The 144,179-nt window shown below is 44.7% G+C and overlaps 3 protein-coding genes and 3 non-coding genes across 6 annotated transcripts; 1 reads left to right on the top strand and 5 right to left on the bottom strand.

The window, feature by feature from the left end:
- Positions 1-66,737: 66,737 nt before the first annotated feature.
- Positions 66,738-70,090, bottom strand: LOC131138512 (uncharacterized). The gene has a single exon (XM_058087482.1). The coding sequence runs from the start codon at positions 69,954-69,956 to the stop codon at positions 66,747-66,749; it is 3,210 nt and encodes a 1,069-aa protein (XP_057943465.1). The 5' UTR covers positions 69,957-70,090; the 3' UTR covers positions 66,738-66,746.
- Positions 70,091-70,377: 287 nt separating this feature from the next.
- LOC131138263 (uncharacterized) lies at positions 70,378-118,305 on the bottom strand. Its single transcript, XM_058087057.1, has 2 exons — positions 118,239-118,305; positions 70,378-72,561 (listed from the first exon to the last, which is right to left on the bottom strand). The coding sequence occupies exons 1-2, from the start codon at positions 118,303-118,305 to the stop codon at positions 70,388-70,390; spliced, it is 2,241 nt and encodes a 746-aa protein (XP_057943040.1). The 3' UTR covers positions 70,378-70,387.
- On the bottom strand, positions 118,215-119,567 carry LOC131138262 (general transcription factor II-I repeat domain-containing protein 2A-like). Its single transcript, XM_058087056.1, has 2 exons — positions 118,406-119,567; positions 118,215-118,309 (listed from the first exon to the last, which is right to left on the bottom strand). Exon 1 carries the CDS (start codon positions 119,565-119,567, stop codon positions 118,410-118,412), a length of 1,158 nt encoding a protein of 385 aa, XP_057943039.1. The 3' UTR covers positions 118,215-118,309; positions 118,406-118,409.
- A 9,589-nt stretch (positions 119,568-129,156) lies between these two features.
- trnaq-cug (transfer RNA glutamine (anticodon CUG)) lies at positions 129,157-129,228 on the bottom strand. The gene has a single exon. It is a non-coding gene; the product is annotated as a tRNA-Gln (tRNA).
- A 334-nt stretch (positions 129,229-129,562) lies between these two features.
- Positions 129,563-129,649, bottom strand: trnay-gua (transfer RNA tyrosine (anticodon GUA)). Its single transcript is given in 2 exon segments — positions 129,563-129,598; positions 129,613-129,649. It is a non-coding gene; the product is annotated as a tRNA-Tyr (tRNA).
- Positions 129,650-131,939: 2,290 nt separating this feature from the next.
- trnac-gca (transfer RNA cysteine (anticodon GCA)) lies at positions 131,940-132,011 on the top strand. Its single transcript has one exon. It is a non-coding gene; the product is annotated as a tRNA-Cys (tRNA).
- The last annotated feature ends 12,168 nt before the right edge of the window (positions 132,012-144,179 follow it).

Here is a 144,179-nt window from a genome sequence, read left to right as displayed (position 1 = left end):
CCTCCTGGCACCTTCCTCTAGTTTACAATGACGCGCCGTATCATCCTTTGCTCACAATGTATTTGAGAGCGAATAAAGTGCTTTTTTGAACAACGGTTGTGTGAGCCAAGCAATAAAGCACATCACACTAAATGTGTTCCATAAGTGCCAAAACGCTTTTCTCTGAGCGAGTGGAGTGCTTTTTTGGACGTGGCACACATGTGCCATATATGGAGAAAAGTTTTACCACAAAGCCTATAGGTTGCTTGAAATACATTATCACAGCGAGAGAAACACATTTTCTCATTTTAGCTGTAACTCCACAGCAGTGCTTCTCAGCCACACGAAACTGTTGCAGATAGAACGGGATGAGAAGCTGCGTCAGGCACACTTGGAATGAGCCTCCTGGCACCTTCCGCTGGTTTACAATGACGCGCCGTATCATCCTTTGCTCACAATGTATTTGAGAGCGAATAAAGTGCTTTTTTGAACAACGGTTGTGTGAGCCAAGCAATAAAGCACATCACACTAAATGTGTTCCATAAGTGCCAAAACGCTTTTCTCTGAGCGAGTGGAGTGCTTTTTTGGACGTGGCACACATGTGCCATATATGGAGAAAAGTTTTACCACAAAGCCTATAGGTTGCTTGAAATACATTATCACAGCGAGAGAAACACATTTTCTCATTTTAGCTGTAACTCCACAGCAGTGCTTCTCAGCCACACGAAACTGTTGCAGATAGAACGGGATGAGAAGCTGCGTCAGGCACACTTGGAATGAGCCTCCTGGCACCTTCCGCTGGTTTACAATGACGCATCGTATCATCCTTTGCTCACAATGTATTTGAGAGAGAATAAAGTGCTTTTTTGAACAACGGTTGTGTGAGCCAAGCAATAAAGCACATCACACTAAATGTGTTCCATAAGTGCCAAAACGCTTTTCTCTGAGCGAGTGGAGTGCTTTTTTGGACGTGGCACACATGTGCCATATATGGAGATAAGTTTAACCACAAAGCCTATAGGTTGCTTGAAATACATTATCACAGCGAGAGAAACACATTTTCTCATTTTAGCTGTAACTCCACAGCAGTGCTTCTCAGCCACACGAAACTGTTGCAGATATAACGGGATGAGAAGCTGCGTCAGGCACACTTGGAATGAGCCTCCTGGCACCTTCCGCTGGTTTACAATGACGCGCCGTATCATCCCTTGCTCACAATGTATTTGAGAGAGAATAAAGTGCTTTTTTGAACAACGGTTGTGTGAGCCAAGCAATAAAGCACATCACACTAAATGTGTTCCATAAGTGCCAAAACGCTTTTCTCTGAGCGAGTGGAGTGCTTTTTTGGACGTGGCACACATGTGCCATATATGGAGAAAAGTTTTACCACAAAGCCTATAGGTTGCTTGAAATACATTATCACAGCGAGAGAAACACATTTTCTCATTTTAGCTGTAACTCCACAGCAGTGCTTCTCAGCCACACGAAACTGTTGCAGATAGAACGGGATGAGAAGCAGCGTCAGGCACACTTGAAATGAGCCTCCTGGCACCTTCCGCTGGTTTACAATGACGCGCCGTATCATCCTTTGCTCACAATGTATTTGAGAGCGAATAAAGTGCTTTTTTGAACAACGGTTGTGTGAGCCAAGCAATAAAGCACATCACACTAAATGTGTTCCATAAGTGCCAAAACGCTTTTCTCTGAGCGAGTGGAGTGCTTTTTTGGACGTGGCACACATGTGCCATATATGGAGAAAAGTTTTACCACAAAGCCTATAGGTTGCTTGAAATACATTATCACAGCGAGAGAAACACATTTTCTCATTTTAGCTGTAACTCCACAGCAGTGCTTCTCAGCCACACGAAACTGTTGCAGATAGAACGGGATGAGAAGCTGCGTCAGGCACACTTGGAATGAGCCTCCTGGCACCTTCCGCTGGTTTACAATGACGCGCCGTATCATCCTTTGCTCACAATGTATTTGAGAGCGAATAAAGTGCTTTTTTGAACAACGGTTGTGTGAGCCAAGCAATAAAGCACATCACACTAAATGTGTTCCATAAGTGCCAAAACGCTTTTCTCTGAGCGAGTGGAGTGCTTTTTTGGACGTGACACACATGTGCCATATATGGAGAAATGTTTTACCACAAAGCCTATAGGTTGCCTGAAATACATTATCACAGCGAGAGAAACACATTTTCTCATTTTAGCTGTAACTCCACAGCAGTGCTTCCCAGCCACACGAAACTGTTGCAGACAGAACGGGACGAGAAGCTGCGTCAGGCACACTTGGAATGAGCCTCCTGGCACCTTCCGCTAGTTTACAATGACGCGCCGTATCATCCTTTGCTCACAATGTATTTGAGAGCGAATAAAGTGCTTTTTTGAACAACGGTTGTGTGAGCCAAGCAATAAAGCACATCACACTAAATGTGTTCCATAAGTGCCAAAACGCTTTTCTCTAAGCGAGTGGAGTGCTTTTTTGGACGTGACACACATGTGCCATATATGGAGAAAAGTTTTACCACAAAGCCTATAGGTTGCTTGAAATACATTATCACAGCGAGAGAAACACATTTTCTCATTTTAGCTGTAACTCCACAGCAGTGCTTCTCAGCCACACGAAACTGTTGCAAATAGAACGGGACGAGAAGCTGCGTCAGGCACACTTGGAATGAGCCTCCTGGCACCTTCCGCTGGTTTACAATGACGCGCCGTATCATCCTTTGCTCACAATGTATTTGAGAGAGAATAAAGTGCTTTTTTGAACAACGGTTGTGTGAGCCAAGCAATAAAGCACATCACACTAAATGTGTTCCATAAGTGCCAAAACGCTTTTCTCTGAGCGAGTGGAGTGCTTTTTTGGACGTGGCACACATGTGCCATATATGGAGAAAAGTTTTACCACAAAGCCTATAGGTTGCTTGAAATACATTATCACAGCGAGAGAAACACATTTTCTCATTTTAGCTGTAACTCCACAGCAGTGCTTCTCAGCCACACGAAACTGTTGCAGATAGAACGGGATGAGAAGCTGCGTCAGGCACACTTGGAATGAGCCTCCTGGCACCTTCCGCTGGTTTACAATGACGCGCCGTATCATCCTTTGCTCACAATGTATTTGAGAGAGAATAAACTGCTTTTTTGAACAACGGTTGTGTGAGCCAAGCAATAAAGCACATCACACTAAATGTGTTCCATAAGTGCCAAAACGCTTTTCTCTGAGCGAGTGGAGTGCTTTTTTGGACGTGACACACATGTGCCATATATGGAGAAATGTTTTACCACAAAGCCTATAGGTTGCCTGAAATACATTATCACAGCGAGAGAAACACATTTTCTCATTTTAGCTGTAACTCCACAGCAGTGCTTCCCAGCCACACGAAACTGTTGCAGACAGAACGGGACGAGAAGCTGCGTCAGGCACACTTCGAATGAGCCTCCTGGCACCTTCCGCTAGTTTACAATGACGCGCCGTATCATCCTTTGCTCACAATGTATTTGAGAGCGAATAAAGTGCTTTTTTGAACAACGGTTGTGTGAGCCAAGCAATAAAGCACATCACACTAAATGTGTTCCATAAGTGCCAAAACGCTTTTCTCTAAGCGAGTGGAGTGCTTTTTTGGACGTGACACACATGTGCCATATATGGAGAAAAGTTTTACCACAAAGCCTATAGGTTGCTTGAAATACATTATCACAGCGAGAGAAACACATTTTCTCATTTTAGCTGTAACTCCACAGCAGTGCTTCTCAGCCACACGAAACTGTTGCAAATAGAACGGGACGAGAAGCTGCGTCAGGCACACTTGGAATGAGCCTCCTGGCACCTTCCGCTGGTTTACAATGACGCGCCGTATCATCCTTTGCTCACAATGTATTTGAGAGAGAATAAAGTGCTTTTTTGAACAACGGTTGTGTGAGCCAAGCAATAAAGCACATCACACTAAATGTGTTCCATAAGTGCCAAAACGCTTTTCTCTGAGCGAGTGGAGTGCTTTTTTGGACGTGGCACACATGTGCCATATATGGAGAAAAGTTTTACCACAAAGCCTATAGGTTGCTTGAAATACATTATCACAGCGAGAGAAACACATTTTCTCATTTTAGCTGTAACTCCACAGCAGTGCTTCTCAGCCACACGAAACTGTTGCAGATAGAACGGGATGAGAAGCAGCGTCAGGCACACTTGAAATGAGCCTCCTGGCACCTTCCGCTGGTTTACAATGACGCGCCGTATCATCCTTTGCTCACAATGTATTTGAGAGCGAATAAAGTGCTTTTTTGAACAACGGTTGTGTGAGCCAAGCAATAAAGCACATCACACTAAATGTGTTCCATAAGTGCCAAAACGCTTTTCTCTGAGCGAGTGGAGTGCTTTTTTGGACGTGGCACACATGTGCCATATATGGAGAAAAGTTTTACCACAAAGCCTATAGGTTGCTTGAAATACATTATCACAGCGAGAGAAACACATTTTCTCATTTTAGCTGTAACTCCACAGCAGTGCTTCTCAGCCACACGAAACTGTTGCAGATAGAACGGGATGAGAAGCTGCGTCAGGCACACTTGGAATGAGCCTCCTGGCACCTTCCGCTGGTTTACAATGACGCGCCGTATCATCCTTTGCTCACAATGTATTTGAGAGCGAATAAAGTGCTTTTTTGAACAACGGTTGTGTGAGCCAAGCAATAAAGCACATCACACTAAATGTGTTCCATAAGTGCCAAAACGCTTTTCTCTGAGCGAGTGGAGTGCTTTTTTGGACGTGACACACATGTGCCATATATGGAGAAATGTTTTACCACAAAGCCTATAGGTTGCCTGAAATACATTATCACAGCGAGAGAAACACATTTTCTCATTTTAGCTGTAACTCCACAGCAGTGCTTCCCAGCCACACGAAACTGTTGCAGACAGAACGGGACGAGAAGCTGCGTCAGGCACACTTGGAATGAGCCTCCTGGCACCTTCCGCTAGTTTACAATGACGCGCCGTATCATCCTTTGCTCACAATGTATTTGAGAGCGAATAAAGTGCTTTTTTGAACAACGGTTGTGTGAGCCAAGCAATAAAGCACATCACACTAAATGTGTTCCATAAGTGCCAAAACGCTTTTCTCTAAGCGAGTGGAGTGCTTTTTTGGACGTGACACACATGTGCCATATATGGAGAAAAGTTTTACCACAAAGCCTATAGGTTGCTTGAAATACATTATCACAGCGAGAGAAACACATTTTCTCATTTTAGCTGTAACTCCACAGCAGTGCTTCCCAGCCACACGAAACTGTTGCAGACAGAACGGGACGAGAAGCTGCGTCAGGCACACTTGGAATGAGCCTCCTGGCACCTTCCGCTAGTTTACAATGACGCGCCGTATCATCCTTTGCTCACAATGTATTTGAGAGCGAATAAAGTGCTTTTTTGAACAACGGTTGTGTGAGCCAAGCAATAAAGCACATCACACTAAATGTGTTCCATAAGTGCCAAAACGCTTTTCTCTAAGCGAGTGGAGTGCTTTTTTGGACGTGACACACATGTGCCATATATGGAGAAAAGTTTTACCACAAAGCCTATAGGTTGCTTGAAATACATTATCACAGCGAGAGAAACACATTTTCTCATTTTAGCTGTAACTCCACAGCAGTGCTTCTCAGCCACACGAAACTGTTGCAAATAGAACGGGACGAGAAGCTGCGTCAGGCACACTTGGAATGAGCCTCCTGGCACCTTCCGCTGGTTTACAATGACGCGCCGTATCATCCTTTGCTCACAATGTATTTGAGAGAGAATAAAGTGCTTTTTTGAACAACGGTTGTGTGAGCCAAGCAATAAAGCACATCACACTAAATGTGTTCCATAAGTGCCAAAACGCTTTTCTCTGAGCGAGTGGAGTGCTTTTTTGGACGTGGCACACATGTGCCATATATGGAGAAAAGTTTTACCACAAAGCCTATAGGTTGCTTGAAATACATTATCACAGCGAGAGAAACACATTTTCTCATTTTAGCTGTAACTCCACAGCAGTGCTTCTCAGCCACACGAAACTGTTGCAGATAGAACGGGATGAGAAGCTGCGTCAGGCACACTTGGAATGAGCCTCCTGGCACCTTCCGCTGGTTTACAATGACGCGCCGTATCATCCTTTGCTCACAATGTATTTGAGAGAGAATAAACTGCTTTTTTGAACAACGGTTGTGTGAGCCAAGCAATAAAGCACATCACACTAAATGTGTTCCATAAGTGCCAAAACGCTTTTCTCTGAGCGAGTGGAGTGCTTTTTTGGACGTGACACACATGTGCCATATATGGAGAAATGTTTTACCACAAAGCCTATAGGTTGCCTGAAATACATTATCACAGCGAGAGAAACACATTTTCTCATTTTAGCTGTAACTCCACAGCAGTGCTTCCCAGCCACACGAAACTGTTGCAGACAGAACGGGACGAGAAGCTGCGTCAGGCACACTTCGAATGAGCCTCCTGGCACCTTCCGCTAGTTTACAATGACGCGCCGTATCATCCTTTGCTCACAATGTATTTGAGAGCGAATAAAGTGCTTTTTTGAACAACGGTTGTGTGAGCCAAGCAATAAAGCACATCACACTAAATGTGTTCCATAAGTGCCAAAACGCTTTTCTCTAAGCGAGTGGAGTGCTTTTTTGGACGTGACACACATGTGCCATATATGGAGAAAAGTTTTACCACAAAGCCTATAGGTTGCTTGAAATACATTATCACAGCGAGAGAAACACATTTTCTCATTTTAGCTGTAACTCCACAGCAGTGCTTCTCAGCCACACGAAACTGTTGCAAATAGAACGGGACGAGAAGCTGCGTCAGGCACACTTGGAATGAGCCTCCTGGCACCTTCCGCTGGTTTACAATGACGCGCCGTATCATCCTTTGCTCACAATGTATTTGAGAGAGAATAAAGTGCTTTTTTGAACAACGGTTGTGTGAGCCAAGCAATAAAGCACATCACACTAAATGTGTTCCATAAGTGCCAAAACGCTTTTCTCTGAGCGAGTGGAGTGCTTTTTTGGACGTGGCACACATGTGCCATATATGGAGAAAAGTTTTACCACAAAGCCTATAGGTTGCTTGAAATACATTATCACAGCGAGAGAAACACATTTTCTCATTTTAGCTGTAACTCCACAGCAGTGCTTCTCAGCCACACGAAACTGTTGCAGATAGAACGGGATGAGAAGCAGCGTCAGGCACACTTGAAATGAGCCTCCTGGCACCTTCCGCTGGTTTACAATGACGCGCCGTATCATCCTTTGCTCACAATGTATTTGAGAGCGAATAAAGTGCTTTTTTGAACAACGGTTGTGTGAGCCAAGCAATAAAGCACATCACACTAAATGTGTTCCATAAGTGCCAAAACGCTTTTCTCTGAGCGAGTGGAGTGCTTTTTTGGACGTGGCACACATGTGCCATATATGGAGAAAAGTTTTACCACAAAGCCTATAGGTTGCTTGAAATACATTATCACAGCGAGAGAAACACATTTTCTCATTTTAGCTGTAACTCCACAGCAGTGCTTCTCAGCCACACGAAACTGTTGCAGATAGAACGGGATGAGAAGCTGCGTCAGGCACACTTGGAATGAGCCTCCTGGCACCTTCCGCTGGTTTACAATGACGCGCCGTATCATCCTTTGCTCACAATGTATTTGAGAGCGAATAAAGTGCTTTTTTGAACAACGGTTGTGTGAGCCAAGCAATAAAGCACATCACACTAAATGTGTTCCATAAGTGCCAAAACGCTTTTCTCTGAGCGAGTGGAGTGCTTTTTTGGACGTGACACACATGTGCCATATATGGAGAAATGTTTTACCACAAAGCCTATAGGTTGCCTGAAATACATTATCACAGCGAGAGAAACACATTTTCTCATTTTAGCTGTAACTCCACAGCAGTGCTTCCCAGCCACACGAAACTGTTGCAGACAGAACGGGACGAGAAGCTGCGTCAGGCACACTTGGAATGAGCCTCCTGGCACCTTCCGCTAGTTTACAATGACGCGCCGTATCATCCTTTGCTCACAATGTATTTGAGAGCGAATAAAGTGCTTTTTTGAACAACGGTTGTGTGAGCCAAGCAATAAAGCACATCACACTAAATGTGTTCCATAAGTGCCAAAACGCTTTTCTCTGAGCGAGTGGAGTGCTTTTTTGGACGTGGCACACATGTGCCATATATGGAGATAAGTTTAACCACAAAGCCTATAGGTTGCTTGAAATACATTATCACAGCGAGAGAAACACATTTTCTCATTTTAGCTGTAACTCCACAGCAGTGCTTCTCAGCCACACGAAACTGTTGCAGATATAACGGGATGAGAAGCTGCGTCAGGCACACTTGGAATGAGCCTCCTGGCACCTTCCGCTGGTTTACAATGACGCGCCGTATCATCCCTTGCTCACAATGTATTTGAGAGAGAATAAAGTGCTTTTTTGAACAACGGTTGTGTGAGCCAAGCAATAAAGCACATCACACTAAATGTGTTCCATAAGTGCCAAAACGCTTTTCTCTGAGCGAGTGGAGTGCTTTTTTGGACGTTGCACACATGTGCCATATATGGAGAAAAGTTTTACCACAAAGCCTATAGGTTGCTTGAAATACATTATCACAGCGAGAGAAACACATTTTCTCATTTTAGCTGTAACTCCACAGCAGTGCTTCTCAGCCACACGAAACTGTTGCAGATAGAACGGGATGAGAAGCAGCGTCAGGCACACTTGAAATGAGCCTCCTGGCACCTTCCGCTGGTTTACAATGACGCGCCGTATCATCCTTTGCTCACAATGTATTTGAGAGCGAATAAAGTGCTTTTTTGAACAACGGTTGTGTGAGCCAAGCAATAAAGCACATCACACTAAATGTGTTCCATAAGTGCCAAAACGCTTTTCTCTGAGCGAGTGGAGTGCTTTTTTGGACGTGGCACACATGTGCCATATATGGAGAAAAGTTTTACCACAAAGCCTATAGGTTGCTTGAAATACATTATCACAGCGAGAGAAACACATTTTCTCATTTTAGCTGTAACTCCACAGCAGTGCTTCTCAGCCACACGAAACTGTTGCAGATAGAACGGGATGAGAAGCTGCGTCAGGCACACTTGGAATGAGCCTCCTGGCACCTTCCGCTGGTTTACAATGACGCGCCGTATCATCCTTTGCTCACAATGTATTTGAGAGCGAATAAAGTGCTTTTTTGAACAACGGTTGTGTGAGCCAAGCAATAAAGCACATCACACTAAATGTGTTCCATAAGTGCCAAAACGCTTTTCTCTGAGCGAGTGGAGTGCTTTTTTGGACGTGACACACATGTGCCATATATGGAGAAATGTTTTACCACAAAGCCTATAGGTTGCCTGAAATACATTATCACAGCGAGAGAAACACATTTTCTCATTTTAGCTGTAACTCCACAGCAGTGCTTCCCAGCCACACGAAACTGTTGCAGACAGAACGGGACGAGAAGCTGCGTCAGGCACACTTGGAATGAGCCTCCTGGCACCTTCCGCTAGTTTACAATGACGCGCCGTATCATCCTTTGCTCACAATGTATTTGAGAGCGAATAAAGTGCTTTTTTGAACAACGGTTGTGTGAGCCAAGCAATAAAGCACATCACACTAAATGTGTTCCATAAGTGCCAAAACGCTTTTCTCTAAGCGAGTGGAGTGCTTTTTTGGACGTGACACACATGTGCCATATATGGAGAAAAGTTTTACCACAAAGCCTATAGGTTGCTTGAAATACATTATCACAGCGAGAGAAACACATTTTCTCATTTTAGCTGTAACTCCACAGCAGTGCTTCTCAGCCACACGAAACTGTTGCAAATAGAACGGGACGAGAAGCTGCGTCAGGCACACTTGGAATGAGCCTCCTGGCACCTTCCGCTGGTTTACAATGACGCGCCGTATCATCCTTTGCTCACAATGTATTTGAGAGAGAATAAAGTGCTTTTTTGAACAACGGTTGTGTGAGCCAAGCAATAAAGCACATCACACTAAATGTGTTCCATAAGTGCCAAAACGCTTTTCTCTGAGCGAGTGGAGTGCTTTTTTGGACGTGGCACACATGTGCCATATATGGAGAAAAGTTTTACCACAAAGCCTATAGGTTGCTTGAAATACATTATCACAGCGAGAGAAACACATTTTCTCATTTTAGCTGTAACTCCACAGCAGTGCTTCTCAGCCACACGAAACTGTTGCAGATAGAACGGGATGAGAAGCTGCGTCAGGCACACTTGGAATGAGCCTCCTGGCACCTTCCGCTGGTTTACAATGACGCGCCGTATCATCCTTTGCTCACAATGTATTTGAGAGAGAATAAACTGCTTTTTTGAACAACGGTTGTGTGAGCCAAGCAATAAAGCACATCACACTAAATGTGTTCCATAAGTGCCAAAACGCTTTTCTCTGAGCGAGTGGAGTGCTTTTTTGGACGTGACACACATGTGCCATATATGGAGAAATGTTTTACCACAAAGCCTATAGGTTGCCTGAAATACATTATCACAGCGAGAGAAACACATTTTCTCATTTTAGCTGTAACTCCACAGCAGTGCTTCCCAGCCACACGAAACTGTTGCAGACAGAACGGGACGAGAAGCTGCGTCAGGCACACTTCGAATGAGCCTCCTGGCACCTTCCGCTAGTTTACAATGACGCGCCGTATCATCCTTTGCTCACAATGTATTTGAGAGCGAATAAAGTGCTTTTTTGAACAACGGTTGTGTGAGCCAAGCAATAAAGCACATCACACTAAATGTGTTCCATAAGTGCCAAAACGCTTTTCTCTAAGCGAGTGGAGTGCTTTTTTGGACGTGACACACATGTGCCATATATGGAGAAAAGTTTTACCACAAAGCCTATAGGTTGCTTGAAATACATTATCACAGCGAGAGAAACACATTTTCTCATTTTAGCTGTAACTCCACAGCAGTGCTTCTCAGCCACACGAAACTGTTGCAAATAGAACGGGACGAGAAGCTGCGTCAGGCACACTTGGAATGAGCCTCCTGGCACCTTCCGCTGGTTTACAATGACGCGCCGTATCATCCTTTGCTCACAATGTATTTGAGAGAGAATAAAGTGCTTTTTTGAACAACGGTTGTGTGAGCCAAGCAATAAAGCACATCACACTAAATGTGTTCCATAAGTGCCAAAACGCTTTTCTCTGAGCGAGTGGAGTGCTTTTTTGGACGTGGCACACATGTGCCATATATGGAGAAAAGTTTTACCACAAAGCCTATAGGTTGCTTGAAATACATTATCACAGCGAGAGAAACACATTTTCTCATTTTAGCTGTAACTCCACAGCAGTGCTTCTCAGCCACACGAAACTGTTGCAGATAGAACGGGATGAGAAGCAGCGTCAGGCACACTTGAAATGAGCCTCCTGGCACCTTCCGCTGGTTTACAATGACGCGCCGTATCATCCTTTGCTCACAATGTATTTGAGAGCGAATAAAGTGCTTTTTTGAACAACGGTTGTGTGAGCCAAGCAATAAAGCACATCACACTAAATGTGTTCCATAAGTGCCAAAACGCTTTTCTCTGAGCGAGTGGAGTGCTTTTTTGGACGTGGCACACATGTGCCATATATGGAGAAAAGTTTTACCACAAAGCCTATAGGTTGCTTGAAATACATTATCACAGCGAGAGAAACACATTTTCTCATTTTAGCTGTAACTCCACAGCAGTGCTTCTCAGCCACACGAAACTGTTGCAGATAGAACGGGATGAGAAGCTGCGTCAGGCACACTTGGAATGAGCCTCCTGGCACCTTCCGCTGGTTTACAATGACGCGCCGTATCATCCTTTGCTCACAATGTATTTGAGAGCGAATAAAGTGCTTTTTTGAACAACGGTTGTGTGAGCCAAGCAATAAAGCACATCACACTAAATGTGTTCCATAAGTGCCAAAACGCTTTTCTCTGAGCGAGTGGAGTGCTTTTTTGGACGTGACACACATGTGCCATATATGGAGAAATGTTTTACCACAAAGCCTATAGGTTGCCTGAAATACATTATCACAGCGAGAGAAACACATTTTCTCATTTTAGCTGTAACTCCACAGCAGTGCTTCCCAGCCACACGAAACTGTTGCAGACAGAACGGGACGAGAAGCTGCGTCAGGCACACTTGGAATGAGCCTCCTGGCACCTTCCGCTAGTTTACAATGACGCGCCGTATCATCCTTTGCTCACAATGTATTTGAGAGCGAATAAAGTGCTTTTTTGAACAACGGTTGTGTGAGCCAAGCAATAAAGCACATCACACTAAATGTGTTCCATAAGTGCCAAAACGCTTTTCTCTAAGCGAGTGGAGTGCTTTTTTGGACGTGACACACATGTGCCATATATGGAGAAAAGTTTTACCACAAAGCCTATAGGTTGCTTGAAATACATTATCACAGCGAGAGAAACACATTTTCTCATTTTAGCTGTAACTCCACAGCAGTGCTTCTCAGCCACACGAAACTGTTGCAAATAGAACGGGACGAGAAGCTGCGTCAGGCACACTTGGAATGAGCCTCCTGGCACCTTCCGCTGGTTTACAATGACGCGCCGTATCATCCTTTGCTCACAATGTATTTGAGAGAGAATAAAGTGCTTTTTTGAACAACGGTTGTGTGAGCCAAGCAATAAAGCACATCACACTAAATGTGTTCCATAAGTGCCAAAACGCTTTTCTCTGAGCGAGTGGAGTGCTTTTTTGGACGTGGCACACATGTGCCATATATGGAGAAAAGTTTTACCACAAAGCCTATAGGTTGCTTGAAATACATTATCACAGCGAGAGAAACACATTTTTTTCATTTTAGCTGTAACTCCACAGCAGTGCTTCTCAGCCACACGAAACTGTTGCAGATAGAACGGGACGAGAAGCTGCGTCAGGCACACTTGGAATGAGCCTCCTGGCACCTTCCGCTGGTTTACAATGACGCGCCGTATCATCCGTTGCTCACAATGTATTTGAGAGAGAATAAAGTGCTTTTTTGAACAACGGTTGTGTGAGCCAAGCAATAAAGCACATCACACTAAATGTGTTCCATAAGTGCCAAAACGCTTTTCTCTGAGCGAGTGGAGTGCTTTTTTGGACGTGGCACACATGTGCCATATATGGAGATAAGTTTAACCACAAAGCCTATAGGTTGCTTGAAATACATTATCACAGCGAGAGAAACACATTTTCTCATTTTAGCTGTAACTCCACAGCAGTGCTTCTCAGCCACACGAAACTGTTGCAGATAGAACGGGATGAGAAGCTGCGTCAGGCACACTTGGAATCAGCCTCCTGGCACCTTCCGCCGGTTTACAATGACGCGCCGTATCATCCTTTGCTCACAATGTATTTGAGAGCGAATAAAGTGCTTTTTTGAACAACGGTTGTGTGAGCCAAGCAATAAAGCACATCACACTAAATGTGTTCCATAAGTGCCAAAACGCTTTTCTCTGAGCGAGTGGAGTGCTTTTTTGGACGTGGCACACATGTGCCATATATGGAGAAAAGTTTTACCACAAAGCCTATAGGTTGCTTGAAATACATTATCACAGCGAGAGAAACACATTTTCTCATTTTAGCTGTAACTCCACAGCAGTGCTTCTCAGCCACACGAAACTGTTGCAGATAGAACGGGATGAGAAGCTGCGTCAGGCACACTTGGAATGAGCCTCCTGGCACCTTCCGCTGGTTTACAATGACGCGCCGTATCATCCTTTGCTCACAATGTATTTGAGAGCGAATAAAGTGCTTTTTTGAACAACGGTTGTGTGAGCCAAGCAATAAAGCACATCACACTAAATGTGTTCCATAAGTGCCAAAACGCTTTTCTCTGAGCGAGTCGAGTGCTTTTTTGGACGTGGCACACATGTGCCATATATGGAGAAAAATTTTACCACAAAGCCTATAGGTTGCTTGACATACATTATCACAGCGAGAGAAACACATTTTTTTCATTTTAGCTGTAACTCCACAGCAGTGCTTCTCAGCCACACGAAACTGTTGCAGATAGAACGGGATGAGAAGCTGCGTCAGGCACACTTGGAATCAGCCTCCTGGCACCTTCCGCCGGTTTACAATGACGCGCCGTATCATCCTTTGCTCACAATGTATTTGAGAGCGAATAAAGTGCTTTTTTGAACAACGGTTGTGTGAGCCAAGCAATAAAGCACATCACACTAAATGTGTTCCATAAGTGCCAAAACGCTTTTCTCTGAGCGAGTGGAGTGCGTTTTTGGACGTGGCACACATGTGCCATATATGGAGAAAAGTTTTACCACAAAGCCTATAGGTTGCTTGAAATACATTATCACAGCGAGAGAAACACATTTTCTCATTTTAGCTGTAACTCCACAGCAGTGCTTCTCAGCCACACGAAACTGTTGCAGATAGAACGGGATGAGAAGCTGCGTCAGGCACACTTGGAATGAGCCTCCTGGCACCTTCCGCTGGTTTACAATGACGCGCCGTATCATCCTTTGCTCACAATGTATTTGAGAGAGAATAAAGTGCTTTTTTGAACAACGGTTGTGTGAGCCAAGCAATAAAGCACATCACACTAAATGTGTTCCATAAGTGCCAAAACGCTTTTCTCTGAGCGAGTGGAGTGCTTTTTTGGACGTGACACACATGTGCCATATATGGAGAAATGTTTTACCACAAAGCCTATAGGTTGCCTGAAATACATTATCACAGCGAGAGAAACACATTTTCTCATTTTAGCTGTAACTCCACAGCAGTGCTTCCCAGCCACACGAAACTGTTGCAGATAGAACGGGACGAGAAGCTGCGTCAGGCACACTTGGAATGAGCCTCCTGGCACCTTCCGCTAGTTTACAATGACGCGCCGTATCATCCTTTGCTCACAATGTATTTGAGAGCGAATAAAGTGCTTTTTTGAACAACGGTTGTGTGAGCCAAGCAATAAAGCACATCACACTAAATGTGTTCCATAAGTGCCAAAACGCTTTTCTCTGAGCGAGTGGAGTGCTTTTTTGGACGTGGCACACATGTGCCATATATGGAGAAAAGTTTTACCACAAAGCCTATAGGTTGCTTGAAATACATTATCACAGCGAGAGAAACACATTTTCTCATTTTAGCTGTAACTCCACAGCAGTGCTTCTCAGCCACACGAAACTGTTGCAGATAGAACGGGATGAGAAGCTGCGTCAGGCACACTTGGAATGAGCCTCCTGGCACCTTCCGCTGGTTTACAATGACGCATCGTATCATCCTTTGCTCACAATGTATTTGAGAGAGAATAAAGTGCTTTTTTGAACAACGGTTGTGTGAGCCAAGCAATAAAGCACATCACACTAAATGTGTTCCATAAGTGCCAAAACGCTTTTCTCTGAGCGAGTGGAGTGCTTTTTTGGACGTGGCACACATGTGCCATATATGGAGATAAGTTTAACCACAAAGCCTATAGGTTGCTTGAAATACATTATCACAGCGAGAGAAACACATTTTCTCATTTTAGCTGTAACTCCACAGCAGTGCTTCTCAGCCACACGAAACTGTTGCAGATATAACGGGATGAGAAGCTGCGTCAGGCACACTTGGAATGAGCCTCCTGGCACCTTCCGCTGGTTTACAATGACGCGCCGTATCATCCCTTGCTCACAATGTATTTGAGAGAGAATAAAGTGCTTTTTTGAACAACGGTTGTGTGAGCCAAGCAATAAAGCACATCACACTAAATGTGTTCCATAAGTGCCAAAACGCTTTTCTCTGAGCGAGTGGAGTGCTTTTTTGGACGTGGCACACATGTGCCATATATGGAGAAAAGTTTTACCACAAAGCCTATAGGTTGCTTGAAATACATTATCACAGCGAGAGAAACACATTTTCTCATTTTAGCTGTAACTCCACAGCAGTGCTTCTCAGCCACACGAAACTGTTGCAGATAGAACGGGATGAGAAGCAGCGTCAGGCACACTTGAAATGAGCCTCCTGGCACCTTCCGCTGGTTTACAATGACGCGCCGTATCATCCTTTGCTCACAATGTATTTGAGAGCGAATAAAGTGCTTTTTTGAACAACGGTTGTGTGAGCCAAGCAATAAAGCACATCACACTAAATGTGTTCCATAAGTGCCAAAACGCTTTTCTCTGAGCGAGTGGAGTGCTTTTTTGGACGTGGCACACATGTGCCATATATGGAGAAAAGTTTTACCACAAAGCCTATAGGTTGCTTGAAATACATTATCACAGCGAGAGAAACACATTTTCTCATTTTAGCTGTAACTCCACAGCAGTGCTTCTCAGCCACACGAAACTGTTGCAGATAGAACGGGATGAGAAGCTGCGTCAGGCACACTTGGAATGAGCCTCCTGGCACCTTCCGCTGGTTTACAATGACGCGCCGTATCATCCTTTGCTCACAATGTATTTGAGAGCGAATAAAGTGCTTTTTTGAACAACGGTTGTGTGAGCCAAGCAATAAAGCACATCACACTAAATGTGTTCCATAAGTGCCAAAACGCTTTTCTCTGAGCGAGTGGAGTGCTTTTTTGGACGTGACACACATGTGCCATATATGGAGAAATGTTTTACCACAAAGCCTATAGGTTGCCTGAAATACATTATCACAGCGAGAGAAACACATTTTCTCATTTTAGCTGTAACTCCACAGCAGTGCTTCCCAGCCACACGAAACTGTTGCAGACAGAACGGGACGAGAAGCTGCGTCAGGCACACTTGGAATGAGCCTCCTGGCACCTTCCGCTAGTTTACAATGACGCGCCGTATCATCCTTTGCTCACAATGTATTTGAGAGCGAATAAAGTGCTTTTTTGAACAACGGTTGTGTGAGCCAAGCAATAAAGCACATCACACTAAATGTGTTCCATAAGTGCCAAAACGCTTTTCTCTAAGCGAGTGGAGTGCTTTTTTGGACGTGACACACATGTGCCATATATGGAGAAAAGTTTTACCACAAAGCCTATAGGTTGCTTGAAATACATTATCACAGCGAGAGAAACACATTTTCTCATTTTAGCTGTAACTCCACAGCAGTGCTTCTCAGCCACACGAAACTGTTGCAAATAGAACGGGACGAGAAGCTGCGTCAGGCACACTTGGAATGAGCCTCCTGGCACCTTCCGCTGGTTTACAATGACGCGCCGTATCATCCTTTGCTCACAATGTATTTGAGAGAGAATAAAGTGCTTTTTTGAACAACGGTTGTGTGAGCCAAGCAATAAAGCACATCACACTAAATGTGTTCCATAAGTGCCAAAACGCTTTTCTCTGAGCGAGTGGAGTGCTTTTTTGGACGTGGCACACATGTGCCATATATGGAGAAAAGTTTTACCACAAAGCCTATAGGTTGCTTGAAATACATTATCACAGCGAGAGAAACACATTTTCTCATTTTAGCTGTAACTCCACAGCAGTGCTTCTCAGCCACACGAAACTGTTGCAGATAGAACGGGATGAGAAGCTGCGTCAGGCACACTTGGAATGAGCCTCCTGGCACCTTCCGCTGGTTTACAATGACGCGCCGTATCATCCTTTGCTCACAATGTATTTGAGAGAGAATAAACTGCTTTTTTGAACAACGGTTGTGTGAGCCAAGCAATAAAGCACATCACACTAAATGTGTTCCATAAGTGCCAAAACGCTTTTCTCTGAGCGAGTGGAGTGCTTTTTTGGACGTGGCACACATGTGCCATATATGGAGAAAAGTTTTACCACAAAGCCTATAGGTTGCTTGAAATACATTATCACAGCGAGAGAAACACATTTTTTTCATTTTAGCTGTAACTCCACAGCAGTGCTTCTCAGCCACACGAAACTGTTGCAGATAGAACGGGACGAGAAGCTGCGTCAGGCACACTTGGAATGAGCCTCCTGGCACCTTCCGCTGGTTTACAATGACGCGCCGTATCATCCGTTGCTCACAATGTATTTGAGAGAGAATAAAGTGCTTTTTTGAACAACGGTTGTGTGAGCCAAGCAATAAAGCACATCACACTAAATGTGTTCCATAAGTGCCAAAACGCTTTTCTCTGAGCGAGTGGAGTGCTTTTTTGGACGTGGCACACATGTGCCATATATGGAGATAAGTTTAACCACAAAGCCTATAGGTTGCTTGAAATACATTATCACAGCGAGAGAAACACATTTTCTCATTTTAGCTGTAACTCCACAGCAGTGCTTCTCAGCCACACGAAACTGTTGCAGATAGAACGGGATGAGAAGCTGCGTCAGGCACACTTGGAATCAGCCTCCTGGCACCTTCCGCCGGTTTACAATGACGCGCCGTATCATCCTTTGCTCACAATGTATTTGAGAGCGAATAAAGTGCTTTTTTGAACAACGGTTGTGTGAGCCAAGCAATAAAGCACATCACACTAAATGTGTTCCATAAGTGCCAAAACGCTTTTCTCTGAGCGAGTGGAGTGCTTTTTTGGACGTGGCACACATGTGCCATATATGGAGAAAAGTTTTACCACAAAGCCTATAGGTTGCTTGAAATACATTATCACAGCGAGAGAAACACATTTTCTCATTTTAGCTGTAACTCCACAGCAGTGCTTCTCAGCCACACGAAACTGTTGCAGATAGAACGGGATGAGAAGCTGCGTCAGGCACACTTGGAATGAGCCTCCTGGCACCTTCCGCTGGTTTACAATGACGCGCCGTATCATCCTTTGCTCACAATGTATTTGAGAGCGAATAAAGTGCTTTTTTGAACAACGGTTGTGTGAGCCAAGCAATAAAGCACATCACACTAAATGTGTTCCATAAGTGCCAAAACGCTTTTCTCTGAGCGAGTCGAGTGCTTTTTTGGACGTGGCACACATGTGCCATATATGGAGAAAAATTTTACCACAAAGCCTATAGGTTGCTTGACATACATTATCACAGCGAGAGAAACACATTTTTTTCATTTTAGCTGTAACTCCACAGCAGTGCTTCTCAGCCACACGAAACTGTTGCAGATAGAACGGGATGAGAAGCTGCGTCAGGCACACTTGGAATCAGCCTCCTGGCACCTTCCGCCGGTTTACAATGACGCGCCGTATCATCCTTTGCTCACAATGTATTTGAGAGCGAATAAAGTGCTTTTTTGAACAACGGTTGTGTGAGCCAAGCAATAAAGCACATCACACTAAATGTGTTCCATAAGTGCCAAAACGCTTTTCTCTGAGCGAGTGGAGTGCTTTTTTGGACGTGACACACATGTGCCATATATGGAGAAATGTTTTACCACAAAGCCTATAGGTTGCCTGAAATACATTATCACAGCGAGAGAAACACATTTTCTCATTTTAGCTGTAACTCCACAGCAGTGCTTCCCAGCCACACGAAACTGTTGCAGATAGAACGGGACGAGAAGCTGCGTCAGGCACACTTGGAATGAGCCTCCTGGCACCTTCCGCTAGTTTACAATGACGCGCCGTATCATCCTTTGCTCACAATGTATTTGAGAGCGAATAAAGTGCTTTTTTGAACAACGGTTGTGTGAGCCAAGCAATAAAGCACATCACACTAAATGTGTTCCATAAGTGCCAAAACGCTTTTCTCTGAGCGAGTGGAGTGCTTTTTTGGACGTGGCACACATGTGCCATATATGGAGAAAAGTTTTACCACAAAGCCTATAGGTTGCTTGAAATACATTATCACAGCGAGAGAAACACATTTTCTCATTTTAGCTGTAACTCCACAGCAGTGCTTCTCAGCCACACGAAACTGTTGCAGATAGAACGGGATGAGAAGCTGCGTCAGGCACACTTGGAATGAGCCTCCTGGCACCTTCCGCTGGTTTACAATGACGCATCGTATCATCCTTTGCTCACAATGTATTTGAGAGAGAATAAAGTGCTTTTTTGAACAACGGTTGTGTGAGCCAAGCAATAAAGCACATCACACTAAATGTGTTCCATAAGTGCCAAAACGCTTTTCTCTGAGCGAGTGGAGTGCTTTTTTGGACGTGGCACACATGTGCCATATATGGAGATAAGTTTAACCACAAAGCCTATAGGTTGCTTGAAATACATTATCACAGCGAGAGAAACACATTTTCTCATTTTAGCTGTAACTCCACAGCAGTGCTTCTCAGCCACACGAAACTGTTGCAGATATAACGGGATGAGAAGCTGCGTCAGGCACACTTGGAATGAGCCTCCTGGCACCTTCCGCTGGTTTACAATGACGCGCCGTATCATCCCTTGCTCACAATGTATTTGAGAGAGAATAAAGTGCTTTTTTGAACAACGGTTGTGTGAGCCAAGCAATAAAGCACATCACACTAAATGTGTTCCATAAGTGCCAAAACGCTTTTCTCTGAGCGAGTGGAGTGCTTTTTTGGACGTGGCACACATGTGCCATATATGGAGAAAAGTTTTACCACAAAGCCTATAGGTTGCTTGAAATACATTATCACAGCGAGAGAAACACATTTTCTCATTTTAGCTGTAACTCCACAGCAGTGCTTCTCAGCCACACGAAACTGTTGCAGATAGAACGGGATGAGAAGCAGCGTCAGGCACACTTGAAATGAGCCTCCTGGCACCTTCCGCTGGTTTACAATGACGCGCCGTATCATCCTTTGCTCACAATGTATTTGAGAGCGAATAAAGTGCTTTTTTGAACAACGGTTGTGTGAGCCAAGCAATAAAGCACATCACACTAAATGTGTTCCATAAGTGCCAAAACGCTTTTCTCTGAGCGAGTGGAGTGCTTTTTTGGACGTGGCACACATGTGCCATATATGGAGAAAAGTTTTACCACAAAGCCTATAGGTTGCTTGAAATACATTATCACAGCGAGAGAAACACATTTTCTCATTTTAGCTGTAACTCCACAGCAGTGCTTCTCAGCCACACGAAACTGTTGCAGATAGAACGGGATGAGAAGCTGCGTCAGGCACACTTGGAATGAGCCTCCTGGCACCTTCCGCTGGTTTACAATGACGCGCCGTATCATCCTTTGCTCACAATGTATTTGAGAGCGAATAAAGTGCTTTTTTGAACAACGGTTGTGTGAGCCAAGCAATAAAGCACATCACACTAAATGTGTTCCATAAGTGCCAAAACGCTTTTCTCTGAGCGAGTGGAGTGCTTTTTTGGACGTGACACACATGTGCCATATATGGAGAAATGTTTTACCACAAAGCCTATAGGTTGCCTGAAATACATTATCACAGCGAGAGAAACACATTTTCTCATTTTAGCTGTAACTCCACAGCAGTGCTTCCCAGCCACACGAAACTGTTGCAGACAGAACGGGACGAGAAGCTGCGTCAGGCACACTTGGAATGAGCCTCCTGGCACCTTCCGCTAGTTTACAATGACGCGCCGTATCATCCTTTGCTCACAATGTATTTGAGAGCGAATAAAGTGCTTTTTTGAACAACGGTTGTGTGAGCCAAGCAATAAAGCACATCACACTAAATGTGTTCCATAAGTGCCAAAACGCTTTTCTCTAAGCGAGTGGAGTGCTTTTTTGGACGTGACACACATGTGCCATATATGGAGAAAAGTTTTACCACAAAGCCTATAGGTTGCTTGAAATACATTATCACAGCGAGAGAAACACATTTTCTCATTTTAGCTGTAACTCCACAGCAGTGCTTCTCAGCCACACGAAACTGTTGCAGATATAACGGGATGAGAAGCTGCGTCAGGCACACTTGGAATGAGCCTCCTGGCACCTTCCGCTGGTTTACAATGACGCGCCGTATCATCCCTTGCTCACAATGTATTTGAGAGAGAATAAAGTGCTTTTTTGAACAACGGTTGTGTGAGCCAAGCAATAAAGCACATCACACTAAATGTGTTCCATAAGTGCCAAAACGCTTTTCTCTGAGCGAGTGGAGTGCTTTTTTGGACGTGGCACACATGTGCCATATATGGAGAAAAGTTTTACCACAAAGCCTATAGGTTGCTTGAAATACATTATCACAGCGAGAGAAACACATTTTCTCATTTTAGCTGTAACTCCACAGCAGTGCTTCTCAGCCACACGAAACTGTTGCAGATAGAACGGGATGAGAAGCTGCGTCAGGCACACTTGGAATGAGCCTCCTGGCACCTTCCGCTGGTTTACAATGACGCGCCGTATCATCCTTTGCTCACAATGTATTTGAGAGCGAATAAAGTGCTTTTTTGAACAACGGTTGTGTGAGCCAAGCAATAAAGCACATCACACTAAATGTGTTCCATAAGTGCCAAAACGCTTTTGTCTGAGCGAGTGGAGTGCTTTTTTGGACGTCACACACATGTGCCATATATGGAGAAATGTTTTACCACAAAGCATATAGGTTGCCTGAAATACATTATCACAGCGAGAGAAACACATTTTCTCATTTTAGCTGTAACTCCACAGCAGTGCTTCCCAGCCACACGAAACTGTTGCAGACAGAACGGGACGAGAAGCTGCGTCAGGCACACTTGGAATGAGCCTCCTGGCACCTTCCTCTAGTTTACAATGACGCGCCGTATCATCCTTTGCTCACAATGTATTTGAGAGCGAATAAAGTGCTTTTTTGAACAACGGTTGTGTGAGCCAAGCAATAAAGCACATCACACTAAATGTGTTCCATAAGTGCCAAAACGCTTTTCTCTAAGCGAGTGGAGTGCTTTTTTGGACGTGACACACATGTGCCATATATGGAGAAAAGTTTTACCACAAAGCCTATAGGTTGCTTGAAATACATTATCACAGCGAGAGAAACACATTTTCTCATTTTAGCTGTAACTCCACAGCAGTGCTTCTCAGCCACACGAAACTGTTGCAAATAGAACGGGACGAGAAGCTGCGTCAGGCACACTTGGAATGAGCCTCCTGGCACCTTCCGCTGGTTTACAATGACGCGCCGTATCATCCTTTGCTCACAATGTATTTGAGAGAGAATAAAGTGCTTTTTTGAACAACGGTTGTGTGAGCCAAGCAATAAAGCACATCACACTAAATGTGTTCCATAAGTGCCAAAACGCTTTTCTCTGAGCGAGTCGAGTGCTTTTTTGGACGTGGCACACATGTGCCATATATGGAGAAAAATTTTACCACAAAGCCTATAGGTTGCTTGACATACATTATCACAGCAAGAGAAACACATTTTTTTCATTTTAGCTGTAACTCCACAGCAGTGCTTCTCAGCCACACGAAACTGTTGCAGATAGAACGGGATGAGAAGCTGCGTCAGGCACACTTGGAATCAGCCTCCTGGCACCTTCCGCCGGTTTACAATGACGCGCCGTATCATCCTTTGCTCACAATGTATTTGAGAGCGAATAAAGTGCTTTTTTGAACAACGGTTGTGTGAGCCAAGCAATAAAGCACATCACACTAAATGTGTTCCATAAGTGCCAAAACGCTTTTCTCTGAGCGAGTGGAGTGCTTTTTTGGACGTGACACACATGTGCCATATATGGAGAAATGTTTTACCACAAAGCCTATAGGTTGCCTGAAATACATTATCACAGCGAGAGAAACACATTTTCTCATTTTAGCTGTAACTCCACAGCAGTGCTTCCCAGCCACACGAAACTGTTGCAGATAGAACGGGACGAGAAGCTGCGTCAGGCACACTTGGAATGAGCCTCCTGGCACCTTCCGCTAGTTTACAATGACGCGCCGTATCATCCTTTGCTCACAATGTATTTGAGAGCGAATAAAGTGCTTTTTTGAACAACGGTTGTGTGAGCCAAGCAATAAAGCACATCACACTAAATGTGTTCCATAAGTGCCAAAACGCTTTTCTCTGAGCGAGTGGAGTGCTTTTTTGGACGTGGCACACATGTGCCATATATGGAGATAAGTTTAACCACAAAGCCTATAGGTTGCTTGAAATACATTATCACAGCGAGAGAAACACATTTTCTCATTTTAGCTGTAACTCCACAGCAGTGCTTCTCAGCCACACGAAACTGTTGCAGATAGAACGGGATGAGAAGCTGCGTCAGGCACACTTGGAATGAGCCTCCTGGCACCTTCCGCTGGTTTACAATGACGCGCCGTATCATCCCTTGCTCACAATGTATTTGAGAGAGAATAAAGTGCTTTTTTGAACAACGGTTGTGTGAGCCAAGCAATAAAGCACATCACACTAAATGTGTTCCATAAGTGCCAAAACGCTTTTCTCTGAGCGAGTGGAGTGCTTTTTTTGGACGTGGCACACATGTGCCATATATGGAGAAAAGTTTTACCACAAAGCCTATAGGTTGCTTGAAATACATTATCACAGCGAGAGAAACACATTTTCTCATTTTAGCTGTAACTCCACAGCAGTGCTTCTCAGCCACACGAAACTGTTGCAGATAGAACGGGATGAGAAGCTGCGTCAGGCACACTTGGAATGAGCCTCCTGGCACCTTCCGCTGGTTTACAATGACGCGCCGTATCATCCTTTGCTCACAATGTATTTGAGAGCGAATAAAGTGCTTTTTTGAACAACGGTTGTGTGAGCCAAGCAATAAAGCACATCACACTAAATGTGTTCCATAAGTGCCAAAACGCTTTTCTCTGAGCGAGTGGAGTGCTTTTTTGGACGTGACACACATGTGCCATATATGGAGAAATGTTTTACCACAAAGCCTATAGGTTGCCTGAAATACATTATCACAGCGAGAGAAACACATTTTCTCATTTTAGCTGTAACTCCACAGCAGTGCTTCCCAGCCACACGAAACTGTTGCAGACAGAACGGGACGAGAAGCTGCGTCAGGCACACTTGGAATGAGCCTCCTGGCACCTTCCGCTAGTTTACAATGACGCGCCGTATCATCCTTTGCTCACAATGTATTTGAGAGCGAATAAAGTGCTTTTTTGAACAACGGTTGTGTGAGCCAAGCAATAAAGCACATCACACTAAATGTGTTCCATAAGTGCCAAAACGCTTTTCTCTAAGCGAGTGGAGTGCTTTTTTGGACGTGACACACATGTGCCATATATGGAGAAAAGTTTTACCACAAAGCCTATAGGTTGCTTGAAATACATTATCACAGCGAGAGAAACACATTTTCTCATTTTAGCTGTAACTCCACAGCAGTGCTTCCCAGCCACACGAAACTGTTGCAGATAGAACGGGACGAGAAGCTGCGTCAGGCACACTTGGAATGAGCCTCCTGGCACCTTCCGCTAGTTTACAATGACGCGCCGTATCATCCTTTGCTCACAATGTATTTGAGAGCGAATAAAGTGCTTTTTTGAACAACGGTTGTGTGAGCCAAGCAATAAAGCACATCACACTAAATGTGTTCCATAAGTGCCAAAACGCTTTTCTCTGAGCGAGTGGAGTGCTTTTTTGGACGTGGCACACATGTGCCATATATGGAGAAAAGTTTTACCACAAAGCCTATAGGTTGCTTGAAATACATTATCACAGCGAGAGAAACACATTTTCTCATTTTAGCTGTAACTCCACAGCAGTGCTTCTCAGCCACACGAAACTGTTGCAGATAGAACGGGATGAGAAGCTGCGTCAGGCACACTTGGAATGAGCCTCCTGGCACCTTCCGCTGGTTTACAATGACGCATCGTATCATCCTTTGCTCACAATGTATTTGAGAGAGAATAAAGTGCTTTTTTGAACAACGGTTGTGTGAGCCAAGCAATAAAGCACATCACACTAAATGTGTTCCATAAGTGCCAAAACGCTTTTCTCTGAGCGAGTGGAGTGCTTTTTTGGACGTGGCACACATGTGCCATATATGGAGATAAGTTTAACCACAAAGCCTATAGGTTGCTTGAAATACATTATCACAGCGAGAGAAACACATTTTCTCATTTTAGCTGTAACTCCACAGCAGTGCTTCTCAGCCACACGAAACTGTTGCAGATATAACGGGATGAGAAGCTGCGTCAGGCACACTTGGAATGAGCCTCCTGGCACCTTCCGCTGGTTTACAATGACGCGCCGTATCATCCCTTGCTCACAATGTATTTGAGAGAGAATAAAGTGCTTTTTTGAACAACGGTTGTGTGAGCCAAGCAATAAAGCACATCACACTAAATGTGTTCCATAAGTGCCAAAACGCTTTTCTCTGAGCGAGTGGAGTGCTTTTTTGGACGTGGCACACATGTGCCATATATGGAGAAAAGTTTTACCACAAAGCCTATAGGTTGCTTGAAATACATTATCACAGCGAGAGAAACACATTTTCTCATTTTAGCTGTAACTCCACAGCAGTGCTTCTCAGCCACACGAAACTGTTGCAGATAGAACGGGATGAGAAGCTGCGTCAGGCACACTTGGAATGAGCCTCCTGGCACCTTCCGCTGGTTTACAATGACGCGCCGTATCATCCTTTGCTCACAATGTATTTGAGAGCGAATAAAGTGCTTTTTTGAACAACGGTTGTGTGAGCCAAGCAATAAAGCACATCACACTAAATGTGTTCCATAAGTGCCAAAACGCTTTTCTCTGAGCGAGTGGAGTGCTTTTTTGGACGTGGCACACATGTGCCATATATGGAGAAAAGTTTTACCACAAAGCCTATAGGTTGCTTGAAATACATTATCACAGCGAGAGAAACACATTTTCTCATTTTAGCTGTAACTCCACAGCAGTGCTTCTCAGCCACACGAAACTGTTGCAGATAGAACGGGATGAGAAGCTGCGTCAGGCACACTTGGAATGAGCCTCCTGGCACCTTCCGCTGGTTTACAATGACGCGCCGTATCATCCTTTGCTCACAATGTATTTGAGAGCGAATAAAGTGCTTTTTTGAACAACGGTTGTGTGAGCCAAGCAATAAAGCACATCACACTAAATGTGTTCCATAAGTGCCAAAACGCTTTTCTCTGAGCGAGTGGAGTGCTTTTTTGGACGTGACACACATGTGCCATATATGGAGAAATGTTTTACCACAAAGCCTATAGGTTGCCTGAAATACATTATCACAGCGAGAGAAACACATTTTCTCATTTTAGCTGTAACTCCACAGCAGTGCTTCCCAGCCACACGAAACTGTTGCAGACAGAACGGGACGAGAAGCTGCGTCAGGCACACTTGGAATGAGCCTCCTGGCACCTTCCGCTAGTTTACAATGACGCGCCGTATCATCCTTTGCTCACAATGTATTTGAGAGCGAATAAAGTGCTTTTTTGAACAACGGTTGTGTGAGCCAAGCAATAAAGCACATCACACTAAATGTGTTCCATAAGTGCCAAAACGCTTTTCTCTAAGCGAGTGGAGTGCTTTTTTGGACGTGGCACACATGTGCCATATATGGAGAAAAGTTTTACCACAAAGCCTATAGGTTGCTTGAAATACATTATCACAGCGAGAGAAACACATTTTCTCATTTTAGCTGTAACTCCACAGCAGTGCTTCTCAGCCACACGAAACTGTTGCAGATAGAACGGGATGAGAAGCTGCGTCAGGCACACTTGGAATGAGCCTCCTGGCACCTTCCGCTGGTTTACAATGACGCGCCGTATCATCCTTTGCTCACAATGTATTTGAGAGAGAATAAACTGCTTTTTTGAACAACGGTTGTGTGAGCCAAGCAATAAAGCACATCACACTAAATGTGTTCCATAAGTGCCAAAACGCTTTTCTCTGAGCGAGTGGAGTGCTTTTTTGGACGTGACACACATGTGCCATATATGGAGAAATGTTTTACCACAAAGCCTATAGGTTGCCTGAAATACATTATCACAGCGAGAGAAACACATTTTCTCATTTTAGCTGTAACTCCACAGCAGTGCTTCCCAGCCACACGAAACTGTTGCAGACAGAACGGGACGAGAAGCTGCGTCAGGCACACTTCGAATGAGCCTCCTGGCACCTTCCGCTAGTTTACAATGACGCGCCGTATCATCCTTTGCTCACAATGTATTTGAGAGCGAATAAAGTGCTTTTTTGAACAACGGTTGTGTGAGCCAAGCAATAAAGCACATCACACTAAATGTGTTCCATAAGTGCCAAAACGCTTTTCTCTAAGCGAGTGGAGTGCTTTTTTGGACGTGACACACATGTGCCATATATGGAGAAAAGTTTTACCACAAAGCCTATAGGTTGCTTGAAATACATTATCACAGCGAGAGAAACACATTTTCTCATTTTAGCTGTAACTCCACAGCAGTGCTTCTCAGCCACACGAAACTGTTGCAAATAGAACGGGACGAGAAGCTGCGTCAGGCACACTTGGAATGAGCCTCCTGGCACCTTCCGCTGGTTTACAATGACGCGCCGTATCATCCTTTGCTCACAATGTATTTGAGAGAGAATAAAGTGCTTTTTTGAACAACGGTTGTGTGAGCCAAGCAATAAAGCACATCACACTAAATGTGTTCCATAAGTGCCAAAACGCTTTTCTCTGAGCGAGTGGAGTGCTTTTTTGGACGTGGCACACATGTGCCATATATGGAGAAAAGTTTTACCACAAAGCCTATAGGTTGCTTGAAATACATTATCACAGCGAGAGAAACACATTTTTTTCATTTTAGCTGTAACTCCACAGCAGTGCTTCTCAGCCACACGAAACTGTTGCAGATAGAACGGGACGAGAAGCTGCGTCAGGCACACTTGGAATGAGCCTCCTGGCACCTTCCGCTGGTTTACAATGACGCGCCGTATCATCCCTTGCTCACAATGTATTTGAGAGAGAATAAAGTGCTTTTTTGAACAACGGTTGTGTGAGCCAAGCAATAAAGCACATCACACTAAATGTGTTCCATAAGTGCCAAAACGCTTTTCTCTGAGCGAGTGGAGTGCTTTTTTGGACGTGGCACACATGTGCCATATATGGAGAAAAGTTTTACCACAAAGCCTATAGGTTGCTTGAAATACATTATCACAGCGAGAGAAACACATTTTCTCATTTTAGCTGTAACTCCACAGCAGTGCTTCTCAGCCACACGAAACTGTTGCAGATAGAACGGGATGAGAAGCTGCGTCAGGCACACTTGGAATGAGCCTCCTGGCACCTTCCGCTGGTTTACAATGACGCGCCGTATCATCCTTTGCTCACAATGTATTTGAGAGCGAATAAAGTGCTTTTTTGAACAACGGTTGTGTGAGCCAAGCAATAAAGCACATCACACTAAATGTGTTCCATAAGTGCCAAAACGCTTTTGTCTGAGCGAGTGGAGTGCTTTTTTGGACGTCACACACATGTGCCATATATGGAGAAATGTTTTACCACAAAGCCTATAGGTTGCCTGAAATACATTATCACAGCGAGAGAAACACATTTTCTCATTTTAGCTGTAACTCCACAGCAGTGCTTCCCAGCCACACGAAACTGTTGCAGACAGAACGGGACGAGAAGCTGCGTCAGGCACACTTGGAATGAGCCTCCTGGCACCTTCCTCTAGTTTACAATGACGCGCCGTATCATCCTTTGCTCACAATGTATTTGAGAGCGAATAAAGTGCTTTTTTGAACAACGGTTGTGTGAGCCAAGCAATAAAGCACATCACACTAAATGTGTTCCATAAGTGCCAAAACGCTTTTCTCTAAGCGAGTGGAGTGCTTTTTTGGACGTGACACACATGTGCCATATATGGAGAAAAATTTTACCACAAAGCCTATAGGTTGCTTGACATACATTATCACAGCGAGAGAAACACATTTTTTTCATTTTAGCTGTAACTCCACAGCAGTGCTTCTCAGCCACACGAAACTGTTGCAGATAGAACGGGATGAGAAGCTGCGTCAGGCACACTTGGAATCAGCCTCCTGGCACCTTCCGCCGGTTTACAATGACGCGCCGTATCATCCTTTGCTCACAATGTATTTGAGAGCGAATAAAGTGCTTTTTTGAACAACGGTTGTGTGAGCCAAGCAATAAAGCACATCACACTAAATGTGTTCCATAAGTGCCAAAACGCTTTTCTCTGAGCGAGTGGAGTGCTTTTTTGGACGTGGCACACATGTGCCATATATGGAGAAAAGTTTTACCACAAAGCCTATAGGTTGCTTGAAATACATTATCACAGCGAGAGAAACACATTTTCTCATTTTAGCTGTAACTCCACAGCAGTGCTTCTCAGCCACACGAAACTGTTGCAGATAGAACGGGATGAGAAGCTGCGTCAGGCACACTTGGAATGAGCCTCCTGGCACCTTCCGCTGGTTTACAATGACGCGCCGTATCATCCTTTGCTCACAATGTATTTGAGAGCGAATAAAGTGCTTTTTTGAACAACGGTTGTGTGAGCCAAGCAATAAAGCACATCACACTAAATGTGTTCCATAAGTGCCAAAACGCTTTTCTCTGAGCGAGTCGAGTGCTTTTTTGGACGTGGCACACATGTGCCATATATGGAGAAAAATTTTACCACAAAGCCTATAGGTTGCTTGACATACATTATCACAGCGAGAGAAACACATTTTTTTCATTTTAGCTGTAACTCCACAGCAGTGCTTCTCAGCCACACGAAACTGTTGCAGATAGAACGGGATGAGAAGCTGCGTCAGGCACACTTGGAATCAGCCTCCTGGCACCTTCCGCCGGTTTACAATGACGCGCCGTATCATCCTTTGCTCACAATGTATTTGAGAGCGAATAAAGTGCTTTTTTGAACAACGGTTGTGTGAGCCAAGCAATAAAGCACATCACACTAAATGTGTTCCATAAGTGCCAAAACGCTTTTCTCTGAGCGAGTGGAGTGCTTTTTTGGACGTGGCACACATGTGCCATATATGGAGAAAAGTTTTACCACAAAGCCTATAGGTTGCTTGAAATACATTATCACAGCGAGAGAAACACATTTTCTCATTTTAGCTGTAACTCCACAGCAGTGCTTCTCAGCCACACGAAACTGTTGCAGATAGAACGGGATGAGAAGCTGCGTCAGGCACACTTGGAATGAGCCTCCTGGCACCTTCCGCTGGTTTACAATGACGCGCCGTATCATCCTTTGCTCACAATGTATTTGAGAGAGAATAAAGTGCTTTTTTGAACAACGGTTGTGTGAGCCAAGCAATAAAGCACATCACACTAAATGTGTTCCATAAGTGCCAAAACGCTTTTCTCTGAGCGAGTGGAGTGCTTTTTTGGACGTGACACACATGTGCCATATATGGAGAAATGTTTTACCACAAAGCCTATAGGTTGCCTGAAATACATTATCACAGCGAGAGAAACACATTTTCTCATTTTAGCTGTAACTCCACAGCAGTGCTTCCCAGCCACACGAAACTGTTGCAGATAGAACGGGACGAGAAGCTGCGTCAGGCACACTTGGAATGAGCCTCCTGGCACCTTCCGCTAGTTTACAATGACGCGCCGTATCATCCTTTGCTCACAATGTATTTGAGAGCGAATAAAGTGCTTTTTTGAACAACGGTTGTGTGAGCCAAGCAATAAAGCACATCACACTAAATGTGTTCCATAAGTGCCAAAACGCTTTTCTCTGAGCGAGTGGAGTGCTTTTTTGGACGTGGCACACATGTGCCATATATGGAGAAAAGTTTTACCACAAAGCCTATAGGTTGCTTGAAATACATTATCACAGCGAGAGAAACACATTTTCTCATTTTAGCTGTAACTCCACAGCAGTGCTTCTCAGCCACACGAAACTGTTGCAGATAGAACGGGATGAGAAGCTGCGTCAGGCACACTTGGAATGAGCCTCCTGGCACCTTCCGCTGGTTTACAATGACGCATCGTATCATCCTTTGCTCACAATGTATTTGAGAGAGAATAAAGTGCTTTTTTGAACAACGGTTGTGTGAGCCAAGCAATAAAGCACATCACACTAAATGTGTTCCATAAGTGCCAAAACGCTTTTCTCTGAGCGAGTGGAGTGCTTTTTTGGACGTGGCACACATGTGCCATATATGGAGATAAGTTTAACCACAAAGCCTATAGGTTGCTTGAAATACATTATCACAGCGAGAGAAACACATTTTCTCATTTTAGCTGTAACTCCACAGCAGTGCTTCTCAGCCACACGAAACTGTTGCAGATATAACGGGATGAGAAGCTGCGTCAGGCACACTTGGAATGAGCCTCCTGGCACCTTCCGCTGGTTTACAATGACGCGCCGTATCATCCCTTGCTCACAATGTATTTGAGAGAGAATAAAGTGCTTTTTTGAACAACGGTTGTGTGAGCCAAGCAATAAAGCACATCACACTAAATGTGTTCCATAAGTGCCAAAACGCTTTTCTCTGAGCGAGTGGAGTGCTTTTTTGGACGTGGCACACATGTGCCATATATGGAGAAAAGTTTTACCACAAAGCCTATAGGTTGCTTGAAATACATTATCACAGCGAGAGAAACACATTTTCTCATTTTAGCTGTAACTCCACAGCAGTGCTTCTCAGCCACACGAAACTGTTGCAGATAGAACGGGATGAGAAGCTGCGTCAGGCACACTTGGAATGAGCCTCCTGGCACCTTCCGCTGGTTTACAATGACGCGCCGTATCATCCTTTGCTCACAATGTATTTGAGAGCGAATAAAGTGCTTTTTTGAACAACGGTTGTGTGAGCCAAGCAATAAAGCACATCACACTAAATGTGTTCCATAAGTGCCAAAACGCTTTTCTCTGAGCGAGTGGAGTGCTTTTTTGGACGTGGCACACATGTGCCATATATGGAGAAAAGTTTTACCACAAAGCCTATAGGTTGCTTGAAATACATTATCACAGCGAGAGAAACACATTTTCTCATTTTAGCTGTAACTCCACAGCAGTGCTTCTCAGCCACACGAAACTGTTGCAGATAGAACGGGATGAGAAGCTGCGTCAGGCACACTTGGAATGAGCCTCCTGGCACCTTCCGCTGGTTTACAATGACGCGCCGTATCATCCTTTGCTCACAATGTATTTGAGAGCGAATAAAGTGCTTTTTTGAACAACGGTTGTGTGAGCCAAGCAATAAAGCACATCACACTAAATGTGTTCCATAAGTGCCAAAACGCTTTTCTCTGAGCGAGTGGAGTGCTTTTTTGGACGTGACACACATGTGCCATATATGGAGAAATGTTTTACCACAAAGCCTATAGGTTGCCTGAAATACATTATCACAGCGAGAGAAACACATTTTCTCATTTTAGCTGTAACTCCACAGCAGTGCTTCCCAGCCACACGAAACTGTTGCAGACAGAACGGGACGAGAAGCTGCGTCAGGCACACTTCGAATGAGCCTCCTGGCACCTTCCGCTAGTTTACAATGACGCGCCGTATCATCCTTTGCTCACAATGTATTTGAGAGCGAATAAAGTGCTTTTTTGAACAACGGTTGTGTGAGCCAAGCAATAAAGCACATCACACTAAATGTGTTCCATAAGTGCCAAAACGCTTTTCTCTAAGCGAGTGGAGTGCTTTTTTGGACGTGACACACATGTGCCATATATGGAGAAAAGTTTTACCACAAAGCCTATAGGTTGCTTGAAATACATTATCACAGCGAGAGAAACACATTTTCTCATTTTAGCTGTAACTCCACAGCAGTGCTTCTCAGCCACACGAAACTGTTGCAAATAGAACGGGACGAGAAGCTGCGTCAGGCACACTTGGAATGAGCCTCCTGGCACCTTCCGCTGGTTTACAATGACGCGCCGTATCATCCTTTGCTCACAATGTATTTGAGAGCGAATAAAGTGCTTTTTTGAACAACGGTTGTGTGAGCCAAGCAATAAAGCACATCACACTAAATGTGTTCCATAAGTGCCAAAACGCTTTTCTCTGAGCGAGTGGAGTGCTTTTTTGGACGTGGCACACATGTGCCATATATGGAGAAAAGTTTTACCACAAAGCCTATAGGTTGCTTGAAATACATTATCACAGCGAGAGAAACACATTTTCTCATTTTAGCTGTAACTCCACAGCAGTGCTTTTCAGCCACACGAAACTGTTGCAGATAGAACGGGATGAGAAGCTGCGTCAGGCACACTTGGAATGAGCCTCCTGGCACCTTCCGCTGGTTTACAATGACGCGCCGTATCATCCTTTGCTCACAATGTATTTGAGAGCGAATAAAGTGCTTTTTTGAACAACGGTTGTGTGAGCCAAGCAATAAAGCACATCACACTAAATGTGTTCCATAAGTGCCAAAACGCTTTTCTCTGAGCGAGTGGAGTGCTTTTTTGGACGTGGCACACATGTGCCATATATGGAGAAAAGTTTTACCACAAAGCCTATAGGTTGCTTGAAATACATTATCACAGCGAGAGAAACACATTTTCTCATTTTAGCTGTAACTCCACAGCAGTGCTTCTCAGCCACACGAAACTGTTGCAGATAGAACGGGATGAGAAGCTGCGTCAGGCACACTTGGAATGAGCCTCCTGGCACCTTCCGCTGGTTTACAATGACGCGCCGTATCATCCTTTGCTCACAATGTATTTGAGAGAGAATAAACTGCTTTTTTGAACAACGGTTGTGTGAGCCAAGCAATAAAGCACATCACACTAAATGTGTTCCATAAGTGCCAAAACGCTTTTCTCTGAGCGAGTGGAGTGCTTTTTTGGACGTGACACACATGTGCCATATATGGAGAAATGTTTTACCACAAAGCCTATAGGTTGCCTGAAATACATTATCACAGCGAGAGAAACACATTTTCTCATTTTAGCTGTAACTCCACAGCAGTGCTTCCCAGCCACACGAAACTGTTGCAGACAGAACGGGACGAGAAGCTGCGTCAGGCACACTTCGAATGAGCCTCCTGGCACCTTCCGCTAGTTTACAATGACGCGCCGTATCATCCTTTGCTCACAATGTATTTGAGAGCGAATAAAGTGCTTTTTTGAACAACGGTTGTGTGAGCCAAGCAATAAAGCACATCACACTAAATGTGTTCCATAAGTGCCAAAACGCTTTTCTCTAAGCGAGTGGAGTGCTTTTTTGGACGTGACACACATGTGCCATATATGGAGAAAAGTTTTACCACAAAGCCTATAGGTTGCTTGAAATACATTATCACAGCGAGAGAAACACATTTTCTCATTTTAGCTGTAACTCCACAGCAGTGCTTCTCAGCCACACGAAACTGTTGCAAATAGAACGGGACGAGAAGCTGCGTCAGGCACACTTGGAATGAGCCTCCTGGCACCTTCCGCTGGTTTACAATGACGCGCCGTATCATCCTTTGCTCACAATGTATTTGAGAGAGAATAAAGTGCTTTTTTGAACAACGGTTGTGTGAGCCAAGCAATAAAGCACATCACACTAAATGTGTTCCATAAGTGCCAAAACGCTTTTCTCTGAGCGAGTGGAGTGCTTTTTTGGACGTGGCACACATGTGCCATATATGGAGAAAAGTTTTACCACAAAGCCTATAGGTTGCTTGAAATACATTATCACAGCGAGAGAAACACATTTTCTCATTTTAGCTGTAACTCCACAGCAGTGCTTCTCAGCCACACGAAACTGTTGCAGATAGAACGGGATGAGAAGCTGCGTCAGGCACACTTGGAATGAGCCTCCTGGCACCTTCCGCTAGTTTACAATGACGCGCCGTATCATCCTTTGCTCACAATGTATTTGAGAGCGAATAAAGTGCTTTTTTGAACAACGGTTGTGTGAGCCAAGCAATAAAGCACATCACACTAAATGTGTTCCATAAGTGCCAAAACGCTTTTCTCTGAGCGAGTGGAGTGCTTTTTTGGACGTGGCACACATGTGCCATATATGGAGAAAAGTTTTACCACAAAGCCTATAGGTTGCTTGAAATACATTATCACAGCGAGAGAAACACATTTTCTCATTTTAGCTGTAACTCCACAGCAGTGCTTTTCAGCCACACGAAACTGTTGCAGATAGAACGGGATGAGAAGCTGCGTCAGGCACACTTGGAATGAGCCTCCTGGCACCTTCCGCTGGTTTACAATGACGCGCCGTATCATCCTTTGCTCACAATGTATTTGAGAGCGAATAAAGTGCTTTTTTGAACAACGGTTGTGTGAGCCAAGCAATAAAGCACATCACACTAAATGTGTTCCATAAGTGCCAAAACGCTTTTCTCTGAGCGAGTGGAGTGCTTTTTTGGACGTGGCACACATGTGCCATATATGGAGAAAAGTTTTACCACAAAGCCTATAGGTTGCTTGAAATACATTATCACAGCGAGAGAAACACATTTTCTCATTTTAGCTGTAACTCCACAGCAGTGCTTCTCAGCCACACGAAACTGTTGCAGATAGAACGGGATGAGAAGCTGCGTCAGGCACACTTGGAATGAGCCTCCTGGCACCTTCCGCTGGTTTACAATGACGCGCCGTATCATCCTTTGCTCACAATGTATTTGAGAGAGAATAAACTGCTTTTTTGAACAACGGTTGTGTGAGCCAAGCAATAAAGCACATCACACTAAATGTGTTCCATAAGTGCCAAAACGCTTTTCTCTGAGCGAGTGGAGTGCTTTTTTGGACGTGACACACATGTGCCATATATGGAGAAATGTTTTACCACAAAGCCTATAGGTTGCCTGAAATACATTATCACAGCGAGAGAAACACATTTTCTCATTTTAGCTGTAACTCCACAGCAGTGCTTCCCAGCCACACGAAACTGTTGCAGACAGAACGGGACGAGAAGCTGCGTCAGGCACACTTCGAATGAGCCTCCTGGCACCTTCCGCTAGTTTACAATGACGCGCCGTATCATCCTTTGCTCACAATGTATTTGAGAGCGAATAAAGTGCTTTTTTGAACAACGGTTGTGTGAGCCAAGCAATAAAGCACATCACACTAAATGTGTTCCATAAGTGCCAAAACGCTTTTCTCTAAGCGAGTGGAGTGCTTTTTTGGACGTGACACACATGTGCCATATATGGAGAAAAGTTTTACCACAAAGCCTATAGGTTGCTTGAAATACATTATCACAGCGAGAGAAACACATTTTCTCATTTTAGCTGTAACTCCACAGCAGTGCTTCTCAGCCACACGAAACTGTTGCAAATAGAACGGGACGAGAAGCTGCGTCAGGCACACTTGGAATGAGCCTCCTGGCACCTTCCGCTGGTTTACAATGACGCGCCGTATCATCCTTTGCTCACAATGTATTTGAGAGAGAATAAAGTGCTTTTTTGAACAACGGTTGTGTGAGCCAAGCAATAAAGCACATCACACTAAATGTGTTCCATAAGTGCCAAAACGCTTTTCTCTGAGCGAGTGGAGTGCTTTTTTGGACGTGGCACACATGTGCCATATATGGAGAAAAGTTTTACCACAAAGCCTATAGGTTGCTTGAAATACATTATCACAGCGAGAGAAACACATTTTCTCATTTTAGCTGTAACTCCACAGCAGTGCTTCTCAGCCACACGAAACTGTTGCAGATAGAACGGGATGAGAAGCTGCGTCAGGCACACTTGGAATGAGCCTCCTGGCACCTTCCGCTAGTTTACAATGACGCGCCGTATCATCCTTTGCTCACAATGTATTTGAGAGCGAATAAAGTGCTTTTTTGAACAACGGTTGTGTGAGCCAAGCAATAAAGCACATCACACTAAATGTGTTCCATAAGTGCCAAAACGCTTTTCTCTAAGCGAGTGGAGTGCTTTTTTGGACGTGACACACATGTGCCATATATGGAGAAAAGTTTTACCACAAAGCCTATAGGTTGCTTGAAATACATTATCACAGCGAGAGAAACACATTTTCTCATTTTAGCTGTAACTCCACAGCAGTGCTTCTCAGCCACACGAAACTGTTGCAAATAGAACGGGACGAGAAGCTGCGTCAGGCACACTTGGAATGAGCCTCCTGGCACCTTCCGCTGGTTTACAATGACGCGCCGTATCATCCTTTGCTCACAATGTATTTGAGAGAGAATAAAGTGCTTTTTTGAACAACGGTTGTGTGAGCCAAGCAATAAAGCACATCACACTAAATGTGTTCCATAAGTGCCAAAACGCTTTTCTCTGAGCGAGTGGAGTGCTTTTTTGGACGTGGCACACATGTGCCATATATGGAGAAAAGTTTTACCACAAAGCCTATAGGTTGCTTGAAATACATTATCACAGCGAGAGAAACACATTTTCTCATTTTAGCTGTAACTCCACAGCAGTGCTTCTCAGCCACACGAAACTGTTGCAGATAGAACGGGATGAGAAGCTGCGTCAGGCACACTTGGAATGAGCCTCCTGGCACCTTCCGCTGGTTTACAATGACGCGCCGTATCATCCTTTGCTCACAATGTATTTGAGAGAGAATAAACTGCTTTTTTGAACAACGGTTGTGTGAGCCAAGCAATAAAGCACATCACACTAAATGTGTTCCATAAGTGCCAAAACGCTTTTCTCTGAGCGAGTGGAGTGCTTTTTTGGACGTGACACACATGTGCCATATATGGAGAAATGTTTTACCACAAAGCCTATAGGTTGCCTGAAATACATTATCACAGCGAGAGAAACACATTTTCTCATTTTAGCTGTAACTCCACAGCAGTGCTTCCCAGCCACACGAAACTGTTGCAGACAGAACGGGACGAGAAGCTGCGTCAGGCACACTTCGAATGAGCCTCCTGGCACCTTCCGCTAGTTTACAATGACGCGCCGTATCATCCTTTGCTCACAATGTATTTGAGAGCGAATAAAGTGCTTTTTTGAACAACGGTTGTGTGAGCCAAGCAATAAAGCACATCACACTAAATGTGTTCCATAAGTGCCAAAACGCTTTTCTCTAAGCGAGTGGAGTGCTTTTTTGGACGTGACACACATGTGCCATATATGGAGAAAAGTTTTACCACAAAGCCTATAGGTTGCTTGAAATACATTATCACAGCGAGAGAAACACATTTTCTCATTTTAGCTGTAACTCCACAGCAGTGCTTCTCAGCCACACGAAACTGTTGCAAATAGAACGGGACGAGAAGCTGCGTCAGGCACACTTGGAATGAGCCTCCTGGCACCTTCCGCTGGTTTACAATGACGCGCCGTATCATCCTTTGCTCACAATGTATTTGAGAGAGAATAAAGTGCTTTTTTGAACAACGGTTGTGTGAGCCAAGCAATAAAGCACATCACACTAAATGTGTTCCATAAGTGCCAAAACGCTTTTCTCTGAGCGAGTGGAGTGCTTTTTTGGACGTGGCACACATGTGCCATATATGGAGAAAAGTTTTACCACAAAGCCTATAGGTTGCTTGAAATACATTATCACAGCGAGAGAAACACATTTTCTCATTTTAGCTGTAACTCCACAGCAGTGCTTCTCAGCCACACGAAACTGTTGCAGATAGAACGGGATGAGAAGCTGCGTCAGGCACACTTGGAATGAGCCTCCTGGCACCTTCCGCTGGTTTACAATGACGCGCCGTATCATCCTTTGCTCACAATGTATTTGAGAGAGAATAAACTGCTTTTTTGAACAACGGTTGTGTGAGCCAAGCAATAAAGCACATCACACTAAATGTGTTCCATAAGTGCCAAAACGCTTTTCTCTGAGCGAGTGGAGTGCTTTTTTGGACGTGGCACACATGTGCCATATATGGAGAAAAGTTTTACCACAAAGCCTATAGGTTGCTTGAAATACATTATCACAGCGAGAGAAACACATTTTTTTCATTTTAGCTGTAACTCCACAGCAGTGCTTCTCAGCCACACGAAACTGTTGCAGATAGAACGGGACGAGAAGCTGCGTCAGGCACACTTGGAATGAGCCTCCTGGCACCTTCCGCTGGTTTACAATGACGCGCCGTATCATCCGTTGCTCACAATGTATTTGAGAGAGAATAAAGTGCTTTTTTGAACAACGGTTGTGTGAGCCAAGCAATAAAGCACATCACACTAAATGTGTTCCATAAGTGCCAAAACGCTTTTCTCTGAGCGAGTGGAGTGCTTTTTTGGACGTGGCACACATGTGCCATATATGGAGATAAGTTTAACCACAAAGCCTATAGGTTGCTTGAAATACATTATCACAGCGAGAGAAACACATTTTCTCATTTTAGCTGTAACTCCACAGCAGTGCTTCTCAGCCACACGAAACTGTTGCAGATATAACGGGATGAGAAGCTGCGTCAGGCACACTTGGAATGAGCCTCCTGGCACCTTCCGCTGGTTTACAATGACGCGCCGTATCATCCCTTGCTCACAATGTATTTGAGAGAGAATAAAGTGCTTTTTTGAACAACGGTTGTGTGAGCCAAGCAATAAAGCACATCACACTAAATGTGTTCCATAAGTGCCAAAACGCTTTTCTCTGAGCGAGTGGAGTGCTTTTTTGGACGTGGCACACATGTGCCATATATGGAGAAAAGTTTTACCACAAAGCCTATAGGTTGCTTGAAATACATTATCACAGCGAGAGAAACACATTTTCTCATTTTAGCTGTAACTCCACAGCAGTGCTTCTCAGCCACACGAAACTGTTGCAGATAGAACGGGATGAGAAGCTGCGTCAGGCACACTTGGAATGAGCCTCCTGGCACCTTCCGCTGGTTTACAATGACGCGCCGTATCATCCTTTGCTCACAATGTATTTGAGAGAGAATAAACTGCTTTTTTGAACAACGGTTGTGTGAGCCAAGCAATAAAGCACATCACACTAAATGTGTTCCATAAGTGCCAAAACGCTTTTCTCTGAGCGAGTGGAGTGCTTTTTTTGACGTGACACACATGTGCCATATATGGAGAAATGTTTTACCACAAAGCCTATAGGTTGCCTGAAATACATTATCACAGCGAGAGAAACACATTTTCTCATTTTAGCTGTAACTCCACAGCAGTGCTTCTCAGCCACACGAAACTGTTGCAGATAGAACGGGATGAGAAGCTGCGTCAGGCACACTTGGAATCAGCCTCCTGGCACCTTCCGCCGGTTTACAATGACGCGCCGTATCATCCTTTGCTCACAATGTATTTGAGAGCGAATAAAGTGCTTTTTTGAACAACGGTTGTGTGAGCCAAGCAATAAAGCACATCACACTAAATGTGTTCCATAAGTGCCAAAACGCTTTTCTCTGAGCGAGTGGAGTGCTTTTTTGGACGTGGCACACATGTGCCATATATGGAGAAAAGTTTTACCACAAAGCCTATAGGTTGCTTGAAATACATTATCACAGCGAGAGAAACACATTTTCTCATTTTAGCTGTAACTCCACAGCAGTGCTTCTCAGCCACACGAAACTGTTGCAGATAGAACGGGATGAGAAGCTGCGTCAGGCACACTTGGAATGAGCCTCCTGGCACCTTCCGCTGGTTTACAATGACGCATCGTATCATCCTTTGCTCACAATGTATTTGAGAGAGAATAAAGTGCTTTTTTGAACAACGGTTGTGTGAGCCAAGCAATAAAGCACATCACACTAAATGTGTTCCATAAGTGCCAAAACGCTTTTCTCTGAGCGAGTGGAGTGCTTTTTTGGACGTGGCACACATGTGCCATATATGGAGAAAAGTTTTACCACAAAGCCTATAGGTTGCTTGAAATACATTATCACAGCGAGAGAAACACATTTTTTTCATTTTAGCTGTAACTCCACAGCAGTGCTTTTCAGCCACACGAAACTGTTGCAGATAGAACGGGACGAGAAGCTGCGTCAGGCACACTTGGAATGAGCCTCCTGGCACCTTCCGCTGGTTTACAATGCTGCGCCGTATCATCCGTTGCTCACAATGTATTTGAGAGAGAATAAAGTGCTTTTTTGAACAACGGTTGTGTGAGCCAAGCAATAAAGCACATCACACTAAATGTGTTCCATAAGTGCCAAAACGCTTTTCTCTGAGCGAGTGGAGTGCTTTTTTGGACGTGGCACACATGTGCCATATATGGAGAAATGTTTTACCACAAAGCCTATAGGTTGCCTGAAATACATTATCACAGCGAGAGAAACACATTTTCTCATTTTAGCTGTAACTCCACAGCAGTGCTTCCCAGCCACACGAAACTGTTGCAGATAGAACGGGACGAGAAGCTGCGTCAGGCACACTTGGAATGAGCCTCCTGGCACCTTCCGCTAGTTTACAATGACGCGCCGTATCATCCTTTGCTCACAATGTATTTGAGAGCGAATAAAGTGCTTTTTTGAACAACGGTTGTGTGAGCCAAGCAATAAAGCACATCACACTAAATGTGTTCCATAAGTGCCAAAACGCTTTTCTCTGAGCGAGTGGAGTGCTTTTTTGGACGTGGCACACATGTGCCATATATGGAGAAAAGTTTTACCACAAAGCCTATAGGTTGCTTGAAATACATTATCACAGCGAGAGAAACACATTTTCTCATTTTAGCTGTAACTCCACAGCAGTGCTTCTCAGCCACACGAAACTGTTGCAGATAGAACGGGATGAGAAGCTGCGTCAGGCACACTTGGAATGAGCCTCCTGGCACCTTCCGCTGGTTTACAATGACGCATCGTATCATCCTTTGCTCACAATGTATTTGAGAGAGAATAAAGTGCTTTTTTGAACAACGGTTGTGTGAGCCAAGCAATAAAGCACATCACACTAAATGTGTTCCATAAGTGCCAAAACGCTTTTCTCTGAGCGAGTGGAGTGCTTTTTTGGACGTGGCACACATGTGCCATATATGGAGAAAAGTTTTACCACAAAGCCTATAGGTTGCTTGAAATACATTATCACAGCGAGAGAAACACATTTTCTCATTTTAGCTGTAACTCCACAGCAGTGCTTCTCAGCCACACGAAACTGTTGCAGATAGAACGGGATGAGAAGCTGCGTCAGGCACACTTGGAATGAGCCTCCTGGCACCTTCCGCTGGTTTACAATGACGCGCCGTATCATCCTTTGCTCACAATGTATTTGATAGCGAATAAAGTGCTTTTTTGAACAACGGTTGTGTGAGCCAAGCAATAAAGCACATCACACTAAATGTGTTCCATAAGTGCCAAAACGCTTTTCTCTGAGCGAGTGGAGTGCTTTTTTGGACGTGGCACACATGTGCCATATATGGAGAAAAGTTTTACCACAAAGCCTATAGGTTGCTTGAAATACATTATCACAGCGAGAGAAACACATTTTTTTCATTTTAGCTGTAACTCCACAGCAGTGCTTTTCAGCCACACGAAACTGTTGCAGATAGAACGGGACGAGAAGCTGCGTCAGGCACACTTGGAATGAGCCTCCTGGCACCTTCCGCTGGTTTACAATGCTGCGCCGTATCATCCGTTGCTCACAATGTATTTGAGAGAGAATAAAGTGCTTTTTTGAACAACGGTTGTGTGAGCCAAGCAATAAAGCACATCACACTAAATGTGTTCCATAAGTGCCAAAACGCTTTTCTCTGAGCGAGTGGAGTGCTTTTTTGGACGTGGCACACATGTGTCATATATGGAGAAAATTTTTACCACAAAGCCTATAGGTTGCTTGAAATACATTATCAAAGCGAGAGATACACATTTTCTCATTTTAGCTGTAACTCCACAGCAGTGCTTCTCAGCCACCTGAAACTGTTGCAGATAGAACGGGATGAGAAGCAGCGTCAAGCACACTTGGAATGAGCTTCCTGGCACCTTCCGCTGGTTCACAATGACGCGCCGCAATGTATTTGAGAGCGAATAAAGTGCTTTTTTGAACAATGGTTGTGTGAGCCAAAGCAATAAAGCACATCACACTAAATGTGTTCATAAGTGCCAAAACGCTCTTCGGAGGCCTTATTTGAGCGAGTGGAGTGCTTTTTTGAACAATGGTTGTGTGTGCCAAGCAATAAAGCACATCATACTAAATGTGTTCCATAAGTGCCAAAACGCTCTTCTCTGAGCGAGTGGAGTGCTTTTTTTAACAATGGTTGTGTGAGCCAAAGCAATAAAGCACATCACACTAAATGTGTTCATAAGTGCCAAAACGCTCTTCGGAGGCCATCTTTGAGCGAGTGGAGTGCTTTTTTGAACAATGGTTGTGTGTGCCAAGCAATAAAGCACATCACACTAAATGTGTTCCATAAGTGCCAAAGCGCTCTTCTCTGAGCGAGTGGAGTGCTTTTTTGGACGTGGCACACATATGCCATATATGGAGAAATTTTTACCACAAAGCCTATAGGTTGCTTGAAATACATTATCACAGCGAGAGAAACACATTTCCTCATTTTAGCTGTAACTCCACAGCAGTGCTTCTCAGCCACCTGAAACTGTTGCAGATAGAACGGGATGCGAAGCTGCGTCAGGCACGCTTAGAATGAGCCTCCTGGCACCTTCCGCTGGTTCACAATGACGCGCCGTATCATCCTTTGCTCACAATGTATTTGAGAGCGAACAAAGTGCTTTTTTGAACAATGGTTGTGTGAGCCAAGCAATAAAGCACATCACACTAAACGTGTTCCATAAGTGCCAAAACGCTCTTCTCTGAGCGAGTGGAGTGCTTTTTTGGACGTGGCACACATGTGTCATATATGGAGAAAAATTTTACCACAAAGCCTATAGGTTGCTTGAAATACATTATCACAGCGAGAGAAACACATTTTCTCATTTTAGCTGTAACTCCACAGCAGTGCTTCTCAGCCACCTGAAACTGTTGCAGATAGAACGGGATGCGAAGCTGCGTCAAGCACACTTGGAATGAGCCTCCTGGCACCTTCCGCTGGTTCACAATGACGCGCCGTATCATCCTTTGCTCACAATGTATTTGAGAGCGAATAAAGTGCTTTTTTGAACAATGGTTGTCTGAGCCAAGCAATAAAGCACATCACACTAAACGTGTTCCATAAGTGCCAAAACGCTCTTCGGAGGCCTTCTTTGAGCGAGTGGAGTGTTTTTTTGAACAATGGTTGTGTGTGCCAAGCAATAAAGCACATCACACTAAATGTGTTCCATAAGTGCCAAAGCGCTCTTCTCTGAGCGAGTGGAGTGCTTTTTTGGACGTGGCACACATATGCCATATATGGAGAAATTTTTACCACAAAGCCTATAGGTTGCTTGAAATACATTATCACAGCGAGAGAAACACATTTTCTCATTTTAGCTGTAACTCCACAGCAGTGCTTCTCAGCCACCTGAAACTGTTGCAGATAGAACGGGATGCGAAGCTGCGTCAGGCACGCTTAGAATGAGCCTCCTGGCACCTTCCGCTGGTTCACAATGACGCGCCGTATCATCCTTTGCTCACAATGTATTTGAGAGCGAATAAAGTGCTTTTTTGAACAATGGTTGTGTGAGCCAAGCAATAAAGCACATCACACTAAATGTGTTCCATAAGTGCCAAAACGCTCTTCTCTGAGCGAGTGGAGTGCTTTTTTGGACGTGGCACACATGTGCCATTTATGGAGAAACATTTTACCACAAAGCCTATAGGTTGCTTGAAATACATTATCACAGCGAGAGAAACACATTTTCTCATTTTAGCTGTAACTCCACAGCAGTGCTTCTCAGCCACCTGAAACTGTTGCAGATAGAACGGGATGCGAAGCTGCGTCAAGCACACTTCGAATGAGCTTCCTGGCACCTTCCGCTGGTTCACAATGACGCGCCGTATCATGCTTTGCTCACAATGTATTTGAGAGCGAATGAAGTGCTTTTTTGAACAATGGTTGTGTGAGCCAAGCAATAAAGTACATCACACTAAACGTGTTCCATAAGTGCCAAAACGCTCTTCGGAGGCCTTTGTTTGAGCGAGTGGAGTGCTTTTTTGAACAATGGTTGTGTGAGCCAAGCAATAAAGCACATCACACTAAATGTGTTCCATAAGTGCCAAAACGCTCTTCTCTGAGCGAGTGGAGTGCTTTTTTGGACGTGGCACACATGTGCCATATATGGAGAAAAATTTTACCACAAAGCCTATAGGTTGCTTGAAATACATTATCACAGCGAGAGAAACACATTTTCTCATTTTAGCTGTAACTCCACAGCAGTGCTTCTCAGCCACCTGAAACTGTTGCAGATAGAACGGGATGCGAAGCTGCGTCAAGCACACTTGGAATGAGCCTCCTGGCACCTTCCGCTGGTTCACAATGACGCGCCGTATCATCCTTTGCTCACAATGTATTTGAGAGCGAATAAAGTGCTTTTTTGAACAATGGTTGTCTGAGCCAAGCAATAAAGCACATCACACTAAACGTGTTCCATAAGTGCCAAAACGCTCTTCGGAGGCCTTCTTTGAGCGAGTGGAGTGCTTTTTTGAACAATGGTTGTGTGTGCCAAGCAATAAAGCACATCACACTAAATGTGTTCCATAAGTGCCAAAGCGCTCTTTTCTGAGCGAGTGGAGTGCTTTTTTGGACGTGGCACACATATGCCATATATGGAGAAATTTTTACCACAAAGCCTATAGGTTGCTTGAAATACATTATCACAGCGAGAGAAACACATTTTCTCATTTTAGCTGTAACTCCACAGCAGTGCTTCTCAGCCACCTGAAACTGTTGCAGATAGAACGGGATGCGAAGCTGCGTCAAGCACACTTGGAATGAGCCTCCTGGCACCTTCCGCTGGTTCACAATGACGCGCCGTATCATCCTTTGCTCACAATGTATTTGAGAGCGAATAAAGTGCTTTTTTGAACAATGGTTGTGTGAGCCAAGCAATAAAGTACATCACACTAAACGTGTTCCATAAGTGCCAAAACGCTCTTCGGAGGCCTTATTTGAGCGAGTGGAGTGCTTTTTTGGACGTGGCACACATGTGCCATATATGGAGAAAAATTTTACCACAAAGCCTATAGGTTGCTTGAAATACATTATCACAGCGAGAGAAACACATTTTCTCATTTTAGCTGTAACTCCACAGCAGTGCTTCTCAGCCACCTGAAACTGTTGCAGATAGAACGGGATGCGAAGCTGCGTCAAGCACACTTGGAATGAGCCTCCTGGCACCTTCCGCTGGTTCACAATGACGCGCCGTATCATCCTTTGCTCACAATGTATTTGAGAGCGAATAAAGTGCTTTTTTGAACAATGGTTGTGTGAGCCAAAGCAATAAAGCACATCACACTAAATGTGTTCATAAGTGCCAAAACGCTCTTCGGAGGCCTTATTTGAGCGAGTGGAGTGCTTTTTTGAACAATGGTTGTGTGTGCCAAGCAATAAAGCACATCATACTAAATGTGTTCCATAAGTGCCAAAACGCTCTTCTCTGAGCAAGTGGAGTGCTTTTTTGGACGTGGCACACATGTGCCATATATGGAGAAAATTTTTACCACAAAGCCTATAGGTTGCTTGAAATACATTATCACAGCGAGAGAAACACATTTTCTCATTTTAGCTGTAACTTCACAGCAGTGCTACACAGCCACCTGAAACTGTTGCAGATGGAACGGGATGCGAAGCTGCGTCAGGCACAGTTGGAATGAGCCTCCTGGCACCTTCCGCTGGTTCACAATGACGCGCCGTATCATCCTTTGCTCACAATGTATTTGAGAGCGAACAAAGTGCTTTTTTGAACAATGGTTGTGTGAGCCAAGCAATAAAGCACATCACACTAAACGTGTTCCATAAGTGCCAAAACGCTCTTCTCTGAGCGAGTGGAGTGCTTTTTTGGACGTGGCACACATGTGTCATATATGGAGAAAAATTTTACCACAAAGCCTATAGGTTGCTTGAAATACATTATCACAGCGAGAGAAACACATTTTCTCATTTTAGCTGTAACTCCACAGCAGTGCTTCTCAGCCACCTGAAACTGTTGCAGATAGAACGGGATGCGAAGCTGCGTCAAGCACACTTGGAATGAGCCTCCTGGCACCTTCCGCTGGTTCACAATGACGCGCCGTATCATCCTTTGCTCACAATGTATTTGAGAGCGAATAAAGTGCTTTTTTGAACAATGGTTGTCTGAGCCAAGCAATAAAGCACATCACACTAAACGTGTTCCATAAGTGCCAAAACGCTCTTCGGAGGCCTTCTTTGAGCGAGTGGAGTGCTTTTTTGAACAATGGTTGTGTGTGCCAAGCAATAAAGCACATCACACTAAATGTGTTCCATAAGTGCCAAAGCGCTCTTCTCTGAGCGAGTGGAGTGCTTTTTTGGACGTGGCACACATATGCCATATATGGAGAAATTTTTACCACAAAGCCTATAGGTTGCTTGAAATACATTATCACAGCGAGAGAAACACATTTTCTCATTTTAGCTGTAACTCCACAGCAGTGCTTCTCAGCCACCTGAAACTGTTGCAGATAGAACGGGATGCGAAGCTGCGTCAGGCACGCTTAGAATGAGCCTCCTGGCACCTTCCGCTGGTTCACAATGACGCGCCGTATCATCCTTTGCTCACAATGTATTTGAGAGCGAATGAAGTGCTTTTTTGAACAATGGTTGTGTGAGCCAAGCAATAAAGTACATCACACTAAACGTGTTCCATAAGTGCCAAAACGCTCTTCGGAGGCCTTTGTTTGAGCGAGTGGAGTGCTTTTTTGAACAATGGTTGTGTGAGCCAAGCAATAAAGCACATCACACTAAATGTGTTCCATAAGTGCCAAAACGCTCTTCTCTGAGCGAGTGGAGTGCTTTTTTGGACGTGGCACACATGTGCCATATATGGAGAAAAATTTTACCACAAAGCCTATAGGTTGCTTGAAATACATTATCACAGCGAGAGAAACACATTTTCTCATTTTAGCTGTAACTCCACAGCAGTGCTTCTCAGCCACCTGAAACTGTTGCAGATAGAACGGGATGCGAAGCTGCGTCAAGCACACTTGGAATGAGCCTCCTGGCACCTTCCGCTGGTTCACAATGACGCGCCGTATCATCCTTTGCTCACAATGTATTTGAGAGCGAATAAAGTGCTTTTTTGAACAATGGTTGTGTGAGCCAAACAATAAAGTACATCACACTAAACGTGTTCCATAAGTGCCAAAACGCTCTTCGGAGGCCTTATTTGAGCGAGTGGAGTGCTTTTTTGGACGTGGCACACATGTGTCATATATGGAGAAAATTTTTACAACAAAGCCTATAGGTTGCTTGAAATACATTATCACAGCGAGAGAAACACATTTTCTCATTTTAGCTGTAACTCCACAGCAGTGCTTCTCAGCCACCTGAAACTGTTGCAGATAGAACGGGATGCGAAGCTGCGTCAAGCACACTTGGAATGAGCCTCCTGGCACCTTCCGCTGGTTCACAATGACGCGCCGTATCATCCTTTGCTCACAATGTATTTGAGAGCGAATAAAGTGCTTTTTTGAACAATGGTTGTCTGAGCCAAGCAATAAAGCACATCACACTAAACGTGTTCCATAAGTGCCAAAACGCTCTTCGGAGGCCTTCTTTGAGCGAGTGGAGTGCTTTTTTGAACAATGGTTGTGTGTGCCAAGCAATAAAGCACATCACACTAAATGTGTTCCATAAGTGCCAAAGCGCTCTTCTCTGAGCGAGTGGAGTGCTTTTTTGGACGTGGCACACATATGCCATATATGGAGAAATTTTTACCACAAAGCCTATAGGTTGCTTGAAATACATTATCACAGCGAGAGAAACACATTTTCTCATTTTAGCTGTAACTCCACAGCAGTGCTTCTCAGCCACCTGAAACTGTTGCAGATAGAACGGGATGCGAAGCTGCGTCAGGCACGCTTAGAATGAGCCTCTTGGCACCTTCCGCTGGTTCACAATGACGCGCCGTATCATCCTTTGCTCACAATGTATTTGAGAGCGAATGAAGTGCTTTTTTGAACAATGGTTGTGTGAGCCAAGCAATAAAGTACATCACACTAAACGTGTTCCATAAGTGCCAAAACGCTCTTCGGAGGCCTTATTTGAGCGAGTGGAGTGCTTTTTTGGACGTGGCACACATGTGTCATATATGGAGAAAATTTTTACCACAAAGCCTATAGGTTGCTTGAAATACATTATCAAAGCGAGAGATACACATTTTCTCATTTTAGCTGTAACTCCACAGCAGTGCTTCTCAGCCACCTGAAACTGTTGCAGATAGAACGGGATGAGAAGCTGCGTCAAGCACACTTGGAATGAGCTTCCTGGCACCTTCCGCTGGTTCACAATGACGCGCCGTATCATGCTTTGCTCACAATGTATTTGAGAGCGAATGAAGTGCTTTTTTGAACAATGGTTGTGTGAGCCAAGCAATAAAGTACATCACACTAAACGTGTTCCATAAGTGCCAAAACGCTCTTCGGAGGCCTTTGTTTGAGCGAGTGGAGTGCTTTTTTGAACAATGGTTGTGTGAGCCAAGCAATAAAGCACATCACACTAAATGTGTTCCATATGTGCCAAAACGCTCTTCTCTGAGCGAGTGGAGTGCTTTTTTGGACGTGGCACACATGTGCCATATATGGAGAAAAATTTTACCACAAAGCCTATAGGTTGCTTGAAATACATTATCACAGCGAGAGAAACACATTTTCTCATTTTAGCTGTAACTCCACAGCAGTGCTTCTCAGCCACCTGAAACTGTTGCAGATAGAACGGGATGCGAAGCTGCGTCAAGCACACTTGGAATGAGCCTCCTGGCACCTTCCGCTGGTTCACAATGACGCGCCGTATCATCCTTTGCTCACAATGTATTTGAGAGCGAATAAAGTGCTTTTTTGAACAATGGTTGTCTGAGCCAAGCAATAAAGCACATCACACTAAACGTGTTCCATAAGTGCCAAAACGCTCTTCGGAGGCCTTCTTTGAGCGAGTGGAGTGCTTTTTTGAACAATGGTTGTGTGTGCCAAGCAATAAAGCACATCACACTAAATGTGTTCCATAAGTGCCAAAGCGCTCTTTTCTGAGCGAGTGGAGTGCTTTTTTGGACGTGGCACACATATGCCATATATGGAGAAATTTTTACCACAAAGCCTATAGGTTGCTTGAAATACATTATCACAGCGAGAGAAACACATTTTCTCATTTTAGCTGTAACTCCACAGCAGTGCTTCTCAGCCACCTGAAACTGTTGCAGATAGAACGGGATGCGAAGCTGCGTCAAGCACACTTGGAATGAGCCTCCTGGCACCTTCCGCTGGTTCACAATGACGCGCCGTATCATCCTTTGCTCACAATGTATTTGAGAGCGAATAAAGTGCTTTTTTGAACAATGGTTGTGTGAGCCAAGCAATAAAGTACATCACACTAAACGTGTTCCATAAGTGCCAAAACGCTCTTCGGAGGCCTTATTTGAGCGAGTGGAGTGCTTTTTTGGACGTGGCACACATGTGCCATATATGGAGAAAAATTTTACCACAAAGCCTATAGGTTGCTTGAAATACATTATCACAGCGAGAGAAACACATTTTCTCATTTTAGCTGTAACTCCACAGCAGTGCTTCTCAGCCACCTGAAACTGTTGCAGATAGAACGGGATGCGAAGCTGCGTCAAGCACACTTGGAATGAGCCTCCTGGCACCTTCCGCTGGTTCACAATGACGCGCCGTATCATCCTTTGCTCACAATGTATTTGAGAGCGAATAAAGTGCTTTTTTGAACAATGGTTGTGTGAGCCAAAGCAATAAAGCACATCACACTAAATGTGTTCATAAGTGCCAAAACGCTCTTCGGAGGCCTTATTTGAGCGAGTGGAGTGCTTTTTTGAACAATGGTTGTGTGTGCCAAGCAATAAAGCACATCATACTAAATGTGTTCCATAAGTGCCAAAACGCTCTTCTCTGAGCAAGTGGAGTGCTTTTTTGGACGTGGCACACATGTGCCATATATGGAGAAAATTTTTACCACAAAGCCTATAGGTTGCTTGAAATACATTATCACAGCGAGAGAAACACATTTTCTCATTTTAGCTGTAACTTCACAGCAGTGCTACACAGCCACCTGAAACTGTTGCAGATGGAACGGGATGCGAAGCTGCGTCAGGCACAGTTGGAATGAGCCTCCTGGCACCTTCCGCTGGTTCACAATGACGCGCCGTATCATCCTTTGCTCACAATGTATTTGAGAGCGAACAAAGTGCTTTTTTGAACAATGGTTGTGTGAGCCAAGCAATAAAGCACATCACACTAAACGTGTTCCATAAGTGCCAAAACGCTCTTCTCTGAGCGAGTGGAGTGCTTTTTTGGACGTGGCACACATGTGTCATATATGGAGAAAATTTTTACCACAAAGCCTATAGGTTGCTTGAAATACATTATCACAGCGAGAGAAACACATTTTCTCATTTTAGCTGTAACTCCACAGCAGTGCTTCTCAGCCACCTGAAACTGTTGCAGATAGAACGGGATGCGAAGCTGCGTCAAGCACACTTGGAATGAGCCTCCTGGCACCTTCCGCTGGTTCACAATGACGCGCCGTATCATCCTTTGCTCACAATGTATTTGAGAGCGAATAAAGTGCTTTTTTGAACAATGGTTGTCTGAGCCAAGCAATAAAGCACATCACACTAAACGTGTTCCATAAGTGCCAAAACGCTCTTCGGAGGCCTTCTTTGAGCGAGTGGAGTGCTTTTTTGAACAATGGTTGTGTGTGCCAAGCAATAAAGCACATCACACTAAATGTGTTCCATAAGTGCCAAAGCGCTCTTCTCTGAGCGAGTGGAGTGCTTTTTTGGACGTGGCACACATATGCCATATATGGAGAAATTTTTACCACAAAGCCTATAGGTTGCTTGAAATACATTATCACAGCGAGAGAAACACATTTTCTCATTTTAGCTGTAACTCCACAGCAGTGCTTCTCAGCCACCTGAAACTGTTGCAGATAGAACGGGATGCGAAGCTGCGTCAGGCACGCTTAGAATGAGCCTCCTGGCACCTTCCGCTGGTTCACAATGACGCGCCGTATCATCCTTTGCTCACAATGTATTTGAGAGCGAATAAAGTGCTTTTTTGAACAATGGTTGTGTGAGCCAAGCAATAAAGCACATCACACTAAATGTGTTCCATAAGTGCCAATACGCTCTTCTCTGAGCGAGTGGAGTGCTTTTTTGGACGTGGCACACATGTGCCATTTATGGAGAAACATTTTACCACAAAGCCTATAGGTTGCTTGAAATACATTATCACAGCGAGAGAAACACATTTTCTCATTTTAGCTGTAACTCCACAGCAGTGCTTCTCAGCCACCTGAAACTGTTGCAGATAGAACGGGATGCGAAGCTGCGTCAAGCACACTTCGAATGAGCTTCCTGGCACCTTCCGCTGGTTCACAATGACGCGCCGTATCATGCTTTGCTCACAATGTATTTGAGAGCGAATGAAGTGCTTTTTTGAACAATGGTTGTGTGAGCCAAGCAATAAAGTACATCACACTAAACGTGTTCCATAAGTGCCAAAACGCTCTTCGGAGGCCTTTGTTTGAGCGAGTGGAGTGCTTTTTTGAACAATGGTTGTGTGAGCCAAGCAATAAAGCACATCACACTAAATGTGTTCCATAAGTGCCAAAACGCTCTTCTCTGAGCGAGTGGAGTGCTTTTTTGGACGTGGCACACATGTGCCATATATGGAGAAAAATTTTACCACAAAGCCTATAGGTTGCTTGAAATACATTATCACAGCGAGAGAAACACATTTTCTCATTTTAGCTGTAACTCCACAGCAGTACTTCTCAGCCACCTGAAACTGTTGCAGATAGAACGGGATGCGAAGCTGCGTCAAGCACACTTGGAATGAGCCTCCTGGCACCTTCCGCTGGTTCACAATGACGCGCCGTATCATCCTTTGCTCACAATGTATTTGAGAGCGAATAAAGTGCTTTTTTGAACAATGGTTGTGTGAGCCAAACAATAAAGTACATCACACTAAACGTGTTCCATAAGTGCCAAAACGCTCTTCGGAGGCCTTATTTGAGCGAGTGGAGTGCTTTTTTGGACGTGGCACACATGTGTCATATATGGAGAAAATTTTTACCACAAAGCCTATAGGTTGCTTGAAATACATTATCACAGCGAGAGAAACACATTTTCTCATTTTAGCTGTAACTCCACAGCAGTGCTTCTCAGCCACCTGAAACTGTTGCAGATAGAACGGGATGCGAAGCTGCGTCAAGCACACTTGGAATGAGCCTCCTGGCACCTTCCGCTGGTTCACAATGACGCGCCGTATCATCCTTTGCTCACAATGTATTTGAGAGCGAATAAAGTGCTTTTTTGAACAATGGTTGTCTGAGCCAAGCAATAAAGCACATCACACTAAACGTGTTCCATAAGTGCCAAAACGCTCTTCGGAGGCCTTCTTTGAGCGAGTGGAGTGCTTTTTTGAACAATGGTTGTGTGTGCCAAGCAATAAAGCACATCACACTAAATGTGTTCCATAAGTGCCAAAACGCTCTTCGGAGGCCTTATTTGAGCGAGTGGAGTGCTTTTTTGGACGTGGCACACATGTGTCATATATGGAGAAAATTTTTACCACAAAGCCTATAGGTTGCTTGAAATACATTATCAAAGCGAGAGATACACATTTTCTCATTTTAGCTGTAACTCCACAGCAGTGCTTCTCAGCCACCTGAAACTGTTGCAGATAGAACGGGATGAGAAGCTGCGTCAAGCACACTTGGAATGAGCTTCCTGGCACCTTCCGCTGGTTCACAATGACGCGCCGTATCATCCTTTGCTCACAATGTATTTGAGAGTGAATGAAGTGCTTTTTTGAACAATGGTTGTGTGAGCCAAGCAATAAAGTACATCACACTAAACGTGTTCCATAAGTGCCAAAACGCTCTTCGGAGGCCTTTGTTTGAGCGAGTGGAGTGCTTTTTTGAACAATGGTTGTGTGTGCCAAGCAATAAAGCACATCATACTAAATGTGTTCCATAAGTGCCAAAACGCTCTTCTCTGAGCGAGTGGAGTGCTTTTTTGGACGTGGCACACATGTGCCATATATGGAGAAAATTTTTACCACAAAGCCCATAGGTTGCTTGAAATACATTATCAAAGCGAGAGAAACACATTTTCTCATTTTAGCTGTAACTCCACAGCAGTGCTTCTCAGCCACCTGAAACTGTTGCAGATAGAACGGGATGAGAAGCTGCGTCAAGCACACTTGGAATGAGCTTCCTGGCACCTTCCGCTGGTTCACAATGACGCGCCGTATCATCCTTTGCTCACAATGTATTTGAGAGCGAATAAAGTGCTTTTTTGAACAATGGTTGTGTGAGCCAAAGCAATAAAGCACATCACACTAAATGTGTTCATAAGTGCCAAAACGCTCTTCTCTGAGCGAGTGGAGTGCTTTTTTGGACGTGGCACACATGTGCCATATATGGAGAAAATTTTTACCACAAAGCCCATAGGTTGCTTGAAATACATTATCAAAGCGAGAGAAACACATTTTCTCATTTTAGCTGTAACTCCACAGCAGTGCTTCTCAGCCACCTGAAACTGTTGCAGATAGAACGGGATGAGAAGCTGCGTCAAGCACACTTGGAATGAGCTTCCTGGCACCTTCCGCTGGTTCACAATGACGCGCCGTATCATCCTTTGCTCACAATGTATTTGAGAGCGAATAAAGTGCTTTTTTGAACAATGGTTGTGTGAGCCAAAGCAATAAAGCACATCACACTAAATGTGTTCATAAGTGCCAAAACGCTCTTCTCTGAGCGAGTGGAGTGCTTTTTTGGACGTGGCACACATGTGCCATATATGGAGAAAATTTTTACCACAAAGCCTATAGGTTGCTTGAAATACATTATCACAGCGAGAGAAACACATTTTCTCATTTTAGCTGTAACTCCACAGCAGTGCTTCTCAGCCACCTGAAACTGTTGCAGATAGAACGGGATGCGAAGCTGCGTCAGGCACGCTTAGAATGAGCCTCCTGGCACCTTCCGCTGGTTCACAATGACGCGCCGTATCATCCTTTGCTCACAATGTATTTGAGAGCGAACAAAGTGCTTTTTTGAACAATGGTTGTGTGAGCCAAGCAATAAAGCACATCACACTAAACGTGTTCCATAAGTGCCAAAACGCTCTTCTCTGAGCGAGTGGAGTGCTTTTTTGGACGTGGCACACATGTGTCATATATGGAGAAAAATTTTACCACAAAGCCTATAGGTTGCTTGAAATACATTATCACAGCGAGAGAAACACATTTTCTCATTTTAGCTGTAACTCCACAGCAGTGCTTCTCAGCCACCTGAAACTGTTGCAGATAGAACGGGATGCGAAGCTGCGTCAAGCACACTTGGAATGAGCCTCCTGGCACCTTCCGCTGGTTCACAATGACGCGCCGTATCATCCTTTGCTCACAATGTATTTGAGAGCGAATAAAGTGCTTTTTTGAACAATGGTTGTCTGAGCCAAGCAATAAAGCACATCACACTAAACGTGTTCCATAAGTGCCAAAACGCTCTTCGGAGGCCTTCTTTGAGCGAGTGGAGTGCTTTTTTGAACAATGGTTGTGTGTGCCAAGCAATAAAGCACATCACACTAAATGTGTTCCATAAGTGCCAAAGCGCTCTTCTCTGAGCGAGTGGAGTGCTTTTTTGGACGTGGCACACATATGCCATATATGGAGAAATTTTTACCACAAAGCCTATAGGTTGCTTGAAATACATTATCACAGCGAGAGAAACACATTTTCTCATTTTAGCTGTAACTCCACAGCAGTGCTTCTCAGCCACCTGAAACTGTTGCAGATAGAACGGGATGCGAAGCTGCGTCAGGCACGCTTAGAATGAGCCTCCTGGCACCTTCCGCTGGTTCACAATGACGCGCCGTATCATCCTTTGCTCACAATGTATTTGAGAGCGAATAAAGTGCTTTTTTGAACAATGGTTGTGTGAGCCAAGCAATAAAGCACATCACACTAAATGTGTTCCATAAGTGCCAAAACGCTCTTCTCTGAGCGAGTGGAGTGCTTTTTTGGACGTGGCACACATGTGCCATATATGGAGAAACATTTTACCACAAAGCCTATAGGTTGCTTGAAATACATTATCACAGCGAGAGAAACACATTTTCTCATTTTAGCTGTAACTCCACAGCAGTGCTTCTCAGCCACCTGAAACTGTTGCAGATAGAACGGGATGCGAAGCTGGGTCAAGCACACTTCGAATGAGCTTCCTGGCACCTTCCGCTGGTTCACAATGACGCGCCGTATCATCCTTTGCTCACAATGTATTTGAGAGCGAATGAAGTGCTTTTTTGAACAATGGTTGTGTGAGCCAAGCAATAAAGTACATCACACTAAACGTGTTCCATAAGTGCCAAAACGCTCTTCGGAGGCCTTTGTTTGAGCGAGTGGAGTGCTTTTTTGAACAATGGTTGTGTGAGCCAAGCAATAAAGCACATCACACTAAATGTGTTCCATAAGTGCCAAAACGCTCTTCTCTGAGCGAGTGGAGTGCTTTTTTGGACGTGGCACACATGTGCCATATATGGAGAAAAATTTTACCACAAAGCCTATAGGTTGCTTGAAATACATTATCACAGCGAGAGAAACACATTTTCTCATTTTAGCTGTAACTTCACAGCAGTGCTACACAGCCACCTGAAACTGTTGCAGATGGAACGGGATGCGAAGCTGCGTCAGGCACAGTTGGAATGAGCCTCCTGGCACCTTCCGCTGGTTCACAATGACGCGCCGTATCATCCTTTGCTCACAATGTATTTGAGAGCGAACAAAGTGCTTTTTTGAACAATGGTTGTGTGAGCCAAGCAATAAAGCACATCACACTAAACGTGTTCCATAAGTGCCAAAACGCTCTTCTCTGAGCGAGTGGAGTGCTTTTTTGGACGTGGCACACATGTGTCATATATGGAGAAAAATTTTACCACAAAGCCTATAGGTTGCTTGAAATACATTATCACAGCGAGAGAAACACATTTTCTCATTTTAGCTGTAACTCCACAGCAGTGCTTCTCAGCCACCTGAAACTGTTGCAGATAGAACGGGATGCGAAGCTGCGTCAAGCACACTTGGAATGAGCCTCCTGGCACCTTCTGCTGGTTCACAATGACGCGCCGTATCATCTTTTGCTCACAATGTATTTGAGAGCGAATGAAGTGCTTTTTTGAACAATGGTTGTGTGAGCCAAGCAATAAAGTACATCACACTAAACGTGTTCCATAAGTGCCAAAACGCTCTTCGGAGGCCTTATTTGAGCGAGTGGAGTGCTTTTTTGGACGTGGCACACATGTGTCATATATGGAGAAAATTTTTACCACAAAGCCTATAGGTTGCTTGAAATACATTATCAAAGCGAGAGAAACACATTTTCTCATTTTAGCTGTAACTCCACAGCAGTGCTTCTCAGCCACCTGAAACTGTTGCAGATAGAACGGGATGAGAAGCTGCGTCAAGCACACTTGGAATGAGCTTCCTGGCACCTTCCGCTGGTTCACAATGACGCGCCGTATCATCCTTTGCTCACAATGTATTTGAGAGCGAATGAAGTGCTTTTTTGAACAATGGTTGTGTGAGCCAAGCAATAAAGTACATCACACTAAACGTGTTCCATAAGTGCCAAAACGCTCTTCGGAGGCCTTTGTTTGAGCGAGTGGAGTGCTTTTTTGAACAATGGTTGTGTGTGCCAAGCAATAAAGCACATCATACTAAATGTGTTCCATAAGTGCCAAAACGCTCTTCTCTGAGCGAGTGGAGTGCTTTTTTGGACGTGGCACACATGTGCCATATATGGAGAAAATTTTTACCACAAAGCCCATAGGTTGCTTGAAATACATTATCACAGCGAGAGAAACACATTTTCTCATTTTAGCTGTAACTTCACAGCAGTGCTACACAGCCACCTGAAACTGTTGCAGATAGAACGGAATGCGAAGCTGCGTCAGGCACGCTTAGAATGAGCCTCCTGGCACCTTCCGCTGGTTCACAATGACGCGCCGTATCATCCTTTGCTCACAATGTATTTGAGAGCGAACAAAGTGCTTTTTTGAACAATGGTTGTGTGAGCAAGCAATAAAGCACATCACACTAAATGTGTTCCATAAGTGCCAAAACGCTCTTCTCTGAGCGAGTGGAGTGCTTTTTTGGACGTGGCACACATGTGCCATATATGGAGAAAAATTTTACCACAAAGCCCATAGGTTGCTTGAAATACATTATCACAGCGAGAGAAACACATTTTCTCATTTTAGCTGTAACTCCACAGCAGTGCTTCTCAGCCACCTGAAACTGTTGCAGATAGAACGGGATGCGAAGCTGCGTCAAGCACAGTGGGAATGGGCCTCCTGGCACCTTCTGCTGGTTCACAATGACGCGCCGTATCATCTTTTGCTCACAATGTATTTGAGAGCGAATGAAGTGCTTTTTTGAACAATGGTTGTGTGAGCCAAAGCAATAAAGCACATCACACTAAATGTGTTCCATAAGTGCCAAAACGCTCTTCTCTGAGCGAGTGGAGTGCTTTTTTGGACGTGGCACACATGTGCCATATATGGAGAAAAATTTTACCGCAAAGCCCATAGGTTGCTTGAAATACATTATCACAGCGAGAGAAACACATTTTCTCATTTTAGCTGTAACTCCACAGCAGTGCTTCTCAGCCACCTGAAACTGTTGCAGATAGAACGGGATGCGAAGCTGCGTCAAGCACACTGGGAATGGGCCTCCTGGCACCTTCTGCTGGTTCACAATGACGCGCCGTATCATCCTTTGCTCACAATGTATTTGAGAGCGAATGAAGTGCTTTTTTGAACAATGGTTGTGTGAGCCAAGCAATAAAGTACATCACACTAAACGTGTTCCATAAGTGCCAAAACGCTCTTCGGAGGCCTTATTTGAGCGAGTGGAGTGCTTTTTTGGACGTGGCACACATGTGTCATATATGGAGAAAATTTTTACCACAAAGCCTATAGGTTGCTTGAAATACATTATCAAAGCGAGAGAAACACATTTTCTCATTTTAGCTGTAACTCCACAGCAGTGCTTCTCAGCCACCTGAAACTGTTGCAGATAGAACGGGATGCGAAGCTGCGTCAAGCACACTTCGAATGAGCTTCCTGGCACCTTCCGCTGGTTCACAATGACGCGCCGTATCATCCTTTGCTCACAATGTATTTGAGAGCGAATGAAGTGCTTTTTTGAACAATGGTTGTGTGAGCCAAGCAATAAAGTACATCACACTAAACGTGTTCCATAAGTGCCAAAACGCTCTTCGGAGGCCTTTGTTTGAGCGAGTGGAGTGCTTTTTTGAACAATGGTTGTGTGAGCCAAGCAATAAAGCACATCACACTAAATGTGTTCCATAAGTGCCAAAACGCTCTTCTCTGAGCGAGTGGAGTGCTTTTTTGGACGTGGCACACATGTGCCATATATGGAGAAAAATTTTACCACAAAGCCTATAGGTTGCTTGAAATACATTATCACAGCGAGAGAAACACATTTTCTCATTTTAGCTGTAACTCCACAGCAGTGCTTCTCAGCCACCTGAAACTGTTGCAGATAGAACGGGATGCGAAGCTGCGTCAAGCACACTTGGAATGAGCCTCCTGGCACCTTCTGCTGGTTCACAATGACGCGCCGTATCATCCTTTGCTCACAATGTATTTGAGAGCGAATGAAGTGCTTCTTTGAACAATGGTTGTGTGAGCCAAGCAATAAAGTACATCACACTAAACGTGTTCCATAAGTGCCAAAACGCTCTTCGGAGGCCTTATTTGAGCGAGTGGAGTGCTTTTTTGGACGTGGCACACATGTGTCATATATGGAGAAAATTTTTACCACAAAGCCTATAGGTTGCTTGAAATACATTATCAAAGCGAGAGAAACACATTTTCTCATTTTAGCTGTAACTCCACAGCAGTGCTTCTCAGCCACCTGAAACTGTTGCAGATAGAACGGGATGCGAAGCTGCGTCAAGCACACTTCGAATGAGCTTCCTGGCACCTTCCGCTGGTTCACAATGACGCGCCGTATCATCCTTTGCTCACAATGTATTTGAGAGCGAATGAAGTGCTTTTTTGAACAATGGTTGTGTGAGCCAAGCAATAAAGTACATCACACTAAACGTGTTCCATAAGTGCCAAAACGCTCTTCGGAGGCCTTATTTGAGCGAGTGGAGTGCTTTTTTGGACGTGGCACACATGTGTCATATATGGAGAAAATTTTTACCACAAAGCCTATAGGTTGCTTGAAATACATTATCAAATCGAGAGAAACACATTTTCTCATTTTAGCTGTAACTCCACAGCAGTGCTTCTCAGCCACCTGAAACTGTTGCAGATAGAACGGGATGCGAAGCTGCGTCAAGCACACTTCGAATGAGCTTCCTGGCACCTTCCGCTGGTTCACAATGACGCGCCGTATCATCCTTTGCTCACAATGTATTTGAGAGCGAATGAAGTGCTTTTTTGAACAATGGTTGTGTGAGCCAAAGCAATAAAGCACATCACACTAAATGTGTTCATAAGTGCCAAAACGCTCTTCGGAGGCCATCTTTGAGCGAGTGGAGTGCTTTTTTGAACAATGGTTGTGTGTGCCAAGCAATAAAGCACATCACACTAAATGTGTTCCATAAGTGCCAAAGCGCTCTTCTCTGAGCGAGTGGAGTGCTTTTTTGGACGTGGCACACATATGCCATATATGGAGAAATTTTTACCACAAAGCCTATAGGTTGCTTGAAATACATTATCACAGCGAGAGAAACACATTTTCTCATTTTAGCTGTAACTCCACAGCAGTGCTTCTCAGCCACCTGAAACTGTTGCAGATAGAACGGGATGCGAAGCTGCGTCAGGCACGCTTAGAATGAGCGTCCTGGCACCTTCCGCTGGTTCACAATGACGCGCCGTATCATCCTTTGCTCACAATGTATTTGAGAGCGAATAAAGTGCTTTTTTGAACAATGGTTGTGTGAGCCAAAGCAATAAAGCACATCACACTAAATGTGTTCATAAGTGCCAAAACGCTCTTCTCTGAGCGAGTGGAGTGCTTTTTTGGACGTGGCACACATGTGCCATATATGGAGAAAATTTTTACCACAAAGCCTATAGGTTGCTTGAAATACATTATCACAGCGAGAGAAACACATTTTCTCATTTTAGCTGTAACTTCACAGCAGTGCTACACAGCCACCTGAAACTGTTGCAGATGGAACGGGATGCGAAGCTGCGTCAGGCACAGTTGGAATGAGCCTCCTGGCACCTTCTGCTGGTTCACAATGACGCGCCGTATCATCCTTTGCTCACAATGTATTTGAGAGCGAATGAAGTGCTTTTTTGAACAATGGTTGTGTGAGCCAAGCAATAAAGTACATCACACAAAACGTGTTCCATAAGTGCCAAAACGCTCTTCGGAGGCCTTATTTGAGCGAGTGGAGTGCTTTTTTGGACGTGGCACACATGTGCCATATATGGAGAAAAAATTTACCACAAAGCCTATAGGTTGCTTGAAATACATTATCACAGCGAGAGAAACACATTTTCTCATTTTAGCTGTAACTCCACAGCAGTGCTTCTCAGCCACCTGAAACTGTTGCAGATAGAACGGGATGCGAAGCTGCGTCAAGCACACTTGGAATGAGCCTCCTGGCACCTTCCGCTGGTTCACAATGACGCGCCGTATCATCCTTTGCTCACAATGTATTTGAGAGCGAATAAAGTGCTTTTTTGAACAATGGTTGTGTGAGCCAAAGCAATAAAGCACATCACACTAAATGTGTTCATAAGTGCCAAAACGCTCTTCGGAGGCCTTATTTGAGCGAGTGGAGTGCTTTTTTGAACAATGGTTGTGTGTGCCAAGCAATAAAGCACATCATACTAAATGTGTTCCATAAGTGCCAAAACGCTCTTCTCTGAGCGAGTGGAGTGCTTTTTTGGACGTGGCACACATGTGTCATATATGGAGAAAAATTTTACCACAAAGCCTATAGGTTGCTTGAAATACATTATCACAGCGAGAGAAACACATTTTCTCATTTTAGCTGTAACTCCACAGCAGTGCTTCTCAGCCACCTGAAACTGTTGCAGATAGAACGGGATGCGAAGCTGCGTCAAGCACACTTGGAATGAGCCTCCTGGCACCTTCCGCTGGTTCACAATGACGCGCCGTATCATCCTTTGCTCACAATGTATTTGAGAGCGAATAAAGTGCTTTTTTGAACAATGGTTGTCTGAGCCAAGCAATAAAGCACATCACACTAAACGTGTTCCATAAGTGCCAAAACGCTCTTCGGAGGCCTTCTTTGAGCGAGTGGAGTGCTTTTTTGAACAATGGTTGTGTGTGCCAAGCAATAAAGCACATCACACTAAATGTGTTCCATAAGTGCCAAAGCGCTCTTCTCTGAGCGAGTGGAGTGCTTTTTTGGACGTGGCACACATATGCCATATATGGAGAAATTTTTACCACAAAGCCTATAGGTTGCTTGAAATACATTATCACAGCGAGAGAAACACATTTTCTCATTTTAGCTGTAACTCCACAGCAGTGCTTCTCAGCCACCTGAAACTGTTGCAGATAGAACGGGATGCGAAGCTGCGTCAGGCACGCTTAGAATGAGCCTCCTGGCACCTTCCGCTGGTTCACAATGACGCGCCGTATCATCCTTTGCTCACAATGTATTTGAGAGCGAATAAAGTGCTTTTTTGAACAATGGTTGTGTGAGCCAAGCAATAAAGCACATCACACTAAATGTGTTCCATAAGTGCCAAAACGCTCTTCTCTGAGCGAGTGGAGTGCTTTTTTGGACGTGGCACACATGTGCCATATATGGAGAAACATTTTACCACAAAGCCTATAGGTTGCTTGAAATACATTATCACAGCGAGAGAAACACATTTTCTCATTTTAGCTGTAACTCCACAGCAGTGCTTCTCAGCCACCTGAAACTGTTGCAGATAGAACGGGATGCGAAGCTGCGTCAAGCACACTTCGAATGAGCTTCCTGGCACCTTCCGCTGGTTCACAATGACGCGCCGTATCATCCTTTGCTCACAATGAATTTGAGAGCGAATAAAGTGCTTTTTTGAACAATGGTTGTCTGAGCCAAGCAATAAAGCACATCACACTAAACGTGTTCCATAAGTGCCAAAATGCTCTTCGGAGGCCTTCTTTGAGCGAGTGGAGTGCTTTTTTGAACAATGGTTGTGTGTGCCAAGCAATAAAGCACATCACACTAAATGTGTTCCATAAGTGCCAAAGCGCTCTTCTCTGAGCGAGTGGAGTGCTTTTTTGGACGTGGCACACATATGCCATATATGGAGAAATTTTTACCACAAAGCCTATAGGTTGCTTGAAATACATTATCACAGCGAGAGAAACACATTTTCTCATTTTAGCTGTAACTCCACAGCAGTGCTTCTCAGCCACCTGAAACTGTTGCAGATAGAACGGGATGCGAAGCTGCGTCAGGCACGCTTAGAATGAGCCTCCTGGCACCTTCCGCTGGTTCACAATGACGCGCCGTATCATCCTTTGCTCACAATGTATTTGAGAGCGAATAAAGTGCTTTTTTGAACAATGGTTGTGTGAGCCAAGCAATAAAGCACATCACACTAAATGTGTTCCATAAGTGCCAAAACGCTCTTCTCTGAGCGAGTGGAGTGCTTTTTTGGACGTGGCACACATGTGCCATATATGGAGAAACATTTTACCACAAAGCCTATAGGTTGCTTGAAATACATTATCACAGCGAGAGAAACACATTTTCTCATTTTAGCTGTAACTCCACAGCAGTGCTTCTCAGCCACCTGAAACTGTTGCAGATAGAACGGGATGCGAAGCTGCGTCAAGCACACTTCGAATGAGCTTCCTGGCACCTTCCGCTGGTTCACAATGACGCGCCGTATCATCCTTTGCTCACAATGTATTTGAGAGCGAATGAAGTGCTTTTTTGAACAATGGTTGTGTGAGCCAAGCAATAAAGTACATCACACTAAACGTGTTCCATAAGTGCCAAAACGCTCTTCGGAGGCCTTTGTTTGAGCGAGTGGAGTGCTTTTTTGAACAATGGTTGTGTGAGCCAAGCAATAAAGCACATCACACTAAATGTGTTCCATAAGTGCCAAAACGCTCTTCTCTGAGCGAGTGGAGTGCTTTTTTGGACGTGGCACACATGTGCCATATATGGAGAAAAATTTTACCACAAAGCCTATAGGTTGCTTGAAATACATTATCACAGCGAGAGAAACACATTTTCTCATTTTAGCTGTAACTCCACAGCAGTGCTTCTCAGCCACCTGAAACTGTTGCAGATAGAACGGGATGCGAAGCTGCGTCAAGCACACTTGGAATGAGCCTCCTGGCACCTTCTGCTGGTTCACAATGACGCGCCGTATCATCCTTTGCTCACAATGTATTTGAGAGCGAATGAAGTGCTTTTTTGAACAATGGTTGTGTGAGCCAAGCAATAAAGTACATCACACAAAACGTGTTCCATAAGTGCCAAAACGCTCTTCGGAGGCCTTATTTGAGCGAGTGGAGTGCTTTTTTGGACGTGGCACACATGTGTCATATATGGAGAAAATTTTTACCACAAAGCCTATAGGTTGCTTGAAATACATTATCACAGCGAGAGAAACACATTTTCTCATTTTAGCTGTAACTCCACAGCAGTGCTTCTCAGCCACCTGAAACTGTTGCAGATAGAACGGGATGCGAAGCTGCGTCAAGCACACTTGGAATGAGCCTCCTGGCACCTTCCGCTGGTTCACAATGACGCGCCGTATCATCCTTTGCTCACAATGTATTTGAGAGCGAATAAAGTGCTTTTTTGAACAATGGTTGTGTGAGCCAAAGCAATAAAGCAAATCACACTAAATGTGTTCATAAGTGCCAAAACGCTCTTCGGAGGCCATCTTTGAGCGAGTGGAGTGCTTTTTTGAACAATGGTTGTGTGTGCCAAGCAATAAAGCACATCACACTAAATGTGTTCCGTAAGTGCCAAAGCGCTCTTCTCTGAGCGTGTGGAGTGCTTTTTTGGACGTGGCACACATATGCCATATATGGAGAAATTTTTACCACAAAGCCTATAGGTTGCTTGAAATACATTATCACAGCGAGAGAAACACATTTTCTCATTTTAGCTGTAACTCCACAGCAGTGCTTCTCAGCCACCTGAAACTGTTGCAGATAGAACGGGATGCGAAGCTGCGTCAGGCACGCTTAGAATGAGCCTCCTGGCACCTTCCGCTGGTTCACAATGACGCGCCGTATCATCCTTTGCTCACAATGTATTTGAGAGCGAATAAAGTGCTTTTTTGAACAATGGTTGTGTGAGCCAAGCAATAAAGCACATCACACTAAATGTGTTCCATAAGTGCCAAAACGCTCTTCTCTGAGCGAGTGGAGTGCTTTTTTGGACGTGGCACACATGTGCCATATATGGAGAAAAATTTTACCACAAAGCCTATAGGTTGCTTGAAATACATTATCACAGCGAGAGAAACACATTTTCTCATTTTAGCTGTAACTCCACAGCAGTGCTTCTCAGCCACCTGAAACTGTTGCAGATAGAACGGGATGCGAAGCTGCGTCAAGCACACTTGGAATGAGCCTCCTGGCACCTTCCGCTGGTTCACAATGACGCGCCGTATCATCCTTTGCTCACAATGTATTTGAGAGCGAATAAAGTGCTTTTTTGAACAATGGTTGTGTGAGCCAAAGCAATAAAGCACATCACACTAAATGTGTTCATAAGTGCCAAAACGCTCTTCGGAGGCCTTATTTGAGCGAGTGGAGTGCTTTTTTGAACAATGGTTGTGTGTGCCAAGCAATAAAGCACATCACACTAAATGTGTTCCGTAAGTGCCAAAGCGCTCTTCTCTGAGCGAGTGGAGTGCTTTTTTGGACGTGGCACACATATGCCATATATGGAGAAAATTTTTACCACAAAGCCTATAGGTTGCTTGAAATACATTATCACAGCGAGAGAAACACATTTTCTCATTTTAGCTGTAACTTCACAGCAGTGCTACACAGCCACCTGAAACTGTTGCAGATAGAACGGGATGCGAAGCTGCGTCAGGCACAGTTGGAATGAGCCTCCTGGCACCTTCCGCTGGTTCACAATGACGCGCCGTATCATCCTTTGCTCACAATGTATTTGAGAGCGATTGATTGATGAAACACCTCAAGGGTGCGGCTTGGACACATCCTCAGTGAAGGACCTAGGGTCATTGGGTGTTTCGGGTCTTTGATCTTCAGACACCCTCACCTAGGCGACCCAACCGGGGGTGATCAGGCCCCGGTTTGTGTCCAAGCAGCGTGCTACTCCATGTGTCTCCCCTCTTGATCCACAGCCACCTCGAGGCTTTTTCGGCCGCCTCGCTGATGTTTTTGGTGGCCCTTCTTTCTTGCAGCCCTCTGATGCCAAGGAGCTTGAGTGTTCGATGCAACGACTGCCCTAGAAAGCCTCTGCAGCCCACTTCTACTGGCTCACAGCGGGCCCTCCAGCCACTCTCTCTGCACAACTCCACCAACTCCAGGTATTTGGCCTTCTTCCGCTCGTGGGCCTCCTCCATCCGGTCTTCCCAGGGGACTGTAAGTTCCAGCAGCACCGCTTGTTTTGTGGCGTCCGATGTTAAGACCAGGTCTGGCCTCAGTGACGTCCTGGCTATGTGCTCTGGAAACTTAAGTTGCCTCCCGAGGTCCACTCGCAACTTCCAGTCACGGGCTGTGGCTAGCAGTCCGGTCGGGACTTTATGTCCTGCCGGGTGTTTCTCCCCAGCCCTGACGAAAGTGATGTTTTGCCTAACCGGGGGCTGGTGCTTGCTCTGCTGAATCCCGGTGCAGATGGTGTCTGCTACTGCCTTCAGCACCTGGTCATGGCGCCACGTGTATCTCCCCTCTCCCAGGGCTTTCGGGCAGCAGCTCAGGATGTGCTCCAGGGAACCCCATGCCGAGCACAGTGGGCATGCTGGGGTTTCTGCTAGCCCCCAGCAATGAAGGTTTGATGGACTTGGGAGCACATCGTACACTGCCTGAATCAGGAACTTGAGTCTGGCTGGTTCCGACTTCCAAAGTTCTGACCAGGTGATCTTCCGTGCCGATGCCTGGTCCCAATTGGTCCATGCTCCTTGCTGGCGCATGGCCACTGTCCTGGTTCGGCGTTCCTCTTCCACCTCTGCACGGATCTCTCCCTGCACCATCTGACGTCTCTCTCGTCCCTGGGCCTTGTCGTAGCGTGGTCTTGTGTGGCTACCAAGACCAGCTCGTCCAACTGCCACTGACCCTACTAAGACGCCATGCCTTAGTCTTGCTTCAGCCTGGTCAACTGCCTCTTGCGCCCGCCACTTCCTCCCCGTTCTGACCGTGATGCCTGCGGAGGAGACTCTGGTGTCGGCTGAGTCCCTGTACAGCAGCACCTCTCTGGCTCTGGTGACTTTGAACTCCTCGGTCAGGCCAGTAAAGGGGAGTTGCAGCTTGTTGGTATTCCCATACAGGGCGATGCTGCTTAGACTCTTTGGCAAGCCTAGCCACCTGCGCAGGTACTGGCTGATGTTGCGTTCGAAGCCCTCCACAATGGATACTGGGACTTCATAGATCAGTAGTGGCCACAGGAGTCTCGGCAGGATACCATGCTGGTATATCCATGCCTTGAACTTCCCCGGGAGGCCCGACTTGTCCACTACTGATAGCCAGGTCTTCAACTCTGCGTTGGCTGACTGCACCGCTGCCTTGTCTTTCAGAGTGCTGTCGAAGATCTTCCCCAGGCTCTTTACAGGCTTCTCCGATACTGATGGAATGGGGACTCCATTCAAGTTGAAGCGGTGTTTATCCTCAACTTTCCCCTTCCTCAGGACCAGGGACCTGGACTTGGCTGGTTTGAACATCATCCTCGCCCAAATGATGCTCCTTTCCAGTCCCCGGAGAAGCCACCTGCACCCTGTCACTGATGTTGCTGTGACCGTCAGATCGTCCATGAAGGCTCGGATCGGAGGTTGGCGAATGCCGGATTTGGACAGGGGGCCCCTACACTCCACTTCTGCTGCCTTGACAAGCATATTCATCGCCAGTGCAAAGAGCGTCACTGATATGGTGCAACCAGTGGTGATGCCCTTCTCAAGGCGGTGCCATGCCGATGTTATTGTCCCAGAGGTGAACCTCAGACTGAAGCTGCTGTAGTAGTCCTGTATGAGTTCAGTGATCTTCTCTGGAACGTGGTGTGTTGTCAAAGCTGTTGTTACCAGTTTGTGTGGAATGGATCCGTAGGCATTGGCGAGGTCAAGCCAAAGGACTGCCAGATTTCCTCTGCTTTCTCTTGCCTCCCGGATCAGCTGGGTGACCACCCCTGTGTGTTCCAAACAGCCTGGCATGCCTGGAATTCCTCCCTTCTGCACCGTGGTGTCTATGTAAGAATTCCTCAGGAGGTACTCAGTTAGCCGGTTGGCGAGAATCTTGAAAAAGATTTTGCCCTCCACGCTGAGCAGGGAGATGGTGCGGAACTGCATGATGTTGCTTGCATTTTCCTCCTTTGGTATCCAGACGCCCTCTGCATGTCGCCACTGCTTGGCGACCTTCCCTCTCCGCCATACCACCTTGATGAGCCTCCACAACCTCTCCAGGAGTCTTGGGCAGTGCTTGTACACTTTATACGGCACTCCACTTGGGCCTGGGGCTGCGCTTGTCCGTGCTGCTCGGACGATGTTCCTGACTTCTACCAAGGAGGGCTCTTTGCTGTTGAACTGGAAGGAGGGTTCTGGTGGTGTGGTTATTCCTCTGCAGGGGGGCAGATCCTCCTCTCTCCTGTTATCACTGTATGTGTCACTGAGGTGCTGGTTTAACTCTTTTTCTGGGCAAGTAAGGGTCCCACTCCGTTTTTGCCCCAGCAGCTGCTTGGTAAATCCAAAGGGATTAGCTATGAAGGCTGTGCGCTTGCGTGCCCTTTCTCTGCCCCTTCTCCTGTGCCACTCAGCTCGTCGGAGGGAGATGAGCTTCTGCCTCAAGATGTCCCTGAGTTCTGCCAGGGCTGGTCTTTCCTCCTCACTTGCACTCTTGTACTGATGTCTTAGAGCCTTCAGTTCTTTCCTGAGCTGTGACATCTTAGTCTCGCGCCGGTTTGGTCTGGCGATGTTCTGAGTCTTTGGTTGTTTGGTACCAAATCTCTCAGCACCAATGCTGATGATCACTGTGCTCATTAACTGCAATCGTTGGTCTACTTCCCCTCTGCATGATGACTCTAGAGTAGCATCAACATCCTCGTCAAACTGGCGCCACTCTGTCTCCTTGTTTGCGGATGGCCATAAGACCCGGCGATGTTCAGATGGTTTGCTTGGTGCAGCATGTTGAGCTTGGAGGTTCTGGACACTGTGGGGTGACTCCGGTTCCTGCTCCTCCTCCGTCTCACCAGAGTCAGTACTGGGTGCTGGCTCTGTGCGTTGCTCAACTTGCTTCCTCCTTGTGCAGCCCATCCTGGCCTGGTGGATCCTCAGGCCTCTCAGGTTCTTACAGACCTTGCCGCAAAAACAGGTTGCTGTCGTAGTCGATAATCCGTCGCGTATGTCTGCTGCCGGGAGATCCGTCCGTTTGGGGTGCTCATCCTCCCCCCCTCTCGGGCACCCCTGGGGGTATCTTTCTTTAGGGCTTTCCGTAGCAAAGTGTGGGTGCTCCCTCACGGGAGCTGCAGCTCAGGATGCTAGCCTTCACTGCCCCGGTTGCTGTCTCTCCGTGCTGTCCACTGGCTCTCCAGTTGTCACCATACTTTCACGGTTGTCATCCAGTCTTTCCTAGAAGTCACTGGCTAGGCCAGACAGGTTAGATTGATGAAACACCTCAAGGGTGCGGCTTGGACACATCCTCAGTGAAGGACCTAGGGTCATTGGGTGTTTCGGGTCTTTGATCTTCAGACACCCTCACCTAGGCGACCCAACCGGGGGTGATCAGGCCCCGGTTTGTGTCCAAGCAGCGTGCTACTCCATGTGTCTCCCCTCTTGATCCACAGCCACCTCGAGGCTTTTTCGGCCGCCTCGCTGATGTTTTTGGTGGCCCTTCTTTCTTGCAGCCCTCTGATGCCAAGGAGCTTGAGTGTTCGATGCAACGACTGCCCTAGAAAGCCTCTGCAGCCCACTTCTACTGGCTCACAGCGGGCCCTCCAGCCACTCTCTCTGCACAACTCCACCAACTCCAGGTATTTGGCCTTCTTCCGCTCGTGGGCCTCCTCCATCCGGTCTTCCCAGGGGACTGTAAGTTCCAGCAGCACCGCTTGTTTTGTGGCGTCCGATGTTAAGACCAGGTCTGGCCTCAGTGACGTCCTGGCTATGTGCTCTGGAAACTTAAGTTGCCTCCCGAGGTCCACTCGCAACTTCCAGTCACGGGCTGTGGCTAGCAGTCCGGTCGGGACTTTATGTCCTGCCGGGTGTTTCTCCCCAGCCCTGACGAAAGTGATGTTTTGCCTAACCGGGGGCTGGTGCTTGCTCTGCTGAATCCCGGTGCAGATGGTGTCTGCTACTGCCTTCAGCACCTGGTCATGGCGCCACGTGTATCTCCCCTCTCCCAGGGCTTTCGGGCAGCAGCTCAGGATGTGCTCCAGGGAACCCCATGCCGAGCACAGTGGGCATGCTGGGGTTTCTGCTAGCCCCCAGCAATGAAGGTTTGATGGACTTGGGAGCACATCGTACACTGCCTGAATCAGGAACTTGAGTCTGGCTGGTTCCGACTTCCAAAGTTCTGACCAGGTGATCTTCCGTGCCGATGCCTGGTCCCAATTGGTCCATGCTCCTTGCTGGCGCATGGCCACTGTCCTGGTTCGGCGTTCCTCTTCCACCTCTGCACGGATCTCTCCCTGCACCATCTGACGTCTCTCTCGTCCCTGGGCCTTGTCGTAGCGTGGTCTTGTGTGGCTACCAAGACCAGCTCGTCCAACTGCCACTGACCCTACTAAGACGCCATGCCTTAGTCTTTCTTCAGCCTGGTCAACTGCCTCTTGCGCCCGCCACTTCCTCCCCGTTCTGACCGTGATGCCTGCGGAGGAGACTCTGGTGTCGGCTGAGTCCCTGTACAGCAGCACCTCTCTGGCTCTGGTGACTTTGAACTCCTCGGTCAGGCCAGTAAAGGGGAGTTGCAGCTTGTTGGTATTCCCATACAGGGCGATGCTGCTTAGACTCTTTGGCAAGCCTAGCCACCTGCGCAGGTACTGGCTGATGTTGCGTTCGAAGCCCTCCACAATGGATACTGGGACTTCATAGATCAGTAGTGGCCACAGGAGTCTCGGCAGGATACCATGCTGGTATATCCATGCCTTGAACTTCCCCGGGAGGCCCGACTTGTCCACTACTGATAGCCAGGTCTTCAACTCTGCGTTGGCTGACTGCACCGCTGCCTTGTCTTTCAGAGTGCTGTCGAAGATCTTCCCCAGGCTCTTTACAGGCTTCTCCGATACTGATGGAATGGGGACTCCATTCAAGTTGAAGCGGTGTTTATCCTCAACTTTCCCCTTCCTCAGGACCAGGGACCTGGACTTGGCTGGTTTGAACATCATCCTCGCCCAAATGATGCTCCTTTCCAGTCCCCGGAGAAGCCACCTGCACCCTGTCACTGATGTTGCTGTGACCGTCAGATCGTCCATGAAGGCTCGGATCGGAGGTTGGCGAATGCCGGATTTGGACAGGGGGCCCCTACACTCCACTTCTGCTGCCTTGACAAGCATATTCATCGCCAGTGCAAAGAGCGTCACTGATATGGTGCAACCAGTGATGATGCCCTTCTCAAGGCGGTGCCATGCCGATGTTATTGTCCCAGAGGTGAACCTCAGACTGAAGCTGCTGTAGTAGTCCTGTATGAGTTCAGTGATCTTCTCTGGAACGTGGTGTGTTGTCAAAGCTGTTGTTACCAGTTTGTGTGGAATGGATCCGTAGGCATTGGCGAGGTCAAGCCAAAGGACTGCCAGATTTCCTCTGCTTTCTCTTGCCTCCCGGATCAGCTGGGTGACCACCCCTGTGTGTTCCAAACAGCCTGGCATGCCTGGAATTCCTCCCTTCTGCACCGTGGTGTCTATGTAAGAATAAAGCGAACAAAGTGCTTTTTTGAACAATGGTTGTGTGAGCCAAGCAATAAAGCACATCACACTAAACGTGTTCCATAAGTGCCAAAACGCTCTTCTCTGAGCGAGTGGAGTGCTTTTTTGGACGTGGCACACATGTGTCATATATGGAGAAAAATTTTACCACAAAGCCTATAGGTTGCTTGAAATACATTATCACAGCGAGAGAAACACATTTTCTCATTTTAGCTGTAACTCCACAGCAGTGCTTCTCAGCCACCTGAAACTGTTGCAGATAGAACGGGATGCGAAGCTGCGTCAAGCACACTTGGAATGAGCCTCCTGGCACCTTCCGCTGGTTCACAATGACGCGCCGTATCATCCTTTGCTCACAATGTATTTGAGAGCGAATAAAGTGCTTTTTTGAACAATGGTTGTCTGAGCCAAGCAATAAAGCACATCACACTAAACGTGTTCCATAAGTGCCAAAACGCTCTTCGGAGGCCTTCTTTGAGCGAGTGGAGTGCTTTTTTGAACAATGGTTGTGTGTGCCAAGCAATAAAGCACATCACACTAAATGTGTTCCATAAGTGCCAAAGCGCTCTTCTCTGAGCGAGTGGAGTGCTTTTTTGGACGTGGCACACATATGCCATATATGGAGAAATTTTTACCACAAAGCCTATAGGTTGCTTGAAATACATTATCACAGCGAGAGAAACACATTTTCTCATTTTAGCTGGCACCTTCCGCTGGTTCACAATGACGCGCCGTATCATCCTTTGCTCACAATGTATTTGAGAGCGAACAAAGTGCTTTTTTGAACAATGGTTGTGTGAGCCAAGCAATAAAGCACATCATACTAAATGTGTTCCATAAGTGCCAAAACGCTCTTCTCTGAGCGAGTGGAGTGCTTTTTTGGACGTGGCACACATGTGCCATATATGGAGAAAATTTTTACCACAAAGCCTATAGGTTGCTTGAAATACATTATCACAGCGAGAGAAACAAATTTTCTCATTTTAGCTGTAACTTCACAGCAGTGCTACACAGCCACCTGAAACTGTTGCAGATAGAACGGGATGCGAAGCTGCGTCAGGCACAGTTGGAATGAGCCTCCTGGCACCTTCCGCTGGTTCACAATGACGCGCCGTATCATCCTTTGCTCACAATGTATTTGAGAGCGAACAAAGTGCTTTTTTGAACAATGGTTGTGTGAGCCAAAGCAATAAAGCACATCACACTAAATGTGTTCATAAGTGCCAAAACGCTCTTCTCTGAGCGAGTGGAGTGCTTTTTTGGACTTGGCACACATGTGTCATATATGGAGAAAAATTTTACCACAAAGCCTATAGGTTGCTTGAAATACATTATCACAGCGAGAGAAACACATTTTCTCATTTTAGCTGTAACTCCACAGCAGTGCTTCTCAGCCACCTGAAACTGTTGCAGATAGAACGGGATGCGAAGCTGCGTCAAGCACACTTGGAATGGGCCTCATGGCACCTTCTGCTGGTTCACAATGACGCGCTGTATCATCCTTTGCTCACAATGTATTTGAGAGCGAATGAAGTGCTTTTTTGAACAATGGTTGTGTGAGCCAAGCAATAAAGTACATCACACTAAACGTGTTCCATCAGTGCCAAAACGCTCTTCGGAGGCCTTATTTGAGCGAGTGGAGTGCTTTTTTGGACGTGGCACACATGTGTCATATATGGAGAAAATTTTTACCACAAAGCCTATAGGTTGCTTGAAATACATTATCAAAGCGAGAGAAACACATTTTCTCATTTTAGCTGTAACTCCACAGCAGTGCTTCTCAGCCACCTGAAACTGTTGCAGATAGAACGGGATGAGAAGCTGCGTCAAGCACACTTGGAATGAGCTTCCTGGCACCTTCCGCTGGTTCACAATGACTCGCCGTATCATCCTTTGCTCACAATGTATTTGAGAGCGAATGAAGTGCTTTTTTGAACAATGGTTGTGTGAGCCAAGCAATAAAGTACATCACACTAAACGTGTTCCATAAGTGCCAAAACGCTCTTCGGAGGCCTTTGTTTGAGCGAGTGGAGTGCTTTTTTGAACAATGGTTGTGTGTGCCAAGCAATAAAGCACATCATACTAAATGTGTTCCATAAGTGCCAAAACGCTCTTCTCTGAGCGAGTGGAGTGCTTTTTTGGACGTGGCACACATGTGCCATATATGCAGAAAATTTTTACCACAAAGCCTATAGGTTGCTTGAAATACATTATCACAGCGAGAGAAACAAATTTTCTCATTTTAGCTGTAACTTCACAGCAGTGCTACACAGCCACCTGAAACTGTTGCAGATAGAACGGGATGCGAAGCTGCGTCAGGCACAGTTGGAATGAGCCTCCTGGCACCTTCCGCTGGTTCACAATGACGCGCCGTATCATCCTTTGCTCACAATGTATTTGAGAGCGAACAAAGTGCTTTTTTGAACAATGGTTGTGTGAGCCAAGCAATAAAGCACATCACACTAAATGTGTTCCATAAGTGCCAAAACGCTCTTCTCTGAGCGAGTGGAGTGCTTTTTTGGACATGGCACACATGTGCCATATATGGAGAAAAATTTTACCACAAAGCCCATAGGTTGCTTGAAATACATTATCACAGCGAGAGAAACACATTTTCTCATTTTAGCTGTAACTCCACAGCAGTGCTTCTCAGCCACCTGAAACTGTTGCAGATAGAACGGGATGCCAAGCTGCGTCAAGCACACTGGGAATGGGCCTCCTGGCACCTTCTGCTGGTTCACAATGACGCGCCGTATCATCTTTTGCTCACAATGTATTTGAGAGCGAATGAAGTGCTTTTTTGAACAATGGTTGTGTGAGCCAAAGCAATAAAGCACATCACACTAAATGTGTTCATAAGTGCCAAAACGCTCTTCTCTGAGCGAGTGGAGTGCTTTTTTGGACGTGGCACACATGTGTCATATATGGAGAAAAATTTTACCACAAAGCCTATAGGTTGCTTGAAATACATTATCACAGCGAGAGAAACAAATTTTCTCATTTTAGCTGTAACTTCACAGCAGTGCTACACAGCCACCTGAAACTGTTGCAGATAGAACGGGATGCGAAGCTGCGTCAAGCACACTTGGAATGGGCCTCCTGGCACCTTCTGCTGGTTCACAATGACGCGCCGTATCATCCTTTGCTCACAATGTATTTGAGAGCGAATGAAGTGCTTTTTTGAACAATGGTTGTGTGAGCCAAGCAATAAAGTACATCACACTAAACGTGTTCCATCAGTGCCAAAACGCTCTTCGGAGGCCTTATTTGAGCGAGTGGAGTGCTTTTTTGGACGTGGCACACATGTGTCATATATGGAGAAAATTTTTACCACAAAGCCTATAGGTTGCTTGAAATACATTATCAAAGCGAGAGAAACACATTTTCTCATTTTAGCTGTAACTCCACAGCAGTGCTTCTCAGCCACCTGAAACTGTTGCATATAGAACGGGATGCGAAGCTGCGTCAGGCACGCTTAGAATGAGCCTCCTGGCACCTTCCGCTGGTTCACAATGACGCGCCGTATCATCTTTTGCTCACAATGTATTTGAGAGCGAATGAAGTGCTTTTTTGAACAATGGTTGTGTGAGACAACGCAATAAAGCACATCACACTAAATGTGTTCATAAGTGCCAAAACGCTCTTCGGAGGCCTTATTTGAGCGAGTGGAGTGCTTTTTTGGACGTGGCACACATGTGTCATATATGGAGAAAATTTTTACCACAAAGCCTATAGGTTGCTTGAAATACATTATCAAAGCGAGAGAAACACATTTTCTCATTTTAGCTGTAACTCCACAGCAGTGCTTCTCAGCCACCTGAAACTGTTGCAGATAGAACGGGATGAGAAGCTGCGTCAAGCACACTTGGAATGAGCTTCCTGGCACCTTCCGCTGGTTCACAATGACGCGCCGTATCATCCTTTGCTCACAATGTATTTGAGAGCGAATGAAGTGCTTTTTTGAACAATGGTTGTGTGAGCCAAGCAATAAAGTACATCACACTAAACGTGTTCCATCAGTGCCAAAACGCTCTTCGGAGGCCTTATTTGAGCGAGTGGAGTGCTTTTTTGGACGTGGCACACATGTGTCATATATGGAGAAAATTTTTACCACAAAGCCTATAGGTTGCTTGAAATACATTATCAAAGCGAGAGAAACACATTTTCTCATTTTAGCTGTAACTCCACAGCAGTGCTTCTCAGCCACCTGAAACTGTTGCAGATAGAACGGGATGAGAAGCTGCGTCAAGCACACTTGGAATGAGCCTCCAGGCACCTTCCGCTGGTTCACATTGACGCGCCGTATCATCCTTTGCTCACAATGTATTTGAGAGCGAATGAAGTGCTTTTTTGAACAATGGTTGTGTGTGCCAAGCAATAAAGCACATCATACTAAATGTGTTCCATAAGTGCCAAAACGCTCTTCTCTGAGCGAGTGGAGTGCTTTTTTGGACGTGGCACACATGTGCCATATATGGAGAAAATTTTTACCACAAAGCCTATAGGTTGCTTGAAATACATTATCACAGCGAGAGAAACAAATTTTCTCATTTTAGCTGTAACTTCACAGCAGTGCTACACAGCCACCTGAAACTGTTGCAGATAGAACGGGATGCGAAGCTGCGTCAGGCACAGTTGGAATGAGCCTCCTGGCACCTTCCGCTGGTTCACAATGACGCGCCGTATCATCCTTTGCTCACAATGTATTTGAGAGCGAACAAAGTGCTTTTTTGAACAATGGTTGTGTGAGCCAAGCAATAAAGCACATCACACTAAATGTGTTCCATAAGTGCCAAAACGCTCTTCTCTGAGCGAGTGGAGTGCTTTTTTGAACAATGGTTGTGTGTGCCAAGCAATAAAGCACATCACACTAAATGTGTTCCATAAGTGCCAAAGCGCTCTTCTCTGAGCGAGTGGAGTGCTTTTTTGGACGTGGCACACATATGCCATATATGGAGAAATTTTTACCACAAAGCCTATAGGTTGCTTGAAATACATTATCACAGCGAGAGAAACACATTTTCTCATTTTAGCTGTAACTCCACAGCAGTGCTTCTCAGCCACCTGAAACTGTTGCAGATAGAACGGGATGCGAAGCTGCGTCAGGCACGCTTAGAATGAGCCTCCTGGCACCTTCCGCTGGTTCACAATGACGCGCCATATCATCCTTTGCTCACAATGTATTTGAGAGCGAATAAAGTGCTTTTTTGAACAATGGTTGTGTGAGCCAAGCAATAAAGCACATCACACTAAATGTGTTCCATAAGTGCCAAAACGCTCTTCTCTGAGCGAGTGGAGTGCTTTTTTGGACGTGGCACACATGTGCCATATATGGAGAAACATTTTACCACAAAGCCTATAGGTTGCTTGAAATACATTATCAAAGCGAGAGAAACACATTTTCTCATTTTAGCTTTAACTCCACAGCAGTGCTTCTCAGCCACCTGAAACTGTTGCAGATAGAACGGGATGCGAAGCTGCGTCAAGCACACTTGGAATGAGCCTCCTGGCACCTTCCGCTGGTTCACAATGACGCGCCGTATCATCCTTTGCTCACAATGTATTTGAGAGCGAATAAAGTGCTTTTTTGAACAATGGTTGTGTGAGCCAAAGCAATGAAGCACATCACACTAAATGTGTTCATAAGTGCCAAAACGCTCTTCGGAGGCCTTCTTTGAGCGAGTGGAGTGCTTTTTTGAACAATGGTTGTGTGTGCCAAGCAATAAAGCACATCACACTAAATGTGTTCCATAAGTGCCAAAGCGCTCTTCTCTGAGCGAGTGGAGTGCTTTTTTGGACGTGGCACACATATGCCATATATGGAGAAATTTTTACCACAAAGCCTATAGGTTGCTTGAAATACATTATCACAGCGAGAGAAACACATTTTCTCATTTTAGCTGTAACTACACAGCAGTGCTTCTCAGCCACCTGAAACTGTTGCAGATAGAACGGGATGCGAAGCTGCGTCAGGCACGCTTAGAATGAGCCTCCTGGCACCTTCCGCTGGTTCACAATGACGCGCCGTATCATCCTTTGCTCACAATGTATTTGAGAGCGAATAAAGTGCTTTTTTGAACAATGGTTGTGTGAGCCAAGCAATAAAGTACATCACACTAAACGTGTTCCATAAGTGCCAAAACGCTCTTCGGAGGCCTTTGTTTGAGCGAGTGGAGTGCTTTTTTGAACAATGGTTGTGTGTGCCAAGCAATAAAGCACATCATACTAAATGTGTTCCATAAGTGCCAAAACGCTCTTCTCTGAGCGAGTGGAGTGCTTTTTTGGACGTGGCACACATGTGCCATATATGGAGAAAATTTTTACCACAAAGCCCATAGGTTGCTTGAAATACATTATCACAGCGAGAGAAACACATTTTCTCATTTTAGCTGTAACTTCACAGCAGTGCTACACAGCCACCTGAAACTGTTGCAGATAGAACGGGATGCGAAGCTGCGTCAGGCACGCTTAGAATGAGCCTCCTGGCACCTTCCGCTGGTTCACAATGACGCGCCATCATCCTTTGCTCACAATGTATTTGAGAGCGAATAAAGTGCTTTTTTGAACAATGGTTGTCTGAGCCAAGCAATAAAGTACATCACACTAAACGTGTTCCATAAGTGCCAAAACGCTCTTCGGAGGCCTTCTTTGAGCGAGTGGAGTGCTTTTTTGAACAATGGTTGTGTGTGCCAAGCAATAAAGCACATCACACTAAATGTGTTCCATAAGTGCCAAAGCGCTCTTCTCTGAGCGAGTGGAGTGCTTTTTTGGACGTGGCACACATATGCCATATATGGAGAAATTTTTACCACAAAGCCTATAGGTTGCTTGAAATACATTATCACAGCGAGAGAAACACATTTTCTCATTTTAGCTGGCACCTTCCGCTGGTTCACAATGACGCGCCGTATCATCCTTTGCTCACAATGTATTTGAGAGCGAACAAAGTGCTTTTTTGAACAATGGTTGTGTGAGCCAAGCAATAAAGCACATCATACTAAATGTGTTCCATAAGTGCCAAAACGCTCTTCTCTGAGCGAGTGGAGTGCTTTTTTGGACGTGGCACACATGTGCCATATATGGAGAAAATTTTTACCACAAAGCCTATAGGTTGCTTGAAATACATTATCACAGCGAGAGAAACAAATTTTCTCATTTTAGCTGTAACTTCACAGCAGTGCTACACAGCCACCTGAAACTGTTGCAGATAGAACGGGATGCGAAGCTGCGTCAGGCACAGTTGGAATGAGCCTCCTGGCACCTTCCGCTGGTTCACAATGACGCGCCGTATCATCCTTTGCTCACAATGTATTTGAGAGCGAACAAAGTGCTTTTTTGAACAATGGTTGTGTGAGCCAAGCAATAAAGCACATCACACTAAATGTGTTCCATAAGTGCCAAAACGCTCTTCTCTGAGCGAGTGGAGTGCTTTTTTGGACGTGGCACACATGTGCCATATATGGAGAAAAATTTTACCACAAAGCCCATAGGTTGCTTGAAATACATTATCACAGCGAGAGAAACACATTTTCTCATTTTAGCTGTAACTCCACAGCAGTGCTTCTCAGCCACCTGAAACTGTTGCAGATAGAACGGGATGCGAAGCTGCGTCAAGCACACTGGGAATGGGCCTCCTGGCACCTTCTGCTGGTTCACAATGACGCGCCGTATCATCTTTTGCTCACAATGTATTTGAGAGCGAATGAAGTGCTTTTTTGAACAATGGTTGTGTGAGCCAAAGCAATAAAGCACATCACACTAAATGTGTTCATAAGTGCCAAAACGCTCTTCTCTGAGCGAGTGGAGTGCTTTTTTGGACGTGGCACACATGTGTCATATATGGAGAAAAATTTTACCACAAAGCCTATAGGTTGCTTGAAATACATTATCACAGCGAGAGAAACACATTTTCTCATTTTAGCTGTAACTCCACAGCAGTGCTTCTCAGCCACCTGAAACTGTTGCAGATAGAACGGGATGCGAAGCTGCGTCAAGCACACTTGGAATGGGCCTCCTGGCACCTTCTGCTGGTTCACAATGACGCGCCGTATCATCCTTTGCTCACAATGTATTTGAGAGCGAATAAAGTGCTTTTTTGAACAATGGTTGTCTGAGCCAAGCAATAAAGCACATCACACTAAACGTGTTCCATAAGTGCCAAAACGCTCTTCGGAGGCCTTCTTTGAGCGAGTGGAGTGCTTTTTTGAACAATGGTTGTGTGTGCCAAGCAATAAAGCACATCACACTAAATGTGTTCCATAAGTGCCAAAGCGCTCTTCTCTGAGCGAGTGGAGTGCTTTTTTGGACGTGGCACACATATGCCATATATGGAGAAATTTTTACCACAAAGCCTATAGGTTGCTTGAAATACATTATCACAGCGAGAGAAACACATTTTCTCATTTTAGCTGTAACTCCAAAGCAGTGCTTCTCAGCCACCTGAAACTGTTGCAGATAGAACGGGATGCGAAGCTGCGTCAGGCACGCTTAGAATGAGCCTCCTGGCACCTTCCGCTGGTTCACAATGACGCGCCATATCATCCTTTGCTCACAATGTATTTGAGAGCGAATAAAGTGCTTTTTTGAACAATGGTTGTGTGAGCCAAGCAATAAAGCACATCACACTAAATGTGTTCCATAAGTGCCAAAACGCTCTTCTCTGAGCGAGTGGAGTGCTTTTTTGGACGTGGCACACATGTGCCATATATGGAGAAACATTTTACCACAAAGCCTATAGGTTGCTTGAAATACATTATCAAAGCGAGAGAAACACATTTTCTCATTTTAGCTTTAACTCCACAGCAGTGCTTCTCAGCCACCTGAAACTGTTGCAGATAGAACGGGATGCGAAGCTGCGTCAAGCACACTTGGAATGAGCCTCCTGGCACCTTCCGCTGGTTCACAATGACGCGCCGTATCATCCTTTGCTCACAATGTATTTGAGAGCGAATAAAGTGCTTTTTTGAACAATGGTTGTGTGAGCCAAAGCAATGAAGCACATCACACTAAATGTGTTCATAAGTGCCAAAACGCTCTTCGGAGGCCTTCTTTGAGCGAGTGGAGTGCTTTTTTGAACAATGGTTGTGTGTGCCAAGCAATAAAGCACATCACACTAAATGTGTTCCATAAGTGCCAAAGCGCTCTTCTCTGAGCGAGTGGAGTGCTTTTTTGGACGTGGCACACATATGCCATATATGGAGAAATTTTTACCACAAAGCCTATAGGTTGCTTGAAATACATTATCACAGCGAGAGAAACACATTTTCTCATTTTAGCTGTAACTACACAGCAGTGCTTCTCAGCCACCTGAAACTGTTGCAGATAGAACGGGATGCGAAGCTGCGTCAGGCACGCTTAGAATGAGCCTCCTGGCACCTTCCGCTGGTTCACAATGACGCGCCGTATCATCCTTTGCTCACAATGTATTTGAGAGCGAATAAAGTGCTTTTTTGAACAATGGTTGTGTGAGCCAAGCAATAAAGCACATCACACTAAATGTGTTCCATAAGTGCCAAAACGCTCTTCTCTGAGCGAGTGGAGTGCTTTTTTGGACGTGGCACACATGTGCCATATATGGAGAAAAATTTTACCACAAAGCCTATAGGTTGCTTGAAATACATTATCACAGCGAGAGAAACACATTTTCTCATTTTAGCTGTAACTCCACAGCAGTGCTTCTCAGCCACCTGAAACTGTTGCAGATAGAACGGGATGCGAAGCTGCGTCAAGCACACTTGGAATGAGCCTCCTGGCACCTTCCGCTGGTTCACAATGACGCGCCGTATCATCCTTTGCTCACAATATATTTGAGAGCGAATAAAGTGCTTTTTTGAACAATGGTTGTGTGAGCCAAGCAATAAAGTACATCACACTAAACGTGTTCCATAAGTGCCAAAACGCTCTTCGGAGGCCTTTGTTTGAGCGAGTGGAGTGCTTTTTTGAACAATGGTTGTGTGTGCCAAGCAATAAAGCACATCATACTAAATGTGTTCCATAAGTGCCAAAACGCTCTTCTCTGAGCGAGTGGAGTGCTTTTTTGGACGTGGCACACATGTGCCATATATGGAGAAAATTTTTACCACAAAGCCCATAGGTTGCTTGAAATACATTATCACAGCGAGAGAAACACATTTTCTCATTTTAGCTGTAACTTCACAGCAGTGCTACACAGCCACCTGAAACTGTTGCAGATAGAACGGGATGCGAAGCTGCGTCAGGCACGCTTAGAATGAGCCTCCTGGCACCTTCCGCTGGTTCACAATGACGCGCCATCATCCTTTGCTCACAATGTATTTGAGAGCGAATAAAGTGCTTTTTTGAACAATGGTTGTCTGAGCCAAGCAATAAAGTACATCACACTAAACGTGTTCCATAAGTGCCAAAACGCTCTTCGGAGGCCTTCTTTGAGCGAGTGGAGTGCTTTTTTGAACAATGGTTGTGTGTGCCAAGCAATAAAGCACATCACACTAAATGTGTTCCATAAGTGCCAAAGCGCTCTTCTCTGAGCGAGTGGAGTGCTTTTTTGGACGTGGCACACATATGCCATATATGGAGAAATTTTTACCACAAAGCCTATAGGTTGCTTGAAATACATTATCACAGCGAGAGAAACACATTTTCTCATTTTAGCTGGCACCTTCCGCTGGTTCACAATGACGCGCCGTATCATCCTTTGCTCACAATGTATTTGAGAGCGAACAAAGTGCTTTTTTGAACAATGGTTGTGTGAGCCAAGCAATAAAGCACATCATACTAAATGTGTTCCATAAGTGCCAAAACGCTCTTCTCTGAGCGAGTGGAGTGCTTTTTTGGACGTGGCACACATGTGCCATATATGGAGAAAATTTTTACCACAAAGCCTATAGGTTGCTTGAAATACATTATCACAGCGAGAGAAACAAATTTTCTCATTTTAGCTGTAACTTCACAGCAGTGCTACACAGCCACCTGAAACTGTTGCAGATAGAACGGGATGCGAAGCTGCGTCAGGCACAGTTGGAATGAGCCTCCTGGCACCTTCCGCTGGTTCACAATGACGCGCCGTATCATCCTTTGCTCACAATGTATTTGAGAGCGAACAAAGTGCTTTTTTGAACAATGGTTGTGTGAGCCAAGCAATAAAGCACATCACACTAAATGTGTTCCATAAGTGCCAAAACGCTCTTCTCTGAGCGAGTGGAGTGCTTTTTTGGACGTGGCACACATGTGCCATATATGGAGAAAAATTTTACCACAAAGCCCCTAGGTTGCTTGAAATACATTATCACAGCGAGAGAAACACATTTTCTCATTTTAGCTGTAACTCCACAGCAGTGCTTCTCAGCCACCTGAAACTGTTGCAGATAGAACGGGATGAGAAGCTGCGTCAAGCACACTTGGAATGAGCCTCCTGGCACCTTCTGCTGGTTCACAATGACGCGCCGTATCATCTTTTGCTCACAATGTATTTGAGAGCGAATGAAGTGCTTTTTTGAACAATGGTTGTGTGAGCCAAAGCAATAAAGCACATCACACTAAATGTGTTCATAAGTGCCAAAACGCTCTTCGGAGGCCTTATTTGAGCGAGTGGAGTGCTTTTTTGGACGTGGCACACATGTGTCATATATGGAGAAAATTTTTACCACAAAGCCTATAGGTTGCTTGAAATACATTATCACAGCGAGAGAAACACATTTTCTCATTTTAGCTGTAACTCCACAGCAGTGCTTCTCAGCCACCTGAAACTGTTGCAGATAGAACGGGATGAGAAGCTGCGTCAAGCACACTTGGAATGAGCTTCCTGGCACCTTCCGCTGGTTCACAATGACGCGCCGTATCATCCTTTGCTCACAATGTATTTGAGAGCGAATGAAGTGCTTTTTTGAACAATGGTTGTGTGAGCCAAGCAATAAAGTACATCACACTAAACGTGTTCCATAAGTGCCAAAACGCTCTTCGGAGGCCTTTGTTTGAGCGAGTGGAGTGCTTTTTTGAACAATGGTTGTGTGTGCCAAGCAATAAAGCACATCATACTAAATGTGTTCAATAAGTGCCAAAACGCTCTTCTCTGAGCGAGTGGAGTGCTTTTTTGGACGTGGCACACATGTGCCATATATGGAGAAAATTTTTACCACAAAGCCTATAGGTTGCTTGAAATACATTATCACAGCGAGAGAAACACATTTTCTCATTTTAGCTGTAACTTCACAGCAGTGCTACACAGCCACCTGAAACTGTTGCAGATAGAACGGGATGCGAAGCTGCGTCAGGCACGCTTAGAATGAGCCTCCTGGCACCTTCCGCTGGTTCACAATGACGCGCCGTATCATCCTTTGCTCACAATGTATTTGAGAGCGAATAAAGTGGTTTTTTGAACAATGGTTGTCTGAGCCAAGCAATAAAGTACATCACACTAAACGTGTTCCATAAGTGCCAAAACGCTCTTCTCTGAGCGAGTGGAGTGCTTTTTTGGACGTGGCACACATGTGCCATATATGGAGAAAAATTTTACCACAAAGCCTATAGGTTGCTTGAAATACATTATCACAGCGAGAGAAACACATTTTCTCATTTTAGCTGTAACTCCACAGCAGTGCTTCTCAGCCACCTGAAACTGTTGCAGATAGAACGGGATGCGAAGCTGCGTCAAGCACACTTGGAATGAGCCTCCTGGCACCTTCCGCTGGTTCACAATGACGCGCCGTATCATCCTTTGCTCACAATGTATTTGAGAGCGAATAAAGTGCTTTTTTGAACAATGGTTGTGTGAGCCAAGCAATAAAGTACATCACACTAAACGTGTTCCATAAGTGCCAAAACGCTCTTCGGAGGCCTTTGTTTGAGCGAGTGGAGTGCTTTTTTGAACAATGGTTGTGTGTGCCAAGCAATAAAGCACATCATACTAAATGTGTTCCATAAGTGCCAAAACGCTCTTCTCTGAGCGAGTGGAGTGCTTTTTTGGACGTGGCACACATGTGCCATATATGGTGAAAATTTTTACCACAAAGCCCATAGGTTGCTTGAAATACATTATCACAGCGAGAGAAACACATTTTCTCATTTTAGCTGTAACTTCACAGCAGTGCTACACAGCCACCTGAAACTGTTGCAGATAGAACGGGATGCGAAGCTGCGTCAGGCACGCTTAGAATGAGCCTCCTGGCACCTTCCGCTGGTTCACAATGACGCGCCGTATCATCCTTTGCTCACAATGTATTTGAGAGCGAATAAAGTGCTTTTTTGAACAATGGTTGTGTGTGCCAAGCAATAAAGCACATCACACTAAATGTGTTCCATAAGTGCCAAAGCGCTCTTCTCTGAGCGAGTGGAGTGCTTTTTTGGACGTGGCACACATATGCCATATATGGAGAAATTTTTACCACAAAGCCTATAGGTTGCTTGAAATACATTATCACAGCGAGAGAAACACATTTTCTCATTTTAGCTGGCACCTTCCGCTGGTTCACAATGACGCGCCGTATCATCCTTTGCTCACAATGTATTTGAGAGCGAACAAAGTGCTTTTTTGAACAATGGTTGTGTGAGACAAAGCAATAAAGCACATCACACTAAATGTGTTCATAAGTGCCAAAACGCTCTTCGGAGGCCTTATTTGAGCGAGTGGAGTGCTTTTTTGGACGTGGCACACATGTGTCATATATGGAGAAAATTTTTACCACAAAGCCTATAGGTTGCTTGAAATACATTATCACAGCGAGAGAAACACATTTTCTCATTTTAGCTGTAACTCCACAGCAGTGCTTCTCAGCCACCTGAAACTGTTGCAGATAGAACGGGATGCGAAGCTGCGTCAAGCACACTTGGAATGAGCCTCCTGGCACCTTCTGCTGGTTCACAATGACGCGCCGTATCATCTTTTGCTCACAATGTATTTGAGAGCGAATGAAGTGCTTTTTTGAACAATGGTTGTGTGAGCCAAGCAATAAAGCACATCATACTAAATGTGTTCCATAAGTGCCAAAACACTCTTCTCTGAGCGAGTGGAGTGCTTTTTTGGACGTGGCACACATGTGCCATATATGGAGAAAATTTTTACCACAAAGCCTATAGGTTGCTTGAAATACATAATCACAGCGAGAGAAACACATTTTCTCATTTTAGCTGTAACTCCACAGCAGTGCTTTTCAGCCACCTGAAACTGTTGCAGATAGAACGGGATGCGAAGCTGCGTCAAGCACACTTGGAATGGGCCTCCTGGCACCTTCTGCTGGTTCACAATGACGCGCCGTATCATCCTTTGCTCACAATGTATTTGAGAGCGAATGAAGTGCTTTTTTGAACAATGGTTGTGTGAGCCAAGCAATAAAGTACATCACACTAAACGTGTTCCATCAGTGCCAAAACGCTCTTCGGAGGCCTTATTTGAGCAAGTGGAGTGCTTTTTTGGACGTGGCACACATGTGTCATATATGGAGAAAATTTTTACCACAAAGCCTATAGGTTGCTTGAAATACATTATCAAAGCGAGAGAAACACATTTTCTCATTTTAGCTGTAACTCCACAGCAGTGCTTCTCAGCCACCTGAAACTGTTGCAGATAGAACGGGATGAGAAGCTGCGTCAAGCACACTTGGAATGAGCTTCCTGGCACCTTCCGCTGGTTCACAATGACGCGCCGTATCATCCTTTGCTCACAATGTATTTGAGAGCGAATGAAGTGCTTTTTTGAACAATGGTTGTGTGAGCCAAGCAATAAAGTACATCACACTAAACGTGTTCCATAAGTGCCAAAACGCTCTTCGGAGGCCTTTGTTTGAGCGAGTGGAGTGCTTTTTTGAACAATGGTTGTGTGTGCCAAGCAATAAAGCACATCATACTAAATGTGTTCCACAAGTGCCAAAACGCTCTTCTCTGAGCGAGTGGAGTGCTTTTTTGGACGTGGCACACATGTGCCATATATGGAGAAAATTTTTACCACAAAGCCTATAGGTTGCTTGAAATACATTATCACAGCGAGAGAAACAAATTTTCTCATTTTAGCTGTAACTTCACAGCAGTGCTACACAGCCACCTGAAACTGTTGCAGATAGAACGGGATGCGAAGCTGCGTCAGGCACAGTTGGAATGAGCCTCCTGGCACCTTCCGCTGGTTCACAATGACGCGCCGTATCATCCTTTGCTCACAATGTATTTGAGAGCGAACAAAGTGCTTTTTTGAACAATGGTTGTGTGAGCCAAGCAATAAAGCACATCACACTAAATGTGTTCCATAAGTGCCAAAACGCTCTTCTCTGAGCGAGTGGAGTGCTTTTTTGGACGTGGCACACATGTGCCATATATGGAGAAAAATTTTACCACAAAGCCCATAGGTTGCTTGAAATACATTATCACAGCGAGAGAAACACATTTTCTCATTTTAGCTGTAACTCCACAGCAGTGCTTCTCAGCCACCTGAAACTGTTGCAGATAGAACGGGATGCGAAGCTGCGTCAAGCACACTGGGAATGGGCCTCCTGGCACCTTCTGCTGGTTCACAATGACGCGCCGTATCATCTTTTGCTCACAATGTATTTGAGAGCGAATGAAGTGCTTTTTTGAACAATGGTTGTGTGAGCCAAGCAATAAAGTACATCACACTAAACGTGTTCCATCAGTGCCAAAACGCTCTTCTCTGAGCGAGTGGAGTGCTTTTTTGGACGTGGCACACATGTGCCATATATGGAGAAATTTTTTACCACAAAGCCTATAGGTTGCTTGAAATACATTATCACAGCGAGAGAAACAAATTTTCTCATTTTAGCTGTAACTTCACAGCAGTGCTACACAGCCACCTGAAACTGTTGCAGATAGAACGGGATGCGAAGCTGCGTCAGGCACACTTGGAATGAGCCTCCTGGCACCTTCCGCTGGTTTACAATGACGCGCCGTATCATCCTTTGCTCACAATGTATTTGAGAGCGAATAAAATGCTTCTTTGAACAACGGTTGTGTGAGCCAAGCAATAAAGCACATCACACTAAATGTGTTCCATAAGTGCCAAAACGCTTATCTCTGAGCGAGTGGAGTGCTTTTTTGGACTTGGCACACATGTGCCATATATGGAGAATTTTTTTTACCACAAAGCCTATAGGTTGCTTGAAATACATTATCACAGCGAGAGAAACACATTTTCTCATTTTAGCTGTAACTCCATAGCAGTGCTTCTCAGCCACACGAAACTGTTGCAGATAGAACGGGATGAGAAGCTGCGTCAGGCACACTTGGAATGAGCCTTCTGGCACCTTCCGCTGGTTTACAATGACGCGCCGTATCATCCTTTGCTCACAATGTATTTGAGAGCGAATAAAATGCTTCTTTGAACAACGGTTGTGTGAGCCAAGCAATAAAGCACATCACACTAAATGTGTTCCATAAGTGCCAAAACGCTTTTCTCTGAGCGAGTGGAGTGCTTTTTTGGACGTGACACACATGTGCCATATATGGAGAAAAGTTTTACCACAAAGCCTATAGATTGCTTGAAATACATTATCACAGCGAGAGAAACACATTTTCTCATTTTAGCTGTAACTCCACAGCAGTGCTTCTCAGCCACACGAAACTGTTGCAGATAGAACGGGATGAGAAGCTGCGTCAGGCACACTTGGAATGAGCCTCCTGGCACCTTCCGCTGGTTTACAATGACGCGCCGTATCATCCTTTGCTCACAATGTATTTGAGAGCGAATAAAGTGCTTTTTTGAACAACGGTTGTGTGAGCCAAGCAATAAAGCACATCACACTAAATGTGTTCCATAAGTGCCAAAACGCTTTTCTCTGAGCGAGTGGAGTGCTTTTTTGGACTTGGCACACATGTGCCATATATGGAGAATTTTTTTACCACAAAGCCTATAGGTTGCTTGAAATACATTATCACAGCGAGAGAAACACATTTTCTCATTTTAGCTGTAACTCCACAGCAGTGCTTCTCAGCCACACGAAACTGTTGCAGATAGAACGGGATGAGAAGCTGCGTCAGGCACACTTGGAATGAGCCTCCTGGCACCTTCCGCTGGTTCACATTGACGCGCCGTATCATCCTTTGCTCACAATGTATTTGAGAGCGAATGAACTGCTTTTTTGAACAACGGTTGTGTGAGCCAAGCAATAAAGCACATCACACTAAATGTGTTCCATAAGTGCCAAAACGCTTTTCTCTGAGCGAGTGGAGTGCTTTTTTGGACGTGGCACACATGTGCCTTATATGGAGAAAATTTTTACCACAAAGCCTATAGGTTGCTTGAAATACATTATCACAGCGAGAGAAACACATTTTCTCATTTTAGCTGTAACTCCACAGCAGTGCTTCTCAGCCACACGAAACTGTTGCAGATAGAACGGGATGAGAAGCTGCGTCAGGCACACTTGAATGAGCCTTCTGGCACCTTCCGCTGGTTTACAATGACGCGCCGTATCATCCTTTGCTCACAATGTATTTGAGAGCGAATAAAGTGCTTTTTTGAACAACGGTTGTGTGACCCACATCACACTAAATGTGTTCCACAAGTGCCAAAACGCTCTTCGGAGGCCTTTGTTTGAGCGAGTGGAGTGCTTTTTTGAACAATGGTTGTGTGTGCCAAGCAATAAAGCACATCATACTAAATGTGTTCCATAAGTGCCAAAACGCTCTTCTCTGAGCGAGTGGAGTGCTTTTTTGGACGTGGCACACATGTGCCATATATGGAGAAAAATTTTACCACAAAGCCTATAGGTTGCTTGAAATACATTATCACAGCGAGAGAAACACATTTTCTCATTTTAGCTGTAACTTCACAGCAGTGCTACACAGCCACCTGAAACTGTTGCAGATAGAACGGGATGCGAAGCTGCGTCACGCACGCTTAGAATGAGCCTCCTGGCACCTTCCGCTGGTTCACAATGACGCGCCGTATCATCCTTTGCTCACAATGTATTTGAGAGCGAATAAAGTGCTTTTTTTAACAATGGTTGTGTGAGCCAAGCAATAAAGCACATCACACTAAACGTGTTCCATAAGTGCCAAAACGCTCTTCGGAGGCCTTTGTTTGAGCGAGTGGAGTGCTTTTTTGAACAATGGTTGTGTGTGCCAAGCAATAAAGCACATCATACTAAATGTGTTCCATAAGTGCCAAAACGCTCTTCTCTGAGCGAGTGGAGTGCTTTTTTGGACGTGGCACACATGTGTCATATATGGAGAAAATTTTTACCACAAAGCCTATATGTTGCTTGAAATACATTATCACAGCGAGAGAAACACATTTTCTCATTTTAGCTGTAACTCCACAGCAGTGCTTCTCAGCCACTTGAAACTGTTGCAGATAGAACGGGATGCGAATCTGCGTCAAGCACACTTGGAATGAGCTTCCTGGCACCTTCCGCTGGTTCACAATGACGCGCCGTATCATCCTTTGCTCACAATGTATTTGAGAGCGAATGAAGTGCTTTTTTGAACAATGGTTGTGTGAGCCAAGCAATAAAGTACATCACACTAAACGTGTTCCATAAGTGCCAAAACGCTCTTCGGAGGCCTTTGTTTGAGCGAGTGGAGTGCTTTTTTGAACAATGGTTGTGTGTGCCAAGCAATAAAGCACATCACACTAAATGTGTTCCATAAGTGCCAAAACGCTCTTCTCTGAGCGAGTGGAGTGCTTTTTTGGACGTGGCACACATGTGTCATATATGGAGAAAATTTTTACCACAAAGCCTATAGGTTGCTTGAAATACAATATCACAGCGAGAGAAACACATTTTCTCATTTTAGCTGTAACTCCACAGCAGTGCTTCTCAGCCACCTGAAACTGTTGCAGATAGAACGGGATGCGAAGCTGCGTCAAGCACACTTGGAATGGGCCTCCTGGCACCTTCTGCTGGTTCACAATGACGCGCCGTATCATCTTTTGCTCACAATGTATTTGAGAGCGAATTAAGTGCTTTTTTGAACAATGGTTGTGTGAGACAAAGCAATAAAGCACATCACACTAAATGTGTTCATAAGTGCCAAAACGCTCTTCGGAGGCCTTATTTGAGCGAGTGGAGTGCTTTTTTGGACGTGGCACACATGTGCCATATATGGAGAAAATTTTTACCACAAAGCCTATAGGTTGCTTGAAATACATTATCACAGCGAGAGAAACACATTTTCTCATTTTAGCTGTAACTTCACAGCAGTGCTACACAGCCACCTGAAACTGTTGCAGATAGAACGGGATGCGAAGCTGCGTCAGGCACAGTTGGAATGAGCCTCCTGGCACCTTCCGCTGGTTCACAATGACGCGCCGTATCATCCTTTGCTCACAATGTATTTGAGAGCGAATAAAGTGCTTTTTTGAACAATGGTTGTGTGAGCCAAGCAATAAAGCACATCACACTAAACGTGTTCCATAAGTGCCAAAACGCTCTTCGTAGCCTTTGTTTGAGCGAGTGGAGTGCTTTTTTGAACAATGGTTGTGTGTGCCAAGCAATAAAGCACATCACACTAAATGTGTTCCATAAGTGCCAAAACGCTCTTCTCTGAGCGAGTGGAGTGCTTTTTTGGACGTGGCACACATGTGCCATATATGGAGAAAATTTTTACCACAAAGCCCATAGGTTGCTGGAAATACATTATCACAGCGAGAGAAACACATTTTCTCATTTTAGCTGTAACTCCACAGCAGTGCTTCTCAGCCACCTGAAACTGTTGCAGATAGAACGGGATGCGAAGCTGCGTCAAGCACACTGGGAATGGGCCTCCTGGCACCTTCCGCTGGTTCACAATGACCCGCCGATCATCCTTTGCTCACAATGTATTTGAGAGCGAACAAAGTGCTTTTTTGAACAATGGTTGTGTGAACCAAGCAATAAAGCACATCACACTAAATGTGTTCCATAAGTGCCAAAACGCTCTTCTCTGAGCGAGTGGAGTGCTTTTTTGGACGTGGCACACATGTGCCATATATGGAGAAAAATTTTACCACACAGCCTATAGGTTGCTTGAAATACATTATCACAGCGAGAGAAACACATTTTCTCATTTTAGCTGTAACTCCACAGCAGTGCTTCTCAGCCACCTGAAACTGTTGCAGATAGAACGGGATGCGAAGCTGCGTCAAGCACACTTGGAATGAGCTTCCTGGCACCTTCCGCTGGTTCACAATGACGCGCCGTATCATCCTTTGCTCACAATGTATTTGAGAGCGAATGAAGTGCTTTTTTGAACAATGGTTGTGTGAGCCAAGCAATAAAGCACATCACACTAAACGTGTTCCATAAGTGCCAAAACGCTCTTCGGAGGCCTTTGTTTGAGCGAGTGGAGTGCTTTTTTGAACAATGGTTGTGTGTGCCAAGCAATAAAGCACATCATACTAAATGTGTTCCATAAGTGCCAAAACGCTTTTCTCTGAGCGAGTGGAGTGCTTTTTTGGACGTGACACACATGTGCCATATATGGAGAAAAGTTTTACCACAAAGCCTATATTGCTTGAAATACATTATCACAGCGAGAGAAACACATTTTCTCATTTTAGCTGTAACTCCACAGCAGTGCTTCTCAGCCACACGAAACTGTTGCAGATAGAACGGGATGAGAAGCTGCGTCAGGCACACTTGGAATGAGCCTCCTGGCACCTTCCGCTGGTTCACATTGACGCGCCGTATCATCCTTTGCTCACAATGTATTTGAGAGCGAATAAACTGCTTTTTTGAACAACGGTTGTGTGAGCCAAGCAATAAAGCACATCACACTAAATGTGTTCCATAAGTGCCAAAACGCTTTTCTCTGAGTGAGTGGAGTGCTTTTTTGGACGTGGCACACATGTGCCATATATGGAGAAAATTTTTACCACAAAGCCTATAGGTTGCTTGAAATACATTATCACAGCGAGAGAAACACATTTTCTCATTTTAGCTGTAACTCCACAGCAGTGCTTCTCAGCCACACGAAACTGTTGCAGATAGAACGGGATGAGAAGCTGCGTCAGGCACACTTGAATGAGCCTTCTGGCACCTTCCGCTGGTTTACAATGACGCGCCGTATCATCCTTTGCTCACAATGTATTTGAGAGCGAATAAAGTGCTTTTTTGAACAACGGTTGTGTGACCCACATCACACTAAATGTGTTCCACAAGTGCCAAAACGCTTTTCTCTGAGCGAGTGGAGTGCTTTTTTGGACGTGGCACACATGTGCCATATATGGAGAAAAGTTTTACCACAAAGCCTATAGGTTGCTTGAAATACATTATCACAGCGAGAGAAACACATTTTCTCATTTTAGCTGTAACTCCACAGCAGTGCTTCTCAGCCACACGAAACTGTTGCAGATAGAACGGGATGAGAAGCTGCGTCAGGCACACTTGGAATGAGCCTCCAGGCACCTTCCGCTGGTTCACATTGACGCGCCGTATCATCCTTTGCTCACAATGTATTTGAGAGCGAATAAAATGCTTCTTTGAACAACGGTTGTGTGAGCCAAGCAATAAAGCACATCACACTAAATGTGTTCCATAAGTGCCAAAACGCTTTTCTCTGAGCGAGTGGAGTGCTTTTTTGGACGTGACACACATGTGCCATATATGGAGAAAAGTTTTACCACAAAGCCTATAGATTGCTTGAAATACATTATCACAGCGAGAGAAACACATTTTCTCATTTTAGCTGTAACTCCACAGCAGTGCTTCTCAGCCACACGAAACTGTTGCAGATAGAACGGGATGAGAAGCTGCGTCAGGCACACTTGGAATGAGCCTCCTGGCACCTTCCGCTGGTTTACAATGACGCGCCGTATCATCCTTTGCTCACAATGTATTTGAGAGCGAATAAAGTGCTTTTTTGAACAACGGTTGTGTGAGCCAAGCAATAAAGCACATCACACTAAATGTGTTCCATAAGTGCCAAAACGCTTTTCTCTGAGCGAGTGGAGTGCTTTTTTGGACTTGGCACACATGTGCCATATATGGAGAATTTTTTTACCACAAAGCCTATAGGTTGCTTGAAATACATTATCACAGCGAGAGAAACACATTTTCTCATTTTAGCTGTAACTCCACAGCAGTGCTTCTCAGCCACACGAAACTGTTGCAGATAGAACGGGATGAGAAGCTGCGTCAGGCACACTTGGAATGAGCCTCCTGGCACCTTCCGCTGGTTCACATTGACGCGCCGTATCATCCTTTGCTCACAATGTATTTGAGAGCGAATGAACTGCTTTTTTGAACAACGGTTGTGTGAGCCAAGCAATAAAGCACATCACACTAAATGTGTTCCATAAGTGCCAAAACGCTTTTCTCTGAGCGAGTGGAGTGCTTTTTTGGACGTGGCACACATGTGCCATATATGGAGAAAAGTTTTACCACAAAGCCTATAGGTTGCTTGAAATACATTATCACAGCGAGAGAAACACATTTTCTCATTTTAGCTGTAACTCCACAGCAGTGCTTCTCAGCCACACGAAACTGTTGCAGATAGAACGGGATGAGAAGCTGCGTCAGGCACACTTGAATGAGCCTTCTGGCACCTTCCGCTGGTTTACAATGACGTGCCGTATCATCCTTTGCTCACAATGTATTTGAGAGCGAATAAAGTGCTTTTTTGAACAACGGTTGTGTGACCCACATCACACTAAATGTGTTCCACAAGTGCCAAAACGCTCTTCGGAGGCCTTTGTTTGAGCGAGTGGAGTGCTTTTTTGAACAATGGTTGTGTGTGCCAAGCAATAAAGCACATCATACTAAATGTGTTCCATAAGTGCCAAAACGCTCTTCTCTGAGCGAGTGGAGTGCTTTTTTGGACGTGGCACACATGTGCCATATATGGAGAAAAATTTTACCACAAAGCCTATAGGTTGCTTGAAATACATTATCACAGCGAGAGAAACACATTTTCTCATTTTAGCTGTAACTTCACAGCAGTGCTACACAGCCACCTGAAACTGTTGCAGATAGAACGGGATGCGAAGCTGCGTCACGCACGCTTAGAATGAGCCTCCTGGCACCTTCCGCTGGTTCACAATGACGCGCCGTATCATCCTTTGCTCACAATGTATTTGAGAGCGAATAAAGTGCTTTTTTGAACAATGGTTGTGTGAGCCAAGCAATAAAGCACATCACACTAAACGTGTTCCATAAGTGCCAAAACGCTCTTCGGAGGCCTTTGTTTGAGCGAGTGGAGTGCTTTTTTGAACAATGGTTGTGTGTGCCAAGCAATAAAGCACATCATACTAAATGTGTTCCATAAGTGCCAAAACGCTCTTCTCTGAGCGAGTGGAGTGCTTTTTTGGACGTGGCACACATGTGTCATATATGGAGAAAATTTTTACCACAAAGCCTATAGGTTGCTTGAAATACAATATCACAGCGAGAGAAACACATTTTCTCATTTTAGCTGTAACTCCACAGCAGTGCTTCTCAGCCACCTGAAACTGTTGCAGATAGAACGGGATGCGAAGCTGCGTCAAGCACACTTGGAATGAGCTTCCTGGCACCTTCCGCTGGTTCACAATGACGCGCCGTATCATCCTTTGCTCACAATGTATTTGAGAGCGAATGAAGTGCTTTTTTGAACAATGGTTGTGTGAGCCAAGCAATAAAGCACATCACACTAAACGTGTTCCATAAGTGCCAAAACGCTCTTCGGAGGCCTTATTTGAGCGAGTGGAGTGCTTTTTTGGACGTGGCACACATGTGTCATATATGGAGAAAATTTTTACCACAAAGCCTATAGGTTGCTTGAAATACAATATCACAGCGAGAGAAACACATTTTCTCATTTTAGCTGTAACTCCACAGCAGTGCTTCTCAGCCACCTGAAACTGTTGCAGATAGAACGGGATGCGAAGCTGCGTCAAGCACACTTGGAATGGGCCTCCTGGCACCTTCTGCTGGTTCACAATGACGCGCCGTATCATCTTTTGCTCACAATGTATTTGAGAGCGAATTAAGTGCTTTTTTGAACAATGGTTGTGTGAGACAAAGCAATAAAGCACATCACACTAAATGTGTTCATAAGTGCCAAAACGCTCTTCGGAGGCCTTATTTGAGCGAGTGGAGTGCTTTTTTGGACGTGGCACACATGTGCCATATATGGAGAAAATTTTTACCACAAAGCCTATAGGTTGCTTGAAATACATTATCACAGCGAGAGAAACACATTTTCTCATTTTAGCTGTAACTTCACAGCAGTGCTACACAGCCACCTGAAACTGTTGCAGATAGAACGGGATGCGAAGCTGCGTCAGGCACAGTTGGAATGAGCCTCCTGGCACCTTCCGCTGGTTCACAATGACGCGCCGTATCATCCTTTGCTCACAATGTATTTGAGAGCGAATAAAGTGCTTTTTTGAACAATGGTTGTGTGAGCCAAGCAATAAAGCACATCACACTAAACGTGTTCCATAAGTGCCAAAACGCTCTTCGGAGGCCTTTGTTTGAGCGAGTGGAGTGCTTTTTTGAACAATGGTTGTGTGTGCCAAGCAATAAAGCACATCATACTAAATGTGTTCCATAAGTGCCAAAACGCTCTTCTCTGAGCGAGTGGAGTGCTTTTTTGGACGTGGCACACATGTGCCATATATGGAGAAAATTTTTACCACAAAGCCCATAGGTTGCTGGAAATACATTATCACAGCGAGAGAAACACATTTTCTCATTTTAGCTGTAACTCCACAGCAGTGCTTCTCAGCCACACGAAACTGTTGCAGATAGAACGGGATGAGAAGCTGCGTCAGGCACACTTGGAATGAGCCTCCTGGCACCTTCCGCTGGTTCACATTGACGCGCCGTATCATCCTTTGCTCACAATGTATTTGAGAGCGAATGAACTGCTTTTTTGAACAACGGTTGTGTGAGCCAAGCAATAAAGCACATCACACTAAATGTGTTCCATAAGTGCCAAAACGCTTTTCTCTGAGCGAGTGGAGTGCTTTTTTGGACGTGGCACACATGTGCCTTATATGGAGAAAATTTTTACCACAAAGCCTATAGGTTGCTTGAAATACATTATCACAGCGAGAGAAACACATTTTCTCATTTTAGCTGTAACTCCACAGCAGTGCTTCTCAGCCACACGAAACTGTTGCAGATAGAACGGGATGAGAAGCTGCGTCAGGCACACTTGAATGAGCCTTCTGGCACCTTCCGCTGGTTTACAATGACGCGCCGTATCATCCTTTGCTCACAATGTATTTGAGAGCGAATAAAGTGCTTTTTTGAACAACGGTTGTGTGACCCACATCACACTAAATGTGTTCCACAAGTGCCAAAACGCTCTTCGGAGGCCTTTGTTTGAGCGAGTGGAGTGCTTTTTTGAACAATGGTTGTGTGTGCCAAGCAATAAAGCACATCATACTAAATGTGTTCCATAAGTGCCAAAACGCTCTTCTCTGAGCGAGTGGAGTGCTTTTTTGGACGTGGCACACATGTGCCATATATGGAGAAAAATTTTACCACAAAGCCTATAGGTTGCTTGAAATACATTATCACAGCGAGAGAAACACATTTTCTCATTTTAGCTGTAACTTCACAGCAGTGCTACACAGCCACCTGAAACTGTTGCAGATAGAACGGGATGCGAAGCTGCGTCACGCACGCTTAGAATGAGCCTCCTGGCACCTTCCGCTGGTTCACAATGACGCGCCGTATCATCCTTTGCTCACAATGTATTTGAGAGCGAATAAAGTGCTTTTTTGAACAATGGTTGTGTGAGCCAAGCAATAAAGTACATCACACTAAACGTGTTCCATAAGTGCCAAAACGCTCTTCGGAGGCCTTTGTTTGAGCGAGTGGAGTGCTTTTTTGAACAATGGTTGTGTGTGCCAAGCAATAAAGCACATCATACTAAATGTGTTCCATAAGTGCCAAAACGCTCTTCTCTGAGCGAGTGGAGTGCTTTTTTGGACGTGGCACACATGTGTCATATATGGAGAAAATTTTTACCACAAAGCCTATATGTTGCTTGAAATACATTATCACAGCGAGAGAAACACATTTTCTCATTTTAGCTGTAACTCCACAGCAGTGCTTCTCAGCCACTTGAAACTGTTGCAGATAGAACGGGATGCGAATCTGCGTCAAGCACACTTGGAATGAGCTTCCTGGCACCTTCCGCTGGTTCACAATGACGCGCCGTATCATCCTTTGCTCACAATGTATTTGAGAGCGAATGAAGTGCTTTTTTGAACAATGGTTGTGTGAGCCAAGCAATAAAGCACATCACACTAAACGTGTTCCATAAGTGCCAAAACGCTCTTCGGAGGCCTTATTTGAGCGAGTGGAGTGCTTTTTTGGACGTGGCACACATGTGTCATATATGGAGAAAATTTTTACCACAAAGCCTATAGGTTGCTTGAAATACAATATCACAGCGAGAGAAACACATTTTCTCATTTTAGCTGTAACTCCACAGCAGTGCTTCTCAGCCACCTGAAACTGTTGCAGATAGAACGGGATGCGAAGCTGCGTCAAGCACACTTGGAATGGGCCTCCTGGCACCTTCTGCTGGTTCACAATGACGCGCCGTATCATCTTTTGCTCACAATGTATTTGAGAGCGAATTAAGTGCTTTTTTGAACAATGGTTGTGTGAGACAAAGCAATAAAGCACATCACACTAAATGTGTTCATAAGTGCCAAAACGCTCTTCGGAGGCCTTATTTGAGCGAGTGGAGTGCTTTTTTGGACGTGGCACACATGTGCCATATATGGAGAAAATTTTTACCACAAAGCCTATAGGTTGCTTGAAATACATTATCACAGCGAGAGAAACACATTTTCTCATTTTAGCTGTAACTTCACAGCAGTGCTACACAGCCACCTGAAACTGTTGCAGATAGAACGGGATGCGAAGCTGCGTCAGGCACAGTTGGAATGAGCCTCCTGGCACCTTCCGCTGGTTCACAATGACGCGCCGTATCATCCTTTGCTCACAATGTATTTGAGAGCGAATAAAGTGCTTTTTTGAACAATGGTTGTGTGAGCCAAGCAATAAAGCACATCACACTAAACGTGTTCCATAAGTGCCAAAACGCTCTTCGGAGGCCTTTGTTTGAGCGAGTGGAGTGCTTTTTTGAACAATGGTTGTGTGTGCCAAGCAATAAAGCACATCATACTAAATGTGTTCCATAAGTGCCAAAACGCTCTTCTCTGAGCGAGTGGAGTGCTTTTTTGGACGTGGCACACATGTGCCATATATGGAGAAAATTTTTACCACAAAGCCCATAGGTTGCTGGAAATACATTATCACAGCGAGAGAAACACATTTTCTCATTTTAGCTGTAACTCCACAGCAGTGCTTCTCAGCCACCTGAAACTGTTGCAGATAGAACGGGATGCGAAGCTGCGTCAAGCACACTGGGAATGGGCCTCCTGGCACCTTCCGCTGGTTCACAATGACCCGCCGATCATCCTTTGCTCACAATGTATTTGAGAGCGAACAAAGTGCTTTTTTGAACAATGGTTGTGTGAACCAAGCAATAAAGCACATCACACTAAATGTGTTCCATAAGTGCCAAAACGCTCTTCTCTGAGCGAGTGGAGTGCTTTTTTGGACGTGGCACACATGTGCCATATATGGAGAAAAATTTTACCACACAGCCTATAGGTTGCTTGAAATACATTATCACAGCGAGAGAAACACATTTTCTCATTTTAGCTGTAACTCCACAGCAGTGCTTCTCAGCCACACGAAACTGTTGCAGATAGAACGGGATGAGAAGCTGCGTCAGGCACACTTGGAATGAGCCTCCTGGCACCTTCCGCTGGTTCACATTGACGCGCCGTATCATCCTTTGCTCACAATGTATTTGAGAGCGAATGAACTGCTTTTTTGAACAACGGTTGTGTGAGCCAAGCAATAAAGCACATCACACTAAATGTGTTCCATAAGTGCCAAAACGCTTTTCTCTGAGCGAGTGGAGTGCTTTTTTGGACGTGGCACACATGTGCCTTATATGGAGAAAATTTTTACCACAAAGCCTATAGGTTGCTTGAAATACATTATCACAGCGAGAGAAACACATTTTCTCATTTTAGCTGTAACTCCACAGCAGTGCTTCTCAGCCACACGAAACTGTTGCAGATAGAACGGGATGAGAAGCTGCGTCAGGCACACTTGAATGAGCCTTCTGGCACCTTCCGCTGGTTTACAATGACGCGCCGTATCATCCTTTGCTCACAATGTATTTGAGAGCGAATAAAGTGCTTTTTTGAACAACGGTTGTGTGACCCACATCACACTAAATGTGTTCCACAAGTGCCAAAACGCTTTTCTCTGAGCGAGTGGAGTGCTTTTTTGGACGTGGCACACATGTGCCATATATGGAGAAAAGTTTTACCACAAAGCCTATAGGTTGCTTGAAATACATTATCACAGCGAGAGAAACACATTTTCTCATTTTAGCTGTAACTCCACAGCAGTGCTTCTCAGCCACACGAAACTGTTGCAGATAGAACGGGATGAGAAGCTGCGTCAGGCACACTTGAATGAGCCTTCTGGCACCTTCCGCTGGTTTACAATGACGTGCCGTATCATCCTTTGCTCACAATGTATTTGAGAGCGAATAAAGTGCTTTTTTGAACAACGGTTGTGTGACCCACATCACACTAAATGTGTTCCACAAGTGCCAAAACGCTCTTCGGAGGCCTTTGTTTGAGCGAGTGGAGTGCTTTTTTGGACGTGGCACACATGTGCCATATATGGAGAAAAATTTTACCACAAAGCCTATAGGTTGCTTGAAATACATTATCACAGCGAGAGAAACACATTTTCTCATTTTAGCTGTAACTTCACAGCAGTGCTACACAGCCACCTGAAACTGTTGCAGATAGAACGGGATGCGAAGCTGCGTCACGCACGCTTAGAATGAGCCTCCTGGCACCTTCCGCTGGTTCACAATGACGCGCCGTATCATCCTTTGCTCACAATGTATTTGAGAGCGAATAAAGTGCTTTTTTGAACAATGGTTGTGTGAGCCAAGCAATAAAGCACATCACACTAAACGTGTTCCATAAGTGCCAAAACGCTCTTCGGAGGCCTTTGTTTGAGCGAGTGGAGTGCTTTTTTGAACAATGGTTGTGTGTGCCAAGCAATAAAGCACATCATACTAAATGTGTTCCATAAGTGCCAAAACGCTCTTCTCTGAGCGAGTGGAGTGCTTTTTTGGACGTGGCACACATGTGTCATATATGGAGAAAATTTTTACCACAAAGCCTATATGTTGCTTGAAATACATTATCACAGCGAGAGAAACACATTTTCTCATTTTAGCTGTAACTCCACAGCAGTGCTTCTCAGCCACTTGAAACTGTTGCAGATAGAACGGGATGCGAATCTGCGTCAAGCACACTTGGAATGAGCTTCCTGGCACCTTCCGCTGGTTCACAATGACGCGCCGTATCATCCTTTGCTCACAATGTATTTGAGAGCGAATGAAGTGCTTTTTTGAACAATGGTTGTGTGAGCCAAGCAATAAAGTACATCACACTAAACGTGTTCCATAAGTGCCAAAACGCTCTTCGGAGGCCTTTGTTTGAGCGAGTGGAGTGCTTTTTTGAACAATGGTTGTGTGTGCCAAGCAATAAAGCACATCACACTAAATGTGTTCCATAAGTGCCAAAACGCTCTTCTCTGAGCGAGTGGAGTGCTTTTTTGGACGTGGCACACATGTGCCATATATGGAGAAAAATTTTACCACAAAGCCCATAGGTTGCTTGAAATACATTATCACAGCGAGAGAAACACATTTTCTCATTTTAGCTGTAACTCCACAGCAGTGCTTCTCAGCCACCTGAAACTGTTGCAGATAGAACGGGATGCGAAGCTGCGTCAAGCACACTGGGAATGGGCCTCCTGGCACCTTCTGCTGGTTCACAATGACGCGCCGTATCATCTTTTGCTCACAATGTATTTGAGAGCGAATGAAGTGCTTTTTTGAACAATGGTTGTGTGAGCCAAAGCAATAAAGCACATCACACTAAATGTGTTCGTAAGTGCCAAAACGCTCTTCTCTGAGCGAGTGGAGTGCTTTTTTGGACGTGGCACACATGTGCCATATATGGAGAAAAATTTTACCACAAAGCCTATAGGTTGCTTGAAATACATTATCACAGCGAGAGAAACACATTTTCTCATTTTAGCTGTAACTCCACAGCAGTGCTTCTCAGCCACTTGAAACTGTTGCAGATAGAACGGGATGCGAAGCTGCGTCAAGCACAATTGGAATGGGCCTCCTGGCACCTTCTGCTGGTTCACAATGACGCGCCGTATCATCCTTTGCTCACAATGTATTTGAGAGCGAATGAAGTGCTTTTTTGAACAATGGTTGTGTGAGCCAAGCAATAAAGTACATCACACTAAACGTGTTCCATAAGTGCCAAAACGCTCTTCGGAGGCCTTATTTGAGCGAGTGGAGTGCTTTTTTGGACGTGGCACACATGTGTCATATATGGAGAAAATTTTTACCACAAAGCCTATAGGTTGCTTGAAATACAATATCACAGCGAGAGAAACACATTTTCTCATTTTAGCTGTAACTCCACAGCAGTGTTTCTCAGCCACCTGAAACTGTTGCAGATAGAACGGGATGCGAAGCTGCGTCAAGCACACTTGGAATGAGCTTCCTGGCACCTTCCGCTGGTTCACAATGACGCGCCGTATCATCCTTTGCTCACAATGTATTTGAGAGCGAATGAAGTGCTTTTTTGAACAATGGTTGTGTGAGCCAAGCAATAAAGCACATCACACTAAACGTGTTCCATAAGTGCCAAAACGCTCTTCGGAGGCCTTTGTTTGAGCGAGTGGAGTGCTTTTTTGAACAATGGTTGTGTGAGCCAAGCAATAAAGTACATCACACTAAACGTGTTCCATAAGTGCCAAAACGCTCTTCGGAGGCCTTTGTTTGAGCGAGTGGAGTGCTTTTTTGAACAATGGTTGTGTGTGCCAAGCAATAAAGCACATCACACTAAATGTGTTCCATAAGTGCCAAAACGCTCTTCTCTGAGCGAGTGGAGTGCTTTTTTGGACGTGGCACACATGTGCCATATATGGAGAAAAATTTTACCACAAAGCCCATAGGTTGCTTGAAATACATTATCACAGCGAGAGAAACACATTTTCTCATTTTAGCTGTAACTCCACAGCAGTGCTTCTCAGCCACCTGAAACTGTTGCAGATAGAACGGGATGCGAAGCTGCGTCAAGCACACTGGGAATGGGCCTCCTGGCACCTTCTGCTGGTTCACAATGACGCGCCGTATCATCTTTTGCTCACAATGTATTTGAGAGCGAATGAAGTGCTTTTTTGAACAATGGTTGTGTGAGCCAAAGCAATAAAGCACATCACACTAAATGTGTTCGTAAGTGCCAAAACGCTCTTCTCTGAGCGAGTGGAGTGCTTTTTTGGACGTGGCACACATGTGCCATATATGGAGAAAAATTTTACCACAAAGCCTATAGGTTGCTTGAAATACATTATCACAGCGAGAGAAACACATTTTCTCATTTTAGCTGTAACTCCACAGCAGTGCTTCTCAGCCACTTGAAACTGTTGCAGATAGAACGGGATGCGAAGCTGCGTCAAGCACAATTGGAATGGGCCTCCTGGCACCTTCTGCTGGTTCACAATGACGCGCCGTATCATCCTTTGCTCACAATGTATTTGAGAGCGAATGAAGTGCTTTTTTGAACAATGGTTGTGTGAGCCAAGCAATAAAGTACATCACACTAAACGTGTTCCATAAGTGCCAAAACGCTCTTCGGAGGCCTTATTTGAGCGAGTGGAGTGCTTTTTTGGACGTGGCACACATGTGTCATATATGGAGAAAATTTTTACCACAAAGCCTATAGGTTGCTTGAAATACAATATCACAGCGAGAGAAACACATTTTCTCATTTTAGCTGTAACTCCACAGCAGTGTTTCTCAGCCACCTGAAACTGTTGCAGATAGAACGGGATGCGAAGCTGCGTCAAGCACACTTGGAATGAGCTTCCTGGCACCTTCCGCTGGTTCACAATGACGCGCCGTATCATCCTTTGCTCACAATGTATTTGAGAGCGAATGAAGTGCTTTTTTGAACAATGGTTGTGTGAGCCAAGCAATAAAGCACATCACACTAAACGTGTTCCATAAGTGCCAAAACGCTCTTCGGAGGCCTTTGTTTGAGCGAGTGGAGTGCTTTTTTGAACAATGGTTGTGTGTGCCAAGCAATAAAGCACATCATACTAAATGTGTTCCATAAGTGCCAAAACGCTCTTCTCTGAGCGAGTGGAGTGCTTTTTTGGACGTGGTACACATGTGCCATATATGGAGAAAATTTTTACCACAAAGCCTATAGGTTGCTTGAAATACATTATCACAGCGAGAGAAACACATTTTCTCATTTTAGCTGTAACTTCACAGCAGTGCTACACAGCCACCTGAAACTGTTGCAGATAGAACGGGATGCGAAGCTGCGTCAGGCACGCTTAGAATGAGCCTCCTGGCACCTTCCGCTGGTTCACAATGACGCGCCGTATCAGCCTTTGCTCACAATGTATTTGAGAGCGAACAAAGTGCTTTTTTGAACAATGGTTGTGTGAACCAAGCAATAAAGCACATCACACTAAATGTGTTCCATAAGTGCCAAAACGCTCTTCTCTGAGCGAGTGGAGTGCTTTTTTGGACGTGGGACACATGTGCCATATATGGAGAAAAATTTTACCACAAAGCCCATAGGTTGCTTGAAATACATTATCACAGCGAGAGAAACACATTTTCTCATTTTAGCTGTAACTCCACAGCAGTGCTTCTCAGCCACCTGAAACTGTTGCAGATAGAACGGGATGCGAAGCTGCGTCAAGCACACTGGGAATGGGCCTCCTGGCACCTTCTGCTGGTTCACAATGACGCGCCGTATCATCCTTTGCTCACAATGTATTTGAGAGCGAATAAAGTGCTTTTTTGTACAATGGTTGTGTGAGCCAAGCAATAAAGCACATCACACTAAATGTGTTCCATAAGTGCCAAAACGCTCTTCTCTGAGCGAGTGGAGTGCTTTTTTGGACGTGGCACACATGTGCCATATATGGAGAAAATTTTTACCACATAGACTATAGGTTGCTTGAAATACATTATCACAGCGAGAGAAACACATTTTCTCATTTTAGCTGTAACTTCACAGCAGTGCTACACAGCCACCTGAAACTGTTGCAGATAGAACGGGATGCGAAGCTGCGTCAGGCACGCTTAGAATGAGCCTCCTGGCACCTTCCGCTGGTTCACAATGACGCGCCGTATCATCCTTTGCTCACAATGTATTTGAGAGCGAATAAAGTGCTTTTTTGAACAATGGTTGTGTGAGCCAAGCAATAAAGCACATCACACTAAACATGTTCCATAAGTGCCAAAACGCTCTTCGGAGGCCTTTGTTTGAGCGAGTGGAGTGCTTTTTTGAACAATGGTTGTGTGTGCCAAGCAATAAAGCACATCATACTAAATGTGTTCCATAAGTGCCAAAACGCTCTTCTCTGAGCGAGTGGAGTGCTTTTTTGGACGTGGCACACATGTGCCATATATGGAGAAAATTTTTACCACAAAGCCTATAGGTTGCTTGAAATACATTATCACAGCGAGAGAAACACATTTTCTCATTTTAGCTGTAACTTCACAGCAGTGCTACACAGCCACCTGAAACTGTTGCAGATAGAACGGGATGCGAAGCTGCATCAGGCACAGTTGGAATGAGCCTCCTGGCACCTTCCGCTGGTTCACAATGACGCGCCGTATCATCCTTTGCTCACAATGTATTTGAGAGCGAACAAAGTGCTTTTTTGAACAATGGTTGTGTGAACCAAGCAATAAAGCACATCACACTAAATGTGTTCCATAAGTGCCAAAACGCTCTTCTCTGAGCGAGTGGAGTGCTTTTTTGGACGTGGCACACATGTGCCATATATGGAGAAAAATTTTACCACAAAGCCCATAGGTTGCTTGAAATACATTATCACAGCGAGAGAAACACATTTTCTCATTTTAGCTGTAACTCCACAGCAGTGCTTCTCAGCCACCTGAAACTGTTGCAGATAGAACGGGATGCGAAGCTGCGTCAAGCACACTGGGAATGGGCCTCCTGGCACCTTCTGCTGGTTCACAATGACGCGCCGTATCATCCTTTGCTCACAATGTATTTGAGAGCGAATAAAGTGCTTTTTTGAACAATGGTTGTGTGAGCCAAGCAATAAAGCACATCACACTAAATGTGTTCCATAAGTGCCAAAACGCTCTTCTCTGAGCGAGTGGAGTGCTTTTTTGGACGTGGCACACATGTGCCATATATGGAGAAAAATTTTACCACAAAGCCTATAGGTTGCTTGAAATACATTATCACAGCGAGAGAAACACATTTTCTCATTTTAGCTGTAACTCCACAGCAGTGCTTCTCAGCCACCTGAAACTGTTGCAGATAGAACGGGATGCGAAGCTGCGTCAAGCACACTTGGAATGGGCCTCCTGGCACCTTCTGCTGGTTCACAATGACGCGCCGTATCATCCTTTGCTCACAATGTATTTGAGAGCGAATGAAGTGCTTTTTTGAACAATGGTTGTGTGAGCCAAGCAATAAAGTACATCACACTAAACGTGTTCCATAAGTGCCAAAACGCTCTTCGGAGGCCTTATTTGAGCGAGTGGAGTGCTTTTTTGGACGTGGCACACATGTGTCATATATGGAGAAAATTTTTACCACAAAGCCTATAGGTTGCTTGAAATACATTATCACAGCGAGAGAAACACATTTTCTCATTTTAGCTGTAACTCCACAGCAGTGCTTCTCAGCCACCTGAAACTGTTGCAGATAGAACGGGATGCGAAGCTGCATCAAGCACACTTCGAATGAGCTTCCTGGCACCTTCCGCTGGTTCACAATGACGCGCCGTATCATCTTTTGCTCACAATGTATTTGAGAGCGAATGAAGTGCTTTTTTGAACAATGGTTGTGTGAGCCAAGCAATAAAGTACATCACACTAAACGTGTTCCATAAGTGCCAAAACGCTCTTCGGAGGCCTTTGTTTGAGCGAGTGGAGTGCTTTTTTGAACAATGGTTGTGTGTGCCAAGCAATAAAGCACATCACACTAAATGTGTTCCATAAGTGCCAAAACGCTCTTCTCTGAGCGAGTGGAGTGCTTTTTTGGACGTGGCACACATGTGCCATATATGGAGAAAAATTTTACCACAAAGCCTATAGGTTGCTTGAAATACATTATCACAGCGAGAGAAACACATTTTCTCATTTTAGCTGTAACTTCACAGCAGTGCTACACAGCCACCTGAAACTGTTGCAGATAGAACGGGATGCGAAGCTGCGTCAGGCACGCTTAGAATGAGCCTCCTGGCACCTTCCGCTGGTTCACAATGACGCGCCGTATCATCCTTTGCTCACAATGTATTTGAGAGCGAATAAAGTGCTTTTTTGAACAATGGTTGTGTGAGCCAAGCAATAAAGCACATCACACTAAACGTGTTCCATAAGTGCCAAAACGCTCTTCGGAGGCCTTCTTTGAGCGAGTGGAGTGCTTTTTTGAACAATGGTTGTGTGTGCCAAGCAATAAAGCACATCACACTAAATGTGTTCCATAAGTGCCAAAACGCTCTTCTCTGAGCGAGTGGAGTGCTTTTTTGGACGTGGCACACATATGCCATATATGGAGAAATTTTTACCACAAAGCCTATAGGTTGCTTGAAATACATTATCACAGCGAGAGAAACACATTTTCTCATTTTAGCTGTAACTCCACAGCAGTGCTTCTCAGCCACCTGAAACTGTTGCAGATAGAACGGGATGCGAAGCTGCGTCAAGCACACTTGGAATGGGCCTCCTGGCACCTTCTGCTGGTTCGCAATGACGCGCCGTATCATCCTTTGCTCACAATGTATTTGAGAGCGAATGAAGTGCTTTTTTGAACAATGGTTGTGTGAGCCAAGCAATAAAGTACATCACACTAAACGTGTTCCATAAGTGCCAAAACGCTCTTCGGAGGCCTTTGTTTGAGCGAGTGGAGTGCTTTTTTGAACAATGGTTGTGTGTGCCAAGCAATAAAGCACATCACACTAAATGTGTTCCATAAGTGCCAAAACGCTCTTCTCTGAGCGAGTGGAGTGCTTTTTTGGACGTGGCACACATGTGCCATATATGGAGAAAAATTTTACCACAAAGCCTATAGGTTGCTTGAAATACATTATCACAGCGAGAGAAACACATTTTCTCATTTTAGCTGTAACTTCACAGCAGTGCTACACAGCCACCTGAAACTGTTGCAGATAGAACGGGATGCGAAGCTGCGTCAGGCACGCTTAGAATGAGCCTCCTGGCACCTTCCGCTGGTTCACAATGACGCGCCGTATCATCCTTTGCTCACAATGTATTTGAGAGCGAATAAAGTGCTTTTTTGAACAATGGTTGTGTGAGCCAAGCAATAAAGCACATCACACTAAACGTGTTCCATAAGTGCCAAAACGCTCTTCGGAGGCCTTCTTTGAGCGAGTGGAGTGCTTTTTTGAACAATGGTTGTGTGTGCCAAGCAATAAAGCACATCACACTAAATGTGTTCCATAAGTGCCAAAACGCTCTTCTCTGAGCGAGTGGAGTGCTTTTTTGGACGTGGCACACATGTGCCATATATGGAGAAAAATTTTACCACAAAGCCTATAGGTTGCTTGAAATACATTATCACAGCGAGAGAAACACATTTTCTCATTTTAGCTGTAACTCCACAGCAGTGCTTCTCAGCCACCTGAAACTGTTGCAGATAGAACGGGATGCGAAGCTGCGTCAGGCACGCTTAGAATGAGCCTCCTGGCACCTTCCGCTGGTTCACAATGACGCGCCGTATCATCCTTTGCTCACAATGTATTTGAGAGCGAATGAAGTGCTTTTTTGAACAATGGTTGTGTGAGCCAAGCAATAAAGTACATCACACTAAACGTGTTCCATAAGTGCCAAAACGCTCTTCGGAGGCCTTTGTTTGAGCGAGTGGAGTGCTTTTTTGAACAATGGTTGTGTGTGCCAAGCAATAAAGCACATCACACTAAATGTGTTCCATAAGTGCCAAAACGCTCTTCTCTGAGCGAGTGGAGTGCTTTTTTGGACGTGGCACACATGTGCCATATATGGAGAAAAATTTTACCACAAAGCCTATAGGTTGCTTGAAATACATTATCACAGCGAGAGAAACACATTTTCTCATTTTAGCTGTAACTTCACAGCAGTGCTACACAGCCACCTGAAACTGTTGCAGATAGAACGGGATGCGAAGCTGCGTCAGGCACGCTTAGAATGAGCCTCCTGGCACCTTCCGCTGGTTCACAATGACGCGCCGTATCATCCTTTGCTCACAATGTATTTGAGAGCGAATAAAGTGCTTTTTTGAACAATGGTTGTGTGAGCCAAGCAATAAAGCACATCACACTAAACGTGTTCCATAAGTGCCAAAACGCTCTTCGGAGGCCTTCTTTGAGCGAGTGGAGTGCTTTTTTGAACAATGGTTGTGTGTGCCAAGCAATAAAGCACATCACACTAAATGTGTTCCATAAGTGCCAAAACGCTCTTCTCTGAGCGAGTGGAGTGCTTTTTTGGACGTGGCACACATATGCCATATATGGAGAAATTTTTACCACAAAGCCTATAGGTTGCTTGAAATACATTATCACAGCGAGAGAAACACATTTTCTCATTTTAGCTGTAACTCCACAGCAGTGCTTCTCAGCCACCTGAAACTGTTGCAGATAGAACGGGATGCGAAGCTGCGTCAAGCACACTTGGAATGGGCCTCCTGGCACCTTCTGCTGGTTCACAATGACGCGCCGTATCATCCTTTGCTCACAATGTATTTGAGAGCGAATGAAGTGCTTTTTTGAACAATGGTTGTGTGAGCCAAGCAATAAAGTACATCACACTAAACGTGTTCCATAAGTGCCAAAACGCTCTTCGGAGGCCTTTGTTTGAGCGAGTGGAGTGCTTTTTTGAACAATGGTTGTGTGTGCCAAGCAATAAAGCACATCACACTAAATGTGTTCCATAAGTGCCAAAACGCTCTTCTCTGAGCGAGTGGAGTGCTTTTTTGGACGTGGCACACATATGCCATATATGGAGAAATTTTTACCACAAAGCCTATAGGTTGCTTGAAATACATTATCACAGCGAGAGAAACACATTTTCTCATTTTAGCTGTAACTCCACAGCAGTGCTTCTCAGCCACCTGAAACTGTTGCAGATAGAACGGGATGCGAAGCTGCGTCAAGCACACTTGGAATGGGCCTCCTGGCACCTTCTGCTGGTTCACAATGACGCGCCGTATCATCTTTTGCTCACAATGTATTTGAGAGCGAATGAAGTGCTTTTTTGAACAATGGTTGTGTGAGCCAAGCAATAAAGCACATCACACTAAATGTGTTCCATAAGTGCCAAAACGCTCTTCTCTGAGCGAGTGGAGTGCTTTTTTGGACGTGGCACACATGTGCCATATATGGAGAAAAATTTTACCACAAAGCCTATAGGTTGCTTGAAATACATTATCACAGCGAGAGAAACACATTTTCTCATTTTAGCTGTAACTCCACAGCAGTGCTTCTCAGCCACCTGAAACTGTTGCAGATAGAACGGGATGCGAAGCTGCGTCAGGCACGCTTAGAATGAGCCTCCTGGCACCTTCCGCTGGTTCACAATGACGCGCCGTATCATCCTTTGCTCACAATGTATTTGAGAGCGAATGAAGTGCTTTTTTGAACAATGGTTGTGTGAGCCAAGCAATAAAGTACATCACACTAAACGTGTTCCATAAGTGCCAAAACGCTCTTCGGAGGCCTTTGTTTGAGCGAGTGGAGTGCTTTTTTGAACAATGGTTGTGTGTGCCAAGCAATAAAGCACATCACACTAAATGTGTTCCATAAGTGCCAAAACGCTCTTCTCTGAGCGAGTGGAGTGCTTTTTTGGACGTGGCACACATGTGCCATATATGGAGAAAAATTTTACCACAAAGCCCATAGGTTGCTTGAAATACATTATCACAGCGAGAGAAACACATTTTCTCATTTTAGCTGTAACTCCACAGCAGTGCTTCTCAGCCACCTGAAACTGTTGCAGATAGAACGGGATGCGAAGCTGCGTCAAGCACACTGGGAATGGGCCTCCTGGCACCTTCTGCTGGTTCACAATGACGCGCCGTATCATCTTTTGCTCACAATGTATTTGAGAGCGAATGAAGTGCTTTTTTGAACAATGGTTGTGTGAGCCAAAGCAATAAAGCACATCACACTAAATGTGTTCGTAAGTGCCAAAACGCTCTTCTCTGAGCGAGTGGAGTGCTTTTTTGGACGTGGCACACATGTGCCATATATGGAGAAAAATTTTACCACAAAGCCTATAGGTTGCTTGAAATACATTATCACAGCGAGAGAAACACATTTTCTCATTTTAGCTGTAACTCCACAGCAGTGCTTCTCAGCCACTTGAAACTGTTGCAGATAGAACGGGATGCGAAGCTGCGTCAAGCACAATTGGAATGGGCCTCCTGGCACCTTCTGCTGGTTCACAATGACGCGCCGTATCATCCTTTGCTCACAATGTATTTGAGAGCGAATGAAGTGCTTTTTTGAACAATGGTTGTGTGAGCCAAGCAATAAAGTACATCACACTAAACGTGTTCCATAAGTGCCAAAACGCTCTTCGGAGGCCTTATTTGAGCGAGTGGAGTGCTTTTTTGGACGTGGCACACATGTGCCATATATGGAGAAAATTTTTACCACAAAGCCCATAGGTTGCTGGAAATACATTATCACAGCGAGAGAAACACATTTTCTCATTTTAGCTGTAACTCCACAGCAGTGCTTCTCAGCCACCTGAAACTGTTGCAGATAGAACGGGATGCGAAGCTGCGTCAAGCACACTGGGAATGGGCCTCCTGGCACCTTCTGCTGGTTCACAATGACGCGCCGTATCATCCTTTGCTCACAATGTATTTGAGAGCGAATAAAGTGCTTTTTTGAACAATGGTTGTGTGTGAGCCAAGCAATAAAGCAAATCACACTAAATGTGTTCCATAAGTGCCAAAACGCTCTTCTCTGAGCGAGTGGAGTGCTTTTTTGGACGTGGCACACATGTGCCATATATGGAGAAAATTTTTACCACAAAGCCTATAGGTTGCTTGAAATACATTATCACAGCGAGAGAAACACATTTTCTCATTTTAGCTGTAACTTCACAGCAGTGCTACACAGCCACCTGAAACTGTTGCAGATAGAACGGGATGCGAAGCTGCATCAGGCACAGTTGGAATGAGCCTCCTGGCACCTTCCGCTGGTTCACAATGACGCGCCGTATCATCCTTTGCTCACAATGTATTTGAGAGCGAACAAAGTGCTTTTTTGAACAATGGTTGTGTGAACCAAGCAATAAAGCACATCACACTAAATGTGTTCCATAAGTGCCAAAACGCTCTTCTCTGAGCGAGTGGAGTGCTTTTTTGGACGTGGCACACATGTGCCATATATGGAGAAAAATTTTACCACAAAGCCTATAGGTTGCTTGAAATACATTATCACAGCGAGAGAAACACATTTTCTCATTTTAGCTGTAACTCCACAGCAGTGCTTCTCAGCCACCTGAAACTGTTGCAGATAGAACGGGATGCGAAGCTGCGTCAAGCACACTTGGAATGGGCCTCCTGGCACCTTCTGCTGGTTCACAATGACGCGCCGTATCATCCTTTGCTCACAATGTATTTGAGAGCGAATGAAGTGCTTTTTTGAACAATGGTTGTGTGAGCCAAGCAATAAAGTACATCACACTAAACGTGTTCCATAAGTGCCAAAACGCTCTTCGGAGGCCTTATTTGAGCGAGTGGAGTGCTTTTTTGGACGTGGCACACATGTGCCATATATGGAGAAAATTTTTACCACAAAGCCTATAGGTTGCTTGAAATACATTATCACAGCGAGAGAAACACATTTTCTCATTTTAGCTGTAACTTCACAGCAGTGCTACACAGCCACCTGAAACTGTTGCAGATAGAACGGGATGCGAAGCTGCGTCAGGCACGCTTAGAATGAGCCTCCTGGCACCTTCCGCTGGTTCACAATGACGCGCCGTATCATCCTTTGCTCACAATGTATTTGAGAGCGAATAAAGTGCTTTTTTGAACAATGGTTGTGTGAGCCAAGCAATAAAGCACATCACACTAAACGTGTTCCATAAGTGCCAAAACGCTCTTCGGAGGCCTTCTTTGAGCGAGTGGAGTGCTTTTTTGAACAATGGTTGTGTGTGCCAAGCAATAAAGCACATCACACTAAATGTGTTCCATAAGTGCCAAAACGCTCTTCTCTGAGCGAGTGGAGTGCTTTTTTGGACGTGGCACACATATGCCATATATGGAGAAATTTTTACCACAAAGCCTATAGGTTGCTTGAAATACATTATCACAGCGAGAGAAACACATTTTCTCATTTTAGCTGTAACTCCACAGCAGTGCTTCTCAGCCACCTGAAACTGTTGCAGATAGAACGGGATGCGAAGCTGCGTCAAGCACACTTGGAATGGGCCTCCTGGCACCTTCTGCTGGTTCGCAATGACGCGCCGTATCATCCTTTGCTCACAATGTATTTGAGAGCGAATGAAGTGCTTTTTTGAACAATGGTTGTGTGAGCCAAGCAATAAAGTACATCACACTAAACGTGTTCCATAAGTGCCAAAACGCTCTTCGGAGGCCTTTGTTTGAGCGAGTGGAGTGCTTTTTTGAACAATGGTTGTGTGTGCCAAGCAATAAAGCACATCACACTAAATGTGTTCCATAAGTGCCAAAACGCTCTTCTCTGAGCGAGTGGAGTGCTTTTTTGGACGTGGCACACATGTGCCATATATGGAGAAAAATTTTACCACAAAGCCTATAGGTTGCTTGAAATACATTATCACAGCGAGAGAAACACATTTTCTCATTTTAGCTGTAACTTCACAGCAGTGCTACACAGCCACCTGAAACTGTTGCAGATAGAACGGGATGCGAAGCTGCGTCAGGCACGCTTAGAATGAGCCTCCTGGCACCTTCCGCTGGTTCACAATGACGCGCCGTATCATCCTTTGCTCACAATGTATTTGAGAGCGAATAAAGTGCTTTTTTGAACAATGGTTGTGTGAGCCAAGCAATAAAGCACATCACACTAAACGTGTTCCATAAGTGCCAAAACGCTCTTCGGAGGCCTTCTTTGAGCGAGTGGAGTGCTTTTTTGAACAATGGTTGTGTGTGCCAAGCAATAAAGCACATCACACTAAATGTGTTCCATAAGTGCCAAAACGCTCTTCTCTGAGCGAGTGGAGTGCTTTTTTGGACGTGGCACACATATGCCATATATGGAGAAATTTTTACCACAAAGCCTATAGGTTGCTTGAAATACATTATCACAGCGAGAGAAACACATTTTCTCATTTTAGCTGTAACTCCACAGCAGTGCTTCTCAGCCACCTGAAACTGTTGCAGATAGAACGGGATGCGAAGCTGCGTCAAGCACACTTGGAATGGGCCTCCTGGCACCTTCTGCTGGTTCACAATGACGCGCCGTATCATCCTTTGCTCACAATGTATTTGAGAGCGAATGAAGTGCTTTTTTGAACAATGGTTGTGTGAGCCAAGCAATAAAGTACATCACACTAAACGTGTTCCATAAGTGCCAAAACGCTCTTCGGAGGCCTTTGTTTGAGCGAGTGGAGTGCTTTTTTGAACAATGGTTGTGTGTGCCAAGCAATAAAGCACATCACACTAAATGTGTTCCATAAGTGCCAAAACGCTCTTCTCTGAGCGAGTGGAGTGCTTTTTTGGACGTGGCACACATATGCCATATATGGAGAAATTTTTACCACAAAGCCTATAGGTTGCTTGAAATACATTATCACAGCGAGAGAAACACATTTTCTCATTTTAGCTGTAACTCCACAGCAGTGCTTCTCAGCCACCTGAAACTGTTGCAGATAGAACGGGATGCGAAGCTGCGTCAGGCACGCTTAGAATGAGCCTCCTGGCACCTTCCGCTGGTTCACAATGACGCGCCGTATCATCCTTTGCTCACAATGTATTTGAGAGCGAATGAAGTGCTTTTTTGAACAATGGTTGTGTGAGCCAAGCAATAAAGTACATCACACTAAACGTGTTCCATAAGTGCCAAAACGCTCTTCGGAGGCCTTTGTTTGAGCGAGTGGAGTGCTTTTTAGAACAATAGTTGTGTGTGCCAAGCAATAAAACACATCATACTAAATGTGTTCCATAAGTGCCAAAACGCTCTTCTCTGAGCGAGTGGAGTGCTTTTTTGGACGTGGCACACATGTGTCATATATGGAGAAAATTTTTACCACAAAGCCTATAGGTTGCTTGAAATACATTATCACAGCGAGAGAAACACATTTTCTCATTTTAGCTGTAACTCCACAGCAGTGCTTCTCAGCCACCTGAAACTGTTGCAGATGGAACGGGATGCGAAGCTGCGTCAGGCACACTTAGAATGAGCCTCGTGGCACCTTCCGCTGGTTCACAATGACCCGCCGATCATCCTTTGCTCACAATGTATTTGAGAGCGAATACAGTGCTTTTTTTGAACAATGGTTGTGTGTGCCAAGCAATAAAGCACATCACACTTAATGTGTTCCATAAGTGCCAAAACGCTCTTCTCTGAGCGAGTGGAGTGCTTTTTTGGACGTGGCACACATGTGCCATATATGGAGAAATGTTTTACCAGAAAGCCTATAGGTTGCTTGAAATACATTATCACAGCGAGAGAAACACATTTTCTCATTTTAGCTGTAACTCCATGCAGTGCTTCTCAGCCACCTGAAACTGTTGCAGATAGAACGGGATGCGAAGCTGCGTCAAGCACACTTGGAATGAGCTTCCTGGCACCTTCCGCTGGTTCACATTGACGCGCCGTATCATCCTTTGCTCACAATGTATTTGAGAGCGAATAAAGTGCTTTTTTGAACAATGGTTGTGTGAGCCAAGCAATAAAGCACATCACACTAAACGTGTTCCATAAGTGCCAAAACGCTCTTCGGAGGCCTTCTTTGAGCGAGTGGAGTGCTTTTTTGAACAATGGTTGTGTGTGCCAAGCAATAAAGCACATCACACTAAATGTGTTCCATAAGTGCCAAAACGCTCTTCTCTGAGCGAGTGGAGTGCTTTTTTGGACGTGGCACACATATGCCATATATGGAGAAATTTTTTACCACAAAGCCTATAGGTTGCTTGAAATACATTATCACAGCGAGAGAAACACATTTTCTCATTTTAGCTGTAACTCCACAGCAGTGCTTCTCAGCCACCTGAAACTGTTGCAGATGGAACGGGATGCGAAGCTGGGTCAGGCACAGTTGGAATGAGCCTCCTGGCACCTTCCGCTGGTTCACAATGACGCGCCGTATCATCCTTTGCTCACAATGTATTTGAGAGCGAACAAAGTGCTTTTTTGAACAATGGTTGTGTGAGCCAAGCAATAAAGCACATCACACTAAATTTGTTCCATAAGTGCCAAAACGCTCTTCTCTGAGCGAGTGGAGTGCTTTTTTGGACGTGGCACACATGTGCCATATATGGAGAAAAATTTTACCACAAAGCCTATAGGTTGCTTGAAATACATTATCACAGCGAGAGAAACACATTTTCTCATTTTAGCTGTAACTCCACAGCAGTGCTTCTCAGCCACCTGAAACTGTTGCAGATGGAACGGGATGCGAAGCTGCGTCAGGCACACTTAGAATGAGCCTCGTGGCACCTTCCGCTGGTTCACAATGACCCGCCGATCATCCTTTGCTCACAATGTATTTGAGAGCGAATACAGTGCTTTTTTTGAACAATGGTTGTGTGTGCCAAGCAATAAAGCACATCACACTTAATGTGTTCCATAAGTGCCAAAACGCTCTTCTCTGAGCGAGTGGAGTGCTTTTTTGGACGTGGCACACATGTGCCATATATGGAGAAATTTTTTACCACAAAGCCTATAGCAGGGGTCGGCAACCTTTCACACCAAAAGAGCCATTTGAACCCAGTTTCCACCTAAAAAAAACACTGAGAGCCGCAAATACATTTTGACATCTAAAATGGGGAAAAAACACATTTATTAGAAAGTAAAAAATAAACTAAAACTTATTAGTGCTTTGACTACCCTTTTGAAGATGGGCTATAAAGTGTTGCTTAAGAAATCCACAAAGTGCTACAGAGAAAATTAAATTTATTTTTTAATGAACACATTTTGAACATTCTGAACATTCTTGAACATTCACATTTTGAGTTCTTGAAAAATAATAACAATGTCTAAATGTCTCTTTCAAATAAATTAAAAGGCTGAACTTAAATAATCCATGTAGCAAACAAAAGCAAAAACGTGCTACAATGTCCTCATAAGCTTCTTGGATTTCGAGCATATTTTAAATTCAAACACCATCTGTTTATCTTTTAATAACTGCATAATATTTGTACAGACATTCAGTCACTTCACATTCTTTTGCTTTTTTTGCACTTTTTGTAGTTTGCACTTTTTGCTGGTTCCTTAAAAAAAAAAAGTTATATTAAACATTGCTCATTCGAACAGAGTCCAGATTGTAGATTCCTACACCAATGTTACAGCAAACTTGAAAAACTTTTTTTACTGTTCAGCAGAAAGAAAGAAAGAAAAAATCTAATTGTTCAATAAATCAATGAACTTGATCAAATCACTTAAATGATTAAATAAAAGTTGGAAATCAAGATGACGATCACTCCAAGCTTTTACAGCCTCTCTGAGCCAGAAAGCCTGAGCCACTGCCACATTGGCATGTAGCGGCATTGACCTGAATTAAAAAAAATAAATTGGGAAAAAAAGCACTGTGTCACTAAACAATGAAAAATAAATATTTGTAAAATATCTGCATAAATATTTATTTTACCTTGTTAATGGGACTTCTGCTCCTGAACCTCTGCGCTCAGCGTCTGCAAATCCGGGCTGTACGAAGTCACTTTCATTTTTACGCAGTACTGTAAGCTGTCATCTGCGAGGCGTGTACGGTGTTTGTTTTTAATGTAGTTCATGGTGGAGAATAGCTGCTCACATGCATATGTGGATCCGAAGATCGACAGGACTCCAAAGGCATATTTCTTCATGTTCATGTAGGTGTCGGGGATGGCATTCCAGGTTTCAAACATAAGTTTGTCCGGTCTTGGAAGGTTCTTAATATCACTCCATTTGTGATTCTGAGCAAGAGTGGCCTTCTGACGGGCAACATCTTCAAGATCGCCTGTCAAGCGTTTGAATTTGGATACCCACATGTCTTTGTCAGCTATGTCAGCCAACTCCAGCTCCAGATCAGGTTGACTCACACCTGGAAATGCAGTCACATTTAGCAGGGATGGATCGATGTTTAGGGGAGTGACGGGGAAGGACAGTGTTGTTTTTTCCTCTCTGAACTCACGGAATCGTTTTTCAAATGACGCTTGCATTGTGGTGATTGCAGACTGCAAATACTCTGAATTGATCAGCTTGTGATCTTGTTTGAACTCCCTTAAAGAGGGGAAGTGAGACAGTGTGCCTCTCTGCAAATCTCTGGATAAAACTGTCAGTTTGCGCTCAAACGCCAACACCTCCTCCAGCATGTTCAGCGCTGTGGCTCCTCTCCCCTGAAGAGTCGTGTTCAGCGTGTTCAGGTGTGCTGTCATGTCCACCATGAAGTGCAGCTTTTCCAGCCACTCTGGCTGTTCCAGCTCAGGGAAGGAGAGTCCTTTGCTTCTCAGGAAAGTTTTCAGCTCTTCCAGACATGCAGCAAAGCGTTTCAGCACCTCTCCTCTGGACAGCCACCGGACTCTGTTGTGCAGCAGCAGATCAGAGAACGTGCTCTCCACCTCATCCAATAATGCACGGAATTGGCGGTGATTTAAACCATTTGCCAATATTTTATTGACAATTTGAATGACAACATTCATGACCTCTGTGCATTCTGGAGGGAATGTTTGCGCGCACAATGCCTCTTGGTGCAGGATGCAGTGAAAAGTCAGAAGCTTTCTATCCAGTGATTTCTGCAGCAGCGCCACAAAGCCCCTGTGCGCTCCAGTCATGCTTGGTGCCCCATCGGTAGCTACTGACACTAGGTGGGTTGTTTTTATTTCTTTGGCTCGTAAACACTCAAAAACAGCCTCACAGACATCCTCCCCTCGTGTCTGGCATCTTAGTGGTATCAGCTCAACCATTTCTTCCTGCGGTCCAGTGGAGTTCACATATCGGCAGAACAGCGCTATTTGTTCAATATCATTTATGTCTTTTGACACATCACAGGCGATTGAGTACGCTGCAGCTGAATTGATGTCTTTAATTTGTTGTTTTGTGATATTTTCTGCCATTTTTATGGTTCTGTCTTTGACGGTCTTCGCAGAGAGAGGCATCTCTCTGATTTTCTGCACAATTTCAGACTTGTTTTTAAAGTCCGCGAATAGGTGTTCTGAAATCTTAAGGAATGATTCTTTCATATATTCTCCATCTGTGAACGGTTTCCCATGCCTGACTATTTCCATAGCGGCCACAAAACTTGCATGCGTAGATGAATTTGAAGACTTTACCCACCTCTTGAATTGATTTTTCGTCAGATCAGCCTTCCGTGCCAGTTCCTTAACAGCCTTTTTTCTCTCTTCTCCCTCGGGATATTTTTCAGCAAAGGCTGCGTGTGTATTATTGAAATGTCTTGCGACATTTGACCGTTTATTGTTGGCCAGTTTTTCACCACAAATTAGGCATACTGGTAGGCCACTCTCGTTAGAGGTGAAAGCAAATGAATCTGCCCAAGCATCAATGAACGATCTATTTTCCTATGATATCTTTCTTTTCTTAGATTTCTCCATATCTGTCCTTGTTGGGGTTGAAAATTGGTATGACGTTCGGGCGGGAATACCGGCTTTCGCGAGTCTGACGTGTTTTTTGAGCGACAAAAAACAATTAAATATACTTATTTATTAATATTTCAATATTTAATATTTCAAGATCGCATCAAGATCTTCCAATTTAGAACTAAAACACTAAAAAAATAACTAACACAAATAAAATACACATAAATACTTTTTTAAAGTAATTTATTTTCCCAAGCCACTCGGAGCCGCAGTTTAAGGATGAAAGAGCCGCATGCGGCTCCGGAGCCGCAGGTTGCCGACCCCTGGCCTATAGGTTGCTTGAAATACATTATCACAGCGAGAGAAACACATTTTCTCATTTTAGCTGTAACTCCACAGCAGTGCTTCTCAGCCACCTGAAACTGTTGCAGATAGAACGGGATGCGAAGCTGCGTCAAGCACACTTGGAATGAGCTTCCTGGCACCTTCCGCTGGCTCACAATGACATGACGAATCATGCTTTGCTCACAATGTGTTTGAGAGCGAATAAAGTGCTTTTTTGAACAATGGTTGTGTGTGCCAAGCAATAAAGCACATCACACTTAATGTGTTCCATAAGTGCCAAAACGCTCTTCTCTGAGCGAGTGGAGTGCTTTTTTGGACGTGGCACACATATGTCATATATGGAGAAATTTTTTACCACAAAGCCTATAGGTTGCTTGAAATACATTATCACAGCGAGAGAAACACATTTTCTCATTTTAGCTGTAACTCCACAGCAGTGCTTCTCAGCCACCTGAAACTGTTGCAGATAGAACGGGATGCGAAGCTGCGTCAAGCACACTTGGAATGAGCTTCCTGGCACCTTCCGCTGGTTCACAATGACGCGCCGTATCATCCTTTGCTCACAATGTATTTGAGAGCGAATAAAGTGCTTTTTTGAACAATGGTTGTGTGTGCCAAGCAATAAAGCACATCACACTAAATGTGTTCCATAAGTGCCAAAACGCTCTTCTCTGAGCGAGTGGAGTCCTTTTTTGGACGTGGCACACATATGCCATATATGGAGAAATTTTTTACCACAAAGCCTATAGGTTGCTTGAAATACATTATCACAGCGAGAGAAACACATTTTCTCATTTTAGCTGTAACTCCACAGCAGTGCTTCTCAGCCACCTGAAACTGTTGCAGATAGAACGGGATGCAAAGCTACGTCAGGCACGCTTAGAATGAGCCTCCTGGCACCTTCCGCTGGTTCACAATGACATGACGAATCATGCTTTGCTCACAATGTGTTTGAGAGCGAATAAAGTGCTTTTTTGAACAATGGTTGTGTGTGCCAAGCAATAAAGCACATCACACTTAATGTGTTCCATAAGTGCCAAAACGCTCTTCTCTGAGCGAGTGGAGTGCTTTTTTGGACGTGGCACACATGTGCCATATATGGAGAAAATTTTTACCACAAAGCCTATAGGTTGCTTGAAATACATTATCACAGCGAGAGAAACACATTTTCTCATTTTAGCTGTAACTCCACAGCAGTGCTTCTCAGCCACCTGAAACTGTTGCAGATAGAACGGGATGCGAAGCTGCGTCAAGCACACTTGGAATGAGCTTCCTGGCACCTTCCGCTGGTTCACAATGACGCGCCGTATCATCCTCTGCTCACAATGTATTTGAGAGCGAATAAAGTGCTTTTTTGAACAATGGTTGTGTGAGCCAAGCAATAAAGCACATCACACTAAACGTGTTCCATAAGTGCCAAAACGCTCTTCGGAGGCCTTTGTTTGAGCGAGTGGAGTGCTTTTTTGAACAATGGTTGTGTGAGCCAAAGCAATAAAGCACATCACACTAAATGTGTTCATAAGTGCCAAAACGCTCTTCGGAGGCCTTATTTGAGCGAGTGGAGTGCTTTTTTGGACGTGGCACACATGTGTCATATATGGAGAAAATTTTTACCACAAAGCCTATAGGTTGCTTGAAATACATTATCACAGCGAGAGAAACACATTTTCTCATTTTAGCTGTAACTCCACAGCAGTGCTTCTCAGCCACCTGAAACTGTTGCAGATGGAACGGGATGCGAAGCTGCGTCAGGCACACTTACAATGAGCCTCGTGGCACCTTCCGCTGGTTCACAATGACCCGCCGATCATCCTTTGCTCACAATGTATTTGAGAGCGAATACAGTGCTTTTTTTGAACAATGGTTGTGTGTGCCAAGCAATAAAGCACATCATACTAAATGTGTTCCAGAAGTGCCAAAACGCTCTTCTCTGAGCGAGTGGAGTGCTTTTTTGGACGTGGCACACATGTGCCATATATGGAGAAAATTTTTACCACAAAGCCTATAGGTTGCTTGAAATACATTATCACAGCGAGAGAAACACATTTTCTCATTTTAGCTGTAACTTCACAGCAGTGCTACACAGCCACCTGAAACTGTTGCAGATAGAACGGGATGCAAAGCTGCGTCAGGCACGCTTAGAATGAGCCTCCTGGCACCTTCCGCTGGTTCACAATGACGCGCCGTATCATCCTTTGCTCACAATGTATTTGAGAGCGAATAAAGTGCTTTTTTGAACAATGGTTGTGTGAGCCAAGCAATAAAGCACATCACACTAAACGTGTTCCATAAGTGCCAAAACGCTCTTCGGAGGCCTTCTTTGAGCGAGTGGAGTGCTTTTTTGAACAATGGTTGTGTGTGCCAAGCAATAAAGCACATCACACTAAATGTGTTCCATAAGTGCCAAAACGCTCTTCTCTGAGCGAGTGGAGTGCTTTTTTGGACGTGGCACACATATGCCATATATGAAGAAAATTTTTACCACAAAGCCTATAGGTTGCTTGAAATACATTATCACAGCGAGAGGAACACATTTTATCATTTTAGCTGTAACTCCACAGCAGTGCTTCTCAGCCACCTGAAACTGTTGCAGATGGAACGGAATGCGAAGCTGGGTCAGGCACAGTTGGAATGAGCCTCCTGGCACCTTCCGCTGGTTCACAATGACGCGCCGTATCATCCTTTGCTCACAATGTATTTGAGAGCGAACAAAGTGCTTTTTTGAACAATGGTTGTGTGAGCCAAGCAATAAAGCACATCACACTAAATGTGTTCCATAAGTGCCAAACCGCTCTTCTCTGAGCGAGTGGAGTGCTTTTTTGGACGTGGCACACATATGCCATATATGGAGAAATTTTTTACCACAAAGCCTATAGGTTGCTTGAAATACATTATCACAGCGAGAGAAACACATTTTCTCATTTTAGCTGTAACTCCACAGCAGTGCTTCTCAGCCACCTGAAACTGTTGCAGATGGAACGGGATGCGAAGCTGCGTCAGGCACACTTAGAATGAGCCTCGTGGCACCTTCCGCTGGTTCACAATGACCCGCCGATCATCCTTTGCTCACAATGTATTTGAGAGCGAATACAGTGCTTTTTTTGAACAATGGTTGTGTGTGCCAAGCAATAAAGCACATCACACTTAATGTGTTCCATAAGTGCCAAAACGCTCTTCTCTGAGCGAGTGGAGTGCTTTTTTGGACGTGGCACACATGTGCCATATATGGAGAAATGTTTTACCACAAAGCCTATAGGTTGCTTGAAATACATTATCACAGCGAGAGAAACACATTTTCTCATTTTAGCTGTAACTCCACAGCAGTGCTTCTCAGCCACCTGAAACTGTTGCAGATAGAACGGGATGCGAAGCTGCGTCAAGCACACTTGGAATGAGCTTCCTGGCACCTTCCGCTGGCTCACAATGACATGACGAATCATGCTTTGCTCACAATGTGTTTGAGAGCGAATAAAGTGCTTTTTTGAACAATGGTTGTGTGTGCCAAGCAATAAAGCACATCACACTTAATGTGTTCCATAAGTGCCAAAACGCTCTTCTCTGAGCGAGTGGAGTGCTTTTTTGGACGTGGCACACATGTGCCATATATGGAGAAAATTTTTACCACAAATCCTATAGGTTGCTTGAAATACATTATCACAGCGAGAGAAACACATTTTCTCATTTTAGCTGTAACTTCACAGCAGTGCTACACAGCCACCTGAAACTGTTGCAGATAGAACGGGATGCAAAGCTGCGTCAGGCACGCTTAGAATGAGCCTCCTGGCACCTTCCGCTGGTTCACAATGACGCGCCGTATCATCCTTTGCTCACAATGTATTTGAGAGCGAATAAAGTGCTTTTTTGAACAATGGTTGTGTGAGCCAAGCAATAAAGCACATCACACTAAACGTGTTCCATAAGTGCCAAAACGCTCTTCTCTGAGCGAGTGGAGTGCTTTTTTGGACGTGGCACACATATGCCATATATGGAGAAATTTTTTACCACAAAGCCTATAGGTTGCTTGAAATACATTATCACAGCGAGAGGAACACATTTTCTCATTTTAGCTGTAACTCCACAGCAGTGCTTCTCAGCCACCTGAAACTGTTGCAGATGGAACGGAATGCGAAGCTGGGTCAGGCACAGTTGGAATGAGCCTCCTGGCACCTTCCGCTGGTTCACAATGACGCGCCGTATCATCCTTTGCTCACAATGTATTTGAGAGCGAACAAAGTGCTTTTTTGAACAATGGTTGTGTGAGCCAAGCAATAAAGCACATCACACTAAATGTGTTCCATAAGTGCCAAAACGCTCTTCTCTGAGCGAGTGGAGTGCTTTTTTGGACGTGGCACACATGTGCCATATATGGAGAAAAATTTTACCACAAAGCCTATAAGTTGCTTGAAATACATTATCACAGCGAGAGAAACACATTTTCTCATTTTAGCTGTAACTCCACAGCAGTGCTTCTCAGCCACCTGAAACTGTTGCAGATAGAACGGGATGCGAAGCTGCGTCAAGCACACTTGGAATGAGCCTCCTGGCACCTTCTGCTGGTTCACAATGACGCGCCGTATCATCTTTTGCTCACAATGTATTTGAGAGCGAATGAAGTGCTTTTTTGAACAATGGTTGTGTGAGCCAAAGCAATAAAGCACATCACACTAAATGTGTTCATAAGTGCCAAAACGCTCTTCGGAGGCCTTATTTGAGCGAGTGGAGTGCTTTTTTGGACGTGGCACACATGTGTCATATATGGAGAAAAATTTTACCACAAAGCCTATTGGTTGCTTGAAATACATTATCACAGCGAGAGAAACACATTTTCTCATTTTAGCTGTAACTCCACAGCAGTGCTTCTCAGCCACCTGAAACTGTTGCAGATAGAACGGGATGCGAAGCTGCGTCAAGCACACTTGGAATGAGCTTCCTGGCACCTTCCGCTGGTTCACAATGACGCGCCGTATCATCCTTTGCTCACAATGTATTTGAGAGCGAATGAAGTGCTTTTTTGAACAATGGTTGTGTGAGCCAAGCAATAAAGCACATCACACTAAACGTGTTCCATAAGTGCCAAAACGCTCTTCGGAGGCCTTCTTTGAGCGAGTGGAGTGCTTTTTTGAACAATGGTTGTGTGTGCCAAGCAATAAAGCACATCACACTAAATGTGTTCCATAAGTGCCAAACCGCTCTTCTCTGAGCGAGTGGAGTGCTTTTTTGGACGTGGCACACATATGCCATATATGGAGAAATTTTTTACCACAAAGCCTATAGGTTGCTTGAAATACATTATCACAGCGAGAGAAACACATTTTCTCATTTTAGCTGTAACTCCACAGCAGTGCTTCTCAGCCACCTGAAACTGTTGCAGATAGAACGGGATGCGAAGCTGCGTCAGGCACGCTTAGAATGAGCCTCCTGGCACCTTCCGCTGGTTCACAATGACGCGCCGTATCATCCTTTGCTCACAATGTATTTGAGATCGAATAAAGTGCTTTTTTGAACAATGGTTGTGTGAGCCAAGCAGTAAAGCACATCACACTAAACGTGTTCCATAAGTGCCAAAACGCTCTTCGGAGGCCTTCTTTGAGCGAGTGGAGTGCTTTTTTGAACAATGGTTGTGTGTGCCAAGCAATAAAGCACATCACACTAAATGTGTTCCATAAGTGCCAAAACGCTCTTCTCTGAGCGAGTGGAGTGCTTTTTTGGACGTGGCACACATATGCCATATATGGAGAAATTTTTACCACAAAGCCTATAGGTTGCTTGAAATACATTATCACAGCGAGAGAAACACATTTTCTCATTTTAGCTGTAACTCCACAGCAGTGCTTCTCAGCCACCTGAAACTGTTGCAGATGGAACGGGATGCGAAGCTGGGTCAGGCACAGTTGGAATGAGCCTCCTGGCACCTTCCGCTGGTTCACAATGACGCGCCGTATCATCTTTTGCTCACAATGTACGTATTTGAGAGCGAATGAAGTGCTTTTTTGAACAATGGTTGTGTGAGCCAAAGCAATAAAGCACATCACACTAAATGTGTTCATAAGTGCCAAAACGCTCTTCGGAGGCCTTCTTTGAGCGAGTGGAGTGCTTTTTTGGACGTGGCACACATGTGCCATATATGGAGAAAATTTTTACCACAAAGCCTATAGGTTGCTTGAAATACATTATCACAGCGAGAGAAACACATTTTCTCATTTTAGCTGTAACTCCACAGCAGTGCTTCTCAGCCACATGAAACTGTTGCAGATAGAACGGGATGCAAAGCTGCGTGAGGCACACTTGTAATGAGCCTCCTGGCACCTTCCGCTGGCTCACAATGACATGACGTATCATGCTTTGCTCACAATGTGTTTGAGAGCGAATAAAGTGCATTTTCGAACAATGGTTGTGTATGCCAAGCAATAAAGCACATCACACTAAATGTGTTCCATAAGTGCCAAAACGCGCTTCGGAGGCCTTCTCTGAGCGAGTGGAGTGCTTTTTTGGACGTGGCACACATGTGCCATATATGGAGACATTTTTTACCACAAATCCTATAGGTTGCTTGAAATACATTATCACAGCGAGAGAAACACATTTTCTCATTTTAGCTGTAACTCCACAGCAGTGCTTGTCAGCCACCTGAAACTGTTGCAGATAGAACGGGATGCGAAGCTGCGTCAGGCACACTTGGAATGAGCCTCCTGGCACCTTCCGCTGGCTCACAATGAGCCATGCTTTGCTCACAATGTGCCCGGGGGAGGGGCTCGCAGGCGAGCGCATGGTGGTCGGGCCTTCACCCGTGGAGCCCAGCCGGGCCCATCCCGAAGAAGCCACACGGGATCTCCCCCTCGTAGACCCACCACCTACGGGGGCAAGCATAAGGGTCTGGTGCAATGTGTGTTGGTGGCGGTCAAGGGCGGGTGCGTAGGCGACCTGGACTTCGGTGGCCAAATCTGGTTCTTGGGACATGGAATGTCACTTCGCTGGTGGGGAAGGAACCTGAACTTGTGCGAGAGGTTGAGATATTCCGACTAAACATAGTCGGACTCACCTCGACCCACAGTTTGGGTTCCGGAACCAAACTCCTCGAGAGGGGCTGGACCTTGTTCTACTCTGGAGTTCCTGCAGGGGAGAGGCGGCGAGTTGGTGTGGGCTTATTAATAGCCCCCCGGCTTGGTGCCTCTGTGTTAGTGTCAGCCTCGGTGAACGAGAGGGTCATTTCCCTACGCCTTCGGGCTGGGGAAAGGGTCCTGACTGTCATTTGTGCGTACGCACCAAATGGCAGTTCGGTGTGATGTTATTGGACTTCTGTGCAAACCACAGTTTGTCCATAACTAACACCATGTTCGAACATAGGGATGTCCATAAGTGCACTTGGCAGCAGGACACCCTAGGCCGCAGGTCTATGATCGACTTTGTAGTCGTATCATCAGACCTGCGTCCGCATGTTCTGGACTCACGGGTGAAGAGAGGGGCTGAGCTGTCAACTGATCACCACCTGGTGATGAGTTGGATTAGATGGCGGGGGACGATGCTGGACAGACCTGGTAGAACCAAACGAGTAGTGAGGGTGTGCTGGGAACGTCTGGCAGAGTCTCCCGTTCGTCGAGTCTTCAACTCTCACCTCTGGCAGAGCTTCACCTGCATACCGGGGGAGGACCGGGATATTGAGTCCGAATGGGCCATATACCGTGCCTCCATAGAGGAAGCACAGTCTGAGGACACATACGTGGACAGTGCCATCACCGTGGCTGAGGTATCTGGGGTGGTTAAGACGCTCCTCAGTGGCAAAACTCCGGGGGTGGACGAGTTCTGCCCAGAATTCCTCAAGGCTCTGGATGTTGAGGGACTGTCTTGGCTGACACGTCTCTTCAACATCGCATGGAAGTCGGGAACTGTACCTTTGGATTGGCAGACCGGGGTGGTGGTCCCCCCTTTTCAAGAAGGGTGACCGGAGGGTGTGTTCCAACTACCGGGGGATGCCCAAGGCTGCTTGGTTCTACTTGATTAAATGTAGTGCATAGTTATATGAGTGAGACACAAAAAATAGGAGACAAACATACATGAAAATAGGAGACACACATACATGAGACACAAAAAATAGGAGACAAACACACATGAAATCCTTCAACTTTTGATGTGATTGTCCAGGATTCAAGTCCCTGTTCAGGTGACCAGGTCTGAGGTCCACTTGCAAACGCCTCCTTTTTGCATCAAAATACGAGGACCACAGGACAATCCCTTGGTACTTTATGGAAACTACACGAGGAGCCTGGCTTTTAACTGGAACTGGAAAGACTTGTGGCCCCGCACACAAACCAAGTATCTTCTGATCAGCTGATCCTTGACATCAGCTGTCACAGACATTGGCGTCGTTTGGGGACCTCATCCTGATCCACGGTTACCACTGATTTGTAGAGTAAGTCAATAAGTCATCATACTCTTACTGTTAAAGGAAGACACAGTCCAAACACTCGATTGCTGCAGGGCAAGTAGGTTCCACCAAGACTTGAACTTGGATCGCTGGATTCAGAGTCCAGAGTGCTAACCATTACACCATGGAACCGTTTGTTTTGGATGTGACTGGCACCTTCTGGTGTAACAATGGAGGCTTTGCAAACCAGGACACCAACTTTACTCTTTGATGAGCGCAAAGTATTTTGGTATCCAGGGGTCTTGTGCTCTCACAGAAATGGCTGTCCTTTTTCAACAGGAGTTGAGACGAAATGTATTAAAATCGACAGACTGCATTGGTCACTCAATCAGAATTTCTCCGTTTGCCAATTTCAGACTGTGTGACAAAGACTCAAGTCCAACTCCATTGACAGGAAAGCGAAGGTCCTTCAGACAAGGCGGTACTGCCATTTTTTCCTGGCAGACATAACATAAGAAACACCTTGTCCTTCGAGCCGGACTCGAACCAGCAACCTAAGGATGCCAGCTTGAACCACTACAGACCTCCGCTCTTCCAACTGAGCTATCGAAGGTCTGTTGCTTTGGGGCGAGTGAGTACGGCCGGGCGTTCAACGGCGTTGAGGTTGCGGGCTCTAACACGCTGTGGCTGAGAATGCCACTATGGACAGGATTTGGATTAGATAATCAAGTCTTGTGATGGAGAGTCTCAGGTGAAAGTCTCAGGTGGAGAGGTGGACGTTTCTGGTCTAATTCAGAGGTCATCAGTTGGTCCCGAAAACGGTCTTGGCACTTCTTTTTACGATAAAAGGTATGAAAACAGCAATGTTGCATTGGCCCGGAATCGGACCCGGGTATCCCACGTGGATCGATCCTGGATTCATTTCCGATCCCAACATCTCTTCTACAAAAGGCAAAGAACTCCTAGGAGACTGCGGGCATTGATCCCACAACAAGACAAGACAAGGTGCTAGACAGGAGAATTGATACTGGACTCATTTCCGATCCCAACATTCATTCATTCATTCATTCATTCATTTTCTACCGCTTTTCCTCACGAGGGTCGCACGGGGTGCTGGAGCCTATCCCAGCTGTCTTGGGGCGGGAGGTGGGGTCCACCCTGGACTGGTGGCCAGCCAATCCCAGGGCACATATAGACAAACAACCATTCACACTCACATTCATACCTATGGACAACTTGCAGTGGCCAATTAACCTAGCATGTTTTTGGAATGGGGGAGGAAACTGGAGTACCCGGAGAGAACCCACGCATGCACGCATGAACATGCAAACTCCCAGGGTGGAGATGGCCGAGGGTGGAATTGAACCCTGGTCTCCTAGTTGTGCGGTCGCCGCCACCGTGCAGCCCGATCCTAACATCTCTTCTACAAAAGGCAACAAACTCCTAGGAGACTGCGGACATTGATCCCACAACAAGACAACACAAGGTGTTAGACAGGAGAATGCAGTTAGGACTGGGTTTAGGTTAGGACTGGGTTTAGGGTGATACCTATGGCTGTATTTGGCGTAGATATCGGGATTGGGGCCCGGATTAGTGTTTGGTACTTGGGAACATTTAATCACAAAAAACAAAAGTGATTTTTGAGAATGCGGGCACTGATCCGGCTACCTCTCACATGCTAAGCGAGCACTCTACCATTTGAGCTCACTCCCCTGCTGGTGCAGCGTTGGCAGAGAAGGTCCAGTCTCAGAACTATTTTGGTTCCTTTGCTGGACTACGTCAAAGCGACACAGTCTCTGCCTTTCAGAGTGCAGCCATGGTGCAGTCCCTGGTGGTCTCGTGGCTGGGACTCGGTGCTGTCACAGCTGTGGCCTGGGTTCGATTCCCGATCAGGGAACTGACAAGAGCAGAGTTATCCATTTCCCGGCAAGAACCAAAAACTCTGACTCGAAAGTGCTGATTGCTGCTCCCAGTTGCTTCTAATTCGTCTGCGATTAAAACTTGAATTTTAGAGTCAGGTTAATTGAGAAGATTTGCAAGCTAGCCAGGAGTTGAAACTAGAATCTTCTGAGCTGCGTTATCCTTTGCCCCACTATTCGTAAAAAAAAAGGACCTGTCATTTAAGGTTAGCTCCTGGATTGTCACTGTTTCGCCAAGACTACAATTGGGTTGAGAGAAAAGTACTTTTTAGACAAGACAATAACAAAAGCAACACACACCTGCCATGACCCGGGGTTGGTGCAGACACAACAATGAGTACGAACCATGATACGATTATGTCATCCACTGCGCCACTAGCCATTCAACAAAAGAACCTGTAGGTTAAGGTTGGGTTCTAACTAGGCTGCCACACTTTCTGCAACATCAAAACACTGATTCAGATGTTGGGACTCATTTGGAGTCAAGAAGACCATGTCAACAAAGGTCCTGCAGTAGATGAGGTGACCGAGAGCTTAAGGTGCTGGACTGCTAATCCATTGTGTTCTGCGCGCATGGGTTTGAATCCCATCCTCATGGGACTATACCAATGCAGTAGTTTTGACACCACCTGTGTTTTTAGGAAACATAATTAGAATGCAATTAATCAAAGTATCAAATACGATGTTGGAGAATGCAGGCATCGATTCCACTTCATCAATGAAATTTTCCGCATGTTGCACAATTTTCCACAGGAAAGAAATCTTGACGATGTATCACCAAAAGTGCTGAACCGCCTAATGTGGGGCTCGAACTAGCACACAAGGAATAACATGTTTAAGTAAACCTTTTGGACCTCGATGATCCATCAAGAAGTGAACCTTTGTTGGTTCAATTCTCCCAGTCACCATGAGGATGTGTGCTGGTTTAGTGCATATGCAGAACTTATTCAGTGCCCATCGTGTCACCATGTTGCGTGTGCTTGAGGGGGTATAGCTCAGTGGTAGAGCATTTGACTGCAGATCAAGAAGTCTCCAGTTCAAATCCGGATGTCCCCTAATGCACTCCCTGGGTTTAAGAATACTCTAAGAGTACATGAATGCATGGCTCACAATAGCAACAGCTCCTTTGGTCAAGCCAACTCAAGTGAGGTTGGTTTTGGTTTGATTCCATAAAGTTATGGGAAAGTTACTGTTGTAATCCCAGATTGTATCCATTTTTGTTGCGTTTTGTTCGCCTTTGTGGGGAGCTTTGTAGTACATGTCACATGTGTACTACACATGACATTAGAAAGGATTGAATTTCTTCAACAGAATAAGACTTTTGATTCATAAACATTTTGTTGAAGAAATGCCTTTTCATGTCATATGAACTACAATTTTCCCTGCCAAGGTGAAATCTTTGTCCATTTGGACAATTGCCAATCTGCCCCCACTTTGGACACATCGTCATGTTTCATTGTTTCTGAGTTTCGCCAGTACTCTTATAACCCCCCCCACTCCGGGTTTCCATAGTGTAGTTGTTATCCCGTTTGCCTCACACGCAAAAGGCCCCCTGTTTAAAACTGGGTGGGAACATTGCCTTTCTATTCCCTCTTTTACAAAATGACCAAGGTGACACATGGGAACAAGGATAGGGGTTTGATCTCTGAAAGTCAAACACGAGCAACTGCTGAGCACCTGAAACCCAGGTTCAAATCCGGGTCATGGCAAGTGGATGCTCCTTTTGTTGTTGTCTTGTCAAAAAGGACTTATCTCTCTGGACCCAATTTCACGCTTGGTGAAACAGTGACAATCCAGAACCTAGACTTAAACTGCAGGTGCTTTTGCTGGAGGGCTAGTGGGGCAATGGATAACACGTCTGACTAAGGCAAAGAACTCCTTGGAGACTGCGGGCATTGATCCCACAACAAGACAAGACAAGGTGCTAGACAGGAGAATGCGGTTAGGACTGGGTTTAGGATGATACCTATGGCTGTATTTGGCCGAGATATCGGGATTGGGGCCCGGATTAGTATTCGATACTTGGGAACATTTAATCACAAAAAACAAAAGAGCTTTTGGAGAATGTGGGCATTGATCCCACTACCGCTCACATGCGAAGCGAGCGCTCTCCCATTTGAGCTAATTCCCCTGCTGGTGTGACGTTGGCAGAGAAGGTCCAGGCTCGGAATAATTTTGGTTCCTTTGCTGGAGTACGTCAAAGTGACACAGTCTCTCAGAGTGCAGCCATGATGCAGGCCCTGGTGGCGTAGTGGCTGGGACTTGGTGCAAAACAGGATTTTATTTTTCATTTAAGGAATACAGCCAGAGTCCGCCCGATCCTCTCTCGGGCAAATAGAGAGAGATGCTGATCCATGCTTTTATTTCCAGTCGTATTGACTATTGCAATGCCCTGCTTTCTGGTCTTCCTAAAAGAAACATCACAAGTCTACAACTTTTACAGAACAACTTCTGCTGCATGTGTGCTGACGAGGACCAGAAGGCAGGTGCATATTACACTGCTTCTAAAATCACTGCATTGGCTCCCTGTATGTTTCAGGATCCATTTGAAGGTTCTCTTAATGGTTTTTAAATGTCTTAGGTTTGTGGGCCTTCTTATTTTTCTGAATTTCTTTTACGTTATGACCATCGTTATGACATCACAATCGTGGCTTGAAAGGTTTAAAAGTAAGCTGTAAAATTAACATTTTTACAAATTATATTTTTACAAATAGGCTCAAGACCCCCCTATTTAATTTGGCTTTTAACTCTTGCTCCTAGTATACTATTTTTTTAACTTTTGAACTTGACTGTTATCTAATGATTATTTTATACCCTATACCTTTTATTTTGGATCTTAACCAAATGTTTTTATAGTTTTACACATGCTTATTTTAGTTTTTATTAATGTTCCTATAGATTTCATTTTTATGTTTATTTCTATATATACATTAAGGAGAAGACCACAAGGAGAAGACCACAAAGAGATGCGCACAAGGAATAATTCTCACTTGTGGCCACTCAGACTGGCATTATTTCACCAATCCTGTTCAAAGCTCAGCACTTCATATGATTTCCATAGTGTTGTGGTTACCATGTGTCCCTAACCTGTGAAAGGTCCCCAGTTCAAAACTGTCATAAATAAGCAGGGTGACATGGCAGTCATAGCAGAGGATAGTTTCCATCGATCGGTCTAAAGCAAGGAAGGCTTTTGCTCAGGAAAACCGAAATCTGTGACCCCGTGGTGAAGTTAGTTTCACGTTGGATATCCTCCTCCGTAGAAACGGCGGTCGCTCTCCTCACTGTGCCGGGCTGCTCTCTCCTGCTGCGGGGAGCTCACACGGAAGTCCCACCCTCTATGCCGCTTGTTAGGACTAGGGACTGTCAATAAATTTCCATTCATTTCTATTCCATTGAAGAGAGTTTGCTAAAAAAATGTTTAAATCACACCAGAAATTGATCCACAACCGTGTCAAATAATTAGTCATACCCTAAAAACATTTGGCACGCCCATTTTTAGAAGTTTTATATTTTATTGGGCTTCATATGACATTTTAACATTAAAAATTCAAAGATTTTGTATTATAGCATGCAGGCCATGCGACCTTGACCCTTCAAATCACTTTATGTTAATCACCTTATATTAATATTACAATGCATACCTTAAACTGTTGGTGAGCTATAATAGATTAATTATTTGAGTGGTGTTCTCGCTGCCTTCAGGGAAAAGACACTGGTCTATTTGCTCCAGGGCCAACTGACTGGTCGACAGCCTGTATCCTCAAAACAACTGGAACTGCTAAAGGGACACCATTTGTCGGATTGTTTTCATTGTCCCCATCTCATGTCCTGCGCTGCCCTGTCCAGCTGCTGAACTTTGGGTTACTGTGTTATTACCTTCTGCACAAACTATTGCTGGAGTATTAAAAAGCAGTATATTAACTCCATCTGTGAAGTTTGGTGTTATGCACGTGCTATGCTGCATAAAAAAATCATCGACAAATGTATTGATTGAATTATTGGGCTAATATTTTGAATGACTTACAATAAATCCATTTCATATGAAAACTGCCCTCGTAGTACTATGCACACCTTTTTGTTTTTCAAATAATGTTTAATCAGATTTAATATGAATTTGTTACACAAGTCATTATCAATACCTTCCAGGTCATATGACCTTTGACCTACAAACCACTTTGTATCAGAAGGAATTGTCTGTTAGTACCATACACACCTTTTTGATTTGGTACTTAACTTTACTAGGATTTGTGATTAATTTTTTACACAAATCATTATCAATAGCTTCTAGGTCATACGACCCTTGACCTCCAAACCACTTTGTATCAGTTGGACATGTCTGCTAGTACCGTACACGCCTTATTGCTTTGCTACTCAACTTTGCTAGGATTTTATGTAATTTTTTTAAATGAACTATTATCAATAGCTTCCAGGTCATGTGACCTTTGACCTCCAAACCACTTTGTATCAGTAGGAATTGTCTGCTAGTACCATACAGGCATTTCTGCTTTGCTACTCAACTTTCCTAAGATTTTATATAAAAAATGTTTACACAAATACCAATAGCGCCCAGGTCAGGACCCTTGACCTCCAAACCACTTTGTATCAGTCGGACTCTTATGATGGTACCATAGGAGTGGCAGTCAATCAGGCCGGGAATACTATTAACTAAATGCTAAAGTGTACAAATAAGTCTTGAGTTGAGACTTTAACATTTCCACTGAGGTAACAGCTCTAGTATCAGCAGTTAGGGCATTCCACAATGTTGGAGGCCCAATAGAAAAGCCTCTCGAGCCCGCATTCTTCTTTCTTGTCCTTGTTGGGGCGTTGTGGCTCAAATGGTAGAGTGGTCGTACCAGAAGGTACTTACGGCAGCAGGCTTTAAAAACTAGACATTGGAAGACCAGAAAGCAGCACAAGCAGCACACAGTAATAGAGGTGAGACATGACAAATGCATGGAGTAGGTTCTCTGCATCAGAAGTGGATAGAAGTCGATACATAGAACAAGAGGTGTCCAAACAATGAGGCAAAGTTGCAACAAAAGCACAACTCAGGGAGCATTCATTCTTTCATTAATTTTTTACTGCTTATCCTCACAAGGGTTGCGTGCATGCTGGAGCCTATCCCAGCTGTCTTAGGGAATACACCCTGGACTGGTGGCCAGCCAATCCCAGGGCACATATAGACAAACAACCATATTCACACTCACATTCATACCTATGGCCAATTTGGAGTGGCCAATTAACCTAGCATATTTTTGGAATGGGATAGGAAACCGAAGTGACCAGAGAAAAACCCACGCATGCACGGGGAGATCATGCAAACTCCACACAGAAGGTGGAATCGAACTCAAGTTTCCTAGCTGTGTGGCCTGCACACTAACCACTCGACACAGTGCAGCCTACTCAAGGAGCAGTCCAAGTTAAAACAAAAACACTGTAGTTAAAGGGATTCAGGAAAATGACGAGTTAGGTGCTGGAACCAAAAACACAGAGGCAGAAACCAGTGGGCAGGTACTCAGTACAATACAGGTAAAAGCCAGAAAGTGAGGGGTCAAAGCGTTCGTGCACATTGCAGAGCAATCGGAGGGTGTGCAACAGGCTCACACAAGGAACTTGGAAGTTGCTTTCAGTACAATCTGGTGGTTTGCAGCTAGGAGCAGGGATGATAAGTAATCCCAGGGCTATTGGGCTCTGGTGTGCAGAAGAAGCCAGCCTGCTTGTCAAGTTCCCTTTGGTTTCATACAATCCCCACTTGAAGGGGATGAGCCATCTACCCAGAGATGTAGGAAGCGTATTCACTCAATAAATAAGCGGCTTGTCCTGTTTTGCATCTTTTATTTTCATTTGCAATTTAGGGTGCAGTTTGCCACTTGAAATTAGGTGAAAAACCTTTCAATAAAAAAAAAGAAAGAAAAAGGAACACATTTAAATTCTGTGCAAAGTCACAAATCCCATGCCTTACAAATTACTGCAATAGAGAATAAGCAAATTAAGCTTTAATACAATACCAGGTAAGCATGAATCAGGTATGAATTCCACCACTTCCCATATATTTATTGCTGTTTTTATTTATATATTTTATATATATATTTTAATGTGTTCTTAAATTATTACCAATTATAATAAATAAATAAAATTCAGTTAGCTTTCAAATCATTTCCAAACCAAAGTGAAATAAACGTACTTAATACATACGCAACACTATAAGCTAACTATTTACACCCGTCACAATTTCAACCACATTAAATCAAGTTAGCCACGATGCCAGCAAGCGTTTAACTCAACAATCAGTGCACGTGAGCATCAAACAGTGACAAGCCACGCACTAGACGCCGTGGCTAAGCTATCGTTAGCACAGCTTCTTCACATTGACACAGTTTGGCGTCTTACCGGCTGCCTCTCTGGTGTTTGTAGATGCTCTGATCTGTATGGGCGACTTACAACGATAGATAAACAGTCTCTGCCTGGTGCTGCTGCTTGTCTGCTTCACCTGTGCTGGTGTGCGCCACTTATACCGGTCCGGCCGCGATCGATGTCACGAAGGTTCCGCCTCCCATTTTTGCTGACGTGTCTAAATCTCAAGTTTGACTTAACACTGCTGCCAATCAAGGTGTACTAAAAGAGAAGAGGCAGCAGGAGGCAGCAGAGCAACAACACAGATCATGACAGTTTTATGTAACATGGTAATTGTAGCTTACCCTTTTCCCTGGCATAGTAAATCTGTTTAGCATGTAAGGGTATCTAGATCTGCCGTAAAGGCTGGACAAGACACAAAAACACTTAAAACACAATGTTCTGCCAACATCAACTTTTATTGGCACAGAGGACACAGCCAGTGATTATCTTCAGCTTTCTTGAGATCGTCAATTTTTATTCCAACGCATTCCCCGTGAAACCACCGGTCACATATGTTACATTGAATCTGTCATATTGGGAAAAAAATTAAACTGTCAAAATCAACAATTAATGTCCTGTAAATGTAATGTCATTCTGTATTATCAATCTTACCCAACCAGTATCACTCTTCACAGCCGATGTAGCTGTGGCAGCAGTAGATAGGTCTTTGGAGGCACAGATCGCACACCAGGAATCCATTTGGAAAACTACAAAATCATTATATTTTCAATGAGTGCATTAAAAATGTACCTTATAAATTGATGACCCATCTGATCCCTGCAGAAGTTCAAGGGCCATTGTTTCTCTTTCAGTTCTCATGCTGTCTGTCGTTGTAGAAAACATTATATTGGGGATCCTTGGAAACGTCTGAATAATTTCCTTTGCCATCTAGACATAATTTTGTTAATAGAGTAGGTTTCAAGTCCAATTATGCTCAATTGTATTCCGTAAATTACCTTGGCTACGATGACACCACAACTGCTGATGGAAATCCTTTTGCAGTGGATGTTTCATCATTGTCCCTTCCCAATCAATATCAATCCAGTCTTTTGCTTTGTGGTGCACCCTTCTCATGTGCAGGTATTCCCTGGAAAAAAACATGTATTATTTTACACAATGTGAGTTGTAAGCATAAATATTTACTTTAGTTTTTTCGCAGCCATTTATGACGCCTTCTTTTCTGCAGCGTGTCCACTCGGATCTAACAGGTACACTGTTTGTTGTTCCACATGAACAAACTGCAACAAAAAGGCAATATATAAAGTCAGTTTAGTTAGCTAATGTAATGCAAAGTCTTTTTTGTCATTAAAACAATTACGAACCAGCAAATTCCAGTGATTGCTGTTAACATTGACAGCTGCAAGAACTGCGTCGTAACCTGCCAGATCAACCTATTAAAAGAAAAGGGAGTGGGGTCATGGTCATACATGCAACACAACTAATATTTTCAACATAGTTTGCTGAATTTTTTTGCTGCTTGTTCAATGGTTAACAACCAGTTGTTAATAGTTCCTGAAAAACCTGTAGTTACTAACATTTTAAAATCTACTGATGCATCTGTTTTCATGATGGTGATGCCTTCCATTTTTACTATTGGATTCGTTACAATAGTTATATTGACATAAACATTTACCAGGTATTAATTATTATATTATTTATAGCTTAACCCGACTACTATAGTTATTGGTAAGCCGGTGGGCATTTTGGTTACTGTTACATTTTTGTGCCATTCTGCTATAGTGCCCTTAAAACCAGGATGCATTGTTCGGTTTTCTGGCCAAGCGTATGTGCTATAATCTTCACTGCTCAGCACGATGCCCCAGAGTCTAGGACTCTGAAGTCCCCTGCGTCACAGACGGGTCTTTACCTTCCTCGTCAAACTCCCGAACAATGACTACTTTACAATGTGATTGATGTACCCAAGTACTTCTTTCTGCAATTTCAATGTCGTTGATGTCGTTACAAGACTTGATAAGGTCCTTCCCACTTGGAAGAGTGTCAGTGTTTTCTTTTTACACTTTTATTTAGCTCAAAAAAGTCCATGTATATTCCTTGAAATAATATTGTGGTTTTGGAAATTGGCCACGCCGAGGTCGCAAGCTGCCCTGGGCATTGTGTTTTGTACATGTTAAACATGCTTTACAATTTTTTTTATTTTTTTTAATAAGAATTAAATCCATACGTTGTACAGTGGATGTTAATAGTGTGACACACATCCCTCCTGTTGAGACATGTGTAAAACCATGGCTCAAAATAGCGTCCCACTTATGCAAATTTTTTGGCAAGATTGGTTTATTATCTGTCGACATATAAACATTTTTGTCCAAGGTTGCTTTATTCCTCTTAAGCCAGTGGTCAATTTCCTGTTTTGGACTCTGTTGTTGCATGTCTGCCAGGATCTCAAAGTCTACTTGTAATTTTTCAGTGTTAAGATGGTTCTGTTCTTTTAGTGCCGCTTGTTTTGCCATTTTATCAGCGAACACATTTCCTAATGATATCGGATCTGTATTATTTGTAATACTACGTGTCATGTATTGACATACATTTGTTTTGGCAATTGCACTGTTTCTAGTAAAGCTGTTAATAATCATGCACGAGTTGTTGGTTTTCCCATTGATGTTATCATACCTCTGTTTTGCCAATATTGTGCAAAGGTATGTACTGTTCAATATATATATTGGCTATCAGTATAAATTGTCACCTTTTGACCTTTCATTAATTTACATGCTTCTGTAAGCGCTAGGACTGCATAGCCTGTTATTGATTTTACCAAATCATTTTTCTTCAAGGAACCATCTACAAAAATCTCTTTTTGTTAGTGCCTGATCTAATATGTCTGGTCTACACGTTGCAGTTTGTGTTGTTAGTTCATAACAATCATGTGGTTGGCCTTCCTCAGGGAGTGGTAGAAGGGTAGCCAAGTTGAGCGTGGTGCATCGCTCAAGTGTTAAATGTGGTTGGGACAAAAGTGTCGCCATGCAAGACAGATGTCGGGCAGGAGACAAAAATGTCATGTTAGTCTGTAATAGCAGGGTGGAAACCGCATGAGGTACTTTTAGTACGAGTGAATGGAACAATACAGTGGTTGCACTTGTTTCCATGGCTATAGCTTCTGCTATTACAGCCCGCACACAACGCGGCATGGCGCACACAACTGCATCTAGCTTAGAAGAGTAGTACGCTATTAGTCTTTCTTTGTACCATACTCTTGTAATAAGACTGAGGTCATGTAATGACCTTTACAATCTACTGTTTGTATAAATGTTTTGCTGTAATCAGGGAGTGCTACAATCGTACTTTCCACCAGTACTTCACTCAACTTCACAGAATGCTTTTTCACAGAATGCTTTTTCACAAATTAGGGACAGGTGTGAATGATTGGGGCAACGAAGGAAGACAGGACAAAGTAGGAAGTTCCATACAAAATAAGGGTGTCACAAATGGAAGTCTAGAGGCAGACGGTGTCCGGCCCTGACGCGGCGACGGTGAAGCAGCAGGCGTCCGGCCCCGACGCGGCGACGGTGAGGCAGCAGGCGTCCGGCCCCGACGCGGCGACGGTGAGGCAGCAGGCGTCCGGCCCCGACGCGGCGACGGTGAGGCAGCAGGCGTCCGGCCCCGACGCGGCGACGGTGAGGCAGCAGGCGTCCGGCCCCGACGCGGCGACGGTGAGGCAGCAGGCGTCCGGCCCCGACGCGGCGACGGTGAGGCAGCAGGCGTCCGGCCCCGTCCGGTAGAGCTGTGCCGTGGCGTGACATGGCGAGGCGAAAGAGGGCGGCCACACCTCTTGGCGACGTGCCGTGCGTCGGCGACGCCGCCGCGTTGGAGGGTGTGCAGCAGGTACCGGGAACACCGACGCCATGGGCACTAGTGTGCCGTCCGGCCCCCACACCATGGTCTCCAGTTCCTGCGCCGTGTACCTTGCACACTCCTGCTCTATCGCCTTGAAGAACTGCCGGGTCCATTCGTCGAACTCCGCGAGATCGTCGTCGGGTTCGTCGAAGCCGGTAGGGCATGAGGGCGGGTGCACCTTAGCTTGGTGTGGAGGGGAGAACGAGCATGGCGTCGCTCTTTGGCGCTGCGGCTTGCGTCGGCGTCGCGGAGGGTTTGGAGTGTCGTTGGTGCGTCCGGGATACAGCCACGCCATCGAGACGAACGTGTCGTCCGGACCGCGCACAAAGTCCTCCATCTCCCATGGCGGTATCGCCATATCCTCGGCCTCCATGGGCTTCAAACGCTGCCAGGTCCAAAAATCGCTCTCCGCGAGGTCGTCTTGGTTGGATCATTCTGTCACGGTACGGCATGTCTGTGTTGCGGTGCGACCCCAGGATGCAGAGAGCAGGACAATAGCAATAGCAGCAGCAGAAAAAGGCAACTCAGGTAGCAGTAGGACAAACTAACAATGACCCAACAAAGGGGAGATGCACACACCTGAACTAAATACAAACACAAATTAGGGACAGGTGTGAATGATTGGGGCAACGAAGGAAGACAGGGCAAAGTAGGAAGTTCCATACAAAATAAGGGTGTCACAAATGGAAACTAAAGCCCAGACAGGAAACACAAACTGTCACCAGGGAACCCACACACGGCGTGACACATAGTTTGGAATCCAACATCTACAATAATTATGTTACATTTTTTACGTTACATCTCTTCTCATAATTTGGGTTAGGTCCACTGTGGATACGATTATGGTTGTCCACCTACTACACCTTCATTTTGACTACTATTGACTACTATACTACTACTACTCTTTTGGTTGGCATAACTCTAATCTCGTTATCTTCCTTGCGTGTATCAAAAGTGTCTGAGTCTTTCTTGTCACTTACTTTTCTGTATTTTTCCTGCCAACTCCTTCCAATATTATCATATCTCTCCTTTAGTTTCCTATTCTATTAATATAATAATTATTATTATACTATTATTATTATTATTATCCTATTGTTATTATCATTATACTATTATTATGACTCTTACATTATTATTGTTGTCGTTTTTCGGAATATCTTGTAATTTTATTAATTTAGAGCTCTATAATTGTCCATTAAAACCATACTTGCTAATCCATATTTCTAGATGGTTTTTTTTGGTTGGTTGGCACTAAAACACGTAACACCAATCCTTGCACTTTAGTACTTCCTTTTTAACTTGTGGTTTTCCACTTTTACTTCCCATCTTGGGAATAATTTGGACCCTGTTGTGATGAGCTTCCTAGGGAAAACTAACAACAGGCTTGTATGTCAGTGAGAGAGTAATGAACTTTTCTTTTAATTCTTAAGCTTTTACCCCGGTGAGGGCGGAGAATTCTTGCCTCTGCTTCCTCAAAGACTTACTCTTTTTCTCACCCTTTAATATGAAGACCTGTCTAGTGACAAAATCTCCCATTCACACACTGATTCGTACTTTGAAAACGTTTTCGCATTCAAACCCCGAAAAGGTCTTTAACCGCGGAGGCACTCCTTTTCTAGCCTGTTGTGACTGCAAACTCCGTCTTCTTACAAAAAGACTGCCAACTCCGCCTTATTGTGAAAGACCGCCAACTCCGTCTTATTACAAAAAGACTGCCAACTCCGCCTTATTGTGAAAGACCGCCAACTCCGTCTTATTACAAAAGACTGCCAACTCCGTCTTATTACACAAGACAACTCCGTTTTCCTGCAGTAGGAAACACAGCCGAGTTCAACTTACTGCAAAAGACTCAGAGTCCGTTTTACTGCAAAAGACTGCCGAGTCCGTCTCATTGTGTAAAACTGCCAACCCCGTTGGACTTTGTTGTTGCACATCAGCTAATATCTCAAAGTCTACATGTAATTTTTTCAGTCTTAAGATGGTTCAGTTCCTTTAGTGCCGCTTGTTTTGCCATTTTGTCAGCGAACGCATTTCCTTAGGGTATTAGTATTATTTGTATGTCCCATTTACATGCAATGCAATTTGTTTTGGTAATTGCACTGCTTCTAGTAATGCTGTTAATAATCATGCATGAGTTACTGGTTTTCCCGTTTATGTTATCATATCTCTGTTTTGCCAGTATTGTACAAGGGTATGTACTGTTCAATATACATATTGGCTATCGGTATAATTTGTCACCTTTTGACCTTTCATTAATTTGCATGTAAGTGCTACTAATTCTGCTGCTTGTGCAGAATAAGAGGATGGTAACGGCTCTGCTTTCAACACTGTAACTTGTGTAACGACTGCATAACCTGTTATTGTTTTTCCAAAATCATTTTTCTTTGAGGAACCATCTACAAAAATCTCCTCTTTATGTGAGTGCCTGAGGTACTTTCAGTACTAGTGATTGGAACAATACAATGGTTGCACTTGTTTCCACGGCCATAGATGCTGCTATTACGGCCCGCACACAATGTAAGATGGCGCATGCTACTGCATCTAGCTTAGAAAAGTAGTACGCTATTGGTCGTTTCTTTGCACCATACTCTTGTAGTAAGACTGAGTACATGACCTCAGTCTCACTTCACACCTTTACAATCTGTTTGTTTAAATGTTTTGCTGTAATCATGCAGTGCTACAATCATACTTCCTACCAGTACTCTTTTTTTTTTCACATAATGCTTTTTCTGCCTCCTCATTCCACTGTAAGAGTGACATCATTTTTATACACTAAGTTTGTTAATGGTGACACTATTTGTGCATAGTTTGGAATCCAACATCTACATCTAATTAGTGAATCCTAAGAAGGACATCACTTGCTTTTTGTTTGTGGTTTAGGTGCATTTAAAATTGCTTGTTTCCTATCCGCTAGAATAGTTCATCCTTGCCCTGTCATCTGATGGCCTAAATACTTTGTAGCTTGTCTTTACTCACTTT

The sequence above is a fragment of the Doryrhamphus excisus genome, chromosome 11 (assembly GCF_030265055.1).
Source record: "Doryrhamphus excisus isolate RoL2022-K1 chromosome 11, RoL_Dexc_1.0, whole genome shotgun sequence".
Taxonomy (NCBI): Eukaryota; Metazoa; Chordata; class Actinopteri; order Syngnathiformes; family Syngnathidae; genus Doryrhamphus; species Doryrhamphus excisus.
The sequence above is the reverse complement of the archived record's forward strand: the minus strand, read 5'-3'. Positions and strand labels throughout refer to the sequence as shown.

Bases quoted from the DNA above. Each gene is read 5' to 3' on its own strand.
- LOC131138512 (XM_058087482.1), bottom strand. From the start codon at position 69,956: ATGGGCTGCACAAGGAGGAAGCAAGTTGAGCAACGCACAGAGCCAGCA.
- LOC131138263 (XM_058087057.1), bottom strand. From the start codon at position 118,305: ATGCCGCTACATGCCAATGTGGCAGTGGCTCAGGCTTTCTGGCTCAGA. The intron at 72,562-118,238 runs GTGATCGTCATC...TGTTCAAAAAAG, and splicing joins AGAGGCTGTAAAAGCTTGGA to CACTTTGTTCGCTTTATTCT.
- LOC131138262 (XM_058087056.1), bottom strand. From the start codon at position 119,567: ATGACTGGAGCGCACAGGGGCTTTGTGGCGCTGCTGCAGAAATCACTG.